The sequence below is a fragment of the Pongo abelii genome, chromosome 8, assembly GCF_028885655.2.
Source record: "Pongo abelii isolate AG06213 chromosome 8, NHGRI_mPonAbe1-v2.0_pri, whole genome shotgun sequence".
NCBI classification, from domain to species: domain Eukaryota; kingdom Metazoa; phylum Chordata; class Mammalia; order Primates; family Hominidae; genus Pongo; species Pongo abelii.
Window position 1 is genome coordinate 23,186,468 of NC_071993.2, and position 131,033 is coordinate 23,317,500.

Genomic DNA, 131,033 nt, shown 5'->3' on the forward strand with positions numbered 1-131,033 from the left:
GAGTCTTTTTTTTTTTTTTTTTTTTTTTTTGGTAGAGACAGGGTCTCGCTTTGTTGCCTAGGCTGGAGTGCAATGGTATAATCATAGCTCACTGCAGCCTCAATCTCCTGAGCTGAAGCAATTCCCCCACCTCAGCCTCCAAAGCAGCTGGGACTACAGGTGTGTACCATCACATCTGGCTAATTTTTGTATGTTTTGTAGAGATGGGGTTTTGCCATGTTGCCCAGGCTGGTCTCGAACTCCTGAGCTCAAGTGATCCTCCTGTCTCAGCCTCCCAAAGTGCTGGGATTACAGGCATGAGCCACTGCACCTGGCTAGTTAGTTTCACTCTTTCTTTCCCAATATCTGTGTAGCAAGAAATAGGACAGATGCTACTCAGTCCTGAAAAGTAAACTATCACCTTGGCTTACAACTGAAAGAGATGTGCAGTTTTGTGAATTTCTGAATTAAAGTCTCTTTAGTAATAACCCATGCAATTCCCATTTTAGCCTTCTTAATGCCCTGGAGAGATTAGCACTAGAAACAAGAACACAAAATTGCAAAATAAATAACCTTCCAGTGACAGCTGTGACCACACTGAGGGCATTGGAGCCAAATAAAAGTATACTCAACTGCTTGTTTATCTCATTTTGAACTCTTCATATATTCAGTCAGCCGAAGCTCTGAGATGCCCGAGACAAGGAATGAAAAGTAAGGAATTAATATCTCAATGCAACAATTCAAAACTCAGAAAAGAAAGTCGGGCGCAGTGGCTCAGGCCTGTAATCCCAGCACTTTGGGAGGCTGAGGTGAGGGGATAACTTGAGGCCAGGAGTTTAAGACCAGCCTGGCCAACATGGTGAAACCCCGTCTCTACTAAAAGTACAAAAATTAGCTGGGTGTGGTGGCGGGCATCTGTAATCCCAGCTACTCAGGAGGCACAAGGATCATTTGAACTTGGGAGGCAGAGGTTGCAGTGAGCCGAGATGGCGCCATTGCACTCCAGCCTGGGTGACAGAGTGAGACCCTGTCTCAAAAAAAAAAAAAAAAAAAAAAAAAAAGTGAGAACAGAGAACAGAGATTTAGAAGTGAGTGATAGCTTTATGATTTTAAATTGCCCATTTTAGCACAGGATCTTTAAATTAGAAAAGAGATCATAAATTTTACTTATGTCTGTATCAAAACAGCTCTCCATCCACTCCCTGCCCTCCAGCCCTGAGCGTTGTAAGCTGATGACACAAATGGGTCAACATATAATTACGTGTGTGTGCACAGCATGCAGCCTTAGCTGTGTCTTTTGTTTCAGGAAGCCCTCCCCTATGAGTTCAGCAGCCGAGGTCTTGTAGATTTGGCCCTCTCAGCAAAATGCTTAGCCCCAGTCCATGTTTATTCAGTGGTTACTTTCTATTGTCATAGTTAATGATGGCCATGATATACCAAGGGCCATCTCTATAACTGCCTAGGTGTGACTCTTAGTGATTGTTTGAAAAAATAAAAATAAAAAGACAGACTGTATGCATCCAAATTCACTTGTATTCATAACTTTTTTTAAAAAAATTATTTATTTATTTTTGAGAGAGAGTCTCACTCTGTCACCCAGGCTGGAGTGCAATGGCACGATCTCCGCTCACTGCAACCTCCGTCTCCCAGATTCAAGCAATTCTCCTGCCTCAGCCTCCCAAGTAGCTGGGATTACAGGTGCACACCACCACACCCAGCTAATTTTGTATTTTTAGTAGAGATGGGGTTTTGCCATGTTGTCCAGGCTGGTCCCTAACTGCTGACCTCAGGTGATTCACCCACCTTGGGCTCCCAAAGTGCTGGGATTACAGGCATGAGCCATGGTACCCGGCCACTTGTATTCATAACTTTTGTGCCTGTTAAAAATTCTATCACACTATTTCATAGTTAAACTTTATGCTGTTCAAAGTGCTTAACTTACATCATGTATTTATACATCATGGTGAGACTGGGGTTTTTGAGAGTAATGGCCACATTCTCCTTGAGTTTTAAGAGTGTAGGCGTCACCTGTAATCCCAGCACTTTGGGAGGCCAAGGCAGGTTAATCGCTTGAGGCCAGGAGTTTGAGACCAGACTGGGCAACATGGTGAAACCCCGTCTCTACAATTAAAAAAAAAAAAAAAAAGAAAGAAAGAAAAAATAAAAATGTGCGTGTGTGTATATATATATATATATAGTGTATATGTATATATATATGCATATATATATACACACATATATACACACACACAAAAATAGCCAGGCGTGGTGACACACATCTGCAATCCCAGCTACTTGGGAGACTGAGGTGGGTGAATTGCTTGAACCCAGGAGGCAGAGATTGCAATGAGGTGAGATCATGCCACTGCACGCCAGCCTGGGTGACAGAGGGAGAATCTGCCTCAAACAAACAAACAAACAAAAAAACCAAGACCGTTGTTGTCATAGGCTAATGAGATTATGAGGTATGAAAACCTGGCTCTTCAGAACTGAGAAGACGGAGGGGAAAGAAGAAATATCAGGATTCCAGGAAGGGAGCGGATGGAGCTCTGAGCTGGCATTCTCCCCTGGCACAGACGGGGCAGGAACTAGAAGGGCATGAAAACCCACAGATGAAACAACTCTGTAAAACTAGGGTCTTTCTTCCCCCTTAGTGGTTATTTGGAAAGTCTAGACTTGACACTTCTTCCCAAAAGGAATTTCCTCAGTGATGAAAACAGACTATGCTTCCTGTCTAAAACCAGAGAACATGCACCCTTCTCCTGGTGCCCACAGCAGTGCAGTGCTCACAGCTCTCCATAAAATGCAGCTGTTATGATTATAAAATCTTTGTCAGGTACTGATGCTTGAATGATTTGCAACATCACTATATATAGCTGTTTATTCATGCAAGCACAGGTAAAAAGATGGCTGTTTAGATGTTGTTTTATAGAATTCAGAATGATAGCTCTACCTCCAGAAATTAGAGCTATCAAATGTCACATATTGGCTTGTTTGTATAAATATTTATAGCTCACCTTGTTCCACAAATAATTTGAAGAGGCTGATGATACGCATGCCACTTTAAAATAAGAAAATGTGAATAAAAAATCAAGGTGACAGATAATATGGGTAGAATGGGAAAATATGACCAGAAGGTTATATGCAATTTTCTAAATTAAAGACCAGGCCAGAAATTGGGCCCTGGGCTTTTCAGGAAAAAAAAAAAAAAAAAAAGAAAAAGAAAAGAAAAATAGGAGAAATGCAAAATTCGTAAAATTCATATTGTCTATAAAAAGAAAACATTCCATCTCATCAGAAGAAAGCCTTTTCCCAGTTTTGGGGTTGAAGTACCTTTCAAGCACATACAATCTCATGGGAGATGCTCTGGCCATGCTGGGGTAACTGCATGCTTCTGGCTGAGCCCATGAGGGACAGAACACTGGAGCTGGCATCGGAAGACCTGGTTTGAGTGTTGGCTTCAGTTAGGGGATCCTGGAGCAGTCACTCACTTATTATAAACTAGCAAAACATACTCCATAGCTGGCATCAGAATTAAGATGAAGTAAACAAAGATTGCAATCTGCTATCCAAAGGTAAGCCTTTTTTTTTTTTTTTAACACTTCCTTTATTATTGTTTTTGCCTTACTTACCATAAAGATCATGCCCTCCTACACATCCTCCTGGGTCTCAGTGGTCCACAGGGGTGCTCTAACTATATGGATCCAAAATCAGCATACGTCCGGGAGAGCTGATTTACTTTAGGGGCCTTGCTCTCAGTAATCAGTAACTGTGAACAGTCTCTGATTTATTACTGCCCTTTTCAAGTTCCATCCCTTGATCAGCAAGTCAGAGATTAATCTGAGAAACCCATTCGTTTGTTCATTTGTCACAGTTTCTACTTTTTACCTAGTTTACTCCACCCAACCCTTTTTCACCATCCTTTCTTCATAATGTAGCCTAACACAATGTTCCATGAAGACTTCGCAGGCGCAGCAAGATCTAAGGCAGAATATTGGTAATGAAGGCTCATGCAAGATTTTATTTTGTATACTCGGTTTTTAAAAAGTCATTACCTTTTTTTCCTCAAGGCACATAGAGGTGATGTTGATTGCTTATTTTGTTTTATTTCATATACATATTTTTTGAGATGGAGTTGAGCTCTTGTTGTCCAGGCTGGAGTGCAATGGCGTGATCTTGGCTCACTGCAACCCCTGCCTCCCAGGTTCAAGCGATTCTCCTGCCTCAACATCCCAAGTAGCTGGGATTACAGGCACCCACCAACATGCCCGGCTAATTTTTTGTATTTTCAGTACAGATGGGGTTTCACCATGTTGGCCAAGGCTGGTCTTGAACTCCTGACCTCAGGTGATCCATGACCCCTCGGCCTCCCAAAGTGCTGGGATTACAGGGGTGAACTACGGTGCCTGGCCACTGCTTATTTTATTTTTGAGAAGCGGTCTTGCTCTGTCACCCAGGCTGGAGTGCAGTGCCGCGATCATAGCTCATTGCAGTCTTGAACTCCTGGGCTCAAGTGATCCTCCTGCCTCAGTTTCCTAAATGGCTGGGACTACAGGCATGCATCACCATGCCTGGCTAATTTTTGTATTTTTTGGGGGGAGATGGAGTCTTGCTATGTTGCCCAGGCAGGTCTTGAACTCCTGGCCTCAAGTGATCCTCCTGCCTTGGGCTTCCCAAAATGCTAGGATTACAGGCATGGGCCACCACACCTGGACTCATTTGCTTATTTTAAAAGCTGCAATATAATGACAGATTGTTTTGATCCCAAATCCCCAAATACCAAAGATAGAATACAAATTAGGAAAAAATGTTACAAAATTGATATGAAAATTTTACCAAATGGACATCAAAAACAGAGACTTAGACCTGTAAAATAATATGCCAACATCATCAGAATTAGTCTATTTTTACTTTGGTCTTGGTCTTTGTTTAAGATGCTTAAGATGATAAAACCTCTTTACTAAAACACAAGAACTCACACAAGACAAAAGAAGAATGAGTTTTCCATTTCTTGCCATGTAATTTTTCATCAGTTCTGCTTCCTCTTCTCGTGTCACATGGGGATGGACCCTTCAGGCAAGAAGAGCTCAATGGCTCACATTTTAAGAAATGTGATGCACTTTGTGCATGAGGTCACCATTTGGAAAATTGCTGTCACGGGCACTAACCATAAATGAATGAGGGTGGTACTAGCTTCTTACTTAAAGAGATAAGATACCTCCTATTTAAAGAACTTCTTCTACTTATGACCATTTTTCTCCCAGGTTCCAAGAATTTTCCTCTATCTTTTATTGAAAGACAAGGGAGGAAACAAAAAGTATACTAATACCTTAAATATCTGAAAAAATTATGGTAGCTCATAAATTGTTTTTGTAGAGGGAATAATCTTGTTTCTTTAAAATCCCAAAGTTAGGAAAAGAGCAGCCACTTTGTTTTTGTTTTGAGACAGCGTCACTCTGTCACCCAGGCTGGAGTGAAGTGGCATGATCTTGGCTCACTGCAACCTCCGCCTCCCGGATTCAAGTGATCCTCCTGCCTCAGCCTTTCAAGTAGCTGGGATTATAGGTGCCCGCCACCACGCTTGGCTAATTTTTGTATTTTTAGCAGAGGCGGGGTTTTGCCATGTTGGCCAGGCTAGTCTTGAACTACTGACCTCAGGTGATCCACCCGCCTCAGCCTTCCAAAATGCTAGGATTACAGGCATGAGCCACTGCGCCCAGCCAAGAACAGCCAGTTTGGATGGCAATCTTTCTAAAATGAATTATCTATATAACTGATTTACTAAGAAATTTAAATTATTTGAGAGTATAAAGATATTATTCTTGACTTAACCACAGCTTTCAGTGGTGCTATGTCAAATGAATTTCCCCTCCACTAATGACATCTTAGTCAGATTCCATATATCTGGTTACTTTTAGTTATTAAAACATAGTCTGGCTGTGGGCTGTAGCTCACTGCTGTAATCCCAGCACTTTGGGAGGCCAAGAATGGGAGGATCACTTGAGGCCAGGAGTTTGAGACCAGCCCTGGCAACATAGCAAGACCCCTGTTTCTACAAATAAATAAAAAATAAAAATAAATAAATTAGCCAGGTGTGGTGGGATGCACCTGTAGTCTTAGCTACTCAAGAAGCTGAGGCAGGAGGATCACTTGAGCCCAGGAATTGGAGGCTGCAGTCAGCTACGACTGTGTCACTGCACTTCAGCCTGGGCAACAGAGTGAGAGTCTCACAACAAAACAAAAAGCTCTATAGTCTGCTCAGTTCAAAGCTCTTCTTTGTTACAGGCTAGACTGGGGAGACAAGGACTTGGAGTGCCGTATGGGGCATGGGTTATTTTTCATTCTTTCTCCCACCCTAGCATGTTGGGTTTGGTTGGCTGGTGGGGAGGATGCTGGCTCCACTGCTGGGTCCAGCTGTTCTCCAGTGAGGAGGTAGAGGAAGGGTTAGGAAATTCCACTACTAAAACACTAAGCTCACAGCACTTGGTAAATAGCAGTTGTTGCGATAAGGAAATATTTTTCAGGAATGGATGTTGGAATGCCTTGCAATAACTCTCTGCAGAGCTGGATGTTTATCCAAGTGCAAGTGAACAGATGGATTTGACATGTTTTCTAAAACTCAAAATGATAGCTCTCTGGCCTGCTTTTGGTTTGCTCTAATATGGTGACTTAGACTGATGTGGTTGACTCAGCATAGGGGTTTATCATCTTTCCTTGGATGGTGTTTAGTTTCATCCCAGCCCCCTTGGTCACCAAAGACCAAGACCATCTCTCTTTAGCCTCACATGGCAGCCCAAAGAATGAGGAGTGCTCCATCATTTGCTTGGTGGCCCCTGGGAAAGCCCATAGCTCTTACCTTTCTCTAGGTTCCATATTCCTTCATGTGCAGCCATGGGGATGAATAGGATACTTTTCACTTTTCTCCAAGGAGCACAGAGAAGTTGGTTGGGTTGGGGCTACACCCCACTTCTTCCCAGGCCACTACCATGCTTTAAGACATCTGGGTGTGGACCGGGCACAGTGGCGCATGCCTGTAATCCCAGCACTTTGGGAGGCCAAGGTGGGTGGATCACCTGAGGTCAGGAGTTTGAGACCAGCCTGGCCAACATGGCGAAACCCCGTCTCCACTAAAAATACAAAAAATTAGCTGGGCATGGTGGCAGGCACCTATCATTCCAGCTACTTGGGAGGCTGAGGCAGGAGAATCACTTGAACCCAGAAGGTGGAGGTTGCAGTGAGCCAAGATTGTGCCATTGCACTCCAGCCTGGGCAACAAAAGTGAAACTCCATCTCAAAAAAAACAAAAACAAAAACAAAAACAAAAAAAAAAAAGACTTGCTGATGCAGAGTGAGCTCTCCACTGGACCTTCCTCTTTCAGAACGCTCTAGAACAAAAATTGGCAGCAGGCCCTATGTGCTTGTATGCACCAAACTCCAGAGAATTCATGTCAAGTATTCTAAAAAATTCTCTCACCACTCTTTAGTCTGGCTCGTTAAGCCTCTGGCCAGGGGATCAGAGGCAAGTCTCCCTTCTTGCAGGCACTCTAATTTCCATAAATTCTATCTTGGAGAAAAGGAGAGAATTTAAAGAAAATAATAAGGAAGGCAGAGTTTCCCAGAACACTTTTTACCTGATCAGGAAGTGGAATAGAATAAAAGTCCTCAGGAAAAGAACTAGGATATCATTTCCCTTCTCTAAAAGTCATTTTGTGGCTCGTGTCTGTAATTCCAGCAATCTGGCAGGCTTAGGTAGAGGATCACATGAGCCCAGGAGTTCAAAACCAGCCTGGGCAACACAGCAAGACCCATTTCTACAAAAAAAAAAAAAAAATAGCCAGACATGGTGGCATGCAACTGTGGTCCCAGCTACTCAGGAGGCTAAGGCAGGAGGATCACTTAAGCCCAGGAGCTGAAGGCTGCAGTGTGCTATGATGGCACCACTGCACTCCAGCCGGGGTGACAAAGAGAGACCATGTCTCAAAATAAATGAATAAATAAATAAAATGTTAGTGCCTCAAAATTCTTAGAATGTTGACTCAAATTAGGATGAGATTCTGATTTCCTTCTTAGAGGAGCTCCCAGAAAGATTAGCTCCTAAAAATTTACTCTGAAGAGGAAAAAGAAACACATTGGTGTAAGTGACCTTCCAGATGCCCATTGTTCATCATGGTGTAAGTGCTGTGATATTCTCTTTCACTGTTTGGGAGCCACACTACCCCTTAGCCTTGCAAAAGGAAGCTCCTTCTGCGTTCTGTCTTACAACACAGGAAGATAGCACCTCATGGACCAAAGAGAGTCTTCAGCTGGCTTGACTTGTCAGGCATTCCTGTGTTAGGATTGACAGAGCATTCCTGGCGGGCACTTAATGAGTGTGCACGCCTGACTTAAGCTTTCCATTAGTGGCCTGTGTGTGCGCTGGGTTGTGGGGAGTGTTAAAATTTTTAACTTACATAGTTTGGCAAATGACACAAGTCTTGTTAAAAAACTAAATAACAGAGCCCAAGTGCAGTGTATCATGCCTGTAATTCCAGCACTTTGGGAGGCTAAGGTGGGAGGATCACTTGAGCCCAGGAGTTTGAGACCAGCCCGGGCAACATTGTGAAACCGCATCTCTACAAAAAATACAAAAATTAGTTGGGCATGATGGTATGTGCTTGCAGTCCCAGCTACTCGGGAGGCTGAGGTGGGAGGATTACTTGAGCCCAGGAGATAGAGACTGCAGCAGTGAGCCAAGATCACACCACTGTACTCCAGCCTGGGTGACAGAGCAAGACCCTGTCTAAAACAAAACAAACATACAAAAAGGAAAAAAATAAAAAACGTACAGGGATCAGTAGAGTTCCTGGAATTCAAGGAATGTTAGATATTGGTTCTTATTTATAGCCTAACATAGTCCTCATAAATAGCCTGCTTGCTCTTTTCTCTATGTCTGTCTGTTTGCTCTGGTATTCTGTTTTTGTTTTTATTTTATTATATATTTTTTTGAGACAGGGTCTCACTCTGTTGTCCAGGCTGGAGTGCAGTGGAGCAATCATAGCTCATTGCAGCCTCCAACTTCCGGGCTCAAGCGATCCTCCCACCTCAGCCTGCTGAGTAGCTAGGTGCACACCTGGCTAATTTTTGTATTTTTTTGTAGAGACGAGGTCTCATTTTGTTGCCCAGGCTGGTCTTGAACTCCTGGGCTCAAGTGGTCCTCCTGCCTTAGCCTCCTAAGTGTTGGGATTACAAGCTGCACTGCTACTCTTGCATCTTGCAGCTTCCCCAATTCTCTCTCTATCCATACCTCCTTCAAATCTCACTCCTTCTAGGAAACTATCCCGGATTTTCCCAGCTTATCCCCAGTTGTGTTTCCATTCATGTGAATCTACATATTAACTGCCAAACTTGGTTAGAGGTGCATGAAGATGGAAATAATACTTTGTCCTTCATTTTATGACCTTTCACAAACACGTAATAAATGCTTGTTAAGTCCTCAAACGAGGTAGCAGTCACAGTATTGTGAGTTTACAGATGATGCCTCTTTAATTCATAATTTGAAAGTATAACATTCTATAAAATTATAAATAATAACTAATCAAGAAGTAGATGATTTTTATTCAAGTGAAGATTATTTATTAACAAAAGCATGAAAATAGATGCTACCCTGTGTGGATAATTACTAGATCCACATGAACTTGGCTTTCAGAGAAGTGGAATGTGATGTTCTGCTTTTTCGTTGCTAAGTCAATCATCCAAAAACCCAGACAGATCTAGGCAAGGAAAGAGAAGGGAGGTAAAATGTAATCAACATAGGCTGCAATGGCCTGCTTATTCAGCTGTTAAGACATGCAGTAAAATGGATACTTTGAAATAAAATGTATACATTCATTATAACAAAAAAATGAATACGTTCAATCAAAACATGGGCCTTTAGAATAATAAACGGAGAACAAAAAATAGAATGTGTTGAGATAATCAAGACAAAATAGATATGATCATTTTGATCATCTCGATTTCACTATGGCCCTCCTACAGAGTTCTGTAGTGCATAAAACTTGTTGGAAAAACAGCTCTGCCTCTAAAAAAAACAAGGGAACCAGAAGAGGTCAATCTTGCATTTGCATAGTGAAGCATAAAGAATCTGCATTAGAGGTCAGAAAATACAAGTTATTGATCTGTGTCTAATCCTTTAGGTGTGTGAAACTCGGGAATGTATCAGCCTCTATGGATCTCATTTGGCTAAAATGCAAATGAAGAGTTTGAATCTGATGACCTCTAAGGCCCCTTCTGGTCTAAAATTCAGCACAATGCTTGCAAAGGCTTGGAAGAATCAACTCCTATTACTCTATGTGTTCAGTTCTTAATTATGAATGGTAAGATGACTGCATCTTTAAAACATTGTCATTTCATGAACCTGTCATGGGTTGACTACTCTCTAGCTTTGCCATGATGTGGATAGCCGTGAGGGTGGGGTTTCACTTTATCATGACGAAAGCCACAGTACAGACCGTAGATTTTCTGCTATATACTTGGAAAGGAGACACTTTCTCAGACTAGAAAATGAATCAGAAGATTGAGGGAAGTTAGGAAGCATGAATTAGGGTTCCTTGGCCTTGTTGGAAAAAAAAAAGACAGATTTTTGAAACACTCTTGAGTGAGAAGTGAGACTGTGCTCATACAGGCATAAGCAAGCCAGGAAAATAAGGCAAGCAAATTTTATGAAAGGTATGTTTTCCGGCTGGGCGCTGTGGCTCACGCCTGTAATCCCAGCACTTTGGGAGGTCGAGGCGGGCAGATAACTTGAGGTCAGGAGTTGGTGACCAGCCTGGCCAACATGGTGAAACCCTGTCTCTACTAAAAATGCAAAAATTAGCCGGGCCTGGTGGAGGGCACCTGTAATTCCAGCTACTCAGGAGGCTGAGGCATGAGAATCACTTGAACCTGGGAGGCAGAGGTTGCAGTGAGCTGCGATTGTGCCACTGCACTCCAGCTTGGGTGACAGAGTGAGACACCATCTCAAAAATGTTTTCCTAAGCTTTCTAAACCTAGCTGTTTATATAGTTTATAAACGTAAATCCCTCTCTATTCCTCAGAAGTAAAATTCTAGTATTTGCAGATTTAGTGTTGTATAAAACTTTTTTGTAGTTGCCAGAATTCCAGTTTGCATATAAGCAAATCTTGAGTCACTCCTATTAAGGATAATTAGAAAAAGAAGGAGCTGGATATAGAGAAGGGGAAAAGAGAGAAACATGAAGGCAGTAGAAATATTTTTTCAGTGCCACATTATAAAAACAAATAAACAAATTAAAATATAATATTTCTTCCCCCAAACATGAAGATTTGTAGCTCTAAAAACTCCTGAGCTGACTTTTGGTTCTGGTCGTGATGAACTAAGAAGTATCAGACTTAACACTTCCAAAATAATAAACACAAAACTGGACAAAATGCATGAAGCAGCTGTTTTCAGTCATAGACAACAGACAGCAAAGGGTTGTGATTTTTAGAAGAAAGGAAACACTACATTTGCCATGACAGGCTTGGAAGGTACCCGGGGGCACCTTCCACACTGTGCAAGAGGAAAGTGGAGCCCAAACAGATAGCAGTGGTCTCACTGTGCTAAGGAAACAGAGATTTGGTTCAAGGCTGTTAAGGCAGCTAGAATTTGGGGGTTAGAATGCTATAGAGGAGACAGCTTCTCAGAAGAGGGGCTGCAGAAGTCCTGGATTCACAAAGTGTCTTTAAATCCTTAAATCTTTGGCTGAAGACAAAGTTGCGCACACGGAGGGTAAGACTCTGTGGGGCAGAGAACAGCTACTGAGGACCTCTGAGCAGAGCAGAGGTTCCAGAGGTCACCTGGAGCTGGAAGGTGTCAAAGTTCCAACCAGCCAGAGTGGAGAAAACTTGCTGAACACCTCAGGTATTCAGTTGAGAGCCTAGAAAGGCCACACCTAAAACACGGACTACCCAAGACCTGCCCTAACAAAGCCTAAAACAAGTCTTAGCAAAATCAAACTAATCCGTCAGTAAAGTAACTGGATGCCAGAAGTGAACTCAACATACTTTAAAGAAAAACATCAAAATCCAGCACTGGCAGCATTCTCAAAGTCCAGCATACAATAAAAAATTACTAGCTGTGACAAAAAGCAGGAAGAAAGTGGACCACAATCAGGAAGAAAATAAATTAATAGAAGCCGACCCAAAGATGACACATATTGGAATTCTTGGACAGGACTTTAAAACAGCTATTATAAATTTGTTCAAGGATTTAAAGGAAAAGATGAACTTAAGGAGTTAACAGATACAGAATCTCAACCAAGGAATGAGAAATATAAAAACAAGGAAGCAAATAGAAATTATAGACCTAAAAAATAAAATGTTTAAAATATAATATTTAATTGTATTGATTTAACAGTAGATTAGACACTGCACAAGAAAAGGTCAGTGAACTTGCAGACAGCATATCAAAACTGAAGCATAGAGAGAAAAAAATAACTTAAAAACATGGACAGAGCTCCAGTGCCTTGTGGGACAGCATCACATAATCTAATAAACACAGAGTCACAGAAAAGGAGTAGAGAGAGATTAAGACAGAAAAAAAAAATCTAAAGAAATAATAGCTGAACAATTTTCAAATTTATAGGAAAATTTCAACCCACAAAGTGAAGAATTTAACAAGCCTTAGTTAGAACATAGTGATATTCACATCTAGGCATCATAGTCAAAAGGCTGGAAATCAAACATTAAAATCAGCTGGTGGGGCTGGGGGAAGAATCACTTTATATGTAGGAGAATAAGATAATTGTTGACATCTCATAATACAGTACAAGCCAGAAGTCAATGAAATAACATCTTTAAACTGCTGAAGAGGCAGGAGGGGGTTCTATGGGGAACTGTCAATCTAGAATTCTATAAATGGGAGAAACATCTTTCAAAAATGACGGTGAAGAGAGACATTTTCCAAAAAACAAAACTGAGAGACTTTGTTGTCAGCAAGGCTGCACTACAATAAATGTTAAAGGATGTTCTTTAGGCTGAAGGGAAATAATACCAGTTTGGAAACTCAAATCTGTACAAAGAAATAAACAACACCAGAAATAGTAAATATATAGATAAATGTAGAAGAACTTTTTTCATTTTTAAAATGTTTTCACAGGTAAATTAAAACAAAAATAGGACTGTGTCTGGTGGCTCACAGCTATAATCCCAGCACTCTGGGAGGCCTAGGCAGGTGGATTGCTTGAGTCCAGGAATTTGAGACCAGCCTGAGCAACATGGCAAAACCCTGTCTCTGAAAAAAAATTTAAAAATAAAAAATAAATAAAGCAAAAATAAAACAATGTGCTGTGGGATTTATGGTGTATGTTGAAGTAAGATGTTTACAGCACAAAGAGGAGAATGTGGTAAGTGGATGCGCAGTCATCCCTCGGTATCCTTGGGGAATTGGTTCCAGGACCTCCTACGGATACCAAAGTCTGCAGATGTTCAAGTCCCTTATTAAGAATGGCATAGTATTTGCATGTAACCTACTCACATCCTCCCATATACTTTAAATCATCTCTGGATTACTTCTAATACCTAATACAATGTAAATGCTATATAAATAGTTGTTATCTTGTATTTTTATTTGTATTTTATATTGTTATAGTGTTATCTTTTATTGTTTTTTAAAATATTTTCTGTCCATGGTTGGTTGAATGCCCAGGTGCAGAACCCGTAGATATGGAAAGCCAACTGCATATAGTTTAAGATTTTATATGAGAAGTGGTATAATAGACTGCATGTAATAAGGATGTAATGGTAACCTCCAGAGCAACCATTAGAAACAAATACAAAGAGGCATGACTCAAAAATTCAACACAGGGAAAAACAGAGAACCAAAATGCCAAAAACTCGATTAATGCAAAAAAATCAGGGAATGAGATTTTAGAGAAAACAAAAAACATTTGGGACAAATGGAAAACAAATAGCAAAGAAGCCCCTGAGTCAAGTGTAATGATCCCTGGCGGGACTTAGCTTCTACGGGAAAAGCCCTTATAAATATTATTATAGTCACTAAATCACATAGCCATGGCAGTCCACGGGCTCAATAGTAATATCTATGATAATTTATACACATTAAACTTGTATGAATGGTTATTAATAATTTCCATTTACTATCTTGTAATCAAGAGAAGTTTTTTAGAACCTTCTTACCCAGCAGTTTCAACAAGAATTCTGCTTTGCTGCAGATAAAATACATTTTAAGACTAAGAGCTATTTCCGCAATGATTGAAGTATTTCTGATTCTATGACTGGGAGTTGCTTGGGACAAACAGTCTTGGGGATAGACTTTTATTTAAGCTGCCTGGTCCAGACATTCTGAGTATCTGATGCCCTAGCTTCCTGAAGGAGGCAGTGGGGGAGATGAGACTTGAGCACACAGACCTGCAGTGGGAGTGTTGCACAGTCCTCGGCATGAACCCTGAGGTCGCCCAGCTGCTGGACTGGAGAGAAAGACACTAAACCAGGCGCACATGTCCCCAGTGAATGCGGGAGAGTGACCCAAAGGTTGACAGATGGCAGGACTGAGAAACAGATCATGGGTGTTTGTAGACCTAAGTAACCTGAGCCTCAAAGCAGGAGTTTGTTTATGGCCGAAGTGGAATTCCAGAGGACTTGCTGGGAGGAAGGGTGAATCTAGGGTACCACAAAATCAGATTATGGGAGGGGACAGGTAAATGGAGGAGGCTTAATTCACTGTTTATTTCCTCCTGGTTTTCCTTTTGCATGTATTCATGTTGTTTAGGAATTGTTAGTCTGCCTGGGCTGGGCTAAAGGGAACGCAGTAAATTCGTTGTTGCTGTTGTTATTTACAACAGAGCAGGACGCTGGACACTGACTGCTCCCAAGAGGAAAGGACGGAATTGAGACCCACGTGTGGACGCTTTCTCCAGTTTTGGAGATGTTCTTTCTAGAGCTCTTTCTTGCAAAACTCTTGGAGGGCTCCGGATTTCATATATGGGGGCAGATTCTTCCGTTACTGAGAATGGCTCAGATTTAATTCCATCACTGCTGCTGTAATGTGAACACGAGCAGCTTAACCTCCACGTGGTTCATTTTCCCCACCTATAAACTGTGGAATGGGATATTTACAATGTACCCAACTGATGGGGAGTCTCATAAAACAAAGTAATTACAAAGACTTTTATGTAGTGTGTGTGTGATAAAATAAAATTGACTCCATTTCTACAGCTTTTAAAATAATCCGTAATGAAGTCAATGTGCCATTTTACAATGACTAATGAAATTTAATTTAAATACAAACTTTAGTAATTTACAAAATTGAAAAAAAAAGCCAAGGATCCAGTTGAATGATGAACACTATTTTCTTGTTTTCTATTGACCTCTTGATAATCATAAAAGCCAACTTATTACCTACATCAAAAATTTTGTAAGTCTATTAAGTTTCTAGAGGTGATTTTTACTCCATTATCTTGGTAGTATTTCTGAAAAGGCATTAAATACAAGGACTAGTTTCTCCATCTGCTCTGCAACTCTGATTTCCTTGTTTCTAGGGAAATTTACAAAGCTTCGCTTTGAAAAACAAAACAAAACTTCTCCATAGCAATCAAATTAAAGAAAAACATTTGCGCAAGTCCTAATTTTTTTCCTAAGGTAAAACTTCCTTTTCAATCCTGCAGTATAAATTGGACTTTTATGACTTGCTGAAAGTAGTGTCGGGGGTCAGTTTCCACTGTAGAGTTGTCCTTATAACAAGCTCTGGAAGCATCTTGCTTCGTGTTGCCTCGGACCAGATGCCAGTCAAACAGGCAAAAAAGCAAGCCCAGTTATGTGATTATTTTCCAAACCCAATGTCTTGATGCTTTGTTTTACTTTTAAATGTGGCCAATTTCAAACGCCTCTGGGCTCATGGGCAACATTTAAACAAATAAACTCACTGATGCAGAGCAGCAGGCAGCCTCTCTCTTACTCAATCAGGTTTCAGCTGTCTGCATGGCAAAGGTCCTAAAAGAAAGGTTTTGCACAAAGCTTCTGAGGTCAAGAAACCCAAGGCTATGTGGAATAATTTGCTCTTACTTCTTTTTCCATGGTTCTGATTTTTAAGTATGGGGGATTACCCATTGCCTGTAGCTCATTAATCACGGTAGCTTTTGATTATGAAAAGTGCTATCCAAAAGATAGGACTCTGAGGACTTGGCAGGGAGGTTCTCTGCCCGTCCCTTGAACGTGCCAGAACACCCTGAACTCTGCCAACTATGATTACACTTGGCATTAATTGAAGATGCTGAGAGATATAAGCCTTCCTGAGTTTAGCCACCTGGAGCAGATTAAAATCTGGGTCCTGCCGGTGAGGAGGTCTGAGGGATTGGGAATACAAGGCTGTTTTAATCTTTTCCAAGTCAGGCTGTTTAGAAATATCCATACATCAAATGTTCATGGATCTCATACAATTTCCTTCTCAGGGGAGAATTCAATTACCAGTAACATGAAGTGGGATTAACTTGTTGTGGTGAGCCATCTGGAGACAGAAGATTCACCATCCCCTGTAAATATGTTCAGAGATTTTCCCTCATGATTTCGAAGAAGTTGCTGAAGGTGCTCAAAGGCACAAATGGTGTTTGCTCCGAAAGCTTTGTTCAGTGGACCCAGTGAAATTAAGATGCAACTAGAGGATAATCTAGACCTTCCTCCATGCTGAAATACTTCTCTGCCACAAGAGGGTGATATTTGGGTTTCAAGGACCAGACTATTTGTAAAGATACAACAAGAGCCAGTGGAAGCCGGGTGCGGTGGCTCACACTTGTAATCCTAGCATTTTGGGAGGATGAGGTGGGAGGATCTCTTGAGCCTAGGAGTTCAAGACCAGCGTGGGGAACATAGTGAGACCTTCTCTCTACAAAAACATACAAAAATTAGCCAGGCATGGTGGTGCATGTCTTTAATCCCAGCTACTCTCAGGAGGTTGAGGCAGGAGGATTGCTGGAATCTTGGAGGTGGCTGCTGTAGTTAGCCATGATTGCATCACTGCACTTCAACTGAGCAACAGAGTGAGACCCTGCCGCCGCCCACCTCCTGCTCCCCACCCGCTGCCCGCACCCCCGCCAAAAAAAAAGAGCCAGTAGAACCGTCCTGGAACCATACTTCATATGTAAACAAAGGCTCATGAAAATGGAACTGCATGGACTGGAGGACTAGCAGAGAAATTACTGAGTTAGAATTCAGCTTTCTAGATTTTTATTCTAGAGTGCCAGATAAGGGCTGGTTCCCTTGAGGAAAAAAGGAACACATTTAGATTAGCCTCAGAAAGTAAAGGACCCAGAGGAGCACTAGAGGCAGCAAAAGTCTTCACATTTTAATGGAAGAAAACTAATTGGCAGAGTGTGAGGATAAAGACAAGATGCCTCAGACATGAAGAGCCCAGGAGATCAATGACCAGAGTGGAGTTCCCTGGACCAAACCCAGATTCATCCTGAAATGATGCCAGTCTGTGGAGTAGGAAAGATGCCAGGCCTCTGGAGGGGAAACTCACCTCTGCTAAAAGGTAAGTGCTAGCCCAACAATTTGGCCAGGAAACCTCTGTGATATGGGAACAGAACCAGATAGATCAGAATAATAAAATATTATCTTTATATTGGTTTTACTAACTGTTCATCATATTTACAATTGAAATCACCAAAAAACTATACACAAAGTATCTTCTTTAACTTGCAAATAAATTATGATACATCCAAACAACAGTGAAGCCATTAAAATTACATACACACACACATACACTGATTGAATTTTGAGCAATATACATAAGCTTTCGAGATGCATTTGGTAAGACTAGAATAAGCTTAATTTTAAAAAAGCAGGCAATGGAACTAAGAGAAAAGAAAATTATAAACTAAACTCAGTTTTGAACATAAACGCAAAAATCCTAAATAAGACATTGGGAAACCAAATTAAATACATGTTTTAAAAGAACAAATCACATCATGACCAAGTATGGTCATGAAAATGACCTGAAAATTTCAATGATGGCTTAGCATTAGTAGAAACTCTATTAATATAGTACACTACATTAACATAGTAAAAGAGAAAAATTATATGATTATCTCACTGCAGCAGGAAAGTCAACAAATAAAATCCAACGCTCATTCATGACAAAAACTCTTAGTAAACTATGAATAGAAAGGAACTTCTATATCCTAATAAAGATTAACTACCAAAAATCTCTGTATCGGGGAAATGTTAGAAGCATTTCCTTTAGAGTCAGGAACAAAACAAGGGGACCTGCTATCACCACTTCTATTCAACATTGACTGGAGGTCTCAGCCAGCACAATAAGAAATTAAAGGTATTGGACAGGAAAGGAAGAAAGATGATGTGATAATGAGATCGTTTTCACAGAAAATCTAAGAAATTCTTCGGGACACATTGTTGAATGCAAGAAGGGAGTTTGGCAAGATTACTCGGTAAAATACAGTCATATACCATATAATGACATTTCTTTCAACAATAGGCCACATATACTGTGGTAGTTCATCAAGATTATCATACTGTATTTTTACTGTACCTTTTCTATGTTTATATATGCCTAGATACACAGATACTTGCCATTGTGTTAACAATTGTTTACAATATTTAGTATAGTCACATGCTGTACAGGTTTGTAGCCTAGGAGCAGCAGGCTATACCATATAGCCTAGTTATGTAATTGGTTGTACCATCCAGGTTTGTGTAAGCACACTCTATGATGTTTACACAATGACAAAATCACCTAATGATGCATTTCTCAGGATGTCTCTCTCTTCATTAAGCAATACATGACTGTATAAATATACTAAAATTACACTCAAATACAAAACAACAAGAAATTAAAATGTTTAACACACACACACACAATGGCAACAAAGGTTACAAGGTTTCTATGAATAAATATAAGAAAAGATGTACAAGTCCTTTATGGACAATAGCATAAAACTATAGAAAAATATAAAAGAAAACATAAGTTTTCTTTTAGTACTTCATTATTTTAACTTATTATTTTAATTTCAAATGTTATTTTAAAAAGCAGCAACTGTCTGCCTCTTACTCTATGAATTCAAAGCAATTCCAATCAACATTTCAATAGAATTTTTTTATGCTACTAGACTTCACATGGAAGGTGATTCTATATTTCACTTGTATGAATGGAGAGCCAAAAATAGCCAATACATTTTTGAAGAAGGAAGATTTATATTTGCCAAATACTAAGGCTAATATGAAATGATAGTATTGATCCAGCTATCTCACTTCTGAGTATACATCCAGAGGAATTGAAATCAGCATGTTGAAGAGACATGTGAATTCCCATGTTCATTTCAGCATTAGTCACAATAGCCAAGATATTAAAGCAAGCTAAGTGTCCATCAACAGATAACTGGGTAAAGGAAATGTGGTATATCTACACAACAGAATACTATACAGCCTTTAAAAAGAAGGAAATTCTGTCATTTGCAACATGGATGAACCTGGAGGACAGTGTGCTAAGCAAAATAAGCCAGGCACAGAAAGACTATATGATCTCATTTATACGTGGAATCTAAAAACATTGATTTCATAGAAACGGAAAGTAGAATGGTGGTTATCACAGCCAGGGAGGAGTGGGGAGCAGTGGGAGAAGGCAGGGAAAGAGTGAATGTTGGTCAAATGGTACAAAGCTCAATTGGACAAGAGGAATAAGTTTTGGGTATCTTAAACCACAGCATGGCAGCCATAATTAATAATAATGTATTGTATATTTCAAAATACTTAAAGAATAGGTTTTTAAACATTCTTACCACAAAAAAAGTGATAAGGGGTGAGGTGATAGACACATTAATTAGCTTGATTTAATCTTTCTATACTACATCATTTTGAATACCATAGATGGAATTATTGATTATTAATTAATTTTAAAATTACAGTATTGAAACTGGTATTGGTACAGAGCTAGAAAATTGGTCAATGGAACAGAATATACTTTTTAATAAATGGCTTATTAAATGGACATTTAATAAATGACTCTGACAACTAGCTGTCTATGTGGAAGAAGACTAAATTAGATCCCTACATCACACTATACCCCAAATGCAATTTCAAGTGGACTAAAAACTGAAATGTGAAACTTTAGAAGACAACCTAGGAGCATATCATTATTACATAAGATTCATTAGAATAAATAAAATAGATTTTAAAAATCCATAGCAGAAAATTAAAAAATAATTGTGAAAACAAGGTGGAAACGGATACCTACAGTAATGACAAGAATATGTACTGTTTGCAGAAAATTATATGCACACATGTGGGAATAAACATGATAAAAGTGCATGAATAAACTATAAGCGTAAAGCTAGACAAATTTAACTACTTAAAAACCAAAACATCTACAGAAAAAAATATCATGAGCAAAGTAAAACTCCAATCCACATAATGGAAGAGAATAATTGGAACCCATATATTCAATAAATAGTTGATGTGCATAATGATAAAGGATTCCAATAAGGCTGTAATAAAAAAGAAATACTCTGAAAGAAAGAGACAACATGTCCACAATTCAGAAAGAAAACCACAGTGGCCAGTAAATATCTGAAAAAATTCTAAATCCCATTAACAGTCAGGGAACTGAAAATTAAAAATCAATGAGACCCCATTTTGTACCCACCACATAGGCAAAAACTAGTAAATCTCATAACATCAAATATTAGGGAAGACGTAGGGAAAACAGGAACCCACAGACACTGCAGGTACAACTACTTTGACGAATGATGGGGAGTCCTAGGAAAACTGAAGATGAGTGTATTCTCTGATCCATGAGTTCCATTTCTAGATGTCTACTCTAATGAAATCTTGCATACACAAGGAGACTTGTATGAAGTTGTTCATTGTAGCATGGTTTATAATAGCTAAAGAATGAAAGCATTTCAATTTTCTGAACTAGTCCATTTTCTCACTGCTGTAAAGAAATACCTGAGACTGGGTATTCTGTAAACAAAAGAAGTTTAATTGGCTCACAGTTCCACAGGCTGTACAGGAATCATGGCTGGGGAGGCCTCAGGAAACTTACAATCATGGCAGAAGGTGAAGGGGAAGCAGGCATTTCTTACCTGGCCAGAGCAGAAGGAAGAGAGAGAGGTGGGAGGTGCTACACACTTTTAAACAACCAGATCTCACGATAACTCACTCACTATCATGAGAACAGCACTAAAAGGAAAATCCACCCCCAAGATCCAATCCCACATTGGGGATTACAATTGGACATGAGATTTTGGGGGGAACATAGACTCAAACCACATCATGTCTATAAGGAGGATAATGGATATCCTTCAGTTTATTGATACAATGGATTCTCTTCAACAGCTAAAATGAATGAACTCAAACTCTCTCTCTCAATAAATCTTTAAAAAGCATAATACTGAGTGATAAATTCAAGTTGCAAATGTATACAGACAATATGATACCTCTTGTGAGGTTTTAAAATACACTGAATGATGGCTTAAACTCTTTTAACATACAGTCATCTGTTGTAAAAGTACAAAAACACACATGGAAATGGGGAGAAAGATAAGAAAAGGAGGAGAATGGGGAATGAGAATTTACATGTATTTCCATGTTTAGTCGACAGAGAGAGAGAGATTGGGCAATGTTGGAAGACAGGAGTCTGAGGCAAATATTTAAAACTTTTAACCTCTGTATGTTAATATACCTTGCTGGTTATAGATATGTTACATTGTAGTCTTTGTTTTCTGGATATTTTAAGTATCTCATAATTATGTAATAATTTTTAAAAGATACTCCTGGCCAGGTGCCATGGCTCACACCTGTAATCCCAACACTTTGGGACGCTGAGGTAGGAGGATCATTTGAGCCCAGGAGTTCAAGACCAGCCTGGCTAACATAGTGAAACCCCATCTCTACAAAAATACAAAAATTAGCTGGCAGGGTGGTGCGTACCTGTAGTTCCAGCTACTTGAGAGGCTGAGGTGGGAGGATCACTTGAACCTGGGAGGTCAAGACTGCAGTGAACCCTGATCTCACCACTGCACTCCAGCCTAGGCAACAGAATGAGATCTTGTCTCAAAAAAAATAAAAAAAATAAAAATAAATACTCTGGAAAAATTCAGTGAAAAAATATAAATACAATTCAATTAGACCTATAGGTTCTAAAGATAAAAGACCCATTTCAAACTGACTTTTAAAAAGACAGTGGGAAATTTATCAAGATGATGAAAAATCAAGATGTAACCTTCAGGTGAGTTCTAGCAGCTCAAACAACATCACCAATCCATACCTCTCTATTCTGTTTTCCAAGTGATTGTTTTTGTCATTAGTATTACACAATGTTCCCTAGCCCAGTCACCAAAACGACAGACTCTTCCTTATGCTTCCAGATCTCAGCTCTCATTCTTGGACTGTCCTGACCGGGGAAAGAATGAACTTTGTCATTCTTTCCCCGTGGGCTCGGCAGACGATTGATTTCTTGCTCCTTGTCGGTTCTTTTTGTCCTGTGTGTCCATCTCTGATCATATCCTTGAGGGTAATAGGATGGAATCAGTTAAGTGGCTTAAGTCAATCAGGGTCTAAGTCTAGATCAGTGGTTCTCAACCAATGGTGGGTGATTTTTCCCCTAAGGGGACATCTGGCAATGTTTGGAGACATTTTTATTTGTCACACGGGAAGAGGATGCTACTGGCATTTAGGAGGTGGAGACCAGGAATGCTGCTAAATATCCTACAATGCACTGGACAATTGAAACCTATGCCCCCAGACCCACCCATATGCTCACCAAAGAATTATTTGGCCCAAAATGTCCATAGTGCTGAGGTTGTGAAATTCTGCTCTGGAGCCATCTTATCTAAATTTCATGACTGAGAATGGGAGGGGGAGTTGTTTCTCAAAGAAGAATCAGAGTACAGTTCAGAGGGAAGGGAAAGTAATTAAACTATCAGCCATCAATTACAGTATACATAAAAAAGATTGAATAAATTTATACACCAAATATTATCAGTAATGATTTCTGAGACAGTGTTTAATAATTTCTTTACATGCTTCTGTTTTCTAATTTATCTAAAATGAAATTTTGTGAAATGTAAAAAGTCATTTGAAGAGAAAAGTACAAAAGAAGTATCTTTTCACCAAACAATCCTAACCTCTTCCAAAATGGTATGCCTCAGTAGAGATTGGTTCCATGTGCATGCTTTTACTCACTGTTACTGTCAAGTATGAACTATTTTGTATTCTACTTTTTTCTCCTTGACATTATTTCATGTAGACCATTCCATAAACCAGGTAGTCTTCATATTTGACATTTTAATGGCTATATAATGTTTCATTGTATTGCTATGTCAAGATTTACTTAGTCATTTCCCGGCTGTTAATGACTTTGGATTCATCTGCCATTATGAAAAGCATAACTATAAACTTCTCTGCGAAACTGGAGCTTTCTTTACTATTGATTTTTTTCCTTGGGATTTGCTCCCCAAAGCCAATTTGCCAAATTGTCATCTTTAGTACATGTTGTCAGATTTCTTTCCAGAAAAAGTATGACCCTATTTCTACAGGTAGTGTATGAGTTCTTAAAGCTCTGGTAGCTTTAATTCCAAAAAAACACTATTATTAATAATTTAATATGCATGAGGCAATATATTAGGCCATTTTAATTTTTAATTCTTTAATTATTATGGAAGCTAAGCATTTTCCCAAGTGTTTGTTCGCTATTTGTATTTTTCCTGGTGCAAACCATCTGTTCATATTCTTTAACCATCTGTCCAGTCAGACCTGAAATTGGCCATATAGATAATATTAATTTCCCTAATATATATAATGTTAAATGTTTACTGTTATGTGTATTACAATGCTCTTGTATTTTTATCATTTTAATTTTTCTAATTTGAGACTAATCATTTTTTGTTCTTCATCTTGTGGTATGTATGTATGTACTTAAATTTCATTCACTTGAACCTGTCAACCTTATCATTTGTTCAATGCTAACTCCTTTTATTGATTTTATTGTCCGAAAATTATTTTTATTTCAAAATGGATATATGCAGCATTGTTTTATTTCGTGTGTGTGTGTGTGTGTGTGTGTGTGTGTGTGTGTGTGTGGTAGGGAAGTTTAAACTTTCCCTCTGAAGTAAGACTGCTGAAATAAACTGACAATAGAGTAGCAGAAGAAAAAGCATACAAACGTATTAAAGTGCACATGGTCACAGGACCCCCACAAATATGAGACTCAAAGAAAGGCCAAATTGTTAAAACTTATATATCTTCTTCATAGGGAAGAGGGTGATGACGGAAATGCAGACAATTTTGAGGGACTGTAAATAATTTTCAGGGAAATTGAATAGGTCCAAAGAGCAGACAGTAGTTTTTGAATTATTCTTTTTGGAAGAAGAATGGGACCCACAGTTATGGGAAGGTGAGGGGCAGAACTGTACTGTGAACAAAGGTTGTCTTATTACGCATTTAATTTTTATTTAAATAGTAAATATTTAAATAATCTTAAATAAATCTTAAATAATAAAGTAATCTCTCAGAGGTGCCCTCAGAAGAACAGATAAAAAGTGTTTCAGGGCATAGTGATGACTTTTAGTCTTTCCTCTTCTCCAGTGGTTAATCTTTCCGGGTTATCTGATAAGATTCCTAGTAAAGAGATCTTAAGACAATTGCATTTCTTTTGGAAGGCTCAGTGGGAGAAAGCCCTTCTCTTCACTTGTGGGGAAGAAATAAAAAGTTAGAAAGTCCTTGTTTCTGAGGCAGCTTCTAAAGCCTTCCAATTTCATTTAATTCAAAAATGCTCAGCATACCACAGCACCATACTTGGGGGTATTGTACTCTGAGCTCTGACACGATACACATATACACACACTACTTTTAACTCAAAAAATAATTCTTTTGGTTGAAGTGAATTATTCATTTAAGCCTTAGATGCCAAGGTTATTTCCACTATATCGATAGTCACTTTCCCACAAAATATATACTGAATAATTTTATATCCCCTTGTTTTTAATAGGTTAAATATGTATTAATTTCTGGAACCTCTTATCTCCTTGGACTATTTTTTGGTTTTTATTTCAATCAGAACACTGTTTTCATATCTACTCTTCCTTGATAAGCACTTTTAACATGTCAGAGGCTACTTCTCCAATATTATCTTTAACATAAAAGTCTATTTTTATCCACATTTATTTCAGTTGTTATTTTTTCAATTCTTATAAAGTAATCCATTGGGATTATAAGTGACATGGCTTAAATCTATAAGTTGAAGATATTTTAACCTTCGTACTTTCAGCTCTTTGGTCAGCAAGTGTATCTTTCCATTTTTCACCACCCATCATATAATTACAGAATGAAGAGAGTTTAGATATAACTTGAGTTCTAGTTCTAGGCCACCCTCCCCTGTATTCATGTCATTTTCCAGATAATCAAACCAAGGCCCAGAGACTGGTATATCTAAAACATCTGTATCTGCTTAGGAGAACACCTAGAAATTGAACCCAGAGCTTATCTCATGCTATTTTTTTTCTATCGAACCATTTATTTAAGTCTTCATTCACTGACTTTAGAGCTTTAAAACTATATTTTATATATATTAGATATTCCAGTTGGTTAGTTTCTAGGAATTCTCTAGATTGAGGTAGAACAAAAATGAGCATTGATGTTGAACTTTGAGCAGATGGAAGCAGATAAAGTCTTTTCAGTGCAGATTAATTGTACAAAGCTTATTCCAGTTCCTCATTCTTTCCCAAATGGTTTTTTGGTAGGGAAAAGCAAATTGGCTTTTGCACTGATCTTCCATTTTTTGGTCATTCTATCTTATCTTTTAGGGATTTTATTATCAAATTTATAGTTTGCAGAGAAGTGTGTTGGATACACAAAGAGTCAAAGTTATAGAACTTTGCTTTTCCTGAAGATTCTCACAATCAAATTCAGGACATCAGATATACACTGTATCAACTTCATGAAACAGAAAATCCCAGTAACAGTGATTTAAACAAAATATAGATTTATTGGTCTCTCATGTAGTTGGAAATCTGAAGGCAGGCAATCTAAGGCTAGCATATTGGCTCCACACTGTCTTCAGAATCCTGGGCTCCTTCATGTCTTCTACTTCTTTAAAAATCAAGAAGTGGGTCTCATCTTCATGTATACCAGAAGATTACCAGTGCTCCAGCCATCATGACTAATTTCCAAGCAGAAAGAAAAGACAGAGCAAAAGTCCAGTGCTGAGTCAGCTCCTCTTTAACTAGTTTTCCTGGTAGCTCCCAGTGATGTCTGCTCCTATCATTGCCCATAACAGCATTATATGATTGCCACCAACTACAAGGGAGCTGGCAGATGTAACATTTTAGCTAGGCATATTGCTACTCTTAACAAAATCAAAGATCTGTTAGTAAGTAGAGAGAGTGCATATTGGCCAGGCAACTGATAGTCTCTGCCACTCAGTGTACAAAGTAAAAGAGAAAACATAAAGTAGAGTTTTGTTCAGGCTAAGACCATGTGTCCAAGAATGTGAGGTTAATGCATGGCCTTGATGGTTAAGTTGGATTTAGACAAATGGTGGTGAGAAGAGGGGACATTTTAAGACCAGTAAGGGCTTGATCACAGATGAGGTAAAGGTCTTCCTAGCAGGTGTAAAGGAGAATGGTGGTAGGGAGGGAGGGACTTCCTCTGTGCTTAGAATGTCTTTCTGGGAGTGTGAGGATATGTAGAAATGCAAGGATAGATTGGTTATCAGCTCTGTTTACCAATTACTGTTGTCCTCATTAAATCTTCAATAACAACTAACGTTTATTAAAACCAAGTATGTACCAAAGGGTTTGCTAGGTGTTTTCACGTATGTTGTATCTAATCCTTACAATAACCCTATTTTGGGGATAAGAAAACTGATCTGTCACAGGCTGAATACTTGATCAAGCTCATGCATCTTTTAAATTTAAGATATTCTGACTTGAATGTGTTTTACACCAGACTCCATGATTTTTTTCCCACAATGTCACAATGTTAACTTATTAACTTTGCTTGGGATTGGGGGTGAAGGTGGGTAAGATAAACTGGTATTCCTTGATATTTTCTAAATTCTAAATTTTAGGGGAACTTTACAAACTCTTCAACTAACTAGCAGTGTGATCATAGACAAGGTACTTAACCTCTCTGGATTTGAATTTGTTTACTTATTACTCAGATACAAAACCAGACAGATACTATAAGAGAAGAACATTTCAGTCCAACATCCTTCATCAACACAGACACAAAAATTATAAAAAATGTAATCCATGATACATAGAACATAATCCAACAATACATGAAACAAATAATAAAACCGATAAAGCAGACTATATTGAAGAAATACTAAGTTGGTTTAACATTTGAAAATCAAGTAACACACTACAAAAAGAAAATAGGAAAAAAGTATGATTATATCAGTAGCTGCAGAAAAGCATTTGACAAAAATCCAACATCCCTTCCTGATAAAAACTCTCAGTAGACTACAAATAGAAATTTCCTTAATCTGATAGGAAATTTATGAAAAACTTATAGCTAATATCATACTTAATGGTAAAAGGCTGAATACTTTTCCTCTAAGATCAGGAACAAGACAAGGATGTTCACTCTCAACATTTCAACACTGTGCAGGCTCTAGCCAGTGCAATAAGGCAAGAAAAAGAAATCAAAGACATCTGTATTAAAAAGGAAAGAGTAAAACTCTTTCTACACAGATGACATGATTTTTCTATGTAGAAAATCTGATAAAATCCATAAAATGTTACTAGAACTAAGAAATGAGTTTAGCAAGATTACAGAATACAAGATCAATATACAAAATCTACATACTAGCAATCAGAAATTGAAATTGATAAAACAATACCACAGCATCAAAAATATGAAATGCTTTAGGATGAATCTATCAAAAGATGTGCAAAACCTCTACAGTGAAAACTACAAAACACTACTAGTAGATGTTAAGGAAGATCTAAATAAATAGATAGGCATATCTTTATTCATGGGTCAAAAGATTCAATATTGTTATGATATTAATTTCCCCCAAACTTATGAATAGAATCAATGCAATCCCAATCAAAACTTAAGTACGATCGTGTGTAGAAATTGACAGACTGAGTCTAAAATTTATGTTGAAATACAAAAGACCTAAAATAGCCCAAACAACCTTAAAAAAGAACAGAGGTACAGTACCAATGTTAGCTGGTTGCAAGTCCAGTCATCAGGATATTGTAATATTGATGTAAAAATAGACAAATTAATTAATGGGACAAAATAGGAAGTCCAGAAATAGACACAACACATTGATAGGAAACTGATTTTTGACACAGATTCAAAAACAGTTCATTGGAGAAAGAGTAGTCTTTTAAAAATTGGTGCTAGGAGCCAGGCGTGGTGGCTCACGCCTGTAATCCCAGCACTTTGGGAGGCCGAGGCAGGCGGATTACCTGAGATCAGGAGTTCAAGACCAGACTGGCCAACATGGTGAAACCCCATCTCTACTAAAAATACAAAAATTAGCCAGACATGGTGGCTATAATCCCAGCTACTCAGGAGGCTGAGGCAGAAGAATTGCTTGAGCCTGGAAGACGGAAGTTGCAGTGAGCCGAGATCGTGCCACTGCACTCCAGCCTGGCCGACAGAGACTCTGTCTCAATCAATCAATCAATCAATCAATCAATAAAAATGGTGCTAGAACAACTGGATATAGATATGCAAAAAACAAAACAGATAAACAAAACAAAACAAAAATTTTGGCCATATATAAAAATTAATTCTAAATGGGTCAGAGACCTAAACGTAAAACCTAGAACTATAAAAATTTTAGAACAAAACATAGGAGAGAATCTTTGTGATCTTGGATTAGGCAAAGATTTCTTAAATATGATAGCAAAAAAAGAACAATCCATTAAAAAATTGATAAATTGGGCTTCATCAAAATTAAAAACTGCTCTTCCCAAGACACTATTAGGAGACAGAAAAGACAAACAAGAGACTGGGAAAAAAAATCTTTGTAAAGCATATGTTTGATAAAAGATTTGTATCCAAAATATATAAAGTGTTCTAAGCTCAATAATGAAACAACTCAACATTAAATGGGCAAAAGATCTGAACAGACACTTCACCAAGGAAAATACACTCGCTGCAAATAAGCACATGAAAAGATGCTTAACATCATTAACGATTAGAGAATGCATAATAAAGCCACAATAAGCTACCACTACACAGAATCGGAACATCTACAGTTAAAATCTCTGGACTTTCAAGTGTTGACAAGGATGAAGAACAACTGGAACTCGCATAGACTGCTAGTGGGAAGGTAAAGAAAAAAACCACTTGGAAAAACAGTATAGTAGTTTCTTAAATGATTACACCTACCTTACGACCTGGGCATTCCACTTCCAGGTATTTACCCCAGAGAAGAAAAACCGTATATGTCTGTACAAAGATTTGCACAGGAATGTTCCTAGCAGCTGCAGTTCTAATCAGGAAAAACTGAAAGCAGCCTAAATCAAGTGCTGACTAAACACACGGTGGTATATCCATAAACGGAATACTGCTCAGAAAGGAATGAATGATTGTTCCATGCGAAAACACGCAGGCATGTCAAAGTAACTATGTTGAGTGAAAGAAGCCAGACAAAATCAAGTACATATGGGATGATTCCATTTATGGACGACTCTAGAAAATGCAAACTAAAACAGATCAGTGTTTGGGCTGCGGATGAGTGGAGTGGGGATAGGTGGAGGGGGGCAGGGCGAGGGAGGAACAGGAGTGGGAGGAGCTGGGAGATGCAGAGATGGGTTGGGGAGGGTCTCATGGAAGGGAAGGGAGAGAGGAAGGGGGAGAGGAAGGGGGAGGAAAGGCGAGGGGAAAAGGAGAGGAAGAGGGAGGGGGAGAGAGAGGCAGAGTGGGAGGGAAGAGGGGCGGGGACCTGGGAGGGCCCAGGGCACATAGTGGGAGGAGCAGGTGGGAAGGAGCGGAGGAGGGAGGGGCAGGGGAGGGAGAAGAGGGGGAGGGAGACTAGGGGGCTGGCGGTGTGGGCGGAGCGTGGGGAGGGAGGCCGACTAGCGCAGGCGGAGGGGAGAGAATGGGGGAGGGGTGGGATGGGGGCCGGGGCAGAGACGGGCAGAGGGCAGAGGGCAGAGGGCAGAGGGCGGAGCGGCGCCGGAGCGGGCGTCATGGCGCGGCTCCTCTGGTTGCTCCGGGGCCTGACCCTCGGAGCTGCGCCTCGGCGGGCGGTGCGGGGCCAAGCGGGCGATGGCGGGCCCGGCTCCGGGCCGGGACTAGGGGAGGCAGGTAGGACGCGGGTCCCGCAGGCCCCGCCGCCACCCACGGCTTTCGGCTTCATTTCACCGGCTGCACCCGGGAGTCTAGGGCCGGTCCAGGCTGGGCGCTGCCCTCCTACTGAGCCCTCCTCGGCGCGCCCCTGCCCCCCACGACCCGAGGATCTGGGACAGTGGATTGTAAACTTGGTGGCGGCAGGGTGGGGACTGACCCCTGTGAGAATCCTAGGAAATGAACAAATGATCCCCCTAAATGTGCGCATAATTGTTTTTTTTTTTCTTGGCTCGGGGAGTGGGGGCATAAGTGGGGCTCGGGGTCCCCTGACCCCTATCGGGGACTCCAGGCGAAGGCCCGCTGTCTGGGCTGCAGCAGCCCGGCCCGCGCGCCCCTGCGAAGGCCCCTAGTATTTTGCACTGCAGCCCTCTTCGTAGTTCCGCGGGCTTCCTTCCAGCATCTGAGAAGCAGGAAGTTCAGACCTGGGGTTCCTGTGGGTGTTTCCTGCCCTGCTGTCTTCCCATAAGTGTGTCTAAGAGCCAGGGAGACTGGGTTGATCATTTGTTCCTTCTTTAAGGTGACAGCCATTGTTAGTGACTGAGACAGAGACCAGGGCGAGCGTGTGTGTCTCTGTGTGTGTGTGTGTTTTCTGCTAAATGCCTTTGGATCCTCTCTTGGGTCTGGGTACCTGCACATTTCACCAAGCAGGAAGGAGTCACCTCGGGAGACCTGTGCCGGCTACCCCTGTATTTCAGTTCTATTTCAGGGTAACTTAGTGCCCCAGGGGATTGGCTTCCTGGGCGGTTGCCAGACTGACCCACTCTGAATCCAATTTTATATGTGTTCATTGAAGACGTTCAGAGATACCCAACTGACGAAAATGTACCAACTCATTCTGAGCTCTTTTTAGCCCCTGAAATTTTTGAAATGCAGTATTAAAAGAATACGTAACTAAAAGCGTTGGCGTTGTGGAATGTTAGCTCATCCAACATGACTTCCAGCTATGGCCTTTCTAATCACTGGTGTCTCTAGTCAGTCTGACGACATTTGTTTTGAGCCTACTGTGTGCCAAGCATTGTATTGCTGAGAACCACAGGTGATAGAAACACGTCACAGTTACCGACAAGCTCTCTATAACCCCTTGAAAAAGAATGGTGGTTTTAGCGGTAACTACTTCATGGCTGTAATTGCTGCTGTCAGAAGCAGCCTAATGAATTGCCCTGGGATCTGAAGTTCTCCAACAACATTAAAATTTGGCCAGACACCAGTAGGTAACAGGAGCTGTGTACCTTATCAGACACCCCTCCTGGGAATCTACTCGAAGGAAATAGTTCAAAAGAAGAACAAAGAGATAGATGCAAAGATGCTTTAAACACTAGTCTCTTACAAAATGGAAACTGGCTGTAAACCAAATCAGTTAAGAAATACTTACGTAAATCATGAAAATTCAATCCAACAAACTGTTAGGCAGCCATTAAAAATGATAAACAGGGAGTAGTTCTGTGGTGAAGGGCTTTGGTATGAATAGATGCAGATTTTGAGTCTTGGCTCTCGGTTACTTCCTGGCTCTGTGTCTGAGCTCAGGCTGCTATTGCAAAACACCGTGGACTGGGTGGCTTCAGCAACCGACATTTTCTCACAGTTCTGGAGGCTAGGAAGTCCAAGATCAAGGTGGGAACAGATTTGGTTCCTGATGCAGACCTGCTTCCTGGCTGGCAGTTGACTGCCTTCTCACTCTGCCTTCCGGTGACTGTCTCAGGAAGGACCACTGATCCCTCAAGAGAGCCTCACCTTTATGATCTAATCTAAAACTAATAACCTCCCAAGTCCCACCTCCAAATACCATCTCATTGGGAGTTAGGGCTTTAGCATATGGGAGTGGGGAGAGGAGCAGGGAGGACATATAATATTCAGTTTGTAACAATGTCTTTGGACATGTTTCTTGAATTTGGAAAGTTTAAACTTCAGATTTTTTTTCCTTCTATCAAACAAGGATAATGATAATGGTAGGGTTGTTGTAAAGAATAACTTTTTAATTAAATATTTTGTTACAATGCTTGACACATAGCAGGCACACAATAAATGTTAGTTATGATTACATAAATAAGTGGAAAGGACAAAAATCTAGCTACATTTAACTTACATCATGGGCTTAGGGAGTGTTGAGAGAGAGAGAGACATTGGGAGGGGGGAAATGAGAAGATATTGAAATGACAGTATTTTTCTCCAGTGCTGCAATTTCTCATAAGCTTAGAGTGATTTTTTTTTTATCCAGATTGACAAAGACCAAACTGAAAAAGGAAAGTAAGAAATATTCTGGAGCAAAAACTCTATTGCTTCAGGAAAATATTCTTTCTAGAGATGACTATGCTAGGAAACCATCCTGGGCATAGGGTTAAAATAGTCCAGGCACTGTGGTGGGAGAGACTAGTTCTGCAGATCAGAATGGGCTGGGGATTCTTTTAGTACCAGTTTCTAATGAGTTCCATTAGATTCAACACATTTATCGAAATGGAGTGGGTTTATGTGTGACAATTGGCAGTATAGCAACTGTGGCCAGGAAGGTTAGCAAAACCCAAAGGAGGCACCCAGTAGGTGATCATAGGACCAAGATCGGATTTCCTTAGGGATGAAAAAATTGAGGCCCACCCCGTGGAACTTCTGACCAGCAAGATATATGGCCTGTGCAAATCACAGGACACAGAGAGAAGGGAACTCCAAGGAATTTGAGTTTATTAAGGCATAATTCAAAGTAAAGCTGTGTAGTTATCTCGTGCAATAGCAGCAACCGATAAATGTTTTCATAGTGAAGATAGCAAGAGAATGTAGAGGGAATTTAGAAAATGTGTAGCCCCCAAAGGATGAACACGTGGTGCGGAGGACAGAAAATACCTGCACACACACAGAAAAGGACACAACCAGTGTTGAAACCTCTCTCTAGCCACGGTAGCCAGAAGACTTGACTCATTCCCAAGTGAGAGACCTTGTCGTGTATCTAATTTACACGTGCCTAAATTGCTGTTTGATAAAACTGCTCAGAATTTACTCATACTGTAATTTTTATTTAAACTTTGGTTGTTTTCTAAAGCCCCAGTGTGTTCATTTGCTAGGGATCCCATAACAAAATATCACAGGCTGGGCAGCTTAAACGATGGAATTCATTTTCTTACGGTTCTGGAGGCTGGAAGTCCAAGACTTGTCCTGAGATTTGTCCTGACACCTCTTTCCTTAACTTGGGGATAGCTGCCTTCTTGCTGTGTCCCCAGGCGGCCTTTTCTCTGCTGTCCCTTCCTCTTATGAGGACACCAGTCTTATTGGACCAGGGCCCCCTCTTAATGGCCTCATTTTAACATGATTGCCTCTTTAAAGGCCCTGTCTCTAAATTCAGTCACATTTTAAAGTACTGGGGATTAGGACTTCAACGTATGAATTTGGAAGTTGGGGGGCAGGGAGTGTCACAATTCAGCTCATAACATCCAGGTCAAAGAAACCTCTTAAAGTGATACAGCCCACATATAACCTGACCTGGGTGTACCCAACAGAGCGTTTGTCATTTTTCTATCAAAGCAAAGTCTGTCTGCCCTTGACTGAGCCTTCTAGGCTGGCAAATCTGTAGCTAAATGTTGCATAATTGGTGCTTGAACAAGAACTAGTCTAAACATTATTGCCTACCCACTAAAGCTTTCACACACATTAAAAATAGTGTAAAAGGTCCACATTGATAAGGATTAAAAGAACCATTAAAAATGTCCTTTCATGTTGTACTTAGATGAAGGCTTAATTCTTTCGGTTAGCAATTTAAATACTAGTTATATATTTTAAACTTAAAAAGAAAATATTACGGCATGGCACTGTGTCATGCACCTGTAGTCTCAGCTACTTGGGAGGCTGAGGAAGGAAAATCGCTTGAGTCCAGGCGTTCAAGGCTGTAGTGTGCTTTGATCATGCGTATGAATAGCCACTGTGCTCCATTCTGGGCAACACAGTGAGACTCGGTCTCTTAAAAAAATTAGGGCAGAGGGAGAAGGTGGTGTCTGAAGAACAGATAGTCACTCTCTAATAGGTGTAACAAAATATAGAGGTGTGGGAGAGGGAGTTGGGAACCCAGACCAACCCAAGCCTTAGGTTCAAAGCGAAAGAAGTACATGTTTTAAAGCTCAATTCATGAGAGTCCCACTGACTTTTAGCTCTTCTCTAATTCCCACTTTCCAGTGTCAGCTACTATATTGTACTGCCTGTTGTGTCACACTAAGGACAGTGCTTCCAGGAGACAATAGGGTTTTTTTCTAAGCCCATTCCACTTCCTGCCTGAAAGGAGACAGGAAGATAAAGCTAGCTTCACAGACTGTAAATTCCAACCTTCGTACCTGAAGTTGGTCCTCTTACCTATCCACAGGAATAATGCAAGATCTTTGCCAAAGCCAAGAGGAGGGTGTTTTATCAGGATGCTGTTTAGTCCTTTCCTTGACAAATGTCAATGATAGCCAGAGATTAGGTCTCACAAATTCCCCCACAGGACCAGAGTTTAGATCTGGGAGGAGGAACCCAGGACATACACTCTTTCTAGCAAAGCCTGTTCTTGCTCTTTTTAGTGCCTCTGGCTAAAGCATTCCCTTTTTAAATCATTTGGGGTGACCAAGAAGAGACGGGATCCTGAACAGAAGTGGCAAAAAAACAGACAGGAGGAGGCTTGTATTAGTTTGTTTCACAGTGCTATAAAGAAATACCAGAGACTGGGTAATTTAGGAAGGAAAGAGGTTTAATTGGCTTATGGTTCCACAGGCTGTACAGGAAGCATGGCTGGGGAGGCCTCGGGAAACTTACAATCATGGTGTAAGGTGAAGAGGAAGCAAGCACATCTTACATGGTCAGAGCAGGAGGAAGAGAGAGAGGGGGAGGTGAACTTTTAAACAACCAGATCTCTCGATAGCTCACTATCACGAGAACAGCACCAAAGGGGAAATATGCCCCCATGATTTAATCACCTCCCAGCAGGCCCCACCTCCAACACTGAGGATTACAATGTCACATGAGATTTGGGTGGGGACACAGAGCCAAACCATATCAGAGGCAGTCACTTGTTCCACTGTGACAAGATGGAAAAAGGGTAGATGTAGGTATTAGTAAGTGTGATGGTTTGGTAGCAAGAAGGTTTGTGGCTTTTGATTTTGCAAAAGTGAAATCTGTTGAGAGGAAGGGGAGACGTAGTAGAGACCATCATTTGAGGAGAGTGGAAAAGGTTTTTTTTTTTTAAATTTCAATAGCTTTTGGGGGAACAGGTGATGTTTTGTTACATGAATAAGTTCTTTCTTTAATGGTGATTTATCAGATTTTGGTGTACTCATCACCTGAGCAGCGTACATGGTACCCAACGTGTAGTCTTTTATTCCTCATCCCCCTCACACCCTTTCTTCTCTGGGTCCCCAAAGTCTATTGTATCATCCTTATGCCTTTGCATCCTCATAGCTCAGCTCCCACTTATGAATGAGAACATAAGATGTTTGGTTTTTCATTCCTGACTTACTTCACTTAGAATAATAGTCTCCAATTCCATCCAAGTTCCTGTGAATGCCATTATTTTGTTCCTTTTTATGGCTGAGTAGTATTCCATAGTATATATATACCATCATTTCTTTATCCACTAGTTGATTCATGGGCATTTGTGTTGGCTCCGTATTTTTGCAACTGCAAATTGTGTTACTATAAACGTGTGTGCAAGTATCTTTTTCATATAATGACTTCTTTGCCTCTGGGTAGATACCCAGTAGTGGGATTGCTGGATTAAATGGTATTCTACTTTTAGTTCTTTAAGGAATCTCCACACTGTTTTCCATAGTGGTTGTACTAGTTTACATTCCTGAGAGTGGAAAAGGTTTAAAACACTCATTGCAGAGAAATGGGAAGAGAGCTGACTGGGGAAAGATGGTTCCATGGTTCACTGAAACCCCAGTGAGATGAGTAACTTTGAGTTTATAAGGACAACCCTCTCCCCAGATGGGGGATTTTCTCCAATAGTGCTTGATGGTACAGGGGTAGCCATGGAGAAGATAGTTTTTAAATAAGCTTTTTTATTTTGGAATAATTTTAGATTTATAGATAAGTTATAAAGATAGTACAGAGTTCTGAAAACCCCTCACCCGGATCCCCCTGGTTATCTTCTGACATCATCATAGTACATTTGCCAAAACTGTCTCTGTCTTTCCTTGTTTTTCATGACCTTTACAGTTTTGGGGAGAACAGGTTGGGTTCCTTGTAGAATGTCCCTCAGTCTGGGATTGTTTGATGTTTCTCCTCACAATTAAACTGGGATTATGGGCTATTGGGAAAAATCTCATAGAGATGAAGTTCCTTTCTAGATTCATGTGCTCTTCCCTATCTCTCTCCCCAACACTGAGACACACACGTGCAAATATACACGCACATACTCACACTTATTTATATTTCTCTTGCTAAACCATTTGAGAGTTGCAGACATCATGACACTTTACTGCTAAATATTTCAGCATGTTTCCTAAGACCAAAGATGTTTTCCTACAAAACTGCAAGACAGTTTTCCTCTTAGGAAATTGAGCACCCTTGTCTAATACATAGTTGATATTCAAATTTCCCACCATATACCAACAATGTCTTTTATAGCTTTTTTTTTTTTTCTGGGATCTAGAATTTAATAAAGGGTCACACATTGGTTTTAGTTGTGGAGAGTCCTTCTTTTGATTAATTTCCATCAATTTTCACTTATGTGATTGTTTCTTCACAAGACAGCGATTGAATATTTTTGGCAGGAAAACTTTACTAGTGATGTTGTGTCCTTTTCAGGGCATCACATCAGGAAGACACGATGTCACTTGTCCAACTGTTAGTGATGCTAACTTAGCCTGCTTGGTTAAAGTAGTGGCATGTTCTTCTTTGTAATTAATAAACTTTGGGGTTGTATTTTGGGAAGATGTGACTATTCTGTTCCCCAGCAGCCTTTCATCCAGGGGTTTTAGAATCCTCTGATGATTTTTACAAAATGGTGATTTTAAAAATTCTATACTTCCTTCTTCATTTATTACTTGACATTCTGCATGATAACTCTGAAGGCCATTGAGCAATAGTAATTATCACATAAATACATTTTGTTTTGTTCCCAAAGTGTCGAATACCCCAAAAATCATGTGTTAACTGAGGTATATTCCATAGGAATTTCAGATATCTATTTCCATAGTAAAAAGAAACCCCTGTAGTCTTATAAAGAGTATATTTAATAAAAGATACCTCCTAGGGGAGCCCTTGTGTAAAAATAATAACAGTAATAAAAAGAAAGAAGAAAACTTTTAATATATTAAATAGCTTAAAAACCTTTTAGCAAAATGTAAGCAATCAACTATATGCATCACTGGAAATGCAGTATTGTTCAGTATTATAAACTGGAGAGGAGATTAGTCTTTTCTTACCGAAGGATAACTTAGGACTTTTTTTGTAACCTAAAATGAATTTCAACTGTAACTTCTGACGTGTTTGATATATAGGTGCTGGCATCACGGGCATTCAACATTTCATCTTCAGTGCCATAGTCAGATTACTAACCCTTTGGGCCTCTGTTTCTCTTCTGTAAACTGAAGAGTTGGACACATTATAAAATCCTTTCAAATTCTTAATGTTGGATGATTAAAAACATTTATTATAGGAGTTGGGCTTCCTACTCCCTTTGGCTAAAGAGAGTATTGCTCTAGTTACTTGGTTCACACTCACGTGAATAAATGTAGTAATATAGATGCCAAGGCAAGTAGGAAAGAGGAAAACAAAATATGGACAAAAACCGTGAAGCATCATAATAGATTATGGTAGGTCTGTTTCTCTTTCAGGACTATATGCTATGGGAGTTTCTTCTTTTGTTCCATGCAAGAAGATTTTTAAAACAGAGACCTCCCTTGACAAAGAAAATCAGAGGTATCCTTATAAACCAGCAAAGGAGAAGAGTTTAATAACCGACTAGCTCACGGTTCTTTTCTGTCAAATGTGTCAACTACTTCCAGCTAGATCCTGACAACAACTCCTCTAAAAGTCATCCTCTAAAAGTCATCAGAGAAGAGAGGATCAGTTTCTACCCTTAGGTACCCGAAGGGAATGTATTCCACATTCTTTCATATTTCAACTGCCTCTTTCACTTCTATGCCCCAGGAGGACAAGAAAACTGGCTCTCTACTTCTTATTAATTTCTTATTAAATTAAATAGTCAATGAAGGCATTTTGTGCCTGAGCCTCTGGTCCCCATGAAGAATAAACTCGTGGGAGAGAGAGGAAGGGACTGGGTTATTCTGCTGGGTGACAGCGTGCTTAGGGAAAAAGGCCAAGGAAGAAAAGTCCATCAGACATTTTTGTTTTAATTTTTAAAATTCCTGTTTAACAATACAGGGTCTCTTGGAACGTGTGAGCTGCCTCTTGCCAAGAGTGAGTGGCAAAAGAAACTAACCCCAGAGCAGTTCTACGTCACGAGAGAAAAGGGAACGGAACCGGTAAGCTAAGCTGGTTTACAGTTTTCTGATTGCGTGTGTTGGCAGTGAGGGGGCAGTTGGAATAGGTCCAGCTATGAAACCCAGCTGCCCAGCAACAGTCCACAGGCCTGGTCTTCCTCTTCCATTGTCCCCTTCTCAGGGTGTTGATATCCATCGAGTTGTAGAAACCTGAAACTTTTCCCTGGCCACAGCATCTCTATTCTGACTCCTAAATAACCTTCCTGTCATTTCACTTCCGTGCACCGCTGTCACCTCCCCGTGGGGCCAAGTCACCATCACCTTCTCTTTGCATGGCCATTCTTGCTCCAGCCAACCCATTCACCACACTGCAGCCAAAGAGTTCTTTGGAAAACACAAATCTGACCATATCACTCCCCAGCTCAAAACCTTTGGTGGCTTCCCAGGTTTTCTTTTTCAAGGAAAAAGAAAAGTATGAGATGGCTAATAAGGTCCTAACGGCCCCTGGTTCCCACCTCTATCCTCAAATCCAGCCATCTTTCCTCTTGACCTGGTACTTTGGCCACACTACCCTTGAGCTCTCACACGTCCTGGGATCTCTTCTAAGGCCTTTGCACCCAGCGTTCCTTCTTCTCTCCCATCATCCCTCCCCAAACCCTCCACCCATTCATTCAGACCTACCTTGTAGCTCTCAGCCCAAATCTCACTTCCTCTGGGAAACCTTCTCCTAGCCCCCAGCTAGACTTGCTTCTAGCAGAACTCTTCCTTCATAGCATTTGCCATCGCTGCTATAACCCCTGGCACCTAATGTGGTGGCTGGCCATAGTAGGCATCCGAAAAGTCAACTTTTGTGAATGTTGAATGACTGCTGGGTAAGAGGTGGAAACATTATTTAAATTGCATTTGGCAATCTCAGCTTTCATTCATTTTCTGAGAGAACAACCCTCAGTTGTTCCTCATTATAACACCACTTTGTACAGTGCTACATTTATCTCTGTGTGTGTGTGTGTGTGTGTGTGTGTGTGTGTGTGTATACAAGCTTCTGGGGTACTTGAGAAAGTTTGTTACACATATATAATGCATAGTAATCGAGTCAGGGTATTTAGGGTGTCTGTGACCCAAATACAATACATTTTTGTTAAGTGTCATCCTCCTACTCTGCTATCAAACACTGAGTGTATTCCTTTTCTCTTACTGTATGTTTGTGGACTTTAAGCCACTTCTCTTCATCCTCCCCCTACCCCCTGCTCACCTTTTCCAGGCTCTGTTATCCATTTTTCCACTCTCTACCTCCATGTGTTCAAATTCTTTAGCTCTCACATATAAATGAGAACATAGTGCCGCATTTCTTAACAAGTGGTCTGTCTTAGACCCAAATATAGCTACTGGAATGTAGCTTTTTTGAATTGAACTTTGTATTAGTTATTTTTACTATTGAAGCAGATCCCACACAGTGGACCCCAGCCCTGTGGCTTCAAGCATAGTAGAGTATGAATGTTTTTTCCTTTGTCAGCACCTGCAAAACTCATGTCACTACCCACATGCACTGCCATTGTAATCATGGTCTCACCCTCAGTTTCTCCAATGCTAAAGTCATCAGAAGGGCCAGCACATCGCAATAGAGTCTCCTGAAATGCTGGTATTTTTGAAAACTTCCTGTAGGCGGGATTTTACTAAAGCCCTTGTTGGGAAAGAGACTACATTAGCCATTTGTGTCGATTGCACAAGGGAGCCACATAATACTGTGTGAGCAGTTGTATGTATTCCCAGAGTATTCTAAGCCAACCCTAATTCTCAGGTACAGAGCCAGGCAGGGCTTGGTACATAGAGAGACCCTAGAGATGAGCTGCCAGATGTTTAGGAAAATAAATCTGTGGGCTTCTCAAACAGATGGTGCAATATACTCTCTGCATTTGGCCATTTGACAAAATGAGCATCATTCATTATTTTAACTAATGTTATAAATCCCTTTCCATGGATCCATTTCCACGTTTAACTTTTTAGAGTATTGCAGAAATGTAAGCCTTCATTAGCTTTGTTCACCTAAGAGAAATAAAACATCAAATGCTTCTCTTTGGTGACTCTAAATTAAAATTCACTCCTGCATGTTTTTTCTTGGGCAACAGTAATATGCTAGCACTCTGCTAGACCAATGAATAAATTTACAGGCTGGCTGAGCAATAACTGAAAGTCAAGTATCAATAGAAGGGAGGTTTTATGCAGGTCATTCTCTGTCTACTCTCCAGATCCACTCTCCATGGGCTTCCCCTGCTCTGAGCTCTAGGAAGAGTGAGCAGCTCCTTTTCCCCCTAGCTGTTGATTCAGTTTAGCCAGTGGGAGACAACAGTGAGATCAAAAGGTGGGATGGAGAAATCGCTAGGGCCCAGCATTCTGTCTGTGGGGCTGCAGGTTGGCAGTGGCTGTGTTCCTGTACTGCAGGTGGCAGCTCTTGTAGGCAGCCCTCCCCTGCAGGTGCAGCCTCACCAGGTTCTGGCCACTCCCTCTTCCTTTGTCCCACAGGCCTAGTGGAGGCCATGGCTTCTCAGAGTCATTAGCCCAGGGATGCGTTGCCCTCACTTGTGGATTTCCATTGGCCTCGTCTGCACCTTTGTAAACAGTCCTGTGTGAAGTTATCTGCAGTCATCCCTCTTGAGCATGTCATCTGTTTCCAGCAGGTGCATTGTATTGACAAGATGGAATGGCGAACTGCCATTGGTCTAGCAGACCTTGCAATCCCGGGGGAATCTTGAACATCATTCTCTCTCTGACCCCGGCCCCTCCCTGTGCAGCCAGGCATTTCAGTTCTCTCTTCGAAGTGTTCTTGAATCTCTTCTCTTTCTTTTATTTCCACTGCTCTGCCTGAGCAGGAGCACACTCCAGGCCTGCAAGTGTGATGGAGGTCGGATTGCTCTCTGCCTCTGGTGGCATCTTGCCCCATTCCAGTTCATTCTTTACCTGAATGTCAAGTGATCTTTCTAAAAACCAACTCCAATCAGGCGTACACCCAGTTTACAAGTTTCCAGTAGCTTCACATTTCCAGTAGGACACAGTTTAAGCTGTTTGTCATGATCTAACCAACCCCATCTGGCCTGGTCTCACCTACCTTCCGGCATCATCTCTCTCCATCCTCCTCTTTGCCCTCTTCTTTCATGTGGGCCTTGCCCAAGGTGTTCTGCCTGCCAGAAATACTCTTCCATTTCCTCATTCAATTAACTCTTACTCTTCAAAAGTCAGCTTAGTGTTGGCATTTTTCTATAATAAACAACAATCAGTTGTGCAATTTAGAATAATAATAAAAGGGTAAGAAATAAAAAGACTCCCTCCCATCTCAGATAATATCTGATACAGACAGCCTTTGTGGAAACTCCCTCCTTCGTAGTGAAGGGTACAGCGCTACCCGAACTCCATGCCATCTCTATCATAGCTGTCACCACATGGTATAAATTGTTAGCTCACATGTGTCTTCCTCCCACTTAGGTAGCAAGTTCTTTGAGTGCAGAAACTGTTTTGCTGCCCATCTCTGCAACATTAGCGCCCAGCTCAGTCTGGGTTTATATTAGATTATCAGGTAAATACTAGAAATGAGATAGAAGCTGAGTTTAACCCTAAATAAGTTACAGGACTTGTATAAAATTGGAGAGGGAGGGAAACATCAGGAAGCTAGGCAAGGAGAAAGTGGGTAGATGTCATTTCAGAAACTATGTTGGCTGAGTATTCCTTTTCATTTATTTATTTTTTTATCTTGAGGTGGGGTTTTGCTCTTGTTGCCCAGGCTAGAGTGCAATGGTGCGATCTTGACCCACTGCAACCTCTACCTCCTGGGTTCAAGCGATTCTGCCTCAGCCTCCCGAGTAGCTGGGATTACAGGTGTCTGCCACTACACCCGGCTAATATTTTGATTTTTAGTAGAGATGGGGTTTCACCATGTTGGCCAGGCTGGTCTTGAACTCCTGACCTCAGATGATCCACCTGCCTCGGCCTCCCAAAGTGCTGAGATTACAGGCATGAGCCACCGCACCTTGCCTTCATTGACGTTTTAATTTTTATTTTGCTTACTGTGATAGCAGTTATCTGTCACTTCCTCTGTCCAACTGCCCCCCTGCAATAATGAAATTATGTTTTGAGTCTTCCCAGGCTGTCTGGATCCTATGAAAAGGCTTTTCTAGATCAGCCTTGGGACTGGGCAGCCCCGTTTTCCATGCATTCATCTTCAGTCCAGGTGGGAAGGATGGGAAACTTCCTCTTCTTCTTTTTTTTTTTTTTTTTTTTTTTTTTGAGATGGAGTCTGGCTCTGTTGCCCAGGCTGGAGTGCAGTGGCACAATCTCGGCTCACTGCAACCTCTGCCTCCCAGGTTCAAGCAATTCTTCTGCCTCAGCCTCCCGAATAGCTGGGATTACAGGCATGTGCCACCACACCTGGCTAATTTTTGTATTTTTAGTAGAGATGGGGTTTCACCATGTTGGCCAGGCTGGTCTTGAACTCCTGACTTCAGGTAATCCACCTGCCTCGGCCCCCCAAAGTGCTGGGATTACAGGCATGAGCCACCACACCCTGCCAACTTCCTCTTCTTTACAGCTGCTAACTAGTGCCAGTGTTGGAAGCAGGCATTTGAGGGGACTGGCCATAAAGGACCAGCTCACTACTGTTCAGATTTCTGCAGCTAAGTTTAGGGTTTTAAAGAAGGAAAACATCCAAGTGTGCCCAGATGGTAGGCTCAGTAGGTTAATTTGAAATTGTCTCTTATACAGCTCACTGAAAATGTGCTGTTAATACTACCATAGGGAATTTGGATGTTTGAACCGTGAATTTTTTGAGTTGGGAAGCCTGGAGGGGTCTGAAGATTTCCTGAGTCAGCTTTGTCACTTGGTGAGCTGTTCTGTGCTCTGGCTTTCCTCTAGCCCATAGGAGGGGATAGTGCCTGTCGCCAGGCCCTGTGATAGCAGATCTTCATGGTCAGCTTGTGCAAGGGTTGTTTTTTCTTTAATTTTCTTTGACAGAGGAGATGACAAAAGAAATTGGGCAAAAATGGTCTTAAAAAAAAAGTCATCAGCTGGGTGCAGTGGCTCATGCCTGTAGTCCCAGCATTTTGAGAGGCCGAGGCATGCAGATCACTTGAGGTCAGGAGTTCAAGACCAGCCTGGCTAACATGGTGAAACCCGGTAAAAGTACAAAACTTAGCCAGGCGTGGTGGTGTGCACCTGTAGTCCCAGCTATTCAGGAGGCTGAGACAGGAGAATCACTTGAACCCGGGAGGCAGAGGTTGCAGTGAGCTGAGATCATGCCATTGTACTCCAGCCTGGGTGACAGAGTGAGACTTCATCTCAAAAAAAAAAAAAAAAAATCAAGTTTGAGAAATAACATTTTAAAAAATATTGACTTGGCTCATTCATTGACTTGTCTCCTTGTTCTCCTCTCAGAATACCTCTGAAAACTTGCAAACCCTGTAACCCACAATGAACACAGTAATTTCATCTAAGTAGTAACCTGGGCACTGAGGGGGTGGGGAATCTAGCTCATTATTTAACATTTGTTAAGTATGCTGTGTCCTAAACATTATGTGAAGCATATTAAAGGCAAAATCCCTGATCTCACTGAACTATGCTTTTTATATATTTATATTCTGTCTTTAACTGGAGATTTCAAAGTATGTTAGACAGTGGACTAGATTCCTGTTGTATTAACTCTTTTAAAAGGGAGACCGAAATCTCACACAATCACAGAGGACAAGACTCTGTTTTCTTGCTTTTTCACCGACTTTGATGCTCTTGGATGAAAAGTCCTGTATGAATACAAAGATTATCAAAGTCATAATTTGAATATTGGGTGCAATAAAGCCCCGGCTGTAAATACATCTGCAGGCTGCTTCATTGGGTACATTATAATTTTCTCTCTGGCGTTATTTGCACTTCGTCAAATTAGTACAGAAATTCCTTGATTTGGGGACTTACCCAGGATTTAAATCTGCTGTTTCAACTCCTGCCAGTAGTATGAGAAATCTGAATGTGACATATCTAATTTACTTTCAGCCTTTCAGTGGGATCTACCTGAATAACAAGGAAGCAGGAATGTATCATTGCGTGTGCTGCGATAGTCCACTCTTCAGGTAAGATAAAGAATCGAGAGCTACGGAAGGAGACCAAACCTCCAGGTTCTTACTGCTCTGTTTCATTTAAGATCTTGGATAAATAAATACCCATAATACCCATTTTGTTTTTTAAACTGCCCTTCTCATTTTGCATTGTTGCTGTAAGGAGAGCTATTCATATAAGATACTTGCCTGTCTTGACTTTTTTTTTCTAGCATTTAGAGCCATTAACAAGACTTCTTAGCTTATATTCTTCCTTTCTCTATCCTCAAGAAATAGAAAGGAAATAAAACTCGGTGGGCACCTTATGATAAAGCTATTAGAGTTTTTTTTTGTTTTGTTTTTTGTTTTTTAAGAGGGAAAGTATTTAAAGAAATCTAAACCATGATTATATTTGCTGGGCCATGTGATTAAAACTCTCTCCCAGGGAAAATGGGTTTATAATTTAATTTAGGAAATGTAGAATTTTATGAGGATAGATTCCCCACAATGCTTGACAGTAGTGAATACCATACCCTCTTCTATACAGCTGAAAGTAAATTTAATTGTCCCTTGATTTCAAAGCCTCTTTTAAGTCAATCAGGATCTGAAATCTCTCAACAAAGGCTTTTTTGTTTAGACATGCAGGAAACAGTCTTTAAAAAAAGTAGATTCGATGGAGAAGAAAGGAAAATATCTTTGAAGTCCTATTTTTCAGAACTTCAAAGATGTTTTCCTTTCTTTTGCATCAACCCTAAATTGGTTTAGAATAAAATATAAATCAAGCCAGCTCTGTGCATCGCCCATTAGGCAGTGCTTCCTTCTGTCCTCTGGGCTTTGAGCAGTCTGGGCCTTCCTGCCCGGCTGGCTGCTAATGTGGGCTGCCTTAGGAAGCCGGACCCGCCTGCAAGGATGAGGAGCGATTAGCATCGATTTTCCTCCGTGCTCACAGATGCGCAGGCCTTTGCCCGGATGCATTCATGTTGGCATGGGGGAAACTAGAAGGAGGTTAATTTTTGCACAGTAAAATGTGGGACTCAGGTTTCTGAGACAATAGTTATTTCTTGACCTTTGGTTGTGTTAAAGAGGAGAGGTAGGATTTTGAGATGGCCCATGAGCTTTCAGCCATAGAACCATGCTGCCAGCGTGTCAAAGGCTCCCTTGTTGCCGCAGTCACCAGGCAGTGCTCTGTCTCCCTCTTCGCACTGTGAATACAGAAGATAAATCATCCTCACAAGAGCATTCTTCTAAATCATAGTCTTCACTCTTCCCCTTCCTTGATGTTCCGGTTTCCGCATCTGAAAAAGGGGGGGCCTTCTTCCCTTCCTTTCACCTTGCAGGCTTAGTTGTGGTGTCAGAATACTGGAGCCAGGAGGGTCCTGAGTCCAGAGCAGAAAGCTCTGTCCAGTAGAACTTCCCGTGGTGGTGGAGATGTCTGTATCTGGCCATGTGGTAGCCGCTCATCACATATGCTTGTTAAGCACTCAAGGTGTGGCTAGCGTGGCTGAGAAGCTGACTTTTTCCATTTAATTTTAATTAATTTAAACTTAAAAGGCCACGTGTGGCCAGAGGCTACTATATTAGCACAATGCTAGTTCAAATTAAGGAAGTTAAATGACCAACCCCAGGTCCTGGAGGTTGTGAAGCAGCCAAGACTAATGGGAAAACCAGCCGATTCTCCAAAAGCCCATTGACCAAGTGGCCAGTTTATGAGACTGCCAGTTCACCAACCTTATTTGTTTTTGTGTAACCATTTAGTTTGAGTTGAAAAGTTTCCATTTTGCATTCTTAAAGACTTCTGAGTTTGTTTCTCTTCCCCTTTCCTGTTGCTGCTACTGCAGCCGAAGGAAATAAAATATTCCTGAAGATTATTTATGTTCCAGAATATACTATTCTTAAAGATGCACTCATTTATGGGAGAGGCAGTAGAATGGTTAAGATTGCCAAGGTGTAGATCCTGGCTCCATTGCTGTGTGACCTTGAGCAAATTTCTTAACCTTTCTGTGTCTGATTTCCTCACCTGTAAAATGAAGATAATAGTACCTAATTCATAAGGTTGTTGGGAGGATAATCTGAGTCATGAATTAATACATGGAAAAGCACAGAGCAATGCCTGACATGACTGACTCAGGCCAGGCACTTGATGCAAGTTAGCAATGATGTTTTCGTTGTTGTTGTTGTTTTGTTTTGTTTTTTGAGATGGAGTCTCTCTCTGTTGCCCAGGCTGGAGTGCAGTGGCGTGATCTTGGCTCACTGCAACCTCTGCCTTCCAGGTTCAAGCAATTCTCCTGCCTGCTAAGTAGCTGGGATTAGAGGCGTGTGCCACCATGCCTGGCTAATTTTTTGTATTATTAGTAGAGACAGGGTTTCACCATGTTAGCCAGGATGGTCTTGATCTCCTGACCTCAGGTGATCCACCCGCTTCGGCCTCCCAGAGTGCTGGGATTACAGGCGTGAGCCACTGCACCCGGGCGTAATGATGTGCTCTTAAGCAATAGATCCCTCTTAGGGCTGTATACATGAATGTGCTTTTGATCCTGAGGAATTCTGGAGGATATATTCTAATTAATGAGAATATACAAATGCAGACTATATTCCTGAGCCTTCTTCCTGTTCAAGAGGAGTTTTAGAAATATATTCTTGTTTTGCCTCTCATTTTCCTTCTCTTTCTGTCTCTGGTCCCCAGTCTCTATAGTAGGAAGCAGAGGTACAGAAAAAATAATTCCTTCAAATGCTTGTGTGGAGTGAAAGTGAAGGGAAAGTTGGTCAACCAAAACTAAGTAGTTCTTTTAACAAGTAAATGCAGGGCTCACTCCTTTGAGCTCCGTGCTCCAGCTCGGCTGCTTCCTGCCTGGGACTTCCCTTTGTGCTGAGCTGGCCTCCTGGGATCTGCTCAGCCCCACTAATACTAATTGAAATTCCACTTATTTTTGGATCCCAGGTTTCTCCTGAAACCTTCTCTGATAGCACACACTGTGGGGTTTTTTTTTAATCTGCTTCAAATTCCTATTAATTTATCAGTATCACACAATTTAGGACCTAATTATTCTCCTATTGGTTCAAGTATTTTATTTAGTGAAGGAGATAAACTTGATTAGCTTTCGAGTCCCTTGGCCATCTTATGCTTCTTGGACAAGGCTCATGGAAGTTGTTATGGGTTGAATTGTGTCTCTCAAAAAGACATGTTGAAGTCTTAATCCCTGTAAGCTGGGAATGTGACCTTATTTGGAAATAGGGTGGCTGCAGGTATAATTAGTTTAGATAAGATCATATTGGAGTAGGGTGAGCCCTAATTCCAAAATCACTGCTGTCCTTATAAGAAGAAAAGAAGCCCAGACAGAGAGGAGACAGCCATGTGAAAACAGAGGCAGAGACTGGTGATCCGCAGCTACAAACCAAAGATTGCCTACCTTGGAAGGTAGGAAGAGGCAAGGAGGGATTCCCTAGATGCTTCAGAGCCCTGCGGACACCTTGACTTTGGACTTCTATCTTCCAGATTGTGAGAGAGTACCACCCATTTTGTGGTACTTTGTTATAGCCACCTTGGAAACTAATACTTAGATGCTCCATAAGTACTTATTGATTGGTTGATTAATAATATCCGTCCTGCTGCTTAGACATCATAGCAATGTTGGGACTATCAGAAGCTGTGGTTATGGGCTGAGCGTGGTGGCTCATGCCTGTAATCCCAGCACTTTGGGAGGCCAAGGCGGGTGGATCACTGCAGGTCAGGAGTTCGAGACCAGCCTGACCAGTATAGCGAAATTCTGTCTCTACTAAAAATACAAAAATTAGCTGGGCATGGTAGCACACACCTGTAATCCCAGCCTCTAGGGAGGCTGAGGCAGGAGAATCGCTTGAACCCAGGAGGTGGAGGTTTCATTGAGCTGAGATTGAGCCACTGCACTCCAGCCTGAGTGACAGAGTGAGACTCCATCTCAAAAAAAAAAAAAAGCTGTGATTATGAAATCACTGTGGAAATGTGAGGGAAGTGGCTGCAACTTCTTGAGCACTTACATGCCAGACACTGGGCTCCAGTACTTTGCAAACAATCCTCACCCTCCAATAAGGAGCTATTAAGACCCCCATTTAACAGATGCAAAAACTGAGGCTTAAAGAATTTAACTAACTTGCTCAAGGTCACTTATCTAAGTGATAGTGCAGGGATTCGGGCTCCACTGCACTCTTCTTGAGAGTGGGAAGCACCCCAGCAATGAAGGAGCCCTCTGGGCATGTGGCAGGTGCCATGCCCAGGCTCTTCATGTGCATCATTTCATCAGACCTCTCGGCAGCTCCCCGTAGTGTTATTATTATTATTTCACGTGAGGAAACTGAGAGCTAGGAAGATGAAATAACTTGTCCAGGGTTCTGCAGCTTACAGGTAGCCAGCCAAAATATGAACCCACAGTTTTGGACTCCAGAGCCCACATTCTTCACTAGCTGAGCTTCCATTAAGCCACGTGGGCAGCTCCGTTGACATATGTGCCATCACCTTCTGGTGCCTGCTCTCTGAATTACAGGTGTAAGTTTCCCAGAAGACATAACCAGCCTCTGAGAGTGATCCCAGCCAGTGTAACTCATGAGTTCCCTTTCCAGAGCCTTGTTCCCAGCCTCATCCACCAGATTTAGCGTCATTCTCCTCATCATCCTATAGTTGTTGGAATGAGTTTGGTGCACAGTTTTGGAGAGCTTCTGACTCTCCAAATCAGAGACCTTTAATCAAAGGTGTCTGGGTCAAGAACACTTTCCAGAATGTGTTGTCACACTCCTAGGGACTCCAGACTCTCTTTCCTTAACTTGGAATGAAGTGACATTGCCCATCACTGCCACTCTCCTCCTTCTCCCTTTCTTCTTCCACATAAGCCTATTTGGAAAGTGTTTATTAAAATCTATTGTGGGATCACATATTTCATGATCATAAATCTTAAAATAAGAGGAAACAGAGCCTGATACTAGTTCACCTTTTACGTAACATCCTGATGTCGTATGTACCATGAGTAACTAAGTAATATTGTTAAAAACCTTCTGTGTGCCCCATTCCCTCAAAGGAATAGAAATTCTTCTAAGAGGTTAGGGTTGTCAGTTATCACCAAGTGCCTGTGCTGTTGGTTTGGGAACTGTAGAACTTCCAGAAATCAAGGAAAACCAAAGCAAATAAAACAAAACAAAGTAAAAATCCCTTAGAGTATATGATTCAGAATGGTTTTAGTTCTTCAAGGGCAAACCTTACAATCTGCTAATCACTTAAATATGTATATTGGAATTTCTGATTGGCTTTAATATTTCAGTTCCCAGTCTTAACTTATATATGTTAGGCCTCTCATATTACTTGGTAAAATCTCTAGATTCTGCTAATTGCATCAATAAAGGTTTATTGTTTCCCATAAAATGTTTTAATGAGTTTTTATTAGTCTTAGTTTCATTTATTTAAAAAATTTTATTGTATTCATAATTCTCCATCAAAATACCTTTAATGATCACTAGTTGATATATAATGTTGAGGACGGAAAGACTGGGATTAAAAGATACTTAATGATGTTTTTCCCTGAGCAGAGTGGCCAGATGAATGTTTTTGAACCCTTGGAGGAGGGTTGCAAAGGACCCGACCTGAATATGCAGACACTTCTAGTTGGACCCACAACTGCTCACATTTCATATTTCTGGTATTAATAATAAAAAAAATTAAAAAATAGCTACTGACTTATGTGCCATGTGTCAGGTACTATGCTAAGCATACATACAGAAAGTGACGTGATAATGCCATTGCTATTGTTAGCTTAAAAAAATCATACAATCTATAAATTTAGAAAAGGAGACTATTTCTTCTAAAGGGTTACAGCCTTCAAGGTGGCCATCCCACAGGCTGGGAAGCGAGCTCCCAGCCAAGAGCAGATGCAGGCACTTGGAAGGGGGAGCAGCTAGGGTAGGAGTTTTATGCTGAAGGGGTTGGCTAAATATACCTATTTAACAGATTACAGGAGGGGCTATGAAAATTCGTGAAGATGGTCCTGATATATGCATATTGAACAAACATGCATGTAACCTATGACCTATGTTTATTTGGGCATAGAAACTTAACATTTAAATGTATTATAATTAGATCCTATACATCAAAAGGTCTTTCAGGATATGAAGGCCCGCAAGTGCACAGCCTCTGTAAACCATCCAGAACCAGTTCATGGTCTTTTAATCAGGAGAAAGTTACTAAAATCAGTCTCTTGTGCAATCAAAGCTGTAGTTATGGCTGGTGGAACAGAGGGTCTCAGCTAGTCAGTGTCTGATGGTAGATGAGCTGCAATTGCTTCAACACTGCTTATCTCAAGGCCAGTGATTGTTTAACTACTAGAGAAAAAAAAAAACCCTTCTGGCAGTTAGAGTTGATTCTTTAAGTGCAGGGGTGCGTGACTTCACCCTCGCCTGGCATGGCCTTAGGTCCTGTTTATAATTTGGTATATTATTGCCACAAAGAGGCTGTTCTGCCAGTCTTATGATCTCTATTTAAACATTAATGCTGGTCATTTGTTGTGTCTAAACCACGAAAGGGAGGGGATATAATGAGGTGTGTCTGACCTCCTGTCCCATCATGACTGGAAACTCGATTTAAAGGTTTTTCTGGAGTCCTCTTGGCCAAGAAGGGCTCTATTCAGTCAGTGGGTGGCTTAGAACTTTATTTTTAGTTTATACTTATCTATAGATTAGGACGCTGAGGCTTCAAAAAATTAAATGACTTGCCAAGGTGATACAGATGTAACAGACAGATCCCAGATTCACACCCAAATCTTTCAGAAGTCAAAGCCCTTCCTCTTAATGGCTATACTTGTGGTTCTTAAAGCCTGGTCTGAGGACCTCAGAGATTCCTGGGGGGGACCTTTCTAGGGGCTTTTCCAACCATACTTGAGGCCACTTGAGGCCACATCATTTTATACTCCAATCAAAACAACATAGCAACAGATTGAATTCAGAGGCACGTATGAAGATTCAGTTGTCTTTTTTTTAAGCCGGACGTTAAAGTGCCTTGCAAAATTGTAAAACAGTGCAACTCTTCTCATGAAATGTTTGTTTCATTTTGAAAAGTATAATTATTTGTCTTAAATATATGTTATGTTAACATATAATAAATTTATTTCAGGTTGAGCATCTCTACTCTGAAAATTCAAAATCTGAAAGGCACCCAAATCTGAAACTTTTTTATTTTTTGAGATGGAGTCTCGCTCTGTTGCCTGATCTCCGCTCACTGCAACCACCGCTTCCTGGGTTCAAGTTATTCTCCTGCCTCAGCCTCCCGAGTAGCCAGGACTACAGGCATGCACCACCATGCCCAGCTAGTTTTTCTATTTTTAGTAGAGAGGGGGTTTCACCATGTTGTCCAGGCTGGTCTCAAACCCCTGAGCTCAAGTGATCCACCCGCTTCCACCTCCCAAAAAGCTGGGGTTATAGGCGTGAGCCACCACGCCCAGCAAAATCCGAAACTTTTTGAGAACCAACATGATACTCAAAGGAAATGCTCATTGGAGTATTTCAGATTAAGGATGCTTAACCGTCAAGTAAGATGCAAAATTCAAAAAGATCCGAAATCCGAAACACTTCTGGTCCTAAGCATTTCAGATAAGGGGCACTCAGGGCTATATTAAAAAAAATTAATGCACACGTATTTTTAAATTCTCAGTTATAATTTATAATTTGTTAAATGTTGACATATGTAACTCACAGACAAAAGCTCTCAGCAATCCCTATTAATTTTGGAGCCACAGAGGGGACATGAGGGGTGCTGAGACCAAAATGTTTGAGAATTGCTGCATTACACAATTGTTTCTGTGGGAGTTTGTGCTGTCAGCTAGGCTTCCTTCTATGTTCATAGTCTAGGGATTTGATTCTTTGCCACTTTTTCTTCTTAGATTAGTGTTTTTTTTTTTTTTTTTGGCTGGGTCTAACATTCAGTTCTTCTCTTTCTTCCTTAGATAGAGAGAGCCATTTCCTTGCCACAGCAATTTTTGAAGTCTATTTTCCCAGTGCCATTTAAGGGAGCTTATCCATGAGAGCACTTAGCGGGTGGGTCTTTGGTGAGTGGATTTGCCTGCTGTCCTTCTTCTCCTTGTGCCAGCATCATGAGTCCCTGGGAGACTTCTGGAGGGTTAGGTTTCACTGCAGTGATTGATGCCAGGTACCCAGGAGTATTAATTAATACTAATAATCACCATCACAGCAAGCATTCAGGGAACTTACCATGTGCCCAGAACTGTGCTAAGCTTTATATCACACTTCACAGAGTTTCCCCTGAAATCCTCAAAACAGCCCTGTAGGGTAGATATTCTTCCCATTTGCTAGGTGAGCAAACTGAGGCTTCAAGAGCTGTGGTTTCACACAGCTAAGAAGTGGCCAGAGGCAGCTTTTGAATCCCTGGTCAGGCTTCTGTGTTGAGATAACCTGAAATTCCTGTTGCTAAGCATGACTTTCTCATCAGACCTTACACTTCTGTGCTGCACCAAGATCATGACTTCCTTCGACCGTTAGTATTTCATTTTGATTTCTTTCTTTTACATTTTCAACACGTGGGTTTGATCTGTGTTACCTAATATGCAATACAGTTCACAAAACACCATGTGTCTTTGATCTTTATTGGACATCCAGAAAGAAGCCTTTAGCATCAAAGGATCAAGAAGTCCTTCCACTTCGAGAGGCAATGGCTTCCACAGTGAAGGTGCAGTGAGGACGATTCCTGGGGGACTGACTGTCACATAACTGGGTGTGGGATCTGGCAGAGGAGAGTGGGAACGGATCCTGCTCCCTGGAACAACACATCGGGGCACCTCTTGGCATGTTAATTACAGTGTCATTAGCAGCTGTAGTATCGTTTATGTCTTCCACAGTTCTGAGAAAAAGTACTGCTCTGGCACTGGGTGGCCTTCGTTTTCCGAGGCTCATGGTACGTCTGGCTCTGATGAAAGCCACACAGGGATCCTGAGACGTTTGGACACCTCATTAGGATCAGCTCGCACAGAGGTTGTCTGCAAGCAGGTGAGATTTCTTATTTTGTTTTACTTTCCCTGATGCTGCCCCCAATGCCACAAAGAGCTTTCTTGTTCTTGGCAAGTCTGGTGTCCTTTTATAGGGATACTTTTGTCTTCACAACACATGGGTTTCTTTTATGTTTTGTTTTGTTTTGTTTTGAGACGGAGTCTCACTCTGTTTTCCAGGCTGGAGTGCAGTGGCACGATCTCAGCTCACTGCAGCCTCCACCTCCTGAGTTCAAGTGCCTTAGCCTCCCAAGTAGTTGGGATTACAGGTGACTGCCACCACACCCAGTGAATTTTTGTATTTTTAGTAGAGATGAGGTTTCGCCATGTTGGCCAGGCTGGTCTCAAACTCCTGACCTCAAGTGATCCACCTGCCTCGGCCTCCCAAAGTGCTGGGATTACAGGCGTGGGCCACCGCACCCAGCCCAGAACACATGGGGTTTCTACACATGCCAATAACGATCACTCTCTCACTTCAATCTGGGCACTGCAAAAAAGAGAAAAGGCTTCTCCAGCCTCTCTCTAATGTGGCCTTTCCTGGTTCTAACCTTCCACAGAGATGAGAACAGAGGCAGGATCTTCACCTTCTTTTGAGCAGGGATAAGGAGCAGGAAGCCCTTATCCTGCCAGAGTGACTGGCATCTCATCTTTGACTTACCCAGTGTGGCTGGCACCTCCACCTCTCCACCCTCCTTTTGCACTCTGCAGCGTGTCGTTGGCCTGCAGAGCAATGCTGCAGGTGACGTCAGCACCTCTGCCTTCTGTGAGCCCAGTAGGAGAGAATGGCTTAAATCCAGATCACAAATTCATTTTGATATCCTTAGCTGCTCATGTTTTCTGACTCATGGGTTTTGTAAAACACTAGAGGCAAGCTGATTAAGAGAGCGTGGTTTTGCCTTAAGTAATAAATAATAATAATACACTGGGTACTAAAATATTATTCAGTACTTACCCAGGAATTATGTTAATGCTTTACATGCAATATATCAATTAATTGTCCCCACAGCTCTCTTATGTAGGTATGATAATTATCCCCATTTTTAGATGAGTAACTGTAAAGGCCCAAATTTAATCATTTGCTCACATCCTATTGATAAAGTAAAACTATTTACCATGACTGTGTTCTGCTTTCTTTCATTTCTTAATTGAATTCGGATGCAATAGACTTTTTCTCCTAACACAGATGTCAGACTCCGGAGTGGAGTGATTTTGGGGGGTTCGTCTGTCTGGTTTTACATAAAGAGATTTGTTTGCATTTGGAGATGACAGAGGCTTCTGTCCTTTGCAGTGTGAAGCTCATCTAGGTCACGTGTTTCCTGATGGACCTGGGCCCAATGGTCAGAGGTTTTGCATCAACAGTGTGGCTTTGAAGTTCAAACCAAGGAAACACTGACCATCTTCAAGAGTCCCGTTCCCTTGCCACCCCTTCATGTGCACCCTCAATTTCCACAATTCACTTGAATGACTTGTTGTATTTGCAATAAAACTGGGCTGAGTTTGCTGCTGTCTCCAGCGAGTCATTGCTTCTCTTAATTTATTTACCTGGAATCAACCTAATCCTGTGTGTTAGGCTGTTCTTGTGTTGCTATAAAGAAGTACCTGATCAGGATCTGGGAGAATTTGAAAAAAAAAAAAAAAAAAAACAACTAGAAAAATAAACAAAATTAAAAAGAAAAAAAAAAAGAAATACCTGAGACTGGGTAACTTATAAAGAAAGAGGTTTAATTGACTCACAGTTCTGCAGGGTGTACAGAAAGCATGGTGCCAGCATTTGCTTGGATTCTGGGGAGACCTGAGGGAGCTTTTACTCATGGCAAAAGGTGAAGGGGGAGCCGGCATTTCACATGGCAGAGCAGGAGCAAGAGAGAGTGGTAGGGAGGTGCCACACACTTTTAAACAGCCAGATCTCTCGAGAACTCACTCACTGTCACCAGGACAGCATCAAGCCATGAGGGATCCACCCTCATGACCCAATTACCTCCCAGCAGGGCCCACCTCCAGCACTAGGAATTATACTTCAACATAAGATTTGGAGAGGGAAAACATCCAAACCGTATCACCCCAACTCCCACTTGGAGTGGAACTTCACAGAATGACAGAGGGACAGCTGTTTCCATCAAACACTTCCACAGCTTCGCCTGAGACAAGCGCATGACTCTGGGAACATCAGGAGGCTGATGGACTACTAAGCCAAACAATTCCTACAAAAATTCCCTGCACCTTCCACTGTGTTTCAGTCCTTGATATAAATAAGGGATCAAGTGAGAAGAGGAAGGAGAATACAGGATCCGAGGAATCAACAATGCTAGCACTGAAGAGCAGGATTACGGAGGAGCTGTGCTCTGGGAGCATATATGGTGATCGATCAGATGCATGACTTTTTTTCAAAATTTTAAATGTCTTGAGCATGCTACTTCCAACCACACTACCCACAAATAAACTGCAATGGGACTTGGTTAGATTTAAATGATTATGAATAAATGTTCACCTTCATACCTTCTGGTTACAAAGCTAAACTTTAAAATGTCCAAATAAAATATTCACTAAAATTTATGTTTGCTTTTTGGCTAAGTCAATGAACATGCTCTTTTATAAAAAAGACTCTAGCCAGGCGTGGTGGCTCACACCTGTAATCCCAGCACTTTGAGAGGCCAAGGCAGGCAGATCACCTGAGGTCAGGAGTTTGAGACCAGACTGACCAACATGGAGAAACCCCGTCTCTACTAAAAATACAAAATTAGTCGGGCATGGTGCCACATGCCTGTAATCCCAGCTGCTCAGGTGGCTGAGGCAGGAGAATCGCTTGAACCCGGGAGGCAGAGGTTGCAGTGAGCCAAGATCACACCATTGCACTCCAACCTGGGAAACAAGAGCAAAACTCCATCTCAAAAAACAAAAACTCTAAATTAAAAATGACAAATAAGAATTGGCTCACATGGTAGCAGGCATTTGGTTATACCAAGAAGAATAGCAACTCAAGTATTTCACAAATCAAGAGTCTTGAATCATTTGTTACTGAAAGTATATAAATCATTCTCTTTGTGACTTTATGGGCAAAAAGGAAACTTATTTATACTATTTTTCTCTTTATGAACTTGTTATATATTATTTTACATTTCTTTTAGTAGCTACCATGGAAATTACAACATGCTTCCTTACTTGTTACCATCATATGTAAATTATTACTCATTTTGAGTTCTCCAGGAATGTTAGCCTTAGAATACTTTATTAACGTCCTCTCACATTTTGTTTTACTATTCTCATGTATTTCATTTCACACACATTTTAAAGCCCCCAAACCATTATAATAATACACTAAAATATGTACTAGTATATACTAATAATTAGTATATAATAAATCAGTATAAAATATACAATATACACTAATATGTATACTAATAAATATACACTAATATATAATATATAACATACTAATATATAATATGTTTTTAGTATATGTGGTTGACACTCACTTATATTTACCTACATATTTGCCCCTTTTGTTGCTCTTTTATTTCTTCCTGCAATTCTGTGTTTCCCTGTGTGATTATTTTTCTTCTGCCTGAAGAACTTCTTTTTCTTTGTTTTTGTTTTCCTTTTTTTTTTTTTTTTGAGATGGAGTCTCACTCTGTCGCCCAGGCTGGAGTGCAGTGGCGCGATCTCAGCTCACTGCAACTTCTGCCACCCCCGAGTTCAAAAGATTCTCCCTGCCTCAGCCTCCCGAGAAGCTGGGATTACAGGCGACTGCCACCGCACTCGGCTAATTTTTGTATTTTTAGTAGAGACGGGGTTTCACCATCTTGACCAGGCTGGTCTTGAACTCCTGAGCTTGTGATCCACCTGCCTCGAACTCCCAAAGTGCTGGGATTACAGGCGTGAGTCACCATGCCTGGCCGCACTTCTTTTATTTTTCCCATTAGTTCATATTTCCTAGTGATGATTTTTTTTTCAGTTTTTGTTGGTGAGAAAACGTATTTATTCTCCTTTCATTCTGAGTAATATTTTCCCTGAGTATAGAGTTCTAATTTGGGGAATTAGAATTTTTTCCTCTACAGATAGCCAATTATCCCAGCACTGTTTACTGAAGACTTCCTTGAATTTCCTTGACATTTTTCAAAAAATTAATTTCCATATTAGCATGGGTCTATTTCTGGACTCTCTATTCTGTTCCATTGATATATCTATTCCTATGGCATTTATACCACACTGTATTGATTATTATAGGTTTATAGCAAGTCTTGAAATTATTATGGGTTTATAGCAAGTCTTGAAAATCTTATGGCATTTATACCACACTGTATTGAAATTATAGGTTTATAGCAAGTCTTGGCTAGTTGTTTTATGCTAAAACAATTTTGAAAAAAGAACACAGTTGGAAAAACATAACCAAAACATGTGCATTTCCATGTAAATTTTAGAATTTGCTTGGAAATTTCTACAAAAAGTCTTGCTGGAATTTTGATTGGTATTGCATTGATATATCAATCTGGGGAGAACTGGCATCTTAAAAATATTGAGTGTCCCAGTCCACGAGCCTGGTATGTTTCTCTGTTTATTTAAGTATTCTTTAGTTTTTCTTTAAATATTTTGTAGTTTTTAGTATGTGGGTCTTGCACATATTTTGTTAAATTAATGCCAAAATATTTTAATTTTCTTAATACTGTCATAAATTGAATTGTTATTTACATTTTTATTTTCTATTTTTCACTATATATAGAAATACAATTTTTGTGTTTTGAACATGTATCCTGCAACTTTACTAAATTGACCTGTATTAATCCTTATAACTTTTTTCTGGATTTCTTAGAGCTTTGTACATACAAAATCATGTCTGCAAATAGGACAGTTTTACCTCTTCTTTCCAATTTGCCTTTTTCTTTTTCTTGCCTTATTCACTATCTGGGTCTTACAATACATATTTAAATGCAAATAGTGAGAGTGGATATCCCTGCTTTGCTTTGTTTGTGATTTTAGGTAGAAAACATTAAATCTTCACCATTGAGTTTGATGTTAGCTGTAGATTTTTTTTATAACCTTAATTGGATGAGGAAGACTTCTATTCCTAGTTGTTGAGAGATTTAGTCATGAAAGAGTGTTGATTTTTATCAAATGTTTTTTTCTGCATCCATTTAAATAATTATATGGTTCTTTTTCTGTTTTCTATTCATATGGTAGATTATATTGATTGGTTTTCTGATGTTAAGCCAACCTTGCATTCTGAGACAAACCCCACTTGGATATGATAGGTAGTATTCTTTTTACATGTTATTGGTTCTTATTTGCTATATTTTGTTAGGAACTTTTTGTTTCTATGCTCATGAGTAATATTGCTCTGTAGTTCTATTATCTTGTGATGTATTTGATTTTATAATAAAGGTAATGTTAGCCCCATAAAATGATCTGGGAAATGCTCCCTCCTCTTTTATATTTTGAAAACGTTGGTGTAAGATTGGCGTCATTTCTTCCTTAAATAACTGGTGGAATTCCCCAGTGAAGTGATCTAGATCTGGAGTTTTCTATGTGGGAAAGTTTTTATTATTAATTTAAATAGGGCTGCCAAATTTTCTTGAGGCAGTTTTGGTAAATTTGCTTTTTAAGCCAGGCGAGGTGGCTCACACCTGTAATCCCATCACTTTGGGAGGCCGAGGCAGGTGGATCACGAGGTCAGGAGATCGAGACCATCCTGACTAACACGGTGAAACCCCGTCTCTACTAAAAATACAAAAAAATTAGCTGGGCGTGGTGGCGGGTGCCTGTAATCCTAGCTACTCGGGAGGCTGAGGCAGGAGAATGGCATGAACCCGGGAGGCGGAGCTTGTGGTGAGCCAAGATCGCGCCACTGCACTCCACCCCCCTGAGTGACAAGAGCGAGACTCCGTCTCAAAAAAAAAAAAATTTGCTTTTTAAGTAGTATTTTATCTAGATTGTCAAGCTTATCAGCATGGAACTGTTCACAGTATGCCCTTATTGTTCTTTTCATGTCTGAAGGACGTGTAGAAAAACCCCTTCTTTCATTCCTAATATTGGAGATTTGTCTCCTCTGTTTTCTTCACTAGTCTGACTACAGCTGGTCGGTTTTATTGAATTTATTTCAGAAACGTGGCTTTTGGTTTTATTGATTTTTCTCTACTTCTTTTTTTTTTTTTTTTTTTTTTGAGACGGAGACTCGCTCTGTCGCCTAGGCTGGAGTGCAGTGGCACGATCTCGGCTCACTGCAAGCTCCGCCTCCTGGGTTCATGCCATTTATCTTTTCTATTTTATTGATTTTTACCCTTTATCTTTTCCTTCCTTTTGTTTACTTTGAGCATAACTTGGACTTATTTTTGTAATTTCTTAAGGTGGAAGCTTAGATCACTGAGCTTTAGACTTTGCTTCTTTTCCCACTTAGGCATTTAAAGCTACACATTTCCCTATATGCTCTGTTTTACCCTACATCCCACAAATTTTGATATGCTTTCATTATCATATGTATATGATATATTATCAACATATTTTCTAATATTACTTGTGACTCTTCTTTGATCTAGTGATTATTTAGAAGTATGTTAAAGTCCAGATATTTGAAATTTTCCTGGTTATCTCATTATTATTGAATTCCAGTTTAATCCTTTGTGGACAGAGAACATAGCCTGCATGATTTTAAACTATTCAAATTTATTGAGTTGTGTTTTGTGGCCCAAAATATGGCCGATCTTGACAAACACACCAGGTGCACTTGAAAATAATGTGTATTCTGCCATTTTTGGTGAAGTGTTCTATAAATATCAAGTCAAGTTGGTTGCTAATATTGTTCAAAACTTCTATGTCTTTACTCATTTTCTGGTCTAATTGTTCTAGTAGCTGCTAGGTAGAGATGTTAATATTTGCAGTGATGTTTGTGGAACTGTCTCTTCTGCCCTTTCATTCTGTCAGTTACTTGCTTCATGTATTTTTGCTTCATATATTGGGTGCACACAAATTTCGACTGTTGTGTTGTCCTTGACAATAAGACTTTTATCATTATGGAGTAATGAAATTATATGACAATACATTTCTTATTGTGATATAATTGACATAACATAAAATTTCATATAATATAAAATTCTCCACTTAAAAATATGCAGTGTACATTTTGGCTTAAGTATATTTTGTCTGATATCAGTATAGCCAGTCTAGCCTTTTGATGTCTGCTGTTTGCATGGTGTATTTTTCCATCCATTTTCTTTCAACATATTTGTCAATATATTTGCTGGTTCTTCTCTAATAAACATATAGTTGGGTCTTGTTTGTTTTGTTTTTGGTCCATTTTGACAATCTCTGCCTTTTAATTGCATTGTTTAGTTGATCAACACTTACTGCAATCATTCATATGCTTGCATTTGGGATCCATCTTATTTTTTATTTTTGTCTCTTCTGTTGTTTTGCCTTTGTTCCTTCTTTTGTGATTTTTCTTTTTGAATTCTTTGAATATTTTTCAGAATTCCTTTTTAATTTTCCTGTTTTCATTTAGCTAGACTTCTTAATTTTTTTTTAGTGGTTGTGGAAGGAATACACACACACACACACACACACTTAACTTTTCACTGGGTGCTTATAATGATTACTTCACTACTTCACATAAAATATAGAAATCTTGCAATCCTATTAGTCCATGTTCCTTTTTATTTTATGGTTTTTATATGTGGTCATCTATAACATTACAAACCCCACAAGACCATGTTATAATTTTTAAAATGTGGTTTATTAAAATAATTAAGAGGTAAAAGGCAAAAAGAAAAAAAAAACTTGTGTTTAGCCAGGTACTTGCCATTACTCATGCTTTTTATTACTTTCAGAGAATCCAAGTTTCTATATGGTTTTTCTCCAGACGGAATGACTTTCTTTAGTATTTCTTACAGTGCAGGTTTGCTGGTAACTAATTCTGTAACTTTTCTTTTAAATGAAAATGTCTGTTTGTTCGTCTTTTTTTTTTGAGACAGGGTCTTACTCTGTCACCCAGGCTGGAGTGCGCTGGTGTGATCACAGCTCACTGCAGCCTCAATCTCCCAAACTCAAGTGATCCTCTCCCACTTCAGCCTCGCAAGTAGCTGGGACTACAGGTATGCACCACCACACGTGGCTACATTTTCTATTTTTTGTAGATATGAGATCTTTCTATGTTGCCCAGGTTGGTCTCAAACTCCTGGGTTCAGGCGATCCAACTGCCTTGGCCTCCCAAAGTCCTAGGATTACAGGCATGAGCCACCATGCCTGGCCTATTCTTGAATGTTATTTTCATTGGTTATAGAATCTTGGGTTGACAGGTTTTTTGCTCCACTTCTTCTGGCTTCCATGATTTTTGAAGAAAAGTTGGATGTTACTAGGATTGTTGCTCCCTGGTACAATCTGTCATTTTCCTCTTGCTGCTTACAAGTTTTGCGTGCTATCTCTGGCTTTTGTCTTTTGTTGTTGTGCTGCTATAACAAAATAACGAAGACTGAGGAACTTATAAAGAACAAAAATGTATTTTCTCACTGTTCTGGAGGCTGGAAAGTCCATGATTGAGGCACTGGCAGTTTTGGAGTCTGGTGAAGCCTTGTCTGTTCCATGGTACATAGTTCAGGAGTCAGTCAGAAACGTGGACACACAAAATGTGGGGATCCCCTCTCTTGCCTTTCCCTTGTAAACTTTCCCCCTCTCTTTTCAATGTTCACAATTTCTTGGCTTCACTTTTCTGGCTTCTCAGACCAAAAATGCTGCAGGTTTTTTCCATGTTTGCACCCCCACTTCCACTGTGTGCACCACATGGAATTCACTTAGCCTCAGGCTAAAGTTTGGACAGATGAGAACCAATTTGTTCGGCTCACCATCGTCCCTTCTTCATGCCAGCTCACACTCTTCACTAGAGACTGTCTGCTTCTGTTCACTCAGTACTTCAGAGTTGCTTTTGTATTGAGGCCAGGTTTTGCAGTTGTTTTCTGAGGAGCATAGTCCTCTGGAAGGGTCTTAGTCATTGCTCCTACAAGTGGAACCTAAAAAGCATCATGGCCCCTCTGTCCTAGTGCAGGTGCACAGAGGCACATGAACCTCCTCCGGATTCATCCCACAAGAGAGCCATTGAGTTCATGGGACTCACCCTGTCGTCATTTTGCTGGTCCCTGAGGACATTATTGGGATGGATAAACTTCCTAGATGGGGAGATCTCACATGGTTTACCTGACTGTGGAGTAAGGACAACTGTGATAAGAAGGATGAAGTGGAAACCCCTAAAACTGTGCCACCTCAGCCAAGAGAGTAAACCAGATGTATGACATCCCACTGGGAATGGCAGAGATTAAATTTGGAAAAAGTTAATTAGGATAAAAAAATGAAATAGTGAAGCCAAGGGGGCACCATTGCTTTTCTTGTCCTGAGTCACAAAGTTATGCTTGGCTTTAAAACTAAGTTTAAAATTTGAGCCAGTAGGCACTTAAAAAGCTGCAGACCTAAGCTGGGAATGGTGGTTCACATCTGTAATCCCAGCTACTCATGAGGCTGCAAAGCAGGAGGATCACTTGAGCCTGGGAGTTCAAGTCCAGCCTGGGCAACATAGCAAGACTCTTCAAAAATAAAAAATTAAACAACATAAAATTTAAAAGTGCCTACCTCAGCCTATAGGCTAACTGATGGTTCTGTAAGATGTTCTTCCTATAATTCACAGGCATGTTAGAACCCACCTTCAGTCTGTGGGATTTTAAGAAGCCTGTCTAAGAATATGCCAAGATGGGTCTCCAGGGTCATCATGGCTGGATTCTGCCTCTGCATGGGCCTTAAGAGCATGATCCATTCCCCATGACGCAAGAAGGATTTGAACACCTGACATGGCCAGTGACTCAGAGATTCTCAAGTCTATTAACCCACTGATACCACAAGGTGTCCCATGAGACACCAAGGTGGCTTTGGGGCTCCAGGAAAAGGTCTTTTTCTCAAGACACCCAGGAGTGAGGAATTCTATAAGAATGGGTAGTCCACACAGGCTTGCTTTGTATGTATGTCTTATTTCCTCCCCTCACAGTCTCTAGCCTTTTCTCCAATTAAAACTCACTGTCTGAGGCCCCTTTGAGTCTAGTTCCGAAGAGAGGACAGGAGGCCAGCCTCCACAGCAGAGCCAGTGCAAGGCTTGGTCTGTGCAGTCTTCTGCTTCCTGGTCTCTGCTCATTTTATCCTAAATGGAAGCATCCCGTGGCTGCCTCCCCAACATTATCGTGGTGGTAGATTTGTGTCTGTAAAGTTATCTAAGATGCGGTTCTGGGGTCTCTGAACACAGTATGACTCTTCATTCCCTTCCCTCAGAGTTATGAGCAAAAGAATAATGCATGCAGCATTTAGATGCTGATTACGGGGTGTGGGAGTTGGTAAGAGATGAGGGTGGAGGGAATATTCCTAGCAATTGGTGTATTTGGCTGATTGGTAACTGTTTATAGACTTGTTTCTTTCTAGCATGTACCCCTTGAAATCATTTTCTTTGTAAATGTTAAAAGCCATATGAAAAAAACCCACCACCTTGATTACTGTTCTTTGTACTTCAATCAGCAGCATGTCAGCCTCTGAATAAACTGTAATTCCTTCACTATGCCTGTCGAGGGAAGCATTTAGGCCACATTTAAAAATATATCTTGGTAAAGGTCTCAAGAACAATTAGCAATTAAAATAATCTATTTTCTACCTTTTACTATATAAACACGGCTGCTTGATTGATTTCACAGTCTTAGGTATTACGCTGCTGGGGAGTCCCGTCTTCCCTAATTCCACAGCTCTTAGACTCATTGGAGGCATCTGAAGTGTTGTGAAGCAGTTTTGATGGTCATTAGTGCATCTTTTTTTATTCAAGACAGGGTCTCACTCTGTGCCCAGGCTGGCATGCAGTGGTGTGATCTCTGGTCACTGCAGCCTTGACGTCCTGGGCTCAAGTGATCCTCCCACCTCAGCCTCCTGAGTAACTGAAACTAGAGGCGCACGCCTCCAAGCCCAACTACTTTTCTTTTTGTATTTTTGTAGAGACAGGTTTTCACCATGTTGCCCAGGCTGGTCTCAAACTCCTAGGTTCAAGCGATCTGCCTACCTTGGCTTCCCAAAGCTCTGGGATTACAGGCATGAGCCTTCCATGAATTTTTAATTTGATTTTTGTTTCCAAGTAAATCTCTAAAAGAATACTCATTAAAAATGAATCTTTCAAATCCTTAGTATTTGTATTGCTAACATTTACACTCCAGGATGATTTTCTATTAAAATGTATTTTCAAGTAATTTTGTCCACTTTCTCCATTATTTTGCCTGTTAAACTGATTTAACAAAACCACTATGAAATACCATCTCACACCAGTCAGAATGGATATCACCGAAAAGCCAAAAAATAACAGATGCTGATGAGGTTGTGGAAAAAAAGTAACACTTATACACTGTTGGTGGGAGGATAAATTAGTTCAGTTATTGTGGAGAGCAGCATGGCGATTCCTCAAATAACTCAAAACAGAACTACCAGTGGACCCAGCATTCCCATTACTGGGGATATACCCAAAGGCATACAATCGTTCTATCATAAAGACACATGCACACGTATGTTCACTGCACACTATTCACACTAGCCAAGACATGGAATCAACCTAAATGCCCATCAGTGGTAGACTGGATAAAGAAAATGGTACATGTACACCATGGAATACTATGCAGACATCAAAAGGAAGGAGATCATGTACTTGGCAGAAAATGGATGCAGTTGGAGGCCACCCCCTGACCTTAGCAAACTAATGCAGGAACAGAAAACCAAATATCACATGTTCTTACTTATAAGTGGGAGCTAAATGATGAGAACACATGGACACATAGAGAGGAACAACAGACACTGGGGCCTGTTAGAGGGCAGAGGGTGGGAGGAGGGAGAGGATCGGGAAAAATAACTAATGGGTACTAGGCTTAATAGCTGGGTGACAAAATAATCTGTACAACAAACCCCCATGACTCAAGTTTACCTATAAAACAAACCTCCATGTGTACCTCAGAACTTAAAATAAAAGTTAAAAAAATAAAACACTGGTTTAAGGTCATTTACTTTGTCTGTTTTTTTTTTTTTTTCTTTTTAGAGACAAGGTCCCTCTATGTTGTCCAGGTTGAGCTTGAACTCCTGGGGCTCAAGTGATCCTCTCGCCTCAGCCTGCTGAGTATCCCAAGTAGCTGAGACTACAGGCTTGTGGCTTTTAAGTCATTTTCAATCAATGGTTCCTGTCCTACAGTGAGCTGATTGTGTATGCACGCCCGTGTGCTAGCGAGACCACTGGCAGTGCCAGTGCAGCAGGACATTCAGTGCTCAGGGGATGCTGTGAGTGCAGCTAAGAAGCCAGCGTGATGTATCATGTTCCTGTGTCTGCTTGCTTCATGGATACCCATGTTTTGTTTGATAGAGTGGAAGAAGGCCTCAGATCTCCTTCTAGCCCCTTAGATGGGATTTGAACCACCCAAGGAAGGAACTATTTATGAAATTCTTTATGAGATACTGCATAAGGATCAGAAACCGGAAGCAGGCTGACTGAGCTTCCAGTTTTGGAGACTTCCCAAAATAACTAGGAGACATAAGGATGGCTATGTTCCTTTTCAGGCATGTCTACTGTAGTTTGGGCATTAAAAGTTAGTAAGCCCATAGAGGTGGCTTACCCCCATAATCCCAGCACTTTGGGAGACTAAGGTGGGAGGATCGCTTTAGCTCAGGAGTTCTCACCTGGACAACATACTGAGACCCTCATCTCTACAAAGAAATAAAAAATTAGCCAGGAGTGGTGGTTTGTGCCTGTTGTCCTGGCTACTCGGGAGGCTGAAGTGGGAGAATCACTTGAGTCCAGGGGGTCAAGACTGCAGTAAGCCATAATCACAACACTGCACTCCAGTCTGGGCGACAGAGCAAGACCCTGTGATAAAAAAATAAAAAAGGTAATGGGACTTCGTGTTGTAGCCACAGGCTAATCAAGCCTGGATGTAGCTTGTATACCTATGATGATTGTCATGCTAAATTAAAGAGAAAATTATCAAAATAATACAATTTATACCTCTTTATTCTAATTTCAGTGGTAAAAAGAAAGTTACATTTAGCAAATTAAAACTTCATAGAGATACTATTTCTTACCTATGAGATTGCCAAAAGTTCAAAAGTTGGCTAACATACTCCATTGGTCAAATTATAGAGAAATAGATGCTCTTATACATTGCTAATCAGAATACACAATGGCATAGCCCCTATCCAGGGCAATCTGGCAATACCTACCAAAAAATATACATTTACACTTGGGCCCAGCCATTTTATTTCTAGGAATCAATCCCAAAGATATACTGGCAAAAATAAGCAAAAGAGAAGTGCAAGGATAGTCATCACAGCACTGTTTGTAAGAGCCAAAGATGGAAATAATCCAAATATCCATCAGTAGGTTACTGGTTAAATAAACTATAGTACAGCCACATAATGGAGTATTATCAAATTATGAAAAGAAATGAAGCCTACCTTGATAGTCTTCTAATAAAGAGGAGATTTCTCCAAATAAACTTTCTTTTGTAGATTTGCCTTTGAAACTATGGAAACATTTCACAGAATTTTAAAACAAAGTTAAATTTGAAAAAGCAATCCCCAAACAACCAAAAGCAAAATGAGACAGTGAACCCAATTCTACATCATGTTAGTGGCATGACCACACAGAGAGTAGGAATTTTAAGTAATTTAAAAACATGGTAATTCCACTGTATATCCATAATGGGCTGTTACCTCAGACAAAAAGAACTGTAAAAGAAGAAAAAATTAAACTGTTTTCACTATCTTTTACTTTTGGTAAATAAGTAATCATGTTAGTATCATTGGGAACTGGGACTTACTGTATGGGTTTTTCCATAATAAAGGAGAAACTGATGGAAGATTTCAAAAAGTTAATTTAAAAACCTTACAATTTTCCATTTGAGTTGGAAATACTAGTATGTAATAATATAAAACACATTTTATGTTTTATCTTTAAAAATTATTTCCTAACTCTGTCCATGAAAAGACCTTAAATCAAGGAGCCAGCCAGGGACAGTGAGCAGTTTGTGATCTCTAAATCTTTCCCCGTGAAAGGAACCAGGGCTCCTCAAAGAAATGGGTTTCTCCAGATCCGGGATGGGAAATGTATAAGATGAGCCTGGATCATCTAGGCTCATTACCAGAAAGCAAGGTAGCTATCAAACACTTACCTAGGGCCAGTTGGGGTGGCTCATGCCTGTAATCCCAGTGCTTTAAGGGTTACAGGCTGAGGAAGGCAGATTGCTTGAGGTCAGAAGTGTGAAACCAGCCTGGGCAACAGAGAAAGACCCCATGTCTACAAAATTAAAAAAAAAAGAATAGTGGGCATGGCAGCTCATGCCTGTAGTTCCAGCTATGTAAGAGGATTGCATGAGCCCAGGAGTTCAAGGCTGCAGTGAGCTATTGTACCATTGCACTCCAGCCTGGGCAAGAGTGAGACCCTGTCTCAAACAAAACAACCACTTAACTAGAATTGTGTCAAAAGAACTCAGGATCCAACTTGCAAGGGCTCACAGTGACTAAAAATGGGAAAATTTAGGGATCAATAAGAATAGTATCGACAATATAGTGAATCACTTTAAATATGTTTAAGTCCATTAGTTCATAGTAGAAAGAAAACCTTTATTGGCTCACTTTTGAGGCTATTAGATAACCAAATGATTATTTTGAAAATTGGGGCTGGGTGCAGTGACTCATACTTGTAAACCCAGCACTTTGGGAGTATGAGACAGGAGGATCATTTGAGGCCAGGAGTTTGAGATCAGCCTGGGCAACGTAGCGAGACCCCATTGCTAAAAAACTAAAAAAAAAAAAAAAAAAAATAGCTGGATGTGGTGAGGCTCGCCTGCTGTACCAGCTATTTGGGAGGCTGAAGCAGGGGGGGATATCCTGAGCCTGGGAGGTTGAGGCTGCAGTAAGTCATAGTCACACCACTGCCTTTCAGTCTGGGCAACAGAGCAAGATCTTGCTTCGAAAAAGAAGAAAAGGAAAGAAAGAGAGATAGAGAAAGAAAGAAAGAAAGAAAAAGAAAGAAAGAAAGGAAGGAAGGGAAAAATTGTGGTAAATAAAGGGAAAAATGGAAGCAATTTCTCTTTATAGAAGTAATCCACATAATAAATGGTTTGATCTATCATTCTATATCACCATTTCACAATCCCTACTGAAATAATGGGTCTAGGCAATGATCATCACAAAAAGAGGGGCACGTAGTCTTACCAAAATATTCGAGCATGAATCTAATCAAGTTCTAGCTAGAGCTGCTGGTCTATCAGAACAAACACAGGGGACAGAGGAACATGTTAAATAATACAACAGGGCTGCAGTTAGGAAAATCCAGACTGATTTCCTCCATAAGTAATTTGTAAGGAGGAGAGAGAAACAACCCAAAGATTTTTAAAAGTCTTAGGAAACAGCAACCAATGGCAATGTATGGGACCTTACTTAGATCACTATTTGAAAAAACTATAAAGAATTTATGAAACAACTGGAGAAATTTGAACATTACCATATATATAATGATATTAAGAAAATATTGTTATTATGTTGTATAAAATAGTGTTTTATGGGGTTTTGTTAAAGAATTCTGTTTAGAGATGCATGCTGAAATATTTATAAATGAAATGACCTGTCTAGGATTTGCTCTAAGTAATTTGCCCAGTGATTTAGATTAGAGCTCAGAGATAGTGTCTAGATTAGAGGTAGTAAGCTAAATCTAGTGATATAGATTGAAGAAGACTGGCCAAATGTTGATGATTTTGAAGCTGGGTGATACATAGGTCAGAAGAGTTCATTACACTAGCAGCAAGAGAAGGGAAATTTCACAAGTGAGCTGCAGTCACCCAACTCTCTGCCTGGGGTTGACACAGAGAGCCAGACTCCAAGTAGAACACAGTGACCTTGCTGAGCTGAGGAGACAGAAATCAGAAACTAGAAGTTGGGTCAGCTGAAATGTTTGGAATCTGGATGAAGAGACATCAGAAAGGAGGGAGCTGTGCAGTTGGGGCCCTTGGGAATTTGGGTGGGTGCCCTCTGGGAATACATGGCATGGCTGGATGGTACATGCACAGGACACAGCTCCCCATGGTAGAAGCTACTGTCTATTTACCAGACAGCAACTTCTTCAGAATTGAAGGTGATGCCAATAGCAGAGGGTTAGCAGTGCTGGGGCATTGTGGAATGCCCTGTCTGAGAAATTTCATTACCTCTCATTAATGCATCTGGCACCCAGCTGAGATCCCAGATAGGATTTAAGAATAAGGACATGCCAACCAGGTGCGGTGGCTCACGCCTGTAATCCCGGCACTTTAAGAGGCTGAGATGAGTGGATCACGAGGTCAGGAGATCGAGACCATCCTGGCTAACATGGTGAAACCCCGTCTCTACTAAAAAAAATACAATAAATTATCCGGGCACAGTGGCGGGCGCCTGTAGTCCCAGCTACTCTGGAGGCTGAGGCAGGAGAATGATGTGAACCCGTGAGGCAGAGCTTGCAGTGAGCCGAGATTGCGCCACTGCACTCTAGCCTGGGTGACAGAGTGAAACTCTGTCTCAAAAAAAAAAAAAAAAAAAAAAAAAAAAAAAAAAAAAAGAATAAGGACATGCCCTGTCAAAGCCTAACGTCAAGCCCCAACATCTCTTCCAAACTTCAGCTCAGTTGGGGAAGGAAATGTGATTTTAGTAAAAAAGAGAACAAAAGAAGAATGGGTGCACTGGACCAATTTTACCTAATGTTTAATTTTGCTGAAGGTGGACGGGGGGAATGTTATGAGGATGAGGGGGAGTGTGAGGAAGGCGGAAGAGGAAATAGCACATGGGGAGGCCCAGACATGATGGAAGCTGGTTCCACAGAGCTAAGAAAAGAACTGTTTCATTGGCACCAAACCCAGATTTTCTCCCATTTTTGCATCTCTGAAATTGGACATCCCTTGCAATGTAAGTTATTTTACCATTTTAATTGGCAGAATTGTATTTTCTTAATGGCACATAAAATAATGGTGCATCTTATGGTTGATGATATTTCAGATTTACTGAAATACGGTAGTCGTGTTAGACTCGAGAAAAAGCATAAGTTAAGAACTTACAGGAAAAAAGGCTGAAGAACTCAACAGGTGGGCACACCATGCATCCAGTATTAAAGGGGCTGAATTTTATCTCAAGTGTAATGAGAAGCCATTAAAGGATTTTAATAGTGGACTAGCTTGATCAGATTTGTATATTTTAGAAAATAACTGATATAGGTTGGATATTTGTCCCCTCCAAATCTCATGTTGAAATTCCATCTCCAGAGTCTCAGCCTCGCCACCGCCCAAAGACTGCTGAGCCCCTGTCCGTCCGCCGCCACCACCCACTCCGGACACAGAACATCCGGTCATGGATAAAAATGAGCTGGTGCAGAAGGCCAAACTGGCTGAGCAGGCTGAGCGATATGATGACATGGCAGCCTGCATGAAGTCTGTAACTGAGCAAGGAGCTGAATTATCCAATGAGGAGAGGAATCTTCTCTCGGTTGCTTATAAAAATGTTGTAGGAGCCCGTAGGTCATCTTGGAGGGTCGTCTCAAGTACTGAACAAAAGACGGAAGGAGCTGAGAAAAAACAGCAGATGGCTCGCGAATACAGAGAGAAAATTGAGACGGAGCTCAGAGATATCTGCAATGATGTACCGTCTCTTTTGGAAAAGTTCTTGATCCCCAATGCTTCACAAGCAGAGAGCAAAGTCTTCTATTTCAAAATGAAAGGAGATTACTACCGTTACTTGGCTGAGGTTGCCGCTGGTGATGACAAGAAAGGGATTGTGGATCAGTCACAACAAGCATACCAAGAAGCTTTTGAAATCAGCAAAAAGGAAATGCAACCAACACATCCTCTCAGAGTGGGTCTGGCCCTTAACTTCTCTGTGTTCTATTATGAGATTCTGAACTCCCCAGAGAAAGCCTGCTGTCTTGCAAAGACAGCTTTTGATGAAGCCATTGCTGAACTTGATACATTAAGTGAAGAGTCATACAAAGACAGCACGCTAATAATGCAATTACTGAGAGACAACTTGACAGTGTGGACATCAGATACCCAAGGAGATGAAGGTGAAGCAGGAGGAGGAGGGGAAAATTAACTGGTCTTCCAGCTTTTGTCTGCCTCATTCTAAAATTTACACAGTAGACCATTTGTCATCCATGCTGTCCCACAAATAGTTTTTTGTTTATGACTTATGACAGGTTTATGTTACTTCTATTTGAATTTCTATATTTCCCATATGGTTTCTATGTTTAATATTAGGGGAGGAGAGGCAGTTAACATTTAGGGAGTTATCTGTTTTCATCTTGAGGTGTTCAATATGGAGACGTGGAATTTTTATACAAGTTATAAATGTTTGGCATAGTACTTTTGGTATATTGTGGCTTCACAAGGGCCGGTGTTAAAACTGCTTCCACGTCTAAGCAAAGAAAACTGCCTACATATTGGTTTGTCCTGGTGGTTCCAGTCACAGGTGTAGTAATTGTGGGTACTTTAAGGTATGGAGCACTTACAAGGCTGCGGTAGAAACAGATATCCCATGGATACCACATGTTAAACCATGTATAACTGTGGAATACTCAATCTCATACCTTTGACCACAGCTGCAGAAGTGTTCTTTTAGACACAGCTGTGACCCATTTTACTCTGTAAAAGGGCAGAAACGGTTCACATTCCATTATTTGTAAAGTTACCTGCTGTTAGCATTCATTATTTTTGCTACACTCATTTTATTTGTATTTAAATGTTTTAGGCAACCTAAGAACAAATGTAAAAGTAAAGATGCAGTAAAAATGAATTGCTTGGTATTCACTACTTCATGTATATCAAGCACAGCAGTAAAACAAAAACCCATGTATTTAACTTTTTTTAGGTTTTTTGCTTTTGTGGTTTTTTTTTTTGATACTTGCCTAACATGCATGTGCTGTAAAAATAGTTAACAGGGAAATAACTTGAGATGATAGCTAGCTTTGTTTAATGTCTTATGAAATTTTCATGAACAATCCAAGCATAATTGTTAAGAACATGCGTATTAAATTCATGTAAGTGGAATAAATGTTTTATGAATGGACTTTTCAACTACTTTCTCTACAGCTTTTCATGTAAATTAGTCTTTTGGTTCTGAAACTTCTCTAAAGGAAATTGTACATTTTTTTTTGTTTGTTTGTTTTTTTTTTTTCTTTTTTTTTTATTTTTTATTTTTTATTTTTTTCTTTTATTATTATTATTATTATTATTATTATTATACGGAAATTGTACATTTTTTTGAAATGTGTTCCTTATTCTCTCTTGGCAGCTAATGGGCTTTTACCAAGTTTAAACACAAAGTTTATCATAACAACAAAAATACTACTAATGTAACTACTGTTTCCATGTCCCATGATCCCCTCTCTTCCTCCCCACCCTGAAAAGAATGAATTCCTATTTCTTCTGGGAGAGGGTGAGATTGATTAGAAAAAAATGTAATATGTTCCATTTGAAATATTGGTATATGGCATTTTCTAACTTAGGAAGCCACAGTGTTCTTGGCCCATCATGACACTGGGTAGCATTAACTGTAAGTTTTGTGCTTCCAAATAACTTTTTGGTTTTTAACAATTTCTTGATACTCTTATAGCCTGCCTTCGATTTTGATCCTTTATTCTTTCTGTTTGTCAGGTGCACAAGATTACCCTCTTTTTTAGCCTTCTGTCTTGTCACCAACCATTCCTACTTGGTGGCCACGTACTTGGAAAAAGGCCGCACGATCTGTCTGGCTCCACTCAATGTCTAAGACACCCTGCTTCCTTTGCTTGCATCCCACAGACTATTTCCCTCATCCTATTTACTGCAGCAAATCTCTCCTTAGTTGATGATACTGTGTTTATCTCCCTTTAAAACCCTACCTATCCTGAATGGTCTGTCATTGTCTGCCTTTAACCCTTCCTCTTTCTCTTCCTCTATACTCTAAATAATGATGAGGCTAAGTTATACCCAAAGCTCACTTTACAAAATATTTCCTCAGTACTTTGCAGAAAACACCAAACAAAAATGCCATTTTAAAATAGGTATATTTTTTCTTTCAGAATGTAAGCTCCTCAAGAGCAGGGACAATGTTTTCCGTATGTTCTATTGTGCCTAGTACACTGTAAATGCTCAATAAATATTGACAATGGGAGGCAGTAAGTCTTGATAAGGGTGAGAAACTGAAATCCCAAACACTGTTTTGTTGCTTGTTTTATTATGACCTCAGATTAAATTGGGAAATATTGGCCCTTTTGGATAATTATTCCAAATATTACATTCCAATAAAAGTGCAATGGGAGAAAAAAAAAAGAAATTCCATCCCTAGTTTGGAGGTGGGGCCTAGTGAGAGGTGTTTGAGTCATGGGGGTGGATCCCACATGAATGGCTTGGTGTCATCCCTGTATTAATGAATGAGTTATTGCTCTATGAGTTCCTGGAAGATCTGGTTGTCTAAAAGAGCCTGGCGCCCCTTCCCTCTCTCTCTTTCTTTCTTTCATGCCATGGGATGCCTCCTCCCCTTTGCTTTCCACCATGAATGGAAGCTTCCTGAAGTCCTTGCCAGAAGCAGATGCCAGCACCATGCTGCTTATACAGCCTGCAGAACTGTGAGACAAATAAATCTTTTTTCTTTATAAATTACCCAGGCTCAGGTATCCCTTTATAGCAATGCAAACAGACTAGGACAATAACTCTATCTGTAATGGGAAGGATGGAATGGAAGAGAGCATGGAGAGAAGATTTAGGAGGTTTTTGGAGTACCCAGAGGGAGATGATTATCTTCTGGACTAGCGTTGCAAGTATGGCATGGAGAATGTGGAATTGAGAGAAATTTAGGAAGTAAAATCTTCCAATTCCTGTTGATTGTCTGAATGTGTGGAAGGGGGCAAGGGAGGAGTCACAGTTGATAACCAGACTTCTGAATTAGGCAACCAGATTGGTGGTGGAGCCATTTAAGAAGATAAGGAACAGAGGAGAAGGAGTATTACTCCATGGGGAAGATGGTGATTTCTATTGTGTTTGAGGTTCTTGGGAGACACCCAAGGGAAGATATCCAGTAGACACTTGAATATATGGGTCTGATGCTCAGGAGGCAGATCCAAGCTGATGCTCTAGACATGGCAATCATCAGCCTATAGTTGTAACTGAATAGCTGAAGTTAAGGGAGTGGTTGTGGATTGCCTAGGGAGGGTGTACAGTATGAGGAGAGGTAAGAGCAATGACAAAAGCCTGAAGATCATGAACACTTAAGTGATGGGCAGAGGGGGGCCTCCCACAAGGAGAATAAGAAGGACCAGCCAAAGAAGGAGGAGAAAAAGCAGAAGAGTGTGATGTCATGAAAGCCAAGGATAAAAGAGTGACCAGAGAGGCCATAAATGGTCAATTCTGTGAAGTGCTATGGAGAGGTCAGAGGGAGAGACCAGAAATGCCTGCTGCATTTACTTGGTAACTTCTGTTTTTATTCAACACAATTGAAAGCAAAAAGACAAAATGGGGAACATTTTTGTAGTATAAATAAGGAGCTTTTATAATTTAGTAATAAAAAGGCAAATTCTATGGAGAAATGGACAATAGACATTGACAAGCAATTTTCAAGAGCAGAAATTAAAAATGACCAAAATATATTAGAAAATAGCTTCAGACTCATTACTAATAATGAAATGCTAATTAAAACAATACTGCCTCAATCCCATTTACAATAGCCATACAAGAAACATTTTCTAGGAATACATCTAAGTAGGTGAAAGAGCTCTACAAGGATAACTACAAAACACTGCTGAAAGAAATCATAGATGACACAAACAAATGAAAAAACATTCCATACTTATGGATTGGAAGAAACAGTATCTTTAAAATGGCCACGCTACCCAAAGCAATCTACAGATTCAATGCTATTCCTATCAAACTACCAATGCCATTTTTCACAGAATTAGAAAAAACTATTCTAAAATTCATACAGAACAAAAAAAAGTCCACTTAGCCAAAGCAATCCTATTTAAAAAGAAGCCAGAGGCATCACACTACCAGACTTCAAACTATATTACAAGGCTACAGTGACCAAAACAGCATGGTACTGGTACAAAAACAGACACACAGAAAACCCAGAAATGAAGCCACACATCTACAACCAACCAGTCTTTGACAAAATTGACAAAAATAAGCAATGGAGTAAGGCCTCCCTATTCCATAAATTGTGCTGGGATACTGGCTAACCATATACAGAAGAATAAATCTGGATGCCTACCTCTCGCCATATACAAAAATTAACTTAAAATGGATTAAATAATTAAATATGAGACCTCAAACTATAAAAATCCTAGAAGAAAACCTAGGAAATACCCTGTGGACGTCAGCCTTGGCAAAGAATTTATAACTAAGTTCTTAAAAACAAAGGCAACAAAAACAAAAATTGACAAGTGAGATCTAATTAAACTAAAGAACTTTTGTACAGCAAAAGAAACTATCAACAGAGTAAACAGACAACCTACAGAATGGGAGAAAATATTCACAAACAATGCACCCGATAAAGGTCTAATATCCAGAATCTATATGGAACTTAAACAATTCAACAACCAAAAACCAAATAACCCCATTAAAAAATGGGCAAAAGACATGAACAGACACGTCTCAAAAGAAGACATGCAAGTGAGTGATTAACAGCCGTATCCTTTGGTTCATCACTAATCATCAGAGAAATGCAAATCAAAACCACAATAAGATAGCATCTCATACCAGTCAGAATGGCTATTATTAAAAAGTCAAAAAACAACAGATATTGGTGAGGCTACAGAAGAATGGGAATATTTATACACTGTTGGTAGGAATGTAAATTCAGCCACTGTGGAAAGCAGTTTGGAGATTTCTCAATGAACTTAAAATAGAACTGCCATTCGACCCAGTAATCCCATCACTGGGTATATACCCAAAGGAAAATAAATCATTCTACTAAAAAGACATGCATTTGCATGTTCATCGCAGCACTATTCACAATAGCAACAATGTGGAATCAACCCAGGTTCCCATCAACAGTGGAATGGATAAAGAAAACATGGTACATATACACCACGGAATGCTGCACAGTCAGAGAAAAGAACAAAATCATGTCCTTTGTGGCAACACAGATGGAGCTGCAGGCCATTATCCTAAGCAAATTAATGCAGAAACAGAAAATCAAATATTGTGTGTTCTCACTTATAAGTGGGAACTAAACAGTGGGTACTCATGGGCAGAAAGATGAGAATAACAGATACTGGGGACACAGGAGGAACGAGAGAGGGAGGGAGGCAAGGGTAGAAAAACTGCCTATTGGGTACTATGCTCACTACCTGGGTGACAGGTTCAATTGCACCCCATACCTCAGCATTACACATCAAACTGCAAGGATTTTAAAAAGTGAGTGCAATAGTACAGGCCAGGTGTAGACAAGAAGTACCCTATGCACTACTGCAGGGATTCAAGGGAACCAGCCCCTAGCAATATTTGTCAATGCCTTTTATATATAGCATATCTTTGCCAGTAATTCCTTAAAAGAATAATCTGAAATATATGCAGAGATGTATATGTAGATAACTTATATAGCTACTGTTATGTATAATAGTAAAATATTGGGAAAAGCATGCAAGTCCAGCAATAGAGGATAGGCTAAGAAAAATTGTGGTATGTCCATCAGCTTTTAGAGTTGCAGATGAATGACATGATGACATGGGAAAATGTTCAAGGGAAATTGTGAAGTTAAAATAAGGAGGGGGATGGGTTGCAAGCCAGCATGTTTACTGTAGCTTCAACTTTTGTACACCACTAAATAACGAAAGCTCTGGGTAAGGGCATAGAAAAACACTGAGAGGATTTACATCACTTTATGAACAGCCATAGCCTCTGGATGGTGACATAATAAGAGTTTTTTACTTTGCACTATTTGGTTTTTTTTTTCATTTTTCTTCATCAAATATATGAATTTTGTAATAATTTTTAATACGCACATAGATTAAATGTGAATAAATTAAATGACCACATAGAGTTATTAGCTAAAGCCAGTTAAATTTCAAAAATGATGCCTTGCATTTTAGGGCACTGCCTCTGTGGCCCTTTTAGTTGGCAGTACTTGAACACCAGGCCGAGTTATTTTTTTGAGATCACTCTTTGTTCGTGCCAGGAAAATCCTGCTTTCTGTGTTTAAGAAAATGCCTCGCCATCTATCCACCCCCATAGGAGGGCATGAATGCAGCTTGCCCAGTCAAAAACAAGGAAGGCCAGAACACATCCCACAGAAAGTTGCTAATAGATCCATAAAAGATTTTTTTATTGATCTTTATTTTATAGTCCTAAGGTTCTGATTCCATGTGGGCATCACCCCTGGGTACTTTTATAACTTTTTAAATCAACTGCACCCTGTGAGACAAATAACTGAGACCTAGGCTGAAAGCCAGCGGGTTCCGATGGCTTGTTCCTCTTGCAGATGGCAACCAGGGTCCACCTTCTGTGACCTCACTCTGCGTATTTGCATGCAGACCACGGGACTCAGCCCATACACCTAGCTCTGGCCACGACCAAGTGGATGCATATCATAATAACCAAGTTTGGATGGAGCTTTTTAAACAAATATTTTTGAGGCAATAAGAAATTTACAAGATTCTCCAAATGTTATAACATCTAGATGATTACCTCTTTTCATTTTTACTTCACATCTCACTTCAGTAACCTGGCTGGGACAGGGAAGTTTTGTTTTGTTTTTGTCATTTGGAAGACCTGATCAAACCAGACAGACGAAAGTGGTTTTAAATTATAGGCAGTCTACTGATTTGGGGTTTGAGGATGACCAACTCCTGAAAGTTCCCTAAATCAGAGGGGTTTTTTGTTGTTGTTGTTTGTTTGTTTTGAGACAAGTTCTCGCTGTGTCTCACAGGCTGGAGTGCAGTGGTGCCATCATGGCTCACTGCAGCCTCTACCTCCCGGGCTCAAGCGATACTCCCACCTCAGACTCCCAAGTAGCTGGGACTACAGACATATACCACCATGCTTGGCTAATTTTGTTTTTTGCAGAGTTTTGCCATGTTTCCCAGGCTGGTCTTGAACTCAGCTCAAGTGATCCACCTGCCCTGGCCTCCCAAAGTGCTGGGATTACAGGTGTGAGCTACTGTGCCCAGCCTAAATCAGAGTTCTAAAAGCCCGTGGATAGTAACAGGTAGAGTGTGAAAGCCTTTGGCTGTCTTTCTCCATCACAGCCTCACTGTCCCTGGTTCAATCTTCAAGCCAGTGACCTCCAACACAGCTCTGCTAAGAATAATAAGGGAGAGAAACAATTTTCTCCCTAGCTCAGGCAGTTACTGAGAACATACTACCTGTCAGGCACCATGCTAAATATTTGATATACATGATTTCATATAATCCCTACAACTATCCTATAAGATGGATGTTGATAGTCCCATTTTACAGTTAAAGAGTTCAATGACTTGCCCAAGGTTACCCAGCTAGCAGGGTCAAAGTTAAGATTTCAACCCAGATTTTTCTTTTTATTTTCTCTATAGAGTTTTGCTCTGTCACCCAGGCTGGAGTGCCATGGATTGATCATAGCTTACTGAAGCCCCAAACTCCTGGGCTCAAGGGATCCTCCTGCCTTAATCTCCCAAGTAGCTAGGACTACAGGCATGCACCACCATGCCTGGCTAATTTATTTTTATTTTTGTAGAAATGGGGTCTCACTATTTTGCCCAGGCTGGTCTTGAATTCTTGGCCTCAAGCGATCCTCCCACCTAGGCCTCCCAAAGTGCTAGGATTATAAGCATGAGGCACCAGGACCAGCCTCAAACCCAGATTTTTCTGACTCCAAAATCTGTGAGGCTTCTTTTTTAGCACTACTTAATTATCATAAGTCTTTTTTCTTAGATGGAGTCTTGCTCTGTCGCCCAGGTTGGAGTGCAGTGACATGATCTGGGCTCACTGCAACTTCTGCCTCCTGGGTTCAAGAGATTCTCCTGCCTCAGCCTCCAGAGTAGCTGGGATTACAGGTGCACGCCACCATGCCCAGCTAATTTTTGTGTATGTATATATATATACTTTTTTTTTTTTTTGTAGAGACAGGTTTTTGCCATGTTGGCCGGGGCTGGTCTTGAACTGCTGACCTAGGGCGATTCTCCTGCCTCCACCTCCCAAAGTGCTGGGATTACAGGCATGAACCACCACGCCCGGCCAACTATCATAATTCTTTAGCCCTCCTATTATAATCTTTCCCTGTGGAAGCTACAGAGAGATCATCAGAGAGCCTGATGAAGTTGGCAGCCACGCCCATCCTGTAACCAGTCCTTTCACGGGGCGGCTGGGTGGGGAGCGGCTGCTGATAAGAGTCTGGTTTCAGCGCACTCTGCAGGAATGTCGGTGTCAGCGATTGTGCTGACCCCAGGATGCTGGTCCCAGCTCCCAGAGGTCCACTCATCGTTCTGATGGACCCTCTGCCCCTATCCAGTTATGTGTCATGGAATCAAACATCCCAGACCGACACTGCTTCAGTTCCAGCCATACATACTCAGTGGCGGGAAATTGCTGTCCCAGAAAAAAATGACAGAGCCAGCCACGGGGAGGCAAGATGCCTGCCTTTCTCAGCGTCAGATTTGCCTCTGTCACTGTGATCAGCCGTTTTTCTCCTGAGCTGGCCGCTCTCGCTGTGCTGGCCCGGGGACGCAGGATTTCTAGGCCACTTGAAAGATAAAACCCTAACCCAGGAAGCAGCAAGAGGGAGTTTGGAACGTAAAAATCAGCAAGCTCCTAAGAGTGCACCTAGAGGGTCGCTGACCGCACACAGCTGCTCCGCCCGGGCTACTGTGGAACTGTGCCAGGTCTTACCTGGCTGGGGCAGAAGTGGGTTCTCACCTCTGCACCAGCACTGGGAAGGGCTTCTGTTACTCCCATCCCATCAGCCGTGCCACTTCCTGTGCACTTCCCAGGAAACAAACTGTGTCTGTACTTAGCTTCACTCAAAGCCTCCAGAAAGCCTTTCATTGCTGGGTAAAATGCTCAGAGTGAAGTGTGGTTTTTAATAACAGGATATGATTTTAAATACACACACACACACACACACACACACACGAAACTAGAGAAATAAACCAAGCATATGAACTTCTCTTCTTTGTTCTCTAGCCCACATTGGCCTCTTTTGGGTCCATAAATGCATTCTGTTCCTTCTTGCTTTTAAGTATGCAGGGGCTCTGCACGAAGCCCCTTCCCTCTTACCCAGTTAAATCCTATCACTCTTTAGGTCTCCGGTTGACGCCACTTCCTTGGGAAAAACCCATGAGCTCCTAAACCAGGTCAGATATTCCTGTTATACACTCTGGGCTCTCAAGTCATGCAGTACACGTGCAATTCATGAATTTTGTAGTTACTTGCTTAACAGCATTCTTCCCCGCTAGAAGATGGGCTGCAAGTGTCCCGATATGGTTTCCCAGCTTCTCCTTAGTGGTGCTACCTGCCGCTCAGCTCCCGCCACCGCCTATGCAGGAATCAATGCAGGTTTGAATAGCAGGTCTCAGGTGTGACTTTAAAAGCCAGGGTCTGAGCTGGCTCTGCCTCAGAGCGACTGGGCTCTGGAGTCTCTGAAAGCAGGGCTGGTCCTCTCCATGGAGGTGATGAGCTCAGTGGAGGCCACCCAAGTCTGTCTTGGTCACTGCTGCTCTCCCAGGACATGCATAGTGCCAGGTTCATGGTAGACGCTCATTGGATGATTGAATGCTTGCTGGATGCATGGCAGCCTTGGTGCTCTACTGCACAAAGTACTTCTGATGGTCATAGTTAGGATGACCTTATGTCCCATGTCTAGGAGAGTCCTGATCCATGTTAGCAGTCCTTTCTCTCTCAAGAATGTCCAAGTCTAGATGACAAGTGATTTGGATGCACTAGTAGAAGTATCTGTCAATTCAAATTATTCTTCCTATTAAATAAAAACACCTTAATGAAGAAATTAAAATCACTTCAAGGTATCCATATTTTTGACCAATTTTTATACTGTCCAGCCGGCAGGTGTTCTAGACCTGTGCTCTAAGCTAGAAACAAAAATAGACTTTTTTTTTTCTCTTGTCTGCAGAAAGTTGTCACCAGCCTGCCGCTTCCTCATGCATTTTATAAAGGTCACTACTGACTCAACTTTTCTTTTTGCAGGAGAGACTTAGTCATAATTCCATTTTCTTCCCAATATCTTAACCCTTAAGTCCTGAGTTGAAACACTGACCACCACAGAGGGTGGTGATGAAAATACCTCACTCAGGGGTCTAAATTCCTTCCTCACTTTGCTCCTAGTTTCAACAAAAATTTGCATATAACTCACTTTTTGTCTTATTACAAAAGTCAAAAATGGAGAGGAGAAAATCTACATCACCACAATTCCAACTTCTAAAAATAGCCACCGTGAGTCTTTGGAGATCATTTCCGCCCAGGTAAATACATACTTTCTATTATATAAAAATGAAATACTTGCAGGAGTTGAAGAAAATTAGTACGGAGTAATCTAACGAACACATCTGTACTATTCACCAGCAGAATGAATCAATGTGAGCATCTGGTGATAATACGTGGGTGTGTATGTGTTTTTCTGTGCGTGTGAATGAAATGCTGCAGGGGAAGGTGGCATCTCCTTGGTTCCTCTCTCAGATGTTCCAGTCTCCTTCCTCCTTCGCCAGGAGCAACCAATAACATGAATTGATATATATCCTTCCAGACCCTGTGTGTGTGTGCGTGTGTGTGCATGTGTGTGCGTGCATGTGCATGCGTGTGTGTGTGCACGTGTGTGTGTGCCTGTGCGTGTGTGTGCATGTGTGTGTGTGTGTCTGCGTGTGCGCATGTGTGCAGTGTGCATGTTTATATAATTTGCACAATGGTAATTACTATGCATACTGATTTGCAGCCACTAATTTTACTTCTTGGTTTTTTTGTTTGTTTTTTTGAGATGAAGTCTTACTCTGTTGCTCAGGCTGGAGTGCCGGGGCGTGATTTCTGCTCACTGCAACCTCTGCCTCCTGGGTTCAAGTGATTTTCCTGCCTCTGCCTCCCCAGTAGCTGGAAGTACAGCCGAACGCAACCACAGCTGGCTAATTTTTGTATTTTTAGTAGAGATGGGGGTTTCATCATATTGCTCAGGCTGATCTCAGACTCCTGACCTTAGGTGATCCACCCACCTCGGTCTCCAAAGTGCTGGGATTACAGGCGTGAGCCACCGCGCTGGGCCCACTGATTTTACTTCTACTCTACATGTCTGTGATCTCTTCATGTTGATATATGTAGCACGGACTGATTGGTTTAAACAGCTGTGTGGCATTCTGTTGTGTCAATATATACAATTTGATTTCTTCTTTTATTGTTAAAATGTTGATAGTTTCCAGTATTTTACTATTACAAGCAATGCTGCAAAGAAACTCCTCTACAAGTTTCCTTATGCACTTCTTAAGGGCTTTTCAAGATGTGTATTTGGAACTGGAATTGCTGGGTTGAAGGGTATACACGTTTCAAGACTGACAAGTTGACTTCCGAAGTAGGTTTTGCCCATATACACTCACTCCAGCAGCATCTACAAGTTCCCACTTCCAGCCGGGCCCAGTGGCTCATGCCTGTAATTCCAGCACTTTGGGAGGACAAGGCGGGCGGATCACAAGGTCAAAAGATCGAGACCAACCTGGCCAACATGGTGAAACCCTGTCTCTACTAAAAATACAAAAATTAGCCCAGCGTGGTGGCATGTGCCTGTAGTCTCAGCTACTCAGGAGGCTGAGGCAGGAGAATTGCTTGAACTTGGGAGGCAGAGGTTGCAGTGAGCTGAGATTGCGCCACTGCACTCCAGCCTGGTGACAGAGCGAGACTCCATCTCAAAAAAAAATAAAAAAAGTTCCCACTTCCAAGTATCTTCATCATCCCTTGGTATTGCTGGACTGTTCACATTTATGAACCAAACAGGTGAGAAATTGTATTTCACTTTTCTTTTTCATTATCTTTTCCATGGTTGCATATGGGTTTAAGCCACACACTGCTTTCCACAGTGTGTTTTGAACGTCTTCTCACATAAATAAATATTCTTCCCTATAATCCGGTTTTTTTTTTTTTTTTTTTTTTTTGAGACTGAGTCTCACCCTGTTGCCCAGGCTGGCAGGCTGGCGTACAGTGGCGTGATCTCGACTCACTGCAACCTCCACCTCCCAGGTTCAAGCGATTCTCCTGCCTCAGCCTCCCAAGTAGCTGGGACTACAGGTGCGCTCCACCACGCCAGACTAATTTTTGTATTTTCAGTAGAGACGGTGTTTCGCCATGTTGGCCAGGCTGGTCTCGAACTCCTGATCTCAGGTGATCTACCCACATTGGCCTCCCAAAGTGCTGGGATTACAGGCGTGAGCCACCGCGCCTGGCCCGACCCTATAATCTGAAGGCATATTCTTTTGTATGGCTGTGCTGCTGTTTAACAAATGCCTTGCCATTGAACATTTCCATTTATGCTTCGGGGAGTTTGACATCGGTGATACTACAGTGGTGAAGAGGATTGACTTTACATTCAGACAAAAACTGGCTTTTTTGTCTGGGGCCACACCACTTGCCAGCTGTGCAGCCCTAGACAGGTCCCTTGGGGGATAAACAAGACTGACATTGACCCTCCCGGGTCTCATGGTACATAGCAGCGTGGCTGAAAGTTAAGCCTCTGCAGGCAGCAGCTGTCTGAATCCTGGTTCTGCTACTTACGGACCATGTGACATTAGGAAAGGGCTTTAACTTCTCTGTGGCTCAGTTTCCTTGTGTGTAAAATCAGAGATGACAGTAGCCCCTGAAACCCACCCCAGAGGGTTATTGGAAAGAGTCTAGAATACAATGGATGACTTTTGCACAGTACCTGGCACATAATAATATCTAGGACTCATTCTATGCCTCCTATTCAAGTTGAAGTAAAATATAATTTGGACGTCAAACAGGATCTTTCTGGTCCGTTTCTATTTTCTCAGATGGAGAAAATGAAGCTCAGAGGAGTTAGGGATTGGCTGAGGTCCCACAGCTAGTTGCTGTCAGCTTGAGGAGTGGGAACCAAATAAGGGCGGCCACTAGTGTGCCTTCTCTGGTGCTTTGAGCCACATTGTGATATGGAAAGCAAGAATTCGTAAACAGGAATGGCTTACATTCCTTCAGCATGCTTTCACTCCGCAGAGTCCCACGACCACTCTTCTCGGTGGATGGTCTTGCAGCAAGTGATAGGCACCAGTCACTACTCTGCATGTGAATTTGCTCCAGGCCATGATAAGGTAGGTGTTACCCTAAGGTTTGGGGACTTTGCAGATGTCAGAGCCTTGGGGTGCAAAGCTCTGTTTGCTCTGCTCACTGCTGAGAAACAGAAGCTTGTCCACCAGGAGAGCCTGTCGTCATTTTCCTTTAGGGACCTGATCCATGACTGTGGCCACCAATAAATGAAAAGCTCTAACTGTCTGTCAGAGAGTCCTCAGGGGGTGATGGAGGGTGGGTGTGGTTGGGAGGTGCAAGTTGCCTGGCAGCACGTAACCCTTTCTGACCCGCGTATCTTTTTGCTGTTCACACGATTTGTCATCTTGCCTAGAGCCGGTTGGGGCACACCTAACCTTGGTGCCTGTTCAGCCTTGGCCCAGCCCAACAGCAGGTGCAGACATTAAGGAGTTTCCTGTGGCTGGGCACTGCCAGCAGCCTGGATGGACGAGAACTTGAGCTGGAGGGCTTCATTTTCCATGAGACTCTCTCCCATTTCTTTTGCTTATTCTGTTTCATTTTGGAATGACTCCTGGATTTTTTGTCACTGAGATGAACAACAAATACATTTCCCCAGAAGCAATAGATACAGTTTTCCATTGAGGATAAATCACCTGGGTTTCCAGAAGATTATCCAAATGTAGGAATACAGCCAACAAGATTTCTGGAGATTCTTCTTGATCCTATCTCAGTAATGTTAGAATATCTAGGAACGTGTTCTAAAAACCTGTAAACCACTAGACTTGTTCATCACTGGCAACCCTTTTCTTTATGGTTACAATAATAAATATTTTGAAAAATTTTTTTAAAAAGTTTCCCGTTTCCAAGACCTTTAGGAAGAAAATTGGTTGCAGACTGGGTGTGGTGGCTCATGCCTGTAATCCCAGCACTTCGGGAGGCTGAGGTGGGTAGATTGCTTGAAGCCAGGAGTTCAAGACAAGACTAGGCAACATGGCAAAACCCTGTCTCTACTAAAAATACAAAAATTAGCCAGGTGTGGTGACACACACCTGTAATCCCAGCTTCTTGGGAGGCTGAGGCACAAGAATTTGTTGAACCCGGGAGGCAGAGGTTGCAGTGAGCTGAGATTGCACCACTGCACTCCAGCTTGGGTGACAAGCAAGACTCAGTCTTAAACTCAAAAAGAAAAAAAAAAAGAAAATAGGTTGTAAAAAAAAAACCCATATATATACACATACACTTAGATATTATATATATATTATTGTATATATAATAGATATTATATATAATATTATCTATAATATATAATAGATATTATTTCAGCACCACACCACACCTATTCCACCACACCTATTCCAAAATTGACCACATACTTGTAAGTAAAGCTCTCCTCAGCAAATGTAAAAGAACAGAAATTATAACAAACTATCTCTCAGATCACAGTGCAATCAAACTAGAACTCAGGATTAAGAATCTCACTCAAAACCGGTCAACTACATGGAAACTGAACAACCTGCTCCTGAATGACTACTGGGTACATAACAAAATGAAGGCAGAAATAAAGATGTTCTTTGAAACCAATGAGAACAAAGACACAACATGCCAGAATCTCTGGGATGCATTCAAAGCAGTGTGTAGAGGAAAATTTATAGCACTAAATGCCCACAAGAGAAAGCAGGAAAGATCTAAAATTGACACCCTAACATCACAATTAAAAGAACTAGAAAAGCAAGAGCAAACACATTCAAAAGCTAGCAGAAGGCAAGAAATAACTAAAATCAGAGCAGAACTGAAGGAAATAGAGACACAAAAAACCCTTCAAAAAATTAATGAATCCGGGAGCTGGTTTTTTGAAAGGATCAACAAAATTGATAGACTGCTAGCAAGACTAATAAAGAAAAAAGAGAGAAGAATCAAATAGATGCAATAAAAAATGATAAAGGGGATATCACCACCGATCCCACAGAAATACAAACTACCATCAGAGAATACTACAAACACCTCTACGCCAGTAAACTAGAAAATCTAGAAGAAATGGATAAATTCCTTGACACATCCACTCTCCCAAGACTAAACCAGGAAGAAATTGAATCTCTGAATAGACCAATAACAAGGGCTGAAATTGTGGCAATAATCAATAGCTTACCAACCAAAAAGAGTCCAGGACCAGATGGATTCTACCACAGGTACAAGGAGGAACTGGTACCATTCCTTCTGAAACTATTCCAATCAATAGAAAAAGAGGGAATCCTCCCTAACTCATTTTATGAGGCCAGCATCATCCTGATACCAAAGCTGGGCAGAGACACAACCAAAAAAGAGAATTTTAGACCAATATTCTTGATGAACATTGATGCAAAAATCCTCAATAAAATACTGGCAAATCGAATCCAGCAGCACATCAAAAACCTTATCCACCATGATCAAGTGGGCTTCATGCCTGGGATGCAAGGCTGGTTCAATATACGCAAATCAATAAATGTAGTCCAGCATATAAACAGAACCACAGACAAAAACCACATGATTATCTCAATAGATGCAGAAAACGCCTTTGACAAAATTCAACAACCTTTCATGCTATAATAGATATTATATATTATATAATAAATAATAGATGTTATATATAATATAATCAATAATAGATGTTATATATAATATATAATATATAATAGATGTTATGTAATATATATAATATATAATAGATGTTATATGTAATATATGTAATATATAATAGATGTTATATATAATATATAATATATAATAGATGTTATGTAATATATACAATATATAATAGATGTTATATAATATATATAATATATAACAGATGTATATAATATATAATATATAATAGATGTTTTATACAATGTATAATATATAATAGATGTTGTATATTATATATAATATATAATAGCTGTTGTATATAATATATATTATATTGTATAATATATTGTATAATATATATAATATATAATATCTTATATATTATATATAATATATATAATATATAATATATAATATATAATATATTATATATTATATAATATATAATATATAATATATTATATATTATATAATATAATATATAATATATTATATATTATATAATATACTATATAATATATTATATTATATATAATATACTATATAATATATTATATTATATATAATATACTATATAATATATTATATTATATATAATATACTATATAATATATTATATTATATATAATATACTATATAATATATAATATAATATATAATATATTATATTATATATAATATACTATATAATATATTATATTATATAATATATAATATATTATATATTATATTATATAATATATAATATAATATATTATATATAATATATATAATATATAATATATATAATATATAATATATAATATATAATATATAATATATAATATATAATATATATAAAATATATAATATATAATATATATAAAATATATAATATATAAAATATATAATATATAATATATAATAGCTGTTGTATATTATATATAATATATAATAGATGTTGTAAATAATATATATAATATATAATAGATGTTATAGATAATATATATTATATATTGATATATATTACATATAATAGATATATAATATATAATAGCTATTATATGTAATGTATAATAGCTATTATATATAATATCTAATAGATATTGTAATTATAGATATTATATATAGATATAATTATAGATAGAGATATAATTATAGATATAATATAATAGATATAATATGATATAATAATATAATGGATATAATATAATAGATATAATATAATATAGATATAATTATAGATATATCTATTATATAATAGATATTATATATAGTAGCTATTATAGATTATATATAATATTATATATAATATAATATAATAGCTATTATATATTATATATAATATTATTTGTAATATATAATAGCTATTAGATATTATATATAATAGATATTATATAACATCTAATAGATATAATATATAATATATAATATATAATAGATGTTATATATAATATACAATATATAATAGATGTTATATATAATATGTAATAGATGTTATATATAATATATAATATATAATAGATGTTATTTATAATATATAATATATAATAGTTATATATAATATATAAGATATAATAGATGTTATATATTATATATAAGATGTAATAGATGTTATATATTATATATAATATACAATAGATGTTATATATAATATATATAATGTACAATAGATGTTATATATAATATATATAATGTACAATAGATGTTATATATAATATATATAATGTACAATAGATGTTATATATAATATATATAATGTACAATAGATGTTATATATAATATATATAATGTACAATAGATGTTAGATATAATATATATAATGTACAATAGATGTTAGATATAATATATATAATGTACAATAGATGTTATATATAATATATATAATGTACAATAGATGTTATATATAATATATATAATGTACAATAGATGTTATATATAATATATAATATACAATAGATGTTATATATAATATATAATATGTAATAGATGTTATATATAATATATAATAGATGTTATATATAATATATAATAGATGTTATATATAATATATAATAGATGTTATATATAATATATAATAGATGTTATATATAATATATAATAGATGTTATATATAATAATATATAACATACAATAGATGTTATATATAATAATATATATAACACAATAGATGTTATATATAATATTATATATAACATACAATAGATGTTATATACAATATTATATATAACATACAATAGATGTTATATATAATATTATATATAACATACAATAGATGTTATATATAATATTATATATAACATACAATAGATGTTATATATAACATTATATATAACATACAATAGATGTTATATATAATATTATATATAACATACAATAGATGTTATATATAATATTATATATAACACATAACATGTTATATATAATATTATATACAACACATAACATGTTATACATTATATTATATACAACATATAACAGACGTTATACATAATATTATATACAACATATAACAGACGTTATACATAATATTATATACAACATATAACAGACGTTATACATAATATTATATACAACATATAACAGACGTTATACATAACATTATATACAACATATAACAGACGTTATACATATTATATACAACATATAACAGACGTTATACATAATATTATATACAACATATAACAGACGTTATACATAATATTATATACAACATATAACAGACGTTATACATAATATTATATACAACATATAACAGACGTTATACATAATATTATATACAACATATAACAGACGTTATACATAATATTATATACAACATATAACAGACGTTATACATAATATTATATACAACATATAACAGACGTTATACATAATATTATATACAACATATAACAGACGTTATATATATTATATATAACATATAACAGACGTTATATATATTATATATAACATATAACAGACGTTATATATAATATTATATATAACATATAACAGATGTTATATATAACGTACATTATATAATAGATGTTATATGTATTACATATTTTATATAATAGATGTTATATATAATATTATATACTATATAATAGATGTTATATATAATATTATATACTATATATAATAGATGTTATATATAATATATAACAGATATTATATATAATATAAAACAGATATTATATATAATATATAATAGATGCTATATATAATATATAATAGATGTTATATATAATATATAACAGATATTATATATTTTTTTTACTGAAAATGTCTCCCTCACCCCCTTCTTTCCTCTTAGGGCCCTTCCCTCTGTTGGATTTGAGATCAACTTCACGGTTCAGAGTTGATCGCTAAAAATACATTAAAAGGGCAAACAGCTGAATGTGTCTAAGTTTTCGATAATTTCTTAAAACGGTCCCATTAAAGGTTGCATTGGAGAGAAAAGAAACAGTAGAAGGGGAAAGACTGAAGGTTGAGGAAAGATGGGAGTGGGTGGGCCAGAGTCAGGCTTGGGGAGGCTGAAGCCAGGGTCAGGGACTGGCTTTGGAGAGGAGCAGAGGTTTATTCTCCTGAGCTGGGACGGAAGGAGCGAGATGAGGATGTGGAAGTGATGAATGTGTTGGCAAGGAGGTAGGAAGTTAAGCCAAGTAACTCAATCGCCTCAAGTTTCACCCTGTTGAGGTTGAGGCGGATTCTTGAGAAGCAGTGAAAGCAGGTCTGTTCTGTAGCTGATGGAAGAAAAGAGGACAGGGGTTCCAGAGGCGTGCAAACAGCTTTGTTCATTACAACAGAAGTTCCTATTACAAATCTCACCCTAGCCGGGTGCAGTGACTCATGCCTGTAATTGCAGCACTTTGGGAGGCCAAAGCAAGTAGATTGCTTGAGCCCTTGAATTCGAGACCAGCCTGAGCAACGTGTTGAAACCCCATCTCTACAAAAAATACAGAAAATTTGCCAGGTGTGGTGGTGTGCACCTGTAGTCCCAGCTACTTGGGAGGCTGAGAGATGGGAGGATTGCTTGAGCTCAGGAGGTTGAGGCTGCAGTGAGCTATAATCATACCACTGCACTCCAGCCTGGGTGACAGAGAGAGACCCTGTCTCACAAAAACAAACAAACAAACAAAAAATCTCACCCTCACAGTCCCATAAATTACAGGCGGGTGTGGAAGTTGGCATGACCACTTTGGGGAAGTATTAGGGTTGCCACAAATCCTTTTTTCCTTCTCCTATTTGGAACTAGGCATAGTCTAATTCTCATTCCTGTGAATCTGAGCTGGCCTAGATGACTTGTGTGACAAGCAGAATGTGGCGGAGGTGACACTGCAAGCCTTCTGAGCCTCGGTCAGCAGCAGCCTTGTGGCTTCCACCTCCATCTTCTTGAACACTTGCTCCAGGGGGAGCCAGCTATGCTGTAAGATGCCCCACCATCCTGAGATGGCCACGCTGGAGAGGCTTCATGGAGGATGATCTCGGCAGTTCCAGCTGAGCCCAGCCTCACAGCTGTCCCCGCTGAGGCACCAGGTGTGTGGGTGAAGCCATCTGGTACCCTCCAGATCACTTGATAGCCAAATACTTAAATGATCTTAGTCTGAGCCAAGTGCAGAGAGGAACTGCCCAGCTGAGCCTGCCTGAATTTGTAGCCCACAGAGTAGACGTAATAAAATGGTGGTGGTTTTAAACCACAGAATGTTGGGGTGATTTGTTAGGTAGCAATAGACCACCAGAACAAGTACCAGCCACCAAAGCTTAATGTACCCAGATCCTAGGACCTACCCATCCTACTTCTGGATAAATATCTCACAAATATTTGTCTCTATGTGCACCAAGACACAACAAGAAAGGTCATAGCAGCGTCATATTCACAACGGCACCAAACTGGAATCAACACACAAAAAAAAACCAAGATGAGAACGATCCATCTGCTGGGCTAGACTGCATGGAACAGGAAAGTCGCAGAGGGTAGGAATGAGAGAAATCTGGAGGGGCCTTTGTGACCTAATTAGGAGCGTTCCCAATCACATGGCTGGGCAGTGCTGATGATGACGCCCACTGTCACCACTTCCTCCACCCACACTGCGCGTGTGAGCCGGCCCTTCTCCAGAGCCAACCCCACTTTCCTCCTATGTATTTGTTCTGGTCATTACAAGCTTACAGCGTGCCAGGCACTGTGCCTGTTGAAAGAAAGAAAGAGGGAGAGGATGGAAGGAAGGAAAGAAGAAGGAAAGGGAGGGAGGGAGAAGGGAGGAAAGAAAGGAAAGGAGAAGGAAAGAAAGGAAGGAGAAGGAAAGAGAGGGAGGGAAGAAAGGGAGAAGGAGCGGGAGGCAGGACGGAAGGAAATAAGAGAGGAAGGAAGGGAGGAAGGGAGGGAGGAAGGAAGGAAGAGAAAAGAGAGAAAGAGAGGAAAGGAGGAAAGGAGGGAGGAAGAAAAATAGAAAGGAAGCAGGGAGGGATAAAGGGAGAGAAAGAAAGGGAAAGAAACCAACTAGCTATTAAAATATCTTTCATTTAGGAATCACAGGCCTGTGAACAATTCAATACCACAAAACAGCAGTGCTGTGCAGGTCTGCGCACTTCTTTTGTGTGGATCAAAGGATTTTGCCTTTAATGCACAACCTGTCTTCTCTACCAGACTAGAAAGGAAACTCCTTACCGCTAGGGACTTTTTACTGATCTTAACTTCCTGCAGTGTCCAGCACAAGGCCTTGTGCAAGATAGGTACTTTCACAACATTTTTAAAAATGGAAGAACTACATTAAACGTGAGCGACCAACTCTCAGGTAGTTGGGTTTTCGAGGTCACCCACGAGATGACCTTGAGCTGATGCGAATGGTCCATCTTGCTGCAGGCAGCAGAACTCAGCCTCTGAACGCCCTCACTGCACCGCCACACTAAGCACACTAGGGTCAAGGACTATGGGCAGCCAAGTGCATCCAAAAACAAATGCCCCTGCCTGACGGCCCATGACTCTGTCATCATAATAAGCGGTGAGCTCCAGGCACGGGATAGTCCCATGTAATTAATTATGCAACGTCGTAAAAAGGCAGGCAGGAAATGTCCTCTGGTCAACCGGGGAGGGCAGAGTCCTGGGGGCTGAAGAGGGTCCCGCAGGTGGAAATAAGTACCCAGGAGCTTTGGGGGATCTTGCTACACTTGCTTCTGTTGTCCAGGGGGTGGGCTCCCTAGACACCTGAGAGCCACAGCATCCTTGTGTCAGGACAGGGCTGGGCTGCAAAGCCCCTGTCGCCTCCCACAGCAAAGCCAGGTAAACCTCAATGATCCATAGCCCAACGACCAGCTGTAGTTTAGAAATTTCACACACACACGCACACACACAGACAGAGTTAGAATGCAAAGTATGCATTAACTTAATGTGGTTTTAAAATTATTAAATATCCCTTATCAAGCAACTAGAAATGTGCAACTAATATTAGTGGTGGGAGGAGGGTTCTCGAATTCTAAACGGTAGATTCTGTTTGAGGTGTCCAAACTAAGACAAAAAATTTCACATGTGGGACTCATCCAAACCATTAGAGGGCGACCTTCACCTTTACAAGTCTTTTGAGCAATTGTCGGGGGTGGTGGGGGAAGGCAAGATCCTGACATGTATTGAATGGACTTTGTGTTGTAGACTAAGGCACTATGGAAGAAAAATGGTAGCTACCAAAATTAATATACAAATATTGCTAAAATGCCATATCTATTTTGCATAGAGTGGAACTGAATCAATTGTATCTCTTGAATTTTGCTTTAGCTCTGCCTAAATTGACCTAAAGTCCTCAGTCAATTCCTTCATCCTTGGAATTTAGCCAAGGATTTGTGTTAACAGACTGTTTCGTTGCATTTTTCTATTTTCCAAATAAGTGAGTTGATGCGCGACAGGATTGTTTATGAGAAGGGATGAGTAATTCTGCAAGAGCCCACCAGAGGGAGCCAAATGACTGCTTTAGAACCATTCATTCACTGTTGCTTTGCTTTTCCTCTTTGGGAAGCTGCTTAATCAAACCCATTAAACACCCTTCCCTCCCCTCCCACCACCCGAGACACTTAAAAAATTAGAAGTAATCCTAGCACCAGAAATGCACATTCCGTATTTTCTTAGCCCACAGACTATGAACAAACAAATAATACTGCTGTGGCGAGGTATTTTAACAGTGTGAAAATTGACCACTTAATAGGGAATAGAATAATTAAAGAGATCTTGGCTTAGGAAAAAAAGTGAAATGGCAGACACACAGTGAGAAAAGAATCTGGTCAAGTACAGTGACCTGCCAGGGGATGGGAGAGAATTCGAGAACCAATTAGGATTCTAAACAACTTATCCAACTGAGCAGATCACTTTTGTCCTATTTTCAGCTAACATTTCAAGCATCTGCTTTCAAAGTAGCCTTGACAGTGACTGTTTCTTCTTCTTTTTTTTTTTTGAGACGGAGTCTGGCTCTGTCGCCCTGGCTGGAGTGCAGTGGCGCGATCTCAGCTCACTGCAAGCTCCGCCTCCCGGGTTCACGCCATTCTCCTGCCTCAGCCTCCCGAGTAGCTGGGACTACGAGTAGCTGGAACTACAGGCGCCTGCCAACACGCCCGGCTAATTTTTTTGTATCTTTAGTAGAGACGGGGTTTCACTATGTTAGCCAGGATGGTCTCGATCTCCTGACCTCGTGATTCGCCCGCCTCGGCCTCCCAAAGTGCTGGGATTACAGGCGTGAGCCACTACGCCCGACTGTTTCTTCTTATGCTGTGATGGGGTTAGCTCTGCTAGGAAGTGTCTAGACGAACACATCCTCCCTGGTTCTGTGCTGCTTCAGACCTATGAGACCATCTGTTCATATCAACAGCATTTGCCCACTGGCATTTGCCATTATTGGCATTCTGAAGGCCAGGATCTGCTGGGGAAATGGTGTATCTGAATTTCAGCCACGTTCTTAAAATATCCATCCTTGGCTGGGTGCCGTGGCTCAAGCCTGTAATCCCAGCACTTTGGGAGGCCGAGGAGGGTGGATCACCTGAGGCCAGGAGTTTGAGACCAGCCTGACCAACATGGTGAAACCCTGTCTCTACTGAAAATACAAAAATTAGCTGGGTGTGGTGGTGCATGCCTGTAATCCCAGCTACTCAGGAGGTTGAGGTGGGAGAATCGCTTGAACCTGGGAGGTGGAGTTTGCAGTGAGCCGAGATTGTGCCACTGCACCACAACCTGGGTGACAGAGTGAGACCCTGTCTCAAAAAAAAAAAAAGAAAAAAAAATCCAACCTCTTTCTTGATACTCTTACCTTTCTACCCACAACCTGAGGGGCTAGTATATCTTTCCTCTCATATGGCATACACTTTGTAATACATTACAGCTCCAATTCAACTCCATAGTTATTTTTAATCTGACTTTCCTATTAAACTGTCAGTTCCTTGATGAAAGAATTTTGTCTTAATACTCTCCCTAGCCCCAGAACCCAGCAGGATGCAATGCACATACTAGGAGTAATTCAATGTTATAGATAAATGATATCTTTATGAACAAGGTGTAGAATAATAAATAAGAACTAAGAGCCAGCAGGTATTTACACGGTGCCAGTCTCAGTCTAAGCACTAGATGTGTTTACTCATTTCATCCTCAGAAATGCCCTGTGAAACAGGGGATAGGCACTACAAGTGTTTACATTTTTAAATTGGCAAAACTAAGGTGATGGATGAGGAGGATTAAGTAACTTGCCCAGGGACATGAGTAGTAGAAGCTGAGACTGGGGTTTGAACCCCAGGAGGCTCATGCCAGAGCCTATGCACACAACCATAAGACCATAAAGAGCCACACCAGAGAATGGAGACAGGATAGTTATGAAGTTCACAACCTGCTTAATGACTATACTCAAAGTGTGCTGATTAATTCACAACCAATAAAATCTTGACTAGAGTAACATGTTACTTCCCTCAATGTGTTAGGTAGGGCAAAAAGCTGAGCTACTGGAACAAGAGAACACCCCTTCCAAATATAATGGCTTAAAGACCAAAAAGCATGCGTTTTTCACTCATGTAATAATCTGGGGTGAGTGTTCTTGTCAGTGAGCAGCTCTGCTCCATGTGGTCATCCAGGGACTCGAGATCTTCCATCATGGGGCTCTGCCATCCCTGAGGGCTTTTCCTCTCTGTGGCTGGGGCTGGGCCATACTGTGTCCAGGCTGTACCCAGCAGGAAGGCAAAAGAGACATGGGGAAGGCACACTCACTGTCTTGATGCCTCATCTTTGGGGAAAACTTAGTCACGTAGCCACATTTAACTGCTGGGAAATGAGGTCTTGCTGACTGGAATATTATTTGGCAAAAAAGGAGGAATAAAGTACTGATAAATCCACAGTGTGGGTGAACCTAGAAAACATTAAGCTAGTGAAAGAAGCCAGTCACATAGGACCACACACTGCATGATTCCCATTATATAAAATGTCCAGAGGAGGCAAATCTACAGAGCTAGAAAGTAGATTAGTCATTGTCAGGAGCTGGGGGGATGAGGAGATTGGGGGTGACAGCTAAGGTGTGGGGTTTCTTTTGAGGGTAATAAAAATGTTCTAAACATGATTGTGGTGATGGATATAATATATTGTGAATCTACTAAACATACAAAGTCATTAAACTGTACACTTCAACTAGGTGAATTGTATGATGTGCTAATTACACCTCAATATAGCTGTTAAAAAGTCATCATCGGCTAGAACGATAGGCTCAAATCAACCCGATGAAATGTATCATAGCTCCAGGGAAGAGCCAGCAGTGTCAGTGAAACTTCATTTCACAAGAGCAGGATGGGAGAGACATGGCTGAGCAGACCCCAGAGAACTGCAGAAGGATTTTGGCATGTCGTAAGCTCAGGGCAAGCTGCTGAAAGAGTTAAAGTCACTGAATTCAAGATTGTTCTCTCGCAGTTTAACTTCCAGGGGCTGTCAGGAGCTTTACAGAGTCAATAAAGCTCCAAACTCACTATTAGGAAAAATAAACATGAAAAATTGACATCTTAGCGCAGTGACTGCCAAGGGTTCAGTGTCAGAAGAGTCCAGCTGGCCTCAGATTTTCTGACTCAGGGCTTCTGCTCTCAGGCCTGGCTGTGACTTTTTTTTTTTTTTTTTTTTTTTTGAGACAGAGTCTCACTCTGTCACCCAGGCTGGAGTGCAGTGGCACGATCTTGGTTCACTGCAACCTCTACCTCCCAGGTTCAAGCAATTCTCGTGCCTCAGATTCCCAAGTAGCTGGGATTACAGGCATGTACCACAATGCCTGGCTAATTTTTGTATTTTTAGTAGAAACAGAGTTTCACCATGTTGGCCAGGCTGGTGTCAAACTCTTGACATCAGGTGATCCACCTGCCTTGGCCTCCTAAAGTGCTGAGATTACAGGTGTGAGCCACCATGCCCTGCCCCCTGGATGTGACTTCAGCCCCTGGAGTGTGCCCATCAGGGACAGTGGAGATCAGAGTGAAAAATTTCTTTAGTTTGGGGCTTTTGGGGTTAGAGGCATGGGGCAGGGTAGGTATGTCTTGGTGACAAATGGCCAGGGTTCCCAAGGACACACCAACAAAAAAGAAAATGAGGCTGGGGGGAGCCAGAAATCAAGCCTCAAGAGAAGCAAATCAAAATTGTAGCAGATACAGTATCTCTAAACACCTCCCAATCATGCTTCCTTATCTCTGGCTTTCAACACCTCCTAAAATGTCAGTTTTACTTTTCGTCATTTGCACTCCATCCCTTACCAAAAATAACTTGAGGAGGACAGAATGGAAAATGTGACTTATAATTATTGATCTGACTAGGTTTAGATTTTACCTTTGAGCTACCTGACAGAAAGACAATGGGATTATTTAAATAGTTCTCATTTTCAGAAAGAAGAAAGCATACCAAATTCTTAAGATATAAAAGATCTACTGACACAGAAGCCAAACAAAATTTTGACATGAATTTTTGTTTTAAAGGATAAAATCTAGAAATGGAAAAGCATTTTTGATAAAGCATGGTTTTATGATTCATATGTATTGCTCGGAATTTCCTGGTGCTTTGATTAGTTCTACCAGAGAGTTACATATATTGTCAATCAATGTAAACAACTTAATTTTGCTATAATTCAGCCAACTCCACCCCCTGCTTCCAGCAATTATTTATGTCCCTGGTAGGTTGTAGCACTGAGGTGACCGAAGGAAGGTATATTAGAGGATGAGAATGGTACTTGCCTTGAAGAAACTTAGTTGACAAGTCGAGTTTGAGACCAGCCTAGGCAACACAGGGAAACCCTGTCTTTACAAAAAATTAAATTAAAAAAAAAAATAGCAGGGCGTGGTGGCACACGCACCTGTGGTTCCAGCTACTTGGGAGGCTAAAGTGGGAGGATCACTTGAGCTCAGGAGTTTGAGACTACAATGAGCTATGATCACACCACTGCACTTCAGCATGGGTGACAGAGGGAGACCCTATCCCAAAAAAAAAAAAAGAAAGAAAGAAAGAAAGAGAAAAGGAAAGAAAGAAAGAGAGAGGAAGGAAAGAAGGAAGGAAGGAAGGAACGGAGGGAGGGAGAGAGGGAGGGAGGGAAGGAAGGAAAGGGAAAGAAACTTAGTTGGGAGGCAACACACATGAAATATTTGAAACGGGAGATGGCAGAAACTGAACTACTGCTTTGGGTAGCAGTTAGTCACCTTAGCTTAGTCCTCCACCTCTGTGGAGGATTCTAGGAGAGATCAATAAGAACCACAGTTGTAAATAAAGACCCAGAACAAAGGTCTGGAGAGCCCATCTCAAGAATTTGGACCAATCTCCTTCATAAAGAGGGCATGAGGCACCCACTCATCCAAGAAAGGCTGGTCCTGTGCCAGCAAGGCCAGAGAGCAGAAACAGCCAAGCTACAGGCCTCATTACAGGACAGCCGTCCCCCACAACAGATGCAGCCCCACCCAAACAAGAGAGTTTGGGGACAAAGGAGAGCTAAATCCCCTGGCCATCCCCGATCCCCCAGCCCCATTTCAGCATCACTGGGGCCTCAAAGGCGCCAGGTGGCACTGGGGGCAATTCTGCCATCAGCCCCTGGGAACTGGCGTTTTTAATCTGCTCAATGTTTGTAATCTGCTCAATGTTAGGAATGTAACGACATCTCACTTCCATTCGCCAGGGTGGCAGGGAGGGCGTGCCGACAGCCAAATGCGCTTAGTGTTGCTGAGCAAAAGTGGAGGAAATTCAACAGAAATGCAACCTCCGGCCGGGCTCGGCAGCTCATGCCTGTAATCCCAGCACTTTGGGAGGCCAAAGTGGGCAGATCACCAAGGTCAGGAGTTCAAGATCAGCCTGGCCAACATGGTGAAACCCCATCTCTACTAAAAATACAAAAAACTAGCTGGGCGTGGAGGCAGGTGCCTGTAATCTCAGCTACTTAGGAGGCTGAGGAAGAAGAATCACTTGAACCTGGGAGGTGGAGGTTGCAATGAGCTGAGATCACGCCACTGCACTCCAGCCTGGGTGACAGAGTGAGACTCCATCTCAAAAAAAAAAGAGAAAAGCAACCTCCTTCAGAAAGAGAGCCATTGGCTGACAACATAACACCCACAGGCGCCCAGCTCTCCTTTCCGGCCCTCCATGTTTGACCATGACTGCAGGACTGTGACGGTCAAGGGTGTCTCTCTTTTCCTCACCTCTAAATCAGGACAATAATAGACAGTGATTGCTTTTGCAAAGATTGAGGCAATTCCTGTAATGTGCTCAGGCCCGATACCTGTATAGAGAAGGCACAAGTTTAGCTGCTAGGACACGGCTGATTTCTAGCATTTTCGTTCTTCCTTCTGGCGTTTTTAGTCTCTCCATTCCTGGAGGCCACATTCAGACTAGGTCTCTCCTGAGATGCAAGGAGAGAAGGTTCAAATACACTACCGTGAAGAATCACTCTGCATATCAGTGTCTCAGCAACAAGTCAAGCTGTCGCCTGAAAATGTCTGGAAGTTCATGGAGCTTTTTCATGAAACCCAAGGGTGTGGCTTCCGGGATTGCAAAGTGCAGCACCATCATTTACAGGGCTCACTCACCTTCTTTTGCTCTGTGCCTCATCAGGAGGAAGTGGGGTTGTGGGGGAAGCTGTTTTTATACCCTGGAGGCTCAACCTCTCCTCCCCTACTTCCACCTCCGGCCTTCTCTTTCTTTTGCAGCTCACAGCACATCAATTAACCATCCCATTACCCAGGGTCTGTGCCAGGGAGAATAACGGCCCCCAAATATGGTCACGCCCAAATCTCTGGAACATGTGACTATGCTAGGTGACAAGGCGCAGGGAAATTAAGGTTGCAGATGGAATTCAGGTTGCTAATTGGCTGCCTTTAAAATAGATTATCCTGGGTGATCCTGGGGAAACTAAGAAATCACAGCATCTTAAAAGAGGAAAAGGGAGGAAGAAGGAGATGTGAGTGGGGGAGAGACAGTCCAGGGATGCAATATTACTGGGCTTTGAAGATGGAGGAAGAGGCCACAAGCCAAGGAATGTGAGCGGCCTCTAGAAACTGAAAGACAAGGAAACAGATCTACATGGGTCTCCCCCTAGAGCCTCCAGATAGAAAGGCAGCCCTGCTAACACTCAATTATAGTCTACTGAGACCCAAGTCAGACTTTTAAAATTAATAATTTTTTATTTTCCTTTATTTATTTATGTATTTATTTTTGTAGAGACAGAGTCTCACTTTGTTGCCCAGGCTGGTCTCAAAGTCCTGGCTTTAAGTGATCCTCCCGCCTTGGCCTCCCAAAGTGCTGCAATTACAGGACACAGCCACTGCATCCCAGCCTTCATGTCAGACTTTTAACCTACAAAACTGTAACATAAGGCCCCAGGTGCAAGGCTTATGCCTGTAATCCCAGCACTTTGCAAGGCTGAGGTGGGTGGATCACTTGAGTTCAGGAGTTTGAAGCCAGCCTGGCCAACATGGCAAAACCCCATCTCTACCAAATACAAAAATTAGCTGGGCGTGGTGGTGCACACCTGTAATCCCACCTGCTCTAGAGGCTGAGGCATGAGAATCACTTGAACACGGAAAGTAGAAGTTGCAGTGAGCCGAGATCACACCACTGCACTATAGCCTGGGTGACAGAGTGAGACTCTGTCTCAAAAAAACCAACAAACAAAAAACCTGTAACATAATACACTTGTGCTGTTTTATTTGTGGTAATTTGCTATAGAAGCTGCAGAAAACTAATACAGGTCTTTCTTTTCATCATATGGTGACATCCATTCTGTCCCCCAAGATGTATTTCTTACAGAGGAGGCACATACCATCCCCTTGATTTTTCTTTTGCCTTGGCATAACAGGCTGGTCAAATCCTGCTAAGCCCCTATGCCTGTGGACAGGGGTAAAATTTGTCATCCTCCACGGGACCCATTACTGAGAGTCTGTGCTAGAGAGTAGCGAATGGCCAAAGAGAGCCAGGCATGGTAGAACCTGGAATCCCAGCCACCCAGGAGGCTGAGGTGTGAGGGTCACTTGAAGCCAAAAGTTTGAGAACAACCTGGGCAACATAACAAGACTCCACCTCTAAAAATAAATTAAAAAATTAAAAATTTAAAAAATGAAGAATGGCTAGGAAGGAGAGATTGAACAGACAGGTGTGGGTATGTTTCTGGGTTGCTGAGCACACTCACATTCCTCATGATAAACCTTCAGTGCTTCCCAGTCTCTTCAACACCATGAACCCCATGGGCCCCAAGGTTTAAGAGACTATACATGTGTCCATTTAAAGCTAATTTTCCTAACTTTGTTAATCAGAGATACATATGACTTCCAACCAAAGCCTGTGACTAGCATGATGTTTCCAGAGCTATCACAATGAGTTCACAGAATTCCAGGTCGAAACAAAGCCAGGAAGCTTTAGAAATCCTGCCGAGTCCTATCGGCAGTAAAGATTTCATTTCTCTAAGTGTTTAATATTGAAAATTCTTGGTTTAGCCCCATTACCATCTCCATGGCTTCCTGAAGTTCCCAGACTCAGAACTATCGAAAGATATTTTATTTGTGTGATCCATTCACATCCAGAACTTTACTCCTTAGCACCTAACTCTTTTCACCCAAGTGTTATTTCTGAGTGCCCTTCAGCTCTGTGGCTGCTGGGATGGTTTTTTTTTTTTTTTTTTTTTTTTTTTTTTTTTTAATTGTATTGGGAGATTAACTACAAAGTCAGCTTAGATTCTGAACTGGCGTATATAGCAATGTCAGTATCTATTGTGAGACTTGGGGATCCCATAATCTAATAAAAAAGCTTTCTCCAGTCTGTCCCTGAGAAGAAAAAGGCTAAAAACAAATCCCCTGGAGTCTCCTTTTATGGGCCATATGCTTCCACTCCATAAAGGGTTAAAGCACATACTTCTTGTCAATGGAAGTGTAAACTCTTAGAACCACTGTGGGGAACAGTACAGCATTAAATCTACTGAAGATATCCACATCCTTAGACAGATGCAAAAAATAAATTCTCTTTTGCAACCCAGAGCTCATTGTGCAGTACGAACTTTGATACATATAAGAAGGAATATTATGAAAAGAAGAAGAAAAAGATATGCATGTCCTATGACCCAAAACTTCCACTCCTAGGTTTATCCTCAAAAAAATGTCTGCACATGCATGCACTAAGAAACATACAAGACTGTTCACAGCAGCATTATTCCTAATGGTCCAAACTGGAAACATCTATGGGAAAATGATAGATAAATAATGTTGCATTCACACAACGCAACACTATACAGCAATTAATGAAGTTTGCCACATGCAACAACATGGAGGCACCTCACATTTATAGTGTTAAAAAAAAAGAAAGCAGATACAAAGAAATGTTCTATGATTCCATTTCCATAAAGTTCAAAAGGTAGATAAAATTCTCATGTTTAAGGATTTAGACTTAGGAGACAACATTCTGAAGAAAAGGAAGGAAACAGTGACCATAGAAGCTTGACAGTCATTACTCTTGGAGATGACAAAGGGGATGGTGACTGAGGGGGATATAAGAGGGATTTCTGAGCACTGGCAGTATTCTAGCTCTTGAGCTTGGTGGTGCTTGTCTTGTGATAAATCCTTGAGTTGTGTATTTCATACATTTTTCTGTCTGTGTGCTGTATTTCAATTTTTTTTTTTTACAGCTTAAAATTTTTCTTCTGAACTATTTCTCTAAAAGCAAATTCTTTGTATTTAAATTTTCTATTTTTTGATTTTCCATTATAAAATATAAGCATGAGCATAAGAGAACATTTGAAAAAAATTAGAAAAGTGGAGGAGAAAATTACCTCAAATTCTTTTTCCCAAAGACAAAATGCTAGATCATTTTCGTATATTTCTTTCCATCTTTTTTCTATCACTAGTTTTTGATCTTTTTTTCATTTTAGATGGCCATTTTAATTCAAGTCTACATTTTAATATTTTTCACTTAACATTATCTTTTCAACATTTTCAAAGTTATTACAAGCCCTCTGCATGATTATTTTCGTGACCATGTATGTCATTTAATAATGCATCATTAACCCAATGACTTATCCACTTAAACAACATTTAGGTTGTATCCTCATTTTGTTTATAAATAGTGTCATAGTAGAGCTTTTTGTGTACAGTGTTTTCCATATTTCAAATTATTTCCTTAGAACTGATCCCTAGAATTGGAGTTTCTGGGGCTAAAAATAGTACCTTTATAAGGTTCTTAATAAAAAGCACATCCTTTCTACCAGGTCAGAGTTCAAGGAGCTTAATGAGTTTGAATAGGCTTACCATGGGTCCATTTAGAATAGTCCCTTGCAGAACTGAGCAAACCGGTCTACATCATCGAGCACAGCCCTTCCCTAACTGCTATTCCAGCCCAGTGATACCACTCACATTGAGTTAATGCCCCTTCATCTGTCTTCCCACTGAGATGCATAGCTTAGGTGTACTTAGGTCACCCAGTCAAACTCCCTAAAGCGGCAGAGCTTTAAGTTCATCAGTAAGTCCCTAATGCTGGCACAGCAATTCCAACAAGGTTTTAGAGTCTTCATTATAAAATGGGAATATCCATGCCCATTTTGAAGGAATGTATGTGAGTGTAAATGAGATTGTACATGAAAAGTGTTCAGTATAGTGTCTACCATGTAACAAAGACTCTACAGACCTGAGGCTCTTCCTTTTCTCTTGGAGCTCATCTTTCTTCCCCAGTGGTGACAGGGTCAAGGCAGAGAGAAAAGATGGAGGTAAATATTCAGGAAATAAAATAATGCCATATAAATTGTGAATTTGAGTAAATTTTATGAACAGGCAACATTTATGGAATGTAGGCACTGATCCCAAATCTTGCATCCACTTGGATTGCTACCACTCCTGAAACCATTACCATTTGAATCCTTCCTAGATGCTAAGGAATTGTCACCAGAAGGTGGAATCATTTGCTTCTCCACAGTTTTGTTTGGAGTAGTGTTTCTCCAAAAGTGGTTATTGGACTATGTTAGAATCACCTGGTATATTAAGTTAAGAAAAGCTAGAGGTTGTAACAAATGGTCCCCAAATTTCAGTAGCTGACAGCATAAACATGTAGTTATTGCTCATTACATAGTCCAGTGACTGTTGCAGATTGTAAAGGGTGATCTTCCCTACACACTCATTAAGGGCACAGTTTTCCTTCCATCTAATGTCTCTGCCATCACTCAGGGCATTCAGAGTCCTCTCTTGGATCCTCTGTACCAAGGTGGCAGATGACAAGAGGAGAAAAAGCCAACTTAGAGGATTTCAAGAGTGGTTTTAGGGACTAATGCTAGAAGTGATGTACATCACTTTTGCCTACATTCCATTGGCCAGGACTCAATTACACAGTCCAACACAGCTTCAGGAAAGGCTGGAAACTGTAGTTTAGCTCTATACAAGAGAAGAAGGAAACAATTTAGTGATCTCATTGCATATCTAGGGTGCTTATTAAAAAATTATGCTTTTTCCAAAATTACATACATACACATATATACATGTATATGTATGCATATACATATAGATGCATACGCACACATATATAATGTATATATATAATATACTATATATATATAATGTTTTTTCCTGATGCTACTAGACCCACCAAATCATAACCTCTAGGGCCTAAAAATGTGAAGTTAAAGCTGATGACTTTTATAGGTACTGAAGTTGGAGCACTGGCCCAAAGATGACTTTGATGGTTCCAGCACTAACAGTAACACCTCCTGTTTTCCAAAGTCTGTCACTGTCATTGGTCTTCCTTAAATATCAGGCTGAGTCTCAAGAGTATTTTTTGCAAATCTTTCAGAAGTTGCAACAACTGTAGCATGAGGATTCTCAGGATGGTTTGTCCCCAACACTAAGATTGCAACATCCCAGTAAGGATGTGAGTGAGCATGCTATTTGCCAGGTCTTTTTCTCGCCAGTTTTATTCTTACTCAAACAAAGGGAATATTGTGGGGCTTCACTGAGTGACACAAATAGAAGCTAGCCCACACAACTAAGATCTATTTGCGTTAGGGACACGGTTGAGGTCACTTTTCATTTTATGGGTACATCATTTTATGGGGGCACATGGGAGAGGTTTCTGTCTGATGTCAGTAGTGCAAATAGTTGTTCTTCTGTGAGAAACCAGTTTACTTTTATCTTAGACCCCGTGAATCATGACATTTATTGTGTTTTTTCTTTGCATTGGGAACAACGAGGAGGTTTGGAGCCAGAACTTTAGAGCATCTCTAGCAAGTATACAGAAATTAATTCCAGTTACATCTTATTTTTTCTACTTTCCCTCCAAACATTCTCATTTACTTATTTTCTGATCTTGTTATACATATTTGCGTATACTACTTAATATGTATTTTGAATGAGCAGGGTGTAAATAGATTTTTAACTGTTAAATATGATATTACAGGCATGGTGGCTCATGCCCGTAATCCCAGCACTTTGAAAGGCTGAGGCAGGTGGATTGCCTGAGCTCAGGAGTTCAAAACCAGCCAGGGAAACATGGTCAAACCCTGTCTCTACCAAAAATTAGCTGGGCTTGGTGACTAGTGCCTGTGGTCCCAGCTACTCGGGAGGCTGAGATGGAAGGATCGCTGGAGCCTGGAAATTTGGGCCTGTAGCGAGCTGTGATTATGCCACTGCACTCCAGCCTGAGTGACAGAGTGATACCCTGTCTCAAAAAAAAAAAAAAAAAAAAAAAAAAAAAAAAAGATGATATTGTGACAGAAAAATGAACAGAACAGGTCCTTGGTCTTTTGACCATATTTTAGCCCAAGGAAAATTCTTCCCATAAATGGCACACATGAAGCCTTAATCACTGGGTTTGACCCAGTACTAACTGAGCTTCCTTAGAGATCTCCTCAGAATAGATTCATTAATTAAAACCGCATGTACATTTCCAAGATGAATCTGTCCCAGTCATTTCTTTCCTGAGATAGAATCACCCGATTTTGGGCCCAGAGGCAGTGAAAAACTTAAATGTCATGAGGGAGAAGTGTTGAATGGACCACTCTTGTCTTTGATAAATTTTGCTTTTGCCTGAAACTTCTCCACCATAATGTTTAGATCAGATGACGAAAACAAAGTGAGAAACATTTATCCTTAATCCAATACCCTTAAGACATTGTATGACTATTATTTAGTAAAAATTTTCCCACATTGAATTGAATAAGTAAGTTATAGAGCAGATTGAGAGAAAGGTATCTAAATGTCCATTCAATTAACTAAATTTTATTAGACACTGTCACTGTGATTTCATGTTATTTTTATTACACACACGCGCGGGCGTGCGCACACACACCCTCCCCCCCAACCCCCGCAACGGAAACAAGCACACATCCTGGACGGGAGGTATTAAAAAGGTGTGATCCCCTTGCTTTTAGCTTTGAGCAGATGGCCCACGGTTTGAGGCGGTTGCCTCCGCAGGCTCGACCTTTACCTTCAGCACCAAGGCCAGCGCACCTGGCTCCGCGAGGCTCCCAGAACCTTCGCCATTCCGGGACTCTCATGCCCAGAACTGCAATAAAAAATGTTATTTCTCAATGAAATTCACCTTCCTAACTCATGAATTGCGCTTCATTCATTGCTCTTCACGAAGTGGTCATTGGTACCAGCAGGAAAAGTGTGAGACAAGGAGAAACGAAAATGTCCAACGTATTGGAGACCTGCCCCCTTACACACATGCACGCACGCTCACACACACACAACCAGATGGTCCGCATGTTGGTTGAGTTTTGCTCTCCTCACTCCTCAGGAACCCAGTCCCTCTTTACACGGGAAAGCAGTTAGGAAGAGCATTCCTTTCCTCCAGTCCCAATAAGGAGCGATTCCTGCGCAAGGATTGGGAGGGGAGGAACACCAGTGCTCAGGTCTCCGAGTTTCTAAGGTTTGTCCTCCCATGGAGGTTTTTATCCTTGGGGCTTATGTATAGTTTTTTACTTTAAGGCACACAAAGACAACCTACCCAAAAGATTGTCATTCCCAATTAAAGTCCTAATGAAAACAGCCCTGTGAAGAAGACACATCAGACGTTGGTTCCCATTTCATGGATGAGAAAACTGAGCCCAAGAGGTTAAGCTACTTGCCCAAGATAACACAGTGAGTCACGGACAAAGACAAACCCCAAAGCTGGATTTCCAATATTCTTTTCTGCTTGCCTTTCCTCACTAAGATGCATATATTTACCAACTGTCACCACGATCCGCAGTTCTTCGCCCCTCCCTCCGTCCCAATTATCTAGAAACAAAAAGAGTAGAAAATCGAAAATGAGATGGAGGTCAGCAGGGGCGTGAGGCCACGGATGGCTGCTGCTTCCTTGCTTCTTTTTTGAAGCCAGAATCGACTCTGCTCTTGCTCGATGACAGCCCCTCGCCGGAGGCGCGGCTCCTGGCCTCTGCGGGGGTCCGCGCAATCCGGGCGCCTCCAGCTGCCCCCCTCCTCCAAGGGTCGCAGCCACAGAGCGCAGGCCCAAGCTGGGGCAGACCAAGGGCGGCCGGGGTGCTCGTGCCGGTGCCAGCATCACTGCCGGAGCCGCCCTGGGCGCACTGCACCCAGCGCTGCTTCTCTCGCTGGTTCTGTGCCGCTGCTCCTCCCGATGCTTGGGGGACCGCAGGGAGGCCGAAGGACAACCGGGGAGCCTCGGGGCCGCGCCTGAGGCCCAGAGTCTGGGCTGTGCAGAGCGCAGAGCCCCAGCTTCCCCAGCTCCCTCCTGGATTAATGCTTGGTGCCAGGGAGAAGCGGCAGGGCTCTTTCCGCCTCCTCCCCAAGTGCACCCGGGCGCGCTTCCATCTGATTAGAATGTTTCTTCCATCTTATTAGAATGACAGTAGCTTTCAAGTCATTCATTATGAGAAGAATTTTAGTCTTAAAAGAAAAACGGGAGTCCCACTGTAATTGTGAGTTGTAATAAATGCAAACTTCTGGTGCCTTCCTCTGCAGCATGAAGACGGTAAAAAATGTGTCTCGTCCAAACGCACCCCCTCTCCAAGCCCATTGTGAAGTCAGTCGCCAACAAAGGGGACGTGTGAATATTCAACACCGACTCTTTCACTTGTTTTTTCCGGAATCCCTGAGTCGCCTCCCCGCCTCCTCCTTTTTTTTTTAAATGGGCGAATACCTGTTTAAGTTTTAAAAGCACATGGAAATTGCCCGCGAGCGACCATATAATTTGATTTGCCAGGCAATCTGCAGAGCGATCGCACGTCATTTATAATGTTCATTGAGCATTTTGCCTAATTGTGTCTGTCTCTGAAAGGGCAGCGCACCCCCTCCCGACCGCTAGCAGCACAAGTGGCGACATTCCCATGGAGCGGCCGCGCGGCAGCTTGCCGCATTCAGCGCGGGCGGCCGGGCCGCGCGCTTCCCCGCCCGGACGACCGGGCGCGCCTGACACTAATAGCTCGCGGCTCAGGTACGAGCGGGCGCCGCATTTGACTCAATTCAATTCACAACCGGCCGCGCTTGCAGGTGTCGCCTTTTGAAACCGCCATTCAGGCGGCCGCTGTTCACTTCTCGCTGCGCCGCGGGTTCTGTAGAAGCGCAAGAATGGGGCTGATTATTCCCGTGCCCACATGCCGCCCCCACACGCCCCCACCCCCGTCCGGCGCAAGGCTTCCCTTGGCCAAAAGAGGCGTTTAATTAGTTCTGGGGCCGCGGAGAGCCAGCGTGGCCGACAAAGCCCGGCTCCCCAGGTAACCCGGGTTCCCTGCGGACCCGGGAGGGGGCGCGCGGGGCCAGAGCACCGGCCTTGGGCTGCGCGCTCCCTCCGGCGACAGTGCCGTCCCCCTGGCCTCCGGCCCGGTCCCCCGCAGGCCAAGGGCTCATCTGCCGGGCTTGGGTGGCCCGGGCCAGCGCCGCCTGCGGTTCCCGAGTGCGGCTGGCTCTAGGGCCGGCGCCCTCTCCCCGCCTTTCAGTGCTCAGAGCCAGGCCAGCGGGAAAGAAGGCAACATGGTCGGCAAAAGACAGGTGGCAGTGGCGGTCTTGCATGATACTTGTCCTTCTTCCCTGTTCCCCATTTTGGGGAAACATTGGAAACACTTTTCTCTTTATGCGCATTCGCGTCTCAGCACCGAGTGCTCCAAGCCCTGCGCGCACCGCCGGGCTTGGAAGGCGGCGGATGGCTGCCTCGCCGGCCCCCCACCAGTGACACTCGGCCGCCAGCCCCCGCCCAGGACGTGCACATCTGCTGACAGCACTGGCCCGGGTGGCAGTCACCGGGCCACCCGCTCCACAGGTACAACCGCACCCAATCCAACCTGGAACTCGGAGGGCTGTGCGCGCCGAGCTGAGATCGCGCCCCAGCTAGCCGGCCCTTTGGCTGCGCCAGGGCCCAGGCCGAGTCATCCCGCCGCTCGCGTCGCCGCGAGGCGGGACACCGCGTGATACCTTTGCCGTGGGGTAGGCGTCGGCCGCGGGGCGGAGAGCGGGTGTCCCACCTCGCCTTATCATTTGATTTCCGCCAGCGTCTGAGGACGGCGCACCCAATTCGTTCCACTCGCTGCGCTCTGTGAACGAGCGGCGGGGAGGGCGGGGGAGGCCGGGCTGGGGGAGGGCCGGGTGGTCCCACTCCCCCGCCCCCGCTCCGCCGGCCTCGCGGAGCACAAGTGTTGGGATTCCCACGGGCAGGCGTGCTCTGCGGCTGGAGGCCCGAGCGCCCAGGGCCCAGGAGACGTGGCGGACACAGAGGGGTTTGTAGACACGGTGACCTCCGCGCTCCGGCTCTGAAAGGGCCTGAAAGGAGCCGTTTATGGTGCATTACCAGTCAAGAGCTCAGGTACCAGCGCCTTGTGTCGGGAACCCGGGCGGCCGCCCGTGCTGCAGGTGTCTGCTATACAAACGCCCTGGGAGGGGGAGGGCAGGCCGCCGGAGAGGGGGCCGGGGAGGGGCCTCCGGCCTGGCCTGCTCCTGCCACTCGCGCGATTTCGTTCTTGCTCCTCTGCAGCCATAGCAGCCAGCCAGGGGTGCAGACGGAGGTCCTAGGGGCCGGGACAGAAAAAGCTGCAGGGGCCTGGCTGCCCAGTCCCAGTTTGGTTTCAAGACTAACGGCAGCAGGAGGTCACAGGAAGCTTGAACCTCTCCGGGGAGACAAGCGCTGTGCCGGGGAAGAAATATTTTGCCCATATGTTGGGCTGCTTGGGCCTCCAGAGGCCTGCCAGGATTTAACTTGAACTTTCCAGGTAGGCCTGCCCTCTCCTTGTCTATCTTCCTGTGCAGAGAAGGACCTGAGCCCAGGCGCCTTTAGCAGCTGTTCCTGGTTAAACAGCAGTGTGGCCTTCTCCTCACTGACCTCTCCCACAGTCACTCCCTGCCCAGAAGAAACCACGGAAGGTACGTTAGCTTCTTTGGGCTGCACCAACAGCTATGCCTTTAGTGGGTCACTCCTGTACCCGTCTGTGCCCCCGAAGGCCTGACAAACCAAGAAATTTAGCCCCCCACCCCCACCCCCTCAAGCTGGCTTCTAAAGCAAAACCTTGAAATGCTTTTTTTCCTTAGGGAGGAAATTGTCAATGGAGTTTACTCCCTAGGTAAGCCCCGAAAAGCCTTCACACGGCGAAAATACTGAAAAAGAAAAATAGCACAAGAAATACGGCTATAATATTAAGACAATTTTAAAAAGAACAAGTGGTGTTTAATAATACTCAGGGCCAACTTGAAGAAAAGATAAAGGAGACAGAAATGTTGTGTGTGTCTAAAGGGAACTTCAAAAGGTTTTAGAGCTTGTCTGTCTTGTCTAATATTAGCTGGAAATTTCCTTTCCTTAATGCAAGGCCACCACTGTCATTACTTTTGTATGTGTCATCAATTATTAGGATTCGTTTTTGACCAGATAAAAGAAAATGATTTTCTTAAAGTAATAGAGAAGTTGGTCCAGGAATAAGGAAGTTGGCCAAGGATAAGGAAGATGGGTGTGTGTCTGAAAAGGACTGTTTGCAAGGAGAATAAAGGGGAGAAAATGGATTCCTCACAGGGTGAAAGTCTTTCCCATCTGCAAAAATAACAGAAAAATCAGCCCTGACCTTTCTTTTATCACATTCACAACTCTACTTCTTAATAAGTTCCTCCAGATAGATGTCTCAATCAAGTTCGTTGCCTTTATTCAGTCTTCATCACTCTGCACCCCAATCTCACATTGAAACTGTTTTTAACCATTTTTACCAGCAATTTCCATGTCCCCCAATTTAGGGCCAATTTACAGACCTTTGTTTGCCTAAAATTGCAGTAACAGGCCCACCATTCATCCTGATGGCAAAAGCAGAATCTTTAGTATCATCTTTTCCTTCTCTCTTTTTCCAAGTCCCACATTCAATAAGTTCAGAAGTCCTAGTAATTCTCTTTCCAAAATCTCTCTCCAATCTGCCCAGTCACCACCCAGTTCAGTCCTTCACAATATCCCAGCTGTTCAGCTGCCACGGCCTTCTGCTCAGTCTCCCTGCCTGTAGTCCTGCCTTGCTTCCATCCATTCTCCACACTGCAGCCCCAAGCACCCTTTGTAATTGGTAAACTGGATCATGCTATCCCCCTGGGTAAAACCATTTGTCAGCTTTCTATTCCCAAATTAAGTATATGTAAGTTATAAACATGTGCTGCTATACAAGTCAGTTATATATATTATAAAGAATGCATAAGACACACAATTTTTATTAAAAAAGATAAAAAATATAGATGATAGTTCTGATAGTTTCTTCCTATACCCCTATAAGGTTTATCCAGTCTGGAAATGACTATCTATATGATGCCCATCTCCATAACACAGTTTACAAGGTCTTCTTTGATCTAGATCCCATCTACATTTCCATCCTTACCATCCCTCTTTACTTCATCCTTAATAAAATCCTTTTTTAAATAAAATTTTTTATTTCTTCAAATTTCATGATGATCATTGTGTTTCATGTTACTGTCTACCTCTACTCCTCATTTTCACTCCTCCATATGCCCCATGGAAAAAAGGATATGTTCTACCTACTGTTCTGTTGCTAGTGTTTAATGCTAGCAACAGACAGAACAGTACATAGAAGAGATATTCCAAGCACACTTCCCAGCACACAACAGGTGCTGAATAAATGTGTGTTACATACATGAACACAGTGCTTCTTTGAGGCAGCCACGTTTTCTATGAAATAACTCAAAATCAGAGAAAGCTGATCCATAGAAAATGAAACGGATGAAGATGTGCAGAAGGAAAGAGAAAGAAGCACAAGAAAGACGGAGACAATGTCCAGGCATCCTTCTAGATCATGATATGTTGACTAGTGTACAAGTTTAGCTGCTCTATTGTAAAAAGTTTACAAATATGAGATATAAGTTTATTTATTTCTCATAGAGACAAAACAAAGCTGGATAGGTATTCCAGGCTTGGTATGGGCTCTAAATGATGTGGGGGACTTCCGTTCTTTTTGTGTATTTGCTCATCTATCCTCAACGTGTAGCTTTCAACTCATGGTTCATAGTGGCTGCTCCAACTCCTCCCGTTGCCTCAGCATTCCAACCAGTGGAAAGAGGGGAAGTGACAATATAGGACATGTCTTTCTCCTTCAAAGATTGAGTCCCAAAGCTTGGCCTCATTTCTGGTCACAACCCATTAATTAGAAATTAGTTTCATAGCCACACAGAGCTGCCATGGTGAGCAGGAAATGTAGTTTTTATTCTGGGTAGCTATGTGCCCAGCTAAAATCCTGGAGTGCCATTACAAAAGGAAGGAGAAAATAGCTATCAGGGGAGAATCTTCAGTTTCCACAACACTTGCAACTGCTGCCTCCTGAGGCCTCACTACATTCCTGCTATCAGATTCTGGGAGATGCTCTGTATCCCATGATGTATCCCCCTTTTAATGTTTAACTTAATTCGAATTGGCTTTCACTACTTAAAACCAAAAGATTGTAAACAAATTCACAAAGGTACTGAGTCTCTATGCAATGACATTAGGTGCAGAATGCTACATGCACCAACCTAGGTATGTCAGGTGGGCTAGGTTTTGCTGCAGTAGCAACCCCCAAATCTCAGCAGCTTCACACAACAAAAGTTTATTTCTGGTCCAGGTTACCCGTTCTATGAAGGTTTGCAGGGGAACTTTGTTCATCAGAGTCACTCCGGGTCCCCAGCTGACAGATGGCCTACCCCAAGGTGTACGTCCACAATCATTACAGAATATGGAGGCAAAAGAGATAAACTGTGCACTGGCTCTTAAAACTTCCTCCCAGAGGTACCATGTCATTTTCACACATCTTTCATTCGCTGAGCATGTCATATGGCCACATTTCACCTTGAAGAGGGTAGAGAAGTGTAAGCTATCATCTGCCTGGAAGAACTAGAGTATCTGTGGTTTGCTCCACTGGCTCCCACAACCTAGGTATGGTGGAAGCTTTTCCAGTTAATTTTTTTTTTTGTAAAGCATCCAGAAAGTATAAAATGATCTATCTGTACCTTCCTTTCTTCTCTGCTCAAACTTGTCCAGCTGAAGAAGAAATGTACTCTCTAAGTCCTGGAGACCTCCAAGGCCAATGACAACATAAATCCCTCACATCATTTTAAAAATGAGCAGGGAAATATTATATAACAGATGATGCATTCTCAGCTTTGGTTCCATCTGGGACATCCCTTAACATTTTTAGGAGTCTCTGCATATATTCCTAGCACCATCTTGGATTTCTACAATGGGTTTATACTCAGGTGTAGTAGATAACAAGCTTCTGAAAAAGAAAAAAGGCCAGCATCAGAAGTGTGTAAGGATACAAAAAGACATTACCATGAGATGTACACAGGGAAATCTGTTTCTAGGGCTGGCAAAAGCTAAATAAAAGTGAGATTCAGTGGACACGAGGAAATCTCTGTCTACCCCCGAAATGCCTTCAAATGACTGCACTAAGGCTCAAATGCCAGATTCAAAAAATCCCTTCCTGTGATTTACAGCATTACCTTTCAAGAACCCTAATCAAATGCTGGGGAGGGAATGATGTGGTTGCTCTGTGTTGCTCATACCTTAGGGGAGCAGATGTTTTCCTTTATGGCCTCTAGCTGAGACCAATGGCCCTGAAGTAATTGGCTTCTAAAGAGGGCAAAAAGGATCATTTGGAGCACTGGGCATTCTTTGAAGACATAGGTCTTGGTGGGGCATCCATGTGTTCACCGTGAGGCCACCCCATGCCTGGGATGGGGCTGGGGTGTGGAGGCGGGACTAAGAAAGTAGATGCAAAAGGGCACACTGGAAGGTGCAGAGCCCAGGCTGTGCTTGGGGCTGAGCCCCTAACATCCCATGGATTTGCTGGGGATATCCATGAGCTATTCACAGCTCTAGGCTTTTGTAAATATGTTCAACCTCCCAGAAGCACATTTCTGCGCCTCCTCTTGTGGTCATATTTCCTCAGGACTGGCTTAGCTCAACATTGTTCCTTTTTTTTCCCCCCCGAGATAGAGTCTTGCTCTGTTGCCCAGGCTGAAGTGCAGTAGCACAATCTGAGCTAACTGCAACCTCTCCCTCCTGGGTTCAAGCAATTCCCCTGCCTCGGCCTCCCGAGTAGCTGGGATTATAGGCATCCACCACCACGCCCAGCTAATTTTTGTATTTTTCATAGAGATTAGGTTTCACCATGTTGGCCAGGCTGGTCTCGAACTCCCGACCTCTCTGCCTGCCTCAGCTTCCCAAAGTATTGGGATTACAAGTGTGAGCCACCACTCCTGGCCAACATTGTTCCTTTTTTGAAGCTCTCTCTGTCCCCTCATTCTTATACCGACTTATACCTCAATATAGCCCTCGCTGAACTGGATCATAATTACTCACTCCTCTCTTTACTACACCAAGAACGTGCTAAGGGGCAGAGACTGCACATATTCATCTCTGTATTTCCACATATATAACACAGTCACCTGAACATGGTTGATGCTCAAAACACATTCCTTAAAGCGATAAACCAAAACAGCGTGATTTGACATTTTCTCAGTATTTCTGTGTTTATAGTTTCATATATAATTACGAAAAACAACAAGATTATTCAGCTTAAAAAATACCTAAGTAGTCAGATGTGGTGGTTCATGCCTGTATTGCCAGCACTTTGGGAGTACAAGGTGGGTGGATCACTTGAGCCCAGGAGTTCGAGACCAGTCTGGACAACATGGTGAAACCCTCTCTACAAAAATTAGTCGGGTGTGGTGACACATGCCTGTAGTCCCAGCTACTTGGGAGGTTGAGGTGGGAGGATGGCTTGAGCCCAGGAGGTGGAGGAGGCAGTGAGTCATGATTGCGCCACTGCACTCCAGCCTGGGTGACAGAGTGAGACCCCGTCTCAAAACAAAGCAAAAAGAAAACAAACTTAAGTGATTGTTCAGCATTATATAGAGTAGTAGTTTCCAAAGCAAATAATATGTTCTATTGAGGTGCAGGAAGAATTTTAGAACTTAAATCTTTACTCACCTTCTTAAAATTTCTTTTTGTGCATGTTGAAAAATGTACCCAATGTATTACTACAGTCCTATTTGTGTGAACTTAAAATATATACATGTACATATATTCTCAAGAGGTCATACTCAAAACTGGTAATGATAAGGTGCGTTGGGCACAGCTAATCTCCATCTCCCCAACACACACTACTTTTCTCTCTTTCTTTGATGACATTCCAAGTTTTAACTAGAAACATGCTGGGTATATATGCAAAGGAATATAAATCGTGCTGCTATAAAGACACATGCACACGTATGTTTATTGTGGCACTACTCACAATAGCAAAGACTTAGAACCAACCCAAATGTCCAACAATGATAGACTGGATTAAGAAAATGTGGCACATATACACCATGGAATACTATGCAGCCATAAAAGATGATGAGTTCATGTCCTTTGTAGGGACATGGATGAAGCTGGAAACCATCATTCTCAGCAAACTATGGCAAGGACAAAACACCAAACACTGCATGTTCTCACTCATAGGTGGGAATTGAACAATGAGAACACTTGGACACAGGAAGAGGAACATCACACACCGGGGTCTGTTGTGGGGTGGGGGGAGGTGGGAGGGATAGCATTAGGAGATATACCTAATGTAAATGATGAGTTAATGGGTGTAGCACACCAACATGGCACATGTATACATATGTAACAAACCTGCACGTTGTGCACATGTACCCTAGAACTTAAAGTATAATAATAATAATAAATATATATATATATGAAGAAACATGCCTACCAACCTCAAGACTGTCTGTGTCCCTTGCAGCTAGATGTGGCCATGTGATAGCTCAGGCCAATTGACTGTGACCAGCCTCGATGTAAGCAACCTTCAGGTCATGTTCTTAAAAGGAAAGAAGGAAAGTGTGTCTTTTCCTTTTTCTTGCTGGCTGGAATGCAGATACAACGGTAGGAGTAGGAGCAGCCATTTTAAACTCAGGGATGGAAGCCATGTTTCAGGAGCATGTTTCAGAGCAACAAGCTGCAAGGAAGCTAGACCTCCAACCCGTGTAGTCATCATATAAACTTTGGATTGCCTATGCTAAACTATTACATGAGCTCTCTCATAAATGTTATATTTTAATCACCCTTATCTTTAGACATTTGTTACAGAAGGCAAAACACTTATCCAAAATAATGCAAGGTGTATAGTCAAAAAAAAAACTTTTAAGTTGATGTGGATAATCAAGGCTCAAGGTGAAAGATACCAGTGGAAGAGAACACTCCAGTTATTCTTTGAACTCCTGTAATATCACTTCTCATGCATGCGTTTTTCTTTTCTTTTTTCTTCTGTACTTTATAGACATTTGATAAAAAAAGAAAAAAACTTATTGATTAGCCACTGAGTGTAGGGGAAGCAAGATGGGAACTGGCATTCATTGAATGCCTGCTGTGTATCAGATGCTTTACATAAATCATTTGCTTTACTTTCCACAACAATCCTTCAGGTAGACATTGTTATTTCTTCCCCTTTCACTAGCCAGTGAAACTAAATCTAAGCAAGATCCAGGAACAAACGACTATAAGGACATTTGAGCAGATATTTTCATCTGAATTCAGATTATGTGGGTCAAATGTCCATGCTTTTCCATTCTCTGCTCTTTCATATGTGTTTCTTACCTTTCCAACTCTTCCTCTTCCATCTTCTCCCTCTTACTTTACTTCACTTCCTTTTTACTTTCTTTCCCTGTCCTCTTTCCTCTCTGCTATCTACCTCCTGAAGCCAAACATCTGTATTTGGTAATCATCTGGAACAGTATTTCTCAATCTTGACTTTAATATGTGTATATGTTCATATGTGTACAGGTGTGTATATTTGTGTACACATATATATGTATTTGTATAAAATCTCCATAGAGATTACTTAAATTGAACACAAATAAGACTGTAGTAATACTTTGGGTACATTTTTCAACATGCACAAAAAGAAATTTATACATTCATAGAAAACAAAACAGCAACAAATAAAAATATTTATGGGCTCGCAGTGTTACATTCAATTATTATTCATATTAATAATTTAATTAGTAATTTAATTATTTTAATTAATTATTAAAATAATTAATTTCACATTAATAAATTAATTAGTAATTTACAAAAACTTAGACCATTAGAATAAACTCTTTCTATGTACTGCTCTTGGATAACTACAAAGCCAAACAAAATTTAAAATGAAAAAATTCTATAAATCAACAAAATTCAAATTAACCAGCATTTAATATGATAGATAATATGACTCTGTCGTAGTGACATATGCCACCTACAAAGCTAACATGGTATCAGTTCCTCTCTTCAGTCGACTGTGTGCCATGGGATAGTTCTACCCCAGTTTAATTAAACTACCATGATAGCTTTGTCTGTCTAGCTTGTTGTGCGGCTATTTCATCTTTTCTAGGCACAAGCACAATCTCTGTGTGTTTTCTTTAGCCTGCAGTAGTTAAAGTTGCCTGATTGGCACCCCCTAATCTTAAACACAAATGGAAGCCCAGATTCGGGTCCCATGTCCCATGGTTGGACCAAGTCCTACGGTGCTCATCTAGATGTTCCAGCAGATGCCCATACTTCATTGTCGTTATTTTTTAAGATTATCATCTAAATGATGTCACAAAATTAAAAAATTGTTGTAATAAAACTGTGGAGCTTTCATTGAAGAAATATAGATCCAGAAAAATCAGAGGCCCATGGAAATGAGAGGTCCAATGATAGGTCCTGCCAGGAAACTCAATCCCAGTAATGGAGAGTCCCCTTGTTATGAAGAGAGAAATGGCTATAAATACGATTCACTGGTTACAGAGGAGTGAGCAGATTGTGAGGCAACTGTGTCCCATAACAAGCCTGGCTTATCCTTCAGATAAGAAGTGAAATAAACACCCTTGGCTTCTCTGCAGGGCTGGGGAGAGTGAGGAAGTTAGAGGGGGAAAGCTGTCTCCTCCTGGACTCCTGCACTCAGAGCCTTGGAGTCAGTCTAACTGTGACTTGGAGAGGGACACTGCAGAGGAGAAATGAAAAGCATTGGCCTGTGGGAACACCCACTTGCCACCATCCTGAGCACCTTGCTCTGCCTCAGCACAGATAATTCTCTTAGAGGACTAGACTGTGTAGGGGAACTACTTTTCTTTTTCTTTCTTTCCTTTTTTTTTTTTTTTAGAGACAGAATCTCACTTTGTCACCCACACTGGAGTGCAGTGGTGCATTCACAGCTCACCGCAGCCTTAACTTCCTGGGCTCAAGACATCCTCCTACTTCAGCCTCCTGAGTAGCTGGGACCACAGGCATGTGCCACCATGCCCAGTTAACTTTTTTAATTTTTGTAGAGATGGGATCTCACTATGTTGCCAAGGCAACTCCTGGGCTTAAGTGATCCTCCCACCTCAGCCTCCCAAAGTGCTGGGATAACAGGCATAAGCCACCATGCCTGGCCAATGAACTACTTTTCTGGCCCCCACTTTAAAGCCAGGGGCATTAGCAAAAAGCTGTAACTAGACGTAATCCTGACTGCTCCAAAAGTCGTGAGAAGAGCTGAACAGAGGTGTGCTGCATCTTCCAGTGTGGACAGTGAATTAAACTCAGTATTTGTTGATATAGTCGTTGATACCCTTCACTATGAATCTAGGAGGTAGGATGGGGTGGCCAACACCAAGAATGACTCCTGTATGATTAAGCAGGCTCCCACTTCTCACGATGACTTACACATATCCATTCCGTCATGTATTGAGCACCTACTACTAGATAACTTATTAAGCAACTACTACTATGTGCCTGGCACTGTTGATGTGCTTTATCTGTGTTAGCTCACTTAATCCTCACAATAACCCAGTGAGGTAATATTAGGATAATTTGTTTTTGCATATGCAGGAGCAGAGGCATGGCTAGGGACATGCAGCTGCCTATTTCTTGAAAAGCATAAGCAGGAAAACTGTATACTTGAGTTTTTAGGCAGTTTTCCTAAAAACCTAATGTTTTTCTTGGCTAATATTGGGCACTTTTGTGCTTGAACCAGGTGTGGTCTGGCATATGTTTCTTCAAGCAAGAGTAACCCAGCAGATGAAGAGTTTTTTGCTCTAGACAGGATTTTAAGGGAACAAGAGCAATAATGCCACTGCAATACCCTAACATCTTCAGAACCCCTGATATGAGTGAAAAGTGTTATTGACAAGAGGTAGAAAAATTTGGAGGGAATGAAAGTAATGGCCTACCAAGCAGAGAATAAAGTCAGACCACAAATAGAATACAAAGGCAGTCAAAAAGATACAGAAAGCATGAACTGAACTGTGAGTTCTCAGGTGGAGTGAGTGGTGCTCAATGAACATGAAATCACCCAACAGTAACGCCATGTGATGAACAATCATACCACCATTAAAGCCTGCCAGTAAAGAGATGGAGAAATTATGAGATGCTGTCCAGTGAAAACTGTAAGAAATAGAACTAGAAATACATGGACGAAAATAGACCAAAATGTTAAGTCACCTGTAGGTTGTGCAATTGCAGAGAATGCAGAAAATGTGGTGGTTTTCATGAGTATTTAGTAATTTTCAATGTGTTTTACATTGTTGAATCTCTCTAAACTTTATCCGATATCGACTTCATACAGGAAATAGCATTTAATCCAATGCCATCCATTTTAGATTATTATGGAAGGGAGTCACCAAGATTACTTGGCAGCCCCTGTGAGCCCTTGTTGTTCCCACCTACCACCTAGTTCTTGCTGATATTTTAAAATGGCACAAGCTATGATCCAGATCTCTGGAGGGCTCCTCCAGGGCTTATATAAAGAGATAATAAACTCCAAAATTTTTCTTAAAAAAATAAGTTCATTAACTTTTAAAAAATTTCCTGCATAAAGGCATACAGAGCGATATAATGGACATTGCAGACTCAGAAGTGGGGTGGTGGGAGGGAGGCTAGGGATGAAAAGCTACATATTAGGTACAATGTATACACTACTTGGGCTACAGGTGCACTGAAATCTCAGAATTCAGCACTACACAATTCATCCATGTAACCAAAAACCACTTGTACCTCAAAAGCTATCGAAATGAATTTTTTTCAAAAAAGAATGTTCAAAATAAATACAATACACAAAGAAAAAATATTTTAAAAAGAGGAAATTCACACCCTGTGCACCCCCCCACCCCACCCTAGAAGTTGGTACTTTCTAAAAGCTGCTGTGGAGAAGCCTACCTTATCCACTCAGTTAGTCAATTAACCTATATTATTGAGGCCTCACCATGAACCCACTAAATACAAAAGTCAGCCAAGTTCAAACTCAAGTAGGTTGTATACTTCAAAATAGCTAGAAGAGAAAAATTAGAATGTTCCCAACATGAAGAAGTGATAATTGTCTGAGGTGATGAATACCCCCAATTACCTTGATTTGATAATTGCACTTTGTATGCTGGTATCAAAATATCACATGTGCTCCATAAATATGTACAATTATTATGTATCCATAAAAATTAAAAATGGAAAATATTTTAAAATTTTTAAAATCTTGCATATATGTTGACATATTTTAAAAATCAAAAGATACAAAGGAGTATACAACAATAATTCTATCCACTAACCACTAAGTTCCTTTCTTGATGCAATAATCGCATCAGTTTCTTGGGTATCCATCTAGAGTTTTGTTTTGTTTTGTTTTCTTTCTGAGACAGACTCTCACTCTGTCGCACAGGCTGGAATGCAGTGGTGGAATCTCAGCTCACTGCAACCTCCACCTCCCTGGCATATGTTTCTTCAAGCACAGATTAACCCAGCAGATGAAGAGTTTTTAGTAGAGACGGGGTTTCACCATGTTGGCAAGGCTGGTCTCGAACTTCTGACCTCAGGTGATTCACCCACCTTGGCCTCCCAAAGTGCTGGGATTATAGGCATGAGCCACTGCACCCAGCCCATCTAGAGACATTTGATGCCTACACAAACACGCTTACGTATATTCCCTGTCTTCTTTGTTAAATGCAAGAAGGAACATACTAGTCACTCTTGCTTCTTTCACTTAACAATACATCTTGGAGATATTTCACACCACCAAATTAAAAAAAAAAAGTATTCTTTTTTGTGGCTGCTGGATGTTCCATTATACAGATGTACCATAGTTCATTTAAGGCCCTACCAGTGGACATGAAGACAGAAAACATGTACAGCTTTGACAAGAAACACACAGAGAAAAAATTTCTTGTTTCTGTTAAACTCATGGTTGTTCTTTCCACTGCTCACTTTGGAGGCCAAGATACAGACATCCTGTAAGAACGACTTGCAGTGTTTACATGACTAAAGTTCAAACACCTTGCCGAATAACAAAAGCGAAGGACAAAGCTCAGAAGCTTTGCTATTCATCAAATAAACCCTGGCATGACAGAAAACGCTTATTTGGATAATTATATCAGCATTTAGGTGTTTCTCACTTTAAAGGTTAATGTTTAACAAGGAGAAATGCAAAGGCAACCCAGGAATGGTGCTGGGCATTCAGCCTGTGGGTCTTCTCTGTATTTTACCACAGATATGCGCCTCCTGCCCTCATTCTCAGTGGGAGACAGCCCAGCTTTATTTATGTATTGTTTTTAGGCTGAGCAGCCACTGAGTGGAGAACATCTCATAGGAAACCCTCCTACACGATGCTGAGATCCCCACTCCCTTGTGCTAGAAACCCACTTATTTCCACGTGTAGCTCCATAGTGCCAGCATGTCACTCCAGGCCAGTTAGCCTTTCTAAATCTGTTTCCACCTGTGAATGATGAAAAGCAATCTGCCCAAGCTGGGCATGGGCATGGTGGTGTGCACCTGTAGTCCTAGCTACCAGGGAGGCTGAATGGGGAGGATCCCTGGAGCCCAGGAGTTAGAGGCCACAGTGGGCTATGATCACACCACTGCATCCAGCCTGGGTGACACAGTGAGACCCTGTCTCAAAAAAAGAAATAAAAATAAAAATTTAGTAAAATACCTGCACAGTTCATCTCACAGTTCTGTATTAGGAGCTAATAAGCTAATGCATGTGAAAATCATATTAAAACAACTACATTCAACAACTTCTTCAGAAAAAGAGAGGCTTGGCAAAGTGGCTCACATCTGTAATCCCAGGACTTTGGGAGGCCGAGGTGGGAGGATATCTTGAAGCCAGGAGTTCAAGACCAGCCTAGACAATATTGCACATAAGTACAAATACGCCTTTGAAGTGTGAGGGAAGCAGGGCAGGAATCTGTTCTCACCAGCCAGTGGAGCCAGTACTGGGCTGAGATGGATAAGACTGGCATTAACTTGGCTGTTTATGGTGACCCATGCCTGTAATTCTAGCACTTTGGGATGAGGTGGGAGAATCGCTTAAGGCCAGGAGTTAGAGGCCAGCCTGGGCAATACAGGCAGACCTTGTCTCTATTTTTGAAAAATCTATATTTAAAAAAAAAACTGACATTAACTTTCTGTGTGACCTTAGGGAAGCCTCTGAACGTCTCTGGGCCTCAGAGGCCTTTCAGCATGAACCTTGTGAGTGTATTTTCCAAATCTTTTCCTAAGAGTACAGGGATAAAGGGTGGACCAGTGAGGGTACCTGGCCACTCAAGTGGGGAGAAGAAAGATATCTCAGATAAGGAGTGGTGACAGGGACACAGGAGAGAAGAAACCACCCACCTGCCATCACCACTGCATTTCTGAGATGGGGGAGGGAACAGTTTGGGCCATGAGGAATTAACATGGACCCTTTCTCAAGCTAGGAGCAGGCTGCGAGCGACATCCACAAGTAGCTGCTTTCAGGCACTAAGGAGGTGTGTGGGATACTGTGGGTGAGACAGCTGCATCCTGGTTTCTGCAGGGTGAGGTTCCTACAGGGAGGATACACACCCAGCGTCATGAACTATGAGAATGTTCCATGGGGAAGCTGATGATGGAGAGCCAGGAGGTGCCATTCTTCATGAGTGGCCTCTGCCCCAAGTTCATCCTGGACAAAGCCAGGGACCTGGGCTCTAACCCTCTAGTCATTGTTCCTAGAAGCTGGGAAAAGACTCTGGAAATGTTTGATGAGAAAGAAATGAACAAATATTCAAGTCCCCAAGACTCCTGAGGGGGAGAGATAGCTGGAAGAGAGAGAAAGAGACAGAGAGAGAAAGCATAAGAGAGTGCAGCATGGCAGGGTGGCATGGTGGTTCATACCTGAGGTCCCAGCTACTCAGGGGGCTGAGGCAGGAGGATTCCTTAAGCCCAGGAGTTCAGGGCTGCAGTGAGCTGTGATTGAACTACTGCACTCCAGCCTGGGTGACAGAGTGACACCCTGTCTCTAAAAACAATAACGAGAGAGAGGCAGAGACAGAAGAGATGAGACCAAGGCTCAACATCAATGGCCCTGGCCAGAAGCTCTCCTGCAGCTGAGAACCTAGGAGATGGGATGAGACCTACTAGCAGCCGGAAGGAAGCCTGGGAATCTGCCAGGCCCAAGGCAACAGGGTGGCACTGAGCCCGTGTTGAAAGACTTGAAAAAGTCTTGAGGTCTCACCAGGGTTTGGCTCTAGAAAGAACCAAGTGCTCCTTCTGCTGCCCACCACCGGGGATGAGATACGATTCTATAATGAGGCAGAGCTCTTTACAAGGTTAGGGTGTGGTGAAAAGAAGCCTGAGTTCGCTAGCGCGCGCTGTCTCTCTCTCTCTCTCTCTGAGACTCCTGGAGCCTTGTGACCAAGCCCCTCTCCAGGCTCCCCAACTGCCCAGAGGATCCAGGGGTGTGGAGGGCATGACTGGAATGAGAGCGGGGGCCTCTAGCCTGGCAAGATAAGACTCAGTCTTCTCATCCAACCTGTTACTTCCAGTGGCAGAGGGCAGCCATCTACATGGTCGTGACCCCCAGTGACTCAGAGAAAATTTCCTTTATTAGCGGAGAAGTCTTTCTTCTTTTTACAAGAGAAAAGAATGATTATGTCTTACTTAAAGCCTGTGTGTGTGTGTGTGTGTGTGTGTGCGTGCGTGCATGTGAGAGAGAGACACAGTGTCACAGTCTGTAGGCCTTGTCCTAGATTCTCAACAAGGCCAGTACACACACAGCTAGCAATTCTCTAAAATCTTCGAGGGCAGTGGAGGGAGGAGGAGGAGGAAGAAGGGTAGGAAGGGCTATGTCTGAAACAAGTGAGTAGGTTTTCTGTTCCTCCTACCCCATGCTCATTCATGCACCCCTAGGAGCCACCCAGAGCCTGCATGCTAGTTCTGCCCCCTTCGTAAGACAATAAGCTTCCTACCAGCAGTGAATTTCCCATGAACTCACTGGGTGCTCAATGTGAATTTCTCTGTAACTCTTCCACAAACTCATCAAAAATGTCAGATGATTTTCTGTGGAAGTGGATTGCTAAAATCATACTGAATAAAAAGATACCCATATATAGCCGGGCACGGTGGCTCATGCCTGTAATCCCAGCACTTTGGCAGGCCAAGGTGGGCGGATCACTCGAGTTCCATACCAGCCTGGCCAACGTGGTGAAACCCTGTTTCTACTAAAAATACAAAAATTAGCCAGGCGTAGTGGCGGGCACCTGTAATCCCAGCTACTCGGGAGGCCAAGGCAAGCGAATCGCTTGAACCTGGGGGGTGGAGGTTGCCATGAGCCAAGATCGTGCCACTGCACTACAGCTTGGGCAACAGAGCAAGACTTTATCCCCCAACCCCCACCCCCCCCCAAAAAAAAGATACCCATATATTCACACTCACTCCCCTGTCTCCCAGTCCTCCACCTACCCACATGTGTATGACACACAGTTTCTCAAGAGCCACCAGTCTAGAGAGCCACCAGAGAAAGCCTTTCAGCCTCTTGAAAAGAGACTTTGTAGGCTCAATTCTAGTCTTCTCTTCAGTGGATAGTTGTCAATATTTCCGATAAGGCTTTGAAGCTGGGTAATTTGTTACTCTTGCATGTCTTCACATTGACCCACGGGCACGGGCATGTTTCCACTTAGTTTAGTCTACGTGATGAAGGGGAGGGTGCACACCACTAGCTGGCTAGATCTCTGGCCTTGATACACACACACACACACACACACACACACACCCCTTCCCTTCCTGTGAGGTCAGAAAGAGAAATCTAATTGCAGAGAATCACAGCTCAGGCTCTATCACCGGGAACCTGGCCATATTTGCCTTTAAGGATATGCAAATTGTGAACGACTCCTTCACTATTAAGGCCGAGAAACTAACACAGGAAAAAACTACTGAAAACCAGTCAATCCTTGGGTTAAAATTGTTTGGGGTTGTTGGCAGTTCAAGGTAAGGCAATCTCTGGCCTTCTAACCTTATATATCTTTTGGTTTAAGTCTTTGTTCTCAATTCAGTTAATTACAGTGCAATGTCTAAAACCAAGAAGCGTATTTAAATCACTAATCTGAAGAGGCATGACTTGGAATTTGAGAGGCGTCTGAATACCCAACAGAAGCCTCTAGTGAGACAAGTGCCTGAAAAAGGAAGCGGCCCAGGAGGACGACTCCTTTCAGTTCTCTGTAGAGAGAATACGCAGGATGGCTGCACTTCTGAACTCTCCCGGGGTGGAAGCTGCAGCCTGGCTTTTAATCGGAATTGCCCAGACCTTGAAAGTGTTTCTTTGTTGCTCTTAAAAAGAGGAATTCACGTTGCATCGCTGTCTGTGATAAAGTCTGTCTTGGGGCAGAGCTACATACGTTTTGTGTTTTGTTTTTTCAGAAAAGAAAGGTCGAGAAAGAAAAAAACAAGTCATTCAGGGATGGTCCCTGTGGCCAGTCGGAAAGGTGAGAGACTCGGGCTTTGAAAATGATTCACATTCTGCCCTTTAACTTCAATGCCCTCCCTCCGGACTGCGCCGGAGCAGACGATTCAATTGACTCCTTTTGTATCCAGTTTATTGCTCAGAATCCCTAGGGTCTAGATTTGCTCTCAGAAGAAACGCGCCCCGCTGAGCTGCTCTCAGGGGCAGCCCCTCCCGTCTCCCCATTCCTTTCTACCGGCCGGGGAGGGCAGGGGAGGCAGCCACTGAGCCGATGTCGCTGGGGACCCACACCAGGCACCACAGCCAGGCTCCGGAGCGGCGTCCCATAGGTGCGCTCCCAACCCCCGTGCTGAGTCTGGAACGCCTTGGGAGCGGGTCCGGATCACCTTCCAATGACACCCGCATATACTCTGCAAACTGTGCAAAAGCCCTTGAAAAGTCCAGAGACAGGATAGAAGCCCCCAGCGGAACCCAGGCCGGAGCCCCGCGCACCTCGGATAAGGGGGTGGCGGAATGCAACCACCTGGTCCCTGAGGGCAGCACCCTTAGATTGCCCAGGCTGCCGCGGAGGAGGACGATCGCCGCGCGGCCTACGCTCTCGCCGTCTGGGCCACCAGCGCGCACCCCTAGAAACTTCTCTGGCCGCGTGTAGACGCGGCGCGCGGCCGCCCCAGCCCCAGGGCGGAACAGCGCTGCTCAGCGCGCGCGGGTAGCCAGCGGGTACCGCGGGACGCAGGTGCCCCTGGAGCCGCGCGCGGGGCAGGTACAGAATCAAGTATGCAGAGGCAGAGGAGAGGGAGGAGAGCGGTGCGAGGAACCCCGGGCCGCGCGACCCCGCCTTTTCCTCGCCCCAGGAGCTCCCAAAGGGAGCAAAACGCCCCCCACCCCCGCCCACCGCCGCGCCTCCGGGCCCCCTAGCCGCCGACACACCGCGCTCTGATTGGCTGGCGCAATGGGTCCCTGGCACGCGCCTGTGGATGTTGTTATAAGAATCCTCGCGTGCCGGCCCTCAGCTCCAGCAAGTCTACCACAGCCCTCCCCAGTGCAGCGCGAGCGCGGGCCAGAGCGCAGCGGCCGCGGGCACTCCAGGGAGGCCCGGGGGCGGGCAGCCCGGCGGCCGCCTAGCTGCCCCCAGCCAGGGCCCCGGGAGGGAGGGGCTCGGACGGGCCACAGAAACTTACCAAGAACTAACACGCGCAGCCCGGCAGTCCCGCTGCCCACTGCGGCGGCGAGCATGGACACGGTGCTGCTGGAGCACTTCCCCGGGGGCCTAGACGCCTTTCCTTCTTCGTACTTCGACGAGGACGACTTCTTCACCGACCAGTCTTCACGGGATCCCCTGGAGGACGGCGATGAGCTGCTGGCGGACGAGCAGGCCGAGGTGGAGTTCCTTAGCCACCAGCTCCACGAGTACTGCTACCGCGACGGGGCGTGCCTGCTGCTGCAGCCCGCGCCCCCGGTCGCCCCGCTAGCGCTCGCCCCGCCGTCCTCGGGGGGCCCCGGTGAGCCAGACGACGGCGGCGGCGGCGCCTACTGCTGCGAGACAGGGGCGCCCCCAGGCGGCTTCCCCTACTCGCCCGGCTCGCCGCCCTCGTGCCTGGCCTACCCGTGCGCCGGGGCGGCAGTACTGTCTCCCGGGGCGCGGCTGCGCGGCCTGAGCGGAGCGGCGGCTGCGGCGGCGCGGCGGCGGCGGCGGGTGCGCTCCGAGGCGGAGCTGCAGCAGCTACGGCAGGCGGCCAACGTGCGCGAGCGGCGGCGCATGCAGTCCATCAACGACGCCTTCGAGGGGCTGCGCTCGCACATCCCCACGCTGCCCTACGAGAAGCGCCTCTCCAAGGTGGACACGCTGCGCCTGGCCATCGGCTACATCAACTTCCTCAGCGAGCTCGTGCAGGCCGACCTGCCCTTGCGCGGCGGTGGCGCGGGCGGCTGCGGGGGGCCGGGCAGCGGCGGGCGCCTGGGCGGGGACAGCCCGGGCAGCCAGGCCCAGAAGGTCATCATCTGCCATCGGGGCACCCGTAAGTGCTTCCGCTTCGCAGCTCAGGGAGAAGGGGTAGGGCACTCGAAGGCTCCGGAGGGGCTGGGGGAGCTGACTGCCAAGCAGACAGTCGGACCGACGGATTGTCGGTGGGCACGGGCAAACTTGAATGCGAGCTCGCGTTTCTCGGTTTTTTTTTTTTTTTTTTTTTTTCTGCCACGTTGACCGCGGCTCTCAAGGGCGCGCGTCCCCGCCAGACTTGCAGCTCCTCGGATTCCTGGGAGGGGACGGTGGGGGTTTGAAGTGTGGAGGAAGAAGGAGGACACCTGCTCAGCTGAGGTGCCCAGCAAAGGGTCCTAAAGGACCTGATGGGACCAATGGGAATGTGGTTGGGTATTCACAGTCTGTTTTCTCTTCTTACCTGTCCAGGGTCCCCCTCCCCCAGCGACCCTGATTATGGCCTCCCTCCCCTAGCAGGACACTCTCTGTCATGGACTGATGAGAAACAACTCAAGGAACAAAATATTATCCGAACAGCCAAAGTCTGGACCCCAGAGGACCCCAGAAAACTCAACAGCAAATCTTCCTTCAACAACATAGAAAACGAACCACCATTTGAGTTTGTGTCCTGAGAAGTCCCAGACTCGGCTGAGGATCTGATTATGTCTCTGTGCATATTGTACATGTAAATATCTATAATGTAAATGTAATTTAAGAATCAAATTTTTCTAATGGCAATCAACTGTTTATTATTTATCTATTTATTATCCTGTTGAGTTGATGAAATAGATGATTTCTTTTTAAATATATAATTTATATAATTTATCCTGATTTTCTGAAAATATGCAATAGCCTATGATTTTCCTGAACTCTGTGTTGTTGGGAGAACTCTGGCCAGAAAACGTCCTGCTTATTTATTGCCAGATATGGTTTATTTCTAAGCGTTGTCAATAAATGCTATTTACACCTTTTCCTGAAGGTTTTTGAGTACATGATTTGATAGATAATCTTTAAAAAGAATTAGTAAAAATTAACCAAACCAGAGACTCAAAAAGTGTAGCTCTCTAGTAAGAAACTACATTTCAGATTTAGCCTAAGCGTGGGTAGGTTAGAGGATTAGACCTCAACTTTCTATGACAGCACTTCATCTAGGTCGCCTGCCCTACATAGCAACTTCTGTCTGTATTTTTAGCCCACCTTCCAAACACCCTATACAAATACATCCTGGAGTATTTATTGTTCCCATTTTGCAGATGGGAAAGCTAAGGCTCAGAGACGACATTTGATTTACCCAAGGTCACCCCTACGTTGTCTATTCCTGGTGTATAAAAGTGAGCGCGCGGTGTACTGTGGGAGCAGGGAGCTAGTGGGCTAAGGGAATGGGCCTTTCTGCTTCCACTGGCTGGGAAAGGGGCTACTCTTGAGCTGACCTGTGACCAACCTCTTCGAAGGCAACAGCGTCAGGTACCTGGAACTCAGGCTTACTCCTCACAAAAGAGATGGGACAGGCTACGGTGCCAAAGTCTAGAGACCACTCAGAGGCCACTCAACAAAATCCAGGGTCTTTTAGGTAAGGTAGGAAGAAGCCGCCCGCTACCCCTGCCACCTTCGCAACAGGCTTACTTCTAAAACTGAGTTCGTTTTGCCTTCAGCAGAACTTGGCCCTCCTCGGCCAGCAACCTGGGGAGAAGGCGAGCCTGAGGCGGGGGGCGTAGGGTCGCCCCCTAGCGAAGGGGAGAAGAGCGAGGGCGCGGCCGAGGTCGCTTAGCCAGAAAGCCTGGGAGTCCAGGCTTGGGTTGGTCTCCTTTGTGGCCAAGAGCGCCTCCCGGGCTCTCGGGGCGTCCTCCCCTGCCCGCCAGAGCCGGGGCGCGCGGC

General features: G+C 41.7%; 3 protein-coding genes and 1 pseudogene across 3 annotated transcripts; all 4 read left to right on the forward strand.

Annotated features, from left to right (window-relative positions):
• Positions 1 to 30,083: 30,083 nt before the first annotated feature.
• MSRB2 (methionine sulfoxide reductase B2) lies at positions 30,084 to 55,286 on the forward strand. Its single transcript, XM_024254306.3, has 5 exons — positions 30,084 to 30,261; positions 38,641 to 38,741; positions 44,727 to 44,803; positions 53,632 to 53,779; positions 55,067 to 55,286. The coding sequence occupies exons 1-5, from the start codon at positions 30,144 to 30,146 to the stop codon at positions 55,169 to 55,171; spliced, it is 549 nt and encodes a 182-aa protein (XP_024110074.2). The 5' UTR covers positions 30,084 to 30,143; the 3' UTR covers positions 55,172 to 55,286.
• On the forward strand, positions 44,724 to 72,894 carry LOC100462260 (14-3-3 protein zeta/delta-like). Its single transcript, XM_054522063.2, has 2 exons — positions 44,724 to 44,803; positions 71,091 to 72,894. Exon 2 carries the CDS (start codon positions 71,176 to 71,178, stop codon positions 71,911 to 71,913), a length of 738 nt encoding a protein of 245 aa, XP_054378038.1. The 5' UTR covers positions 44,724 to 44,803; positions 71,091 to 71,175; the 3' UTR covers positions 71,914 to 72,894.
• A 30,092-nt stretch (positions 72,895 to 102,986) lies between these two features.
• LOC112135332 (small nucleolar RNA SNORA40) lies at positions 102,987 to 103,103 on the forward strand (annotated as a pseudogene).
• A 25,092-nt stretch (positions 103,104 to 128,195) lies between these two features.
• Positions 128,196 to 130,189, forward strand: PTF1A (pancreas associated transcription factor 1a). The gene is made up of 2 exons (XM_002820596.2): positions 128,196 to 129,198; positions 129,588 to 130,189. Exons 1-2 carry the CDS (start codon positions 128,415 to 128,417, stop codon positions 129,788 to 129,790), a joined length of 987 nt encoding a protein of 328 aa, XP_002820642.2. The 5' UTR covers positions 128,196 to 128,414; the 3' UTR covers positions 129,791 to 130,189.
• The last annotated feature ends 844 nt before the right edge of the window (positions 130,190 to 131,033 follow it).

Bases quoted from the DNA above. Each gene is read 5' to 3' on its own strand.
- PTF1A (XM_002820596.2), top strand. From the start codon at position 128,415: ATGGACACGGTGCTGCTGGAGCACTTCCCCGGGGGCCTAGACGCCTTT. The intron at 129,199-129,587 runs GTAAGTGCTTCC...TTACCTGTCCAG, and splicing joins CATCTGCCATCGGGGCACCC to GGTCCCCCTCCCCCAGCGAC.
- LOC100462260 (XM_054522063.2), top strand. From the start codon at position 71,176: ATGGATAAAAATGAGCTGGTGCAGAAGGCCAAACTGGCTGAGCAGGCT.
- MSRB2 (XM_024254306.3), top strand. From the start codon at position 30,144: ATGGCGCGGCTCCTCTGGTTGCTCCGGGGCCTGACCCTCGGAGCTGCG. The intron at 30,262-38,640 runs GTAGGACGCGGG...TTAACAATACAG, and splicing joins GCCGGGACTAGGGGAGGCAG to GGTCTCTTGGAACGTGTGAG. The intron at 53,780-55,066 runs GTGAGATTTCTT...TGTCCTTTGCAG, and splicing joins CAGAGGTTGTCTGCAAGCAG to TGTGAAGCTCATCTAGGTCA.